The sequence below is a fragment of the Corvus moneduloides genome, chromosome 8 (assembly GCF_009650955.1).
Source record: "Corvus moneduloides isolate bCorMon1 chromosome 8, bCorMon1.pri, whole genome shotgun sequence".
Classification (NCBI taxonomy): Eukaryota; Metazoa; Chordata; class Aves; order Passeriformes; family Corvidae; genus Corvus; species Corvus moneduloides.
In genome coordinates this window covers 17,080,759-17,224,937 of record NC_045483.1, presented here as the reverse complement: position 1 = coordinate 17,224,937, position 144,179 = coordinate 17,080,759, and the positions used below count along the sequence as shown (strand labels likewise).

The 144,179-nt window shown below is 39.7% G+C and overlaps 5 protein-coding genes across 29 annotated transcripts in view; 2 read left to right on the top strand and 3 right to left on the bottom strand.

The window, feature by feature from the left end:
* The window catches only part of LOC116447081 (interferon-induced protein with tetratricopeptide repeats 5-like), a 4,246-nt gene extending 1,719 nt beyond the window's left edge, over positions 1 to 2,527 (top strand). Inside the window, exon 2 of the mRNA XM_032115764.1 lies at positions 459 to 2,527. Coding sequence (XP_031971655.1) covers positions 459 to 1,893 — 1,435 coding nt within the window. The 3' untranslated portion in view covers positions 1,894 to 2,527. The remainder of the gene's footprint in view (positions 1 to 458) is intronic.
* Positions 2,528 to 4,389: 1,862 nt separating this feature from the next.
* SLC16A12 (solute carrier family 16 member 12) lies at positions 4,390 to 39,176 on the bottom strand. Of its 8 annotated transcripts, none has more exons than XM_032115756.1 (9): positions 39,044 to 39,176; positions 38,408 to 38,515; positions 16,945 to 17,153; positions 15,117 to 15,220; positions 13,674 to 13,817; positions 10,688 to 11,279; positions 9,337 to 9,596; positions 7,967 to 8,225; positions 4,390 to 5,073 (listed from the first exon to the last, which is right to left on the bottom strand). In XM_032115756.1, the coding sequence occupies exons 3-9, from the start codon at positions 17,052 to 17,054 to the stop codon at positions 5,052 to 5,054; spliced, it is 1,491 nt and encodes a 496-aa protein (XP_031971647.1). In that variant the 5' UTR covers positions 17,055 to 17,153; positions 38,408 to 38,515; positions 39,044 to 39,176; the 3' UTR covers positions 4,390 to 5,051. The 8 variants fall into 8 exon arrangements, with proteins under 8 accessions (XP_031971647.1, XP_031971649.1, XP_031971652.1 ...); XM_032115758.1 differs by lacking the exons at positions 38,408 to 38,515; positions 39,044 to 39,176 and adding exons at positions 25,259 to 32,813; positions 33,772 to 35,562; XM_032115761.1 differs by lacking the exon at positions 38,408 to 38,515.
* Positions 39,177 to 48,675: 9,499 nt separating this feature from the next.
* PANK1 (pantothenate kinase 1) lies at positions 48,676 to 92,084 on the bottom strand. Of its 15 annotated transcripts, none has more exons than XM_032115484.1 (11): positions 91,995 to 92,084; positions 90,909 to 91,894; positions 84,855 to 84,941; positions 83,555 to 83,628; positions 79,686 to 79,798; positions 66,899 to 67,251; positions 57,966 to 58,219; positions 56,230 to 56,406; positions 55,695 to 55,818; positions 50,802 to 50,927; positions 48,676 to 50,169 (listed from the first exon to the last, which is right to left on the bottom strand). In XM_032115484.1, the coding sequence occupies exons 3-11, from the start codon at positions 84,903 to 84,905 to the stop codon at positions 50,110 to 50,112; spliced, it is 1,332 nt and encodes a 443-aa protein (XP_031971375.1). In that variant the 5' UTR covers positions 84,906 to 84,941; positions 90,909 to 91,894; positions 91,995 to 92,084; the 3' UTR covers positions 48,676 to 50,109. The 15 variants fall into 15 exon arrangements, with proteins under 15 accessions (XP_031971375.1, XP_031971376.1, XP_031971380.1 ...); XM_032115485.1 differs by having other exon boundaries at positions 83,555 to 83,625; XM_032115489.1 differs by lacking the exons at positions 83,555 to 83,628; positions 84,855 to 84,941 and adding an exon at positions 80,869 to 80,934.
* On the bottom strand, positions 91,978 to 93,135 carry LOC116447407 (putative HTLV-1-related endogenous sequence). Its single transcript, XM_032116553.1, has 2 exons — positions 93,088 to 93,135; positions 91,978 to 92,565 (listed from the first exon to the last, which is right to left on the bottom strand). Exons 1-2 carry the CDS (start codon positions 93,133 to 93,135, stop codon positions 91,978 to 91,980), a joined length of 636 nt encoding a protein of 211 aa, XP_031972444.1.
* KIF20B (kinesin family member 20B) lies at positions 92,298 to 126,993 on the top strand. 4 transcript variants are annotated; one of them, XM_032115477.1, is made up of 34 exons: positions 92,332 to 92,386; positions 93,308 to 93,377; positions 94,773 to 94,929; positions 95,386 to 95,472; positions 95,598 to 95,714; positions 95,909 to 96,047; positions 98,153 to 98,337; positions 99,587 to 99,635; positions 100,270 to 100,464; positions 101,320 to 101,431; positions 101,885 to 101,956; positions 102,396 to 102,542; positions 102,969 to 103,131; positions 104,097 to 104,351; positions 105,116 to 105,255; positions 105,829 to 105,979; positions 106,909 to 107,134; positions 107,705 to 107,766; positions 107,953 to 108,039; positions 109,694 to 109,859; positions 112,873 to 114,070; positions 115,799 to 115,937; positions 116,221 to 116,343; positions 116,811 to 116,871; positions 117,466 to 117,591; positions 117,856 to 117,992; positions 118,952 to 119,107; positions 120,007 to 120,183; positions 120,752 to 120,916; positions 122,231 to 122,434; positions 122,823 to 122,900; positions 123,634 to 123,781; positions 125,104 to 125,246; positions 126,756 to 126,993. In XM_032115477.1, exons 3-34 carry the CDS (start codon positions 94,774 to 94,776, stop codon positions 126,831 to 126,833), a joined length of 5,442 nt encoding a protein of 1,813 aa, XP_031971368.1. In that variant the 5' UTR covers positions 92,332 to 92,386; positions 93,308 to 93,377; position 94,773; the 3' UTR covers positions 126,834 to 126,993. The 4 variants fall into 4 exon arrangements, with proteins under 4 accessions (XP_031971367.1, XP_031971368.1, XP_031971365.1 ...); XM_032115474.1 differs by having other exon boundaries at positions 107,953 to 108,072; XM_032115476.1 differs by lacking the exon at positions 93,308 to 93,377 and having other exon boundaries at positions 92,298 to 92,386; positions 107,953 to 108,072.
* Positions 126,994 to 144,179: the final 17,186 nt, after the last annotated feature.

Here is a 144,179-nt window from a genome sequence, read left to right as displayed (position 1 = left end):
AAATGCAGGAAATTCAAAATTAAATTTGTAACACAAATCATAACATGTACAAAGGTTTAGAAAAGGCACTAAATCACATTCTCTATAGTTTAGGAGAATCTTATATGATTATGTCCTTTGGGTAAGCTTCAGCAATTGTTCCCAGCGCAGGACATATGTTCCTGAGGCCCAAGGCTGTGCCAGCTTTACTACAGAGGGCAGCCCTCCACTTTAACACCACAGCAACATCTGTTCCTATGTAAGAGGTGCCCTCATGCACTGGCAAGAAGAATTACTAAAATCACTATTCAGCACTTTAGACCTAGGGCTCTCTACAGCTTTGGCTTGTTTAAAGTATTGGGGACTAAGGGCACCAGGTAGGGTATTGACTGCCTTTAAAGTACATCATGCCTGGATTTAAAACAAGAATAGCAAAAAGCAAATGGGATGTAAACAACTTTTTCTTTGATTTCTTCTAGTACCATTTCCAAGAATTCCTTGAAGACTTCCCTGCTGCAGTTAGAATGTCATTTTACATGGACTTTGCTGAAGCAGCATGTAAGTCTTGAGGCCCTAGAGGAAACAATAGTTGATCATATCAAGTTTGTCAACGAATCCAACATTACAGATTATAATTTACTCTCCTATGTATGTCACCTAAAGAATTCAAATGAGGAAGCCCTGAGAAATCTCAAAAAAGCTGAAGAAGCTATTCAAAAACATCCCCCAGGTGAAATTGCCAGGAGAAGTCTTGTTACCTGGGGGAACTATGCCTGGGTCTATTACCACATGCAGAGATATGAAGAAGCTCAAACTTATGTAAGCAAAGTGGAAAACACCTGCAAAGAGCTTTCAGGTACTGCTCATGGGAAGATTCAGCTTCCAGAGATCTGTGCTGAGCAAGGATGGGCATCATTACGTTTTGGGTCTAATTACTACGAGAGGGCAAAGAATTGCTTTGAAAAAGCTCTGGAGAGTGAGCCCGATAACCCAGATTTTTATACTGGCTATGCAATAGCAATGTATCGCTTGGAAAATTTGGCTTTTTGGTATTGTGAAGAGGTGAGACCATGCCTTGAGGTCCTGCAGCGGGCAGTGGAACTGAATCCAAAGAACACTTCCCTTCTGGCATTACTTGCATTACAACTTCAGCAATTGAAACGAGCTAATGAAGGGGAGAGGTACATTGAGGAGGCACTGAAGATAACCCCTGATTTTCCTTTTTTCCTGCGGTATGCTGCTAAGTTTTACAGAAAGAAAGGAGAAGTGGACAAGGCAGTGGAGATTTTGAAAAAGGCCCTACCACTGACACCAAAGTCTGTCTTTCTGCATCACCAACTAGGACTCTGCTACAAATTCAAGATATTTCAATTGAAAAAGACAAGATGTACACCTCAACAGGAAGTGGAGAATCTCATCCAGCTTGCCATTTTTCATTTCAAAACAGTGATAGACAAAAGGCCAACATTTATTTCTGCCCATACTGACCTAGCAAACACATATACACAATGCAAGAGGTATGAAGAAGCTGAAGAGATATTTCAGGAAGTGCTCCAGAGAAATTATCTATCCTGTGGTGAAAAACAAGAAATCTACTTCCATTATGGCAATTTTCAGCGTTTTCACATGAAGTCAGAATCGAAAGCCATCAAGTATTACATAGAAGGTCTGAAAATGGAAAAAGATTCTTTTGGAAGAAGAAAGTGCAGGGAAGCTGTGGAGACGTTGTTGAAACAAAAGATTGAGAGCCGTTTAGGAGATGCCACAGATATTGGTACACTTGGACTCGTTCATAACCTAAATGGTGAGAAACAAAAAGCAATTGAATGCTATAAGAAAGCCATTGCTTTGGATCCCAACAATGAAGAATATCGGAATGCATTATTTGAGCTACAACTTTCCATCTCAAGCTAAAGATCCCAAAAATCCTATGTACCGAAAAATCTCCTAAAGCAAGGACATTTCAACAGATTCTCAAAACTTTTTTGTTGGGTTTTTTTTCATTTGAAGGTAGACATTATGACCCAATGAAACACAGGTGGCATCACTTTCTAGTCATAATGTAGAAACTGCAGACAACAATTGTTTATTTGTTCATTCACTAATAGAGAGCATGCTTGGATAACTATATAATATATATGATATATATTTATAGCTAATCTAACTTACTCTTCAATGATAACATGGGTATAGATGTTGTATTTAAGTGATGATCTGTAGAACAGAGAACTTCTAACCTGAAAATCAGATATTACTGTCTACTGAGAAAAAGGTAAAGGAATCATATTGTTGTATTTTGTCTGTACACTTGAAGGGCATGCTTATACACAAATAGAATTCCTCAAGGTTTTTTAAGTATTTCAAAAATATCTTTTGTAGAAGAAACTTTTGTTGAAGGCTTGTTCAGTTTACTACCTTGTATGCTGTTTAATTATGAAAACTAATTATTTAGTTTAATTTAGAACTTTAATTATTTAGCTGGTCCGCTGGAAAGCTTACAGAATGTGTATTATTGTTGTGAACTACTAAAGTCTATTGAATCCCTCAACTGCTGCTTCTGGGTATCTCTCTGATGATCAGCCTTCATGTTAGTAGATTAAGTAAAGAGAAATAGCCATTCAAAAAAGTAAGAAGGATTGAGTTTTGGCAGGATATGAAAGGCTGAGGAGACAGCCCCTTTATTTTCCCGGAGCTCTCAGCAAAGCTGGCTTCAGGGGCATTGCGCCAAAGAATTAAACTATGCACAAAACAGCATCAGTCTAGTTTACCCAAAACACCCTATCAGGAACCACAACAGCAAACATCCGGAGAGGAAGGAAAGGCAGCCTTTGAGTTGCCAAAGAGAGGGCTGTGGCCATGCTAGTGAAACAAGCCAGGGATAGCAAACACACACAAGAAATGACCTGAACTGGACATTGAGGGCAGAGCACAGCCAGAGCAGAATTGGGTGAGCACCACAGAGCAGGGCAGGGGAACATAAGGGGCATGTGGAAAAAGGAGTGCGTGCCCACAGAGTCTACGTGAATGGAAGAAAGGGCTGAAATGACAGAATGGGTTGACAAGGTGATTATCTTCAGGTGTCCAACTAAAATTCAATATTCTTTGCAACACCCTGGCCTAACTCCTCAGGAACGTACCTTTGTTTGATAGACCATAGTACTCAGGAAAAAGTAACGCTGCACTTCCAAAACACTTCTGAGCCCTAGCCACTAGTGTAGCATGAAGCAAACTGGTGACAGAGTCCATCAGGAAGAATGTGCACCTTAGTTTCTAGCCATCCTGGAGCATTCTTGCACCTGCAACAGCACCCCTGTACAGACAGGATGACAAGCCATGAAGGAGTGCAAAACACCAATGCCAGATCACAAAATATCAATAAGCCTCTTCCCTCTCAGCTCTCCATCAGAGAATCTTTCATAATACAAGCAAAAGCAATCAAGTGTACATAATGACAAACACCCTTTACCTAAGAAAGAGCTGGAGCAAAACCCACCCTTGTTTCCCAGCCACCTGCCAGCTCCTCTTTTACAAACAAAGGCAACCCTACCTAGGGAAGGAGAGGTGAGGATGGGGAACAGGAAGGTCTGGGAACAGTTCTGACAGACCACTCCTGAAAGCTGGCTGGAACAACAGCGAGGAACTAGTGACTACCTACATTGGTGTGCCCAGCTATGGGGATGAAAGGGTACGTTAGACCACCTCACTGGCTTTGTGAATCCTGAGGGCTTCTAACCTCAGCACCATTGCTATCTAAACTCTACTGAGGGCATAGAAGGTGGAGGGCAGCAGGGAAGAATTTGAGGAGGAGATGGCGCAGGTTCTCAAAGCCATGGCCCATCTATTCTCCTCTCCACATTCTGCCACCAGGACATCTTCTGGAATAAGAACCTATAAAAAAAGCTATAAATTATTTTGGGAAAAAAAAGGTGAGCCTGAATTTTTATGAAGAGTCATAGCAGCTCGATCTGCACAGTGAAGAAACTGACTGTGCGACATAGCAAAGCAAAAAGCGTATTTGTTGTGCCTCACCTCTTTTGTACTCTGGAGGAGTGCTCTGGAACACAGTACTACCTGGGGATGCTTGTGCAAACACAGCCTTCTGGATTTTGCCCGTCTTGTAAATGAGGAGAAACGTTATTTCCCACATGGGGGTGCTGCTGCATTGCCTGGCTTGTCGATACGGGGAGCAGGTTGAGCTCGAGCTTCGGGAGGTCGACAAAATGAAGCACACATTTTGGAGAGTCCAAATCCATTGGGCAAAACTAGAATTGCACAGAGGCTGAACACACCTCTCAATTCACACTCAATTATGAATACATCACTGGAGCCTATGCTAGCAGTGCAGGAAAAAAAATGAATGAAGATAACCCTTCAGGAAGTATTAATTTATGAATCAAAAGCAACTTCTAAAGTATATAGAAAAATTTACTGAAATGTACCAGAGTAATCACTAAAAAGAAGGTATTATTATTTATGGAGGCAAACCCCACTAAGGACTCTGCTATGCTGACCATGCAGTAGTGTTACAGTTTAAGTTAAACAAGCTCTTCCTTCTCACATAAATTTGTAACACATTAGAGAGCAGACAAGGAATTGTTGTGGCAGTATAAAATACATTCACCTTACAGTAACATAGCTTTTTTCTTTCAGGAGATAAATTATTATCCAAGCTGACAGGAAAGTTTAATGAATGCTTTTTCTGAAAAAAGAGTCATTTTTCAACACAAGGTGCTTGACTTTTCCAATGTTGTTTTCACACAGCTTTTCAAGGTACAATTTATTAAATATTCCAGATTATCGCTATAATATGAATAATTTGAAAATAATTATTATTTCCCCATTTCAAACCTCATGGAATGGAAACAGATGGGATAACTTCAGCAGCCATAAGCAGTTTCACTTACTTACACTGAATTTCCATCCACTGCACAGAACAGAACATAGTCCCAGGTAGGATATCTCCCATCTGAGATAGACTCTGTCGGACAGATGTCACCCCAAGTCCCACCACACTGTCCTGGGAAGAGCCAGACAGGCTCAGCAGTGCACTTCTCCAGCCGAGCTCATATCCATCAATGCTTGTATCCATCAAGGCTGGTGGAAACATAGAATTACAGAATCATTAAAGTTGGAAAAGACCCCTAAATCATCAAACATACAGTGTTAGTCTGGCAAATTTTTCACAGCTAGCTCGGGTGTCTTGGCTTATTCCCACACTGTGCCATGCCAGGAAATGTCCTCCATGGAGGACAGCCTGAATATTATGATCTCTGAAACAAAATGTTGCAGATACACTAAACCATTCTTCAAAAATATTGTAAGCCAGAGACTTCTATAATGCGTTGCTTGAAATATTTCACATGGCAGGATGAAGATGAACAGTTCATCTTGTGCTGTGTGGACCAAGAGCTAGAAGTTTGGCATGAGGCTTCACCAGCCTGGATTGTATTCTCATTTCTTCCACATGCAGGTCATTTCTCGTTACTCCTTCCTTCCTTCTGTTTGTTACTGGGGGCATTCATGACAGGGCTGATATTTCACAGTGTGTTTTATGCACAAAAATTATCATTCTGGTATATAAGCTCTTTTCCATTGGCATAAGTCAGAGCAGAAACAGTGTTAGAAAGCCCTGAAAGAACTTTACCATTCTCTACAAAAGGTCTGTATATAAAACCAGTTGAATGTTTGTTGCTAAATAAGATATTTAAAACAAGAAGTACTGCTTAAAAAACATAAAGAGAAAAGCCTATGAAAAAAATCTTGAAATAATAATAAAAAAAAGCTAATAATGTATTACATGGTATAGTTTACATTGATAAAAAAGCATATGGCATTATTCCAACAGGCTTTTACAATATGCAGTTCTGGCATGAAGAGCTGGTGATGTGTTGTGATGTCATAAACAAAGTAATTAAACTTCTGTAAATCTATTTACAGTGGTAATTAATAACTTATTCAAAATAACTTACATTTTTTGTTGCTCACACTATTCCTTTTTTAGTAACAAAATATTACATTAAGATCTAAAATATTATCTTCATCAATGCTAATTAATGAAAACACTTCATTTTTTTCCAAAAGTGCATATTTTTCCTAACTCATTAAGAAACACCCATGGATAATTTTTGTCTTTTTTATGAATATATGTTAGAAACAAAACTGGGGCCCAAGAGTCAATTTTCATGCTGAGCTGAAGAAAAGTTATATCGTTGGCTTTAAGAAGATTTTGCACTCCTCTCACTTATTCTGTGGTCTGTGCACATATATCGTGCTACTGGCTCTGACTACATTCCTGAAGCAGGGCAGTGAGAAATACTTTATTTAAACGCAGGCAATTGAAGTCAAACAACTTTAATATATTTGAAATACACTTGGATAATAAAACTACTTGATACACATGCTATTCATATATATATATATATATATATATGTTTGTGTATATATGTATAAATATATTATACCCCTATGGCTGTACTCTTGGTCTAAGTCAAATTGGTGAACATCAGTCTATGTTGCTTTCCCTTCCAAGGCACAGAGTGGAAAAGGACACCATGAGCAGCCACTGAACACTCTGCAGACTAACAAAACTATTGGTTCAGTGTTAATGAAAATTATTTGGACTCTGATAAATTTGTTAATGAACAGAATACAGCTTGATACAGCATTAAAACACTGAAACTATTTGTGTTTCCGGAATGTGAAGTTCCCCCATTGCTGACAATATTTTCACTCTGGAAATGTAGGAACATCCCAGTATTCATTAGACCATCACATCAGTAAGTTACTCCATGAGCTACATTCATTCCCTAGCTTCTGTGAAGCAGCCAATTGGAGTATATTCCTCACACAAGTTGCAGGAAATCACCAATCACAGCTCTTGTGTTCTAGCCATCAAGGAAAAGTGACCTGACAGCTCTGCAATGAGCAATTTGCACCACCTGAAGATACAGCTTCCAGCTCTGAAAAGAGACAGACTTGCCACTGCAATACACAGAAACAATTCTGCCAACATCCTCTCCCCTGTCAGCCTGTGGGGTGGGCAATCTCTCAGTCAGTTGGTTGCATGGACTCCAGATAGGTCCAAATTCTCTAATAGGTGCTGATTTTACAAGAGGAGGAGGCTCTGTGTTTGCAAACACAGGAATCTCTCAGGTTTCTTGGGCTGCCTTTGGGCTTCTTCCAACTAATGCAGCTAAAGCACGTTTGTCTATCAGCATACCCAGTCCCCTGGCACAAATTTACTCCTCTTCAGATAGTAGAGCCACCACAGCACCTTTTCCACCCTCCAAGACAAGGACCAGCTGGAAGATCACACCCAGAATGCCACTGTTTAGAAATTCAAATTTTAAAGCTATACAGAAGAAAAAAAAATTTTTTTTTGCTGTAAAGGGCTTGGGAAAGCAAGTCTAAAGCCATATTTGAAATTAAATTGCAATGTATGTACAAAGTGCAGGCACATTGTAAAAATAAAGCTGCTCCAGAGATACTTTCAGCATAAATCAATTTCTTGCCAGATTTTCTTGAAAAACCAAAAGCAAAACAAACTGATTACTTTGGCATTTGAAGCAATGATTTGCAAAGAGTTTCATGCAGACTGACAAATGCAGAGATTTTTTCACAGTGTATGTGATTAGTCCATTGAAACACACTAGACCACAAAATGAAAAAGCTTGTGTAATTAATATTTGTGAATGTAAATGTTATTGTTCACTTTTGGTGACTGATACCTGTGGAGTCAACATTGCATTTCAAGTAAATCTGTGAACACTTGTATATGCAAACCCTATTTTCAGTCTAGCTTTCTTCTATTACTGCATTAACTTAGTATTACTCTTGCTGTACATAGATTTAAGCCAACTAAAACATGACAGAAAATTCTAATTGAGAGATGTCTTGTTTCACAGGAGAAGTATCTTCAAGAGTGCAACACCACAGAACCATGTCTGTCTCAGGCTGTGCCATACTGAATCTCGATGGCACTTGTCACCTGTTGCTGAAGCTGTTCGTATCCACAGCCAAAAATTCAACATCCTTCCTGTCTAATTCTGCTGTGACAGAATAAGCTATTGCTCCATTTGTCCAGATGTGCTCTTTCAAGGCTGTGTTACCAGCGAGGGACTGCAAATGTGTTCTTTTGATTTTCTTTGCTAGTCTTGCAAAGCACAATAGTGCAGAACTAAATATCATAGAAAATCCACACAGGAGAAATGATGCAGTGTAGCTGCCAGTTGTGTCCACAAGCCAGCCTGTAGGAAAAAAAAAAAAAAATTTTTTTAAAGGTCCAATATTCTGGTGGATAATTTACAGGTCCTATGATCCAGTTAAAAACTTCTGGAATTATCACATATAAATACGATCAAACAATACAGGTTTACATCACCATCACTATACTTCCACATCCTGGGGCAGGAAGGGATTTGTCCTCAGCAGGCAAATAATATCTTTATGGCCTTTTGTTTGGAGGTCAAATCCACAAGAAAAGGCAGAGCAGTCACCACCACACTACTAAATAAACATTTTCCAACTGCATGGATTTAACTGGCAGTCTTTAGAAGGCTTAGAGAGCTTTAAGATCCTCATGCAGAAACATTTATTAAGCTATGCCTTAGGCTCTCGCTTAGAACAATTCTATTTTGCATTAATTTTTGCTATGGAAAATTAAACTAAAAGCTTCGGAAGCAGTGATTAATTGGTAATTGATGTAAACATCAGACAAAATATGCAAGATATATATACTTGGTTGTTTGAAAAAGATCTCTGACCTTCCACAATATTAAAAACTGTGTCAAGTGCTCTCTAAAGAATAATAAGGGTGCAGCTCTCCTCCTTACTTCACCGCAGTGGTACAGATGGGAAAAATGATGGTTAGATATTACAGGGATGAGCTTATGACCAAACAGGAGTGGAGCTGACTCACCCACCTGTTCAAAGCAATGTAGAGACTAAAAGAACAAGTCTTACACATACACACACACAAAAAAATCTTGGCATTAAACTCATTTTAGAGAGATTTAGATTTTACAAAATTATGTCATTTCACAGCAAAATACTTTACTCCTTCTACTTGCACAGTTTTTAAACTACATGAAGTGGTGATGTAATAGCTCTTAGGAGCCCATTCCATACTGGTTTTTTTTAAAACTTTCATCTCACTCTATATGTAGAAATCATCCCACCAAAACCAGGATGGGACATCTAAAGACTTAAGAATGTCTAGGTGTGTTATTCCTCTACCCAGAGGCTACCTCCACACTCATTCACTGTGCATTTGCTGTTCTTCCTCCCCTTTTACATCACACCAATAGGTAAATCTGAAGTACTGATGAGATTATAGAAAAATCATTTGGCAAAACTGACCTGCCACAGGTGGGCTCACTAGATATGGTATGGCGTGGAGAAAATACACAACGCCCAGTGCTGATGATAACAAAGAAGTTCCCACTACATCTGCTGTCATGACAGGGATCAGCGTTACATATGCTCCATCAAAGTAGCCAAAGGTAAATGAGAAAGGCACAAGCAAGGGGAAGCTTTGGAGAATTGGTAGGAAAAGACAACAGAGGCCATCCATTCCCACAGCAAAGAGGTAGCAAAAGTACCGATGCTTCTTCAGACACCTGCAAATTTCAAAACAGAAAAGAAAATTATCACTGAAACCAGTATCTCATCTTCTATGCCATGGCATGCAATGATTCAGTCTCTCTCTCTCTTATAAAGCTCAAATTTAAGTCCATTTCCTTACACAGTCTTCAAGATTAAAAACTCAGCACTGATGAGCCCAGGTAGGGAAAGCTGCCCTCCTACAGCTGTAGAAACGTCTGGCAAGCAGCAGCCCATGCTGCCTGCAGTGTTCTTCAGGATCTTCCTAGTGACAGAACCCTGCTGCCAGGATTTTGCATTCCCCTGAAGTTTCAATGTTCAAAGCAGTATTTCATTGGGCTTTACATCCCAGGTCAGCAAGGTGCTCCCAGGATTCTGCATAAAATATTGCAGTATACCTCTCTTAGCTGTCACTCTTCCAGTCAGCCCTTAAATGTAAGTTAGTGTGAGCTAAGCGAGATGGCAATTCCCTTCCTTCCTGCCCCACAAAAACAGTAATTGATTTTTCCCACAAACTGGTTAAGCACAAAGAATGCATGCTTTAGAATCAAAATCCTTGTTAATTTAGCCAGTATCTACTGATGTTACAGATGCTGTACACTGACATTTGGAGTGAGTTCAGTTCATAAAGCATGTTAAGTTCTTACACACTGGAAAACATACAACAATTTTCTGTCAATCCTTCCTAGTATGTGCCTGACGGTACTGGGCCAGACCCTTGACCCTCTTCCATAACTTCTGTGCCTCCCCAGCAGCACAAAAGAGATGGAAAGGCAGAAGAAGCAGGGTGAAATCCTCTAGGACTTAGATACAGAGAATCGTGCTCAACATACCTCAGGCAAGGGGTTATATTTCCACTATCACACATACAAACACATCATTTTTCCAGGAAAAAAAAAATTATTTACCCAGCAGAATTTAACAAACTCAGAAGAGACAGAAAGATTAAGTAGCAAGCATTTCTGAAAGTTAGACTGTGTTGTTGGGGGTTTAAGTTAAACATGCTACAGAAAGAGTCCATCATGTTAACTTCTATATGTATTATACCTCGCTTGCAGCCAGCCTCCCACCAGCTAAAGCTTACACTTGATCAGCCAGAAGCCCTTACCTTCTGTCTGTTAGCCATCCGAAGGTGATATTACCAATGATGTCTATAACACCAAGTATGGACATGAGGAAGGCAGCCTGGTGATGACTCACTCCAACACTCAAGGCATAAGGCACTAGGTAGACAAAAAGAGGGCTGCAGCCATATGCCATAAATAAAACTGACACTGCCAGCACCATGAAGCCTGGCATCAGCAAAAAGTCATATTCCTTCCATGAACAGTAGCATAAACATTCATGAGGCCATAATTTGATTAAAGGTGAACAGATGAACGTTCGCTTTAAGTCTTGTTTCTCTGTTTCAGGGACATAACCCTGTTGAAGAAATTCAGGAGCAGTTTTACAATCCTCCTTAAGAGAAATAGGCCGCATCAAGGCACCACAGACGCAGAGGTTTAAAACAAAACCTCCCAGGATGAGCAAAGCTCCTCGCCAGGAAAACTGCTCAATTAAGAGCTGGACCACAGGGGCCAGGATGAAGGTACCAATTCCACTGCCTGACATGGCTATTCCATACGCCAGTGCTTTTCTTTTGTTGAAGTATTTGCCCACCATCGCGATGGCTGGAGAATAACAAAGTGCAAACCCAAGCCCTAGAAGAGAAAGCAAAGTGCAGATGGCTTAATACTAAGCATGACATATGACATATATTAAATCAAACCACGCAATGTATTTTCATTAGTACAAATGAATAGAAGCCTTTTCTGATTCTGTATCACGCAGCCCAGTTTGAGTGTGATGAGAAACTAGGATGACGCGTTTCTTCCACTGGCAGGGTCACTGACTTGACAAACCTAACTGATGACCAATAATCCACAATAATAAGACTCAGACAGAAGTGATGGGGTTCACTTAAGAACAAGAACAAGGACAATCACTAAATATGCGAGAACTGGTGTGCCAGCCTCTCCTGCATTCAAGATGAGGTCTTGCCCCAGGGTCTGCACCAATGCTGGCACTGGATACATGTCCTGATGAGGCACCACTTTGTGTTTTGGTCTGTTGCAACCCTGACCATTAATTTTCAGTTCTCTGAAACAGAGTACAGACAGCCTGTCTCTGTTACTAACATTCTACAAAAAAACTCTCTTGGTCAGCTAAACAAACTCCATGCAACAGCTGCTTGGAGCCCTGATGATTTTAAATCCCTGCCTACAAGGAAGGAGAAAAGCCTCTGAAAACAAAGCCAGGTTGAGTAGAGTGAACAAATAAGATTAATCTCTTGGACCAAGAAAAAGATTGTGCTCTCTGCTGCAGAATCAAAGAGCAGGTTTTAATCATCAAGTGGTTAAAATACTAAAATATGTATTTCTGAATCAGTAATAGAAACAAGTTCCTGACTATGGTTTTGGAGCTTGTCCTACATTGAGGGTAAAACAGTCCCCAGTGCCTTTGGCAGAACTTGCTGATAGAGGAGATAATCACCCAGTGCCATAACCAGCTTGCCACATCCTCCTCAAAGGCCACACTGTGTGCGGCAGGCACTAAACCTGCCAGGATGGAATAAGTGGATTAGAGGGACTCTGGGCTGCGGGTGCCCAGTCTGGCACCCCTCAGGAGGCAAGGGGAGAAGCAGGGCACAGAGCTGGGGTTGGACCTGTACAGGCAGCAGAGCCAGAGGAGCAGCCCTGGGCTGGACATCGTCACTCGAGTGCTGTGAAAATCATACTCTATTAGGCATACACACCATTTATTTTTCAGAGAGTTGGCAGGGGGAAATAAGTCTCAGAAAAGCCAACAAATGTCCTGTGGAAAGTGGAAAGTTTAGGGCTGAAAACATTTTCACATGTGTTAGAAGGAACTCTGCTACTTATTGACACTTCCCAATCTCTTCCTTGCTTCACTCTTTGGTTTCAAGTCCAGCTGCTTTTATGGATTTAGACATTCACTTTTTATGGTCCCATCTGCTCTCTGGGGTGAAGGCACGACGTCCAGCCTTTATCAACAGTTCACCTCTCTGTTAATCAGTCCCCACAAACTAGAAGTTCACTGCTTGCAGAATTAGCTCTTTGCAACTCCATGTACAAATTGTAACAGCCTTTCCACCTTGGTATTCACAGCAGCTCCCACTAAGGAAGCCTCAGAGGTATTAGCATGGTATGTAGCACAGTCCCTCGAGTTACAAGAAGCCTTTTTATTTGTTATGAACACATTTGTCAAAGATTAACATCGTAATATGGGAGCAACATGCGCTACAATAAGGATTTTTTTTTAAACAAATAAGCTGTTGGCAGCATGTGAACTGCAGTAATTCCACCAACTCGTTACTAAACTCCAGGGGACCAAGTACAAAGCCTTATATCACCGTGGCTACCAGGTCAGTATTAATGAGGACGGAATGTCAGTGTGAGCACAGGCCCCTCTCAAGTTCCTCTGTGCACAACAAACACAGGCAGATGAGACAGAGCAAAGATCTGTTATCACCATACCTGAGCACAAATGGAAGAGCTGCTACAGCAAGACTACCAACCAGATTTTTTTTTTGCTTTTCCACTCGAATGTAATGCAGACAAAAGTAAGGCTGAGGCGCCTGGTGTTCACCAAGTGCTCCTCTATCTCTTACTTACACTTCTGTTTTGATTTAAACTTTTTTCCAAATATGCAAATATTTTCAGGCAGCCTAGAACTCCTGCTATAACAAACTGCTCCCAAATCCCAGGCAAAACAGGGAAACCTTTTCATGTGTATCAACTGCAACAGCAGTCCTTCCTGACCTCCCATAATTTCAGAACTTTATCCACAGCCCTCTTTCTAATAGAAGGTAAGAGTTGCTTTTGCAGGGTGCTGCACTTGTGTTATATGAGATCAGTCAGTGCTGAAGCTCTCACTGTGGCAGCCAAAGCCTCTCTTTTACAATGATGGGAACAGGTGTGAGTATCTTATTTGACCAGTGCAGTGTTGATATGACATGGAGAAGAGATCAGCCATCATTTTTAATATTCCTGTCTTGTGTTCCAGGAGCAACAAAGGGGCTGAATGCATCCTACCTGTGAGGACTCCTAACGATAAGTAGAGATGTTCCAGACTGGTGGCGAATGAACTCAGAATTAGTCCAGTAGAGGCAAGCAGCCCTCCTAGCATGATACCAACTTGGCAGGATACATGATTACTGATTAAACTCCCAAGTGGGGCTTTAAAGAAAAAAATAAAGCTGGTAGTTAATGGCAGGTCCTCACACACAGTTCACTGCAACAGTCATAAAGGAAAAGGAAGTAGGAGAAAGCAGAAGAAAATGATTGCAGCTTCAGAGTGGTATTCCAACACCCCCCTATTGCAATGGCATAAGCACCAAAAAAAAAAAAAAAAAAAAGAAAGAAAGAATAAAAAAAAAAACCTTCTAAAAGTAATTGTCCTGAAAGTCAGGATAAACCTGAAACTTACAGCAAGTTTCCCAGCAGCCATTTTCATAGATCAAAGTCATCATGGGACACTGCTAACCTGCAGTGTCAAGGGGTCAAGACAGGCCACAGCAACAGCCCACGCTGTTCATTACTCCACGCTTACAACACTCAGACCTTTCCCCACCTGGAATTTGCACTTCAACCCTCAGTAACTTCAGGTGTCCTTCCTCACAACTCATCGGCCTTGTAGGTTCTGGATCAGACCCAAACAGGAGAGGTCTCACATTTTTTGGAGATGTCCAGGGCTGCTACACTTCTGCTGCACTTCTCCAATACTGATGGCTCCCAGATCACCCTGCTTCTACCATGGGATGTGATCACCAGCCCTCTCCCCTCCACTACCTGCAATGCCAGGGCAAAGTTACCCTTATTTATCTTTTTTTTCCCCAAGATATAACCTGGCTGTCATAGGTGAGTTGCTGTATCTCATTCCAGCTGTGTCCCTCTGCCTTTCTAGCAATTCTTATGGATGAACCCTCTTCCACAGAACTAGGGCATGGATTTTCACATAGCTGCATAGCTTTAAAGCAAACCCACGAGAAATTCTACGTTGAGAGCATGAGAACTGCTGCATTGATGCACATAATTTTTAGTAATATCAAATTTTCTTTTAAGGGAGAAGTCTATTTGTAAATACACAGTTTTGATAAAAGGAGCACCGTTTGACTTGATCTGGAGTTAAGATCTACATCCTGTTCTGTCTCAAATACGAACTCCAACCAAAAGGCAAAAGAAACAAGTTCTCAGTTAACAGCATTCAAACATGACTTGTCCCAATAGACCTCAACAAAAGTACATTTCTGAAAAATTAGATCATTTCACAAAACAAACTTCTGCCTCTTCTCTTTAGTATGAAGACACTCCCTTCCTTGCACAACTATGTTGGGGGAAGCAACTTGGATATACCATACCCCATAGATCCCACAGTGTTACTCTTCCCCAGCTGACTCCACCAACTTGTGAGCATGCTAAAACCAGATGGAGCTGATGCAAAAGCAGCCACATTACACTTAAAAGGGTAATACACACCACAGAGCATCGTAGCACAGTCAACAATGGAGTGGATCCAAGCAGTTCTGGCATAATCCTGCCCAAAGTATGCCTGGAACTCCACAAAAAAAATTGAGATGCACCTAGGACAGAAAACATGTATACCAATCTGTTGAACATGGAATATTTGCGTCACAGAAAACACTGCCCTCACTCCTTAGGTATAAAAAGTACCCAGTTGAAAGTCCTCTCCAGCTCCAAGGAAAATCAAAATTGTGGTCACGAACATTATCATATGTTTCTTGCTGGGGTGTCTGCTGCTAGAGTTTTTAAAACTCATAGTATCTTGAACTGAAAGGAAATTGAAATTGTAATTCTCACCAGCAACTTATAGCCCGTATTATGATGTTGCTTCCCCGGCACACAAAGCCCTGGCTTCCCAGTTCTTCACTGACCTTGTCACTCACTATTCCACACCTGCACGAACTGTGAGGGTAGGGTCAGTATGGTGCCTACAGAGCAAACACCATCTGCCGCTATGTGCTCATGGATGGACAAGTGCAAAGCAGCTCCTCACAACCAGAGAATCAAAACACAGCAGGAACCCCTGGACCTTCCAACTCTTCAATAAAATGATTCCAGGAGGGGTTACTTTGTCTACTTAACAAGTGTTACTGTTCAACACGTCCCTGAGGAGGAACAGATCAAATGGCTTCTTAGTTTCATTCTCTTTTCTGGATCTACAAGAGATGCCTTTTCCCCCTCTCTTTTTCCAAAAATCAGTGAACAACCACTTCCCTCAGCTTTTTTTCTTGCACACACCTCATTCTTCTGTATAGTCTAATGTGTTCCAGCCATTGGATGACTTCCGGGATGTAATACACTTCACACATGAAAGAGGAATTAAATCCACTAGGAATTCTCTACTGTTATTATGGAACTGGTACATTTGTATACATTAACTAACACTGTATCCATGTTTCGATGCCCTTCTATGCTGTTGACTCTAAGACCCTAGATCCCTAAAGACTTCAGATCCCTAAACCAGGCAGCTTTATTTTAAAAGACATAAGAACTGTAGGTAGGAAACACTGTCTCTACATTATACTGATTGTCCAACAAGACACTCATTCAGTTTTCCTCACTTACCCGGGTGCTTATCTCTCTGCTTAATATAGCTAAAATGTCCATGTTCACACACACCAGGCTCCTCTGACTCCAGTCGACATCAAAATCACTGTAAAAGCAATCTCATCCCAGACTGCATTATGTTTATGCAAGGGAGCAGTCTATTCCTGTTCTATTTTTGAGAAAATATATTCTGCATATTTCAGATACCAGAAGGGTATAGAGAGGGGTCTCTTCTCTAGGGCTTGGACCTTCTCAGGCAGGACAGTACCTGAAATGCTTGCAGTAGGAGAAGGGAGTATTTACCTGCTTTTCACATTGACTCAGGGGTCAAGGTAATTCGCTGAGACTGGCAAAAATGAGCATGGCTGTGGGGTCAGAGGGACACAGTGAACCCAAAGAGACCCTGCATGATTCCTCCTTCCCCAGCCAAACCACCACAGCCTGAAATAGCACTACCTGCCCCAGGCCTTGATTCTGTAAGAAATCAAGGAGTGGGTGCTGAAAGCTACAGCAGCTGTCAGAGGAGGCAAGATTAAAGCCAGAGGGCTCATAATCCCTCGGTCCTCCCTGCAGCCTTAGGAAGCCTTGAAAAATGTAGCAGGAGAGACTCTGTACCTAGCCAGAATAACCCTGTCAGCTGCAGGACATCAGGGAGATCCCAAACCCTCCTCCTAAGAGGAAAAAATAAAAGGTGATGCCACAAACAGGTCAGCAAGACAAGCAGCAGTGCCTTTACCTGGTCACGGCCCTGGTGCAGATAGTGACAAGGAAGCAACCAGCGACGATCATCCATCCCCAGCCTCCGTCGGGAGGGCCCGTGTGCCGGGCCCGCCGGGATGAGGCCATGGCGATCCCTGCCTGCTCCTCGCCTCAGTGGCAGCAGATGGCTCTGGCCCTCATGCCAAGCACGGGCTGGGGCTGCTGGGCACATGGGTCACCGGCCATCTGGGGAGAGAAGGCAGGCAGAGCAGGAGTCAGGACACATTGCACAGGCTGTAACCTCAATGGCTGGGCAGGCTGGACAGGACATCCTGCCTCAGCTCTACGGCACAAAAGTGAGTGTTTGCTTTCACATGAAGTTTATGAAAACTTGTTGAAAACCAAAGGGCCATCAGAATTTGACCCAGTGTCTGGTATCATGCTTTTCATGATAATTTGGGGAACTTGCCCGAGCACACAATGCCCTCTTTCTCGCTATGTGTCACTACATACATGTACAAGTCACACTTTACTGCTGCCAGTCACTCATTTACCCCCAGTTGGCTTCCCCACTCATGCCAGTCCCTGGCCTGAACTGTATTTTTGATTGCAATCTCTACTCAAACTAGCTATTCTTCCTCATACAAAATTTAGCACAAAAGTTTTGTTTGAGAGAATACAGCTTTCACCTTTGTACAAGAGGGGAATATTCACAGCACAGCCAGAGCAGATCTGATGATAAAATGACCTCCTTGTTCCCACAAGATAAACTGCAGATGAAAGCTGTAATCAGCAGGACAAGCAACTTAATTTTCTGAGCATGGACAGTTCACAGAAGGTTACAGCTAGCCTGTCCCCCTCTCCTAACCACATAAGTCAAAACTGTGCCTGCATCCAGGCCATAAAATGGTCTCTAAATGCACCTTGAGTGCTGCAGGACACTGCAGGAGACCAAATGACACCCACTGGACCCTAGGTGAGTAACTGAGTCATGCGCTTTGCTAATGGGACCAGCAGCCCTTAGTCCTTCCTGCATCAGTGACTGAATGGCAGGGCTCGATTGAGGGACCTGAGATACACAGTGCAGGAACACACAGTGCTGGCTGTCAGTGCTGGATTTCAGACCATGTTTCTGCCATCACCAGCAAGCCCTTAGCCTCTGGATGGATTGAACATTTATAAGGCATAAGCAAAATATTTGGGATGTCTTTCAGTTTTGCTTGAAGAGAAAGCTCAGATACTTCTATCTCACCTAATTACAACAGATGCTATGTTTGCAACATTCCCACTGACAAGAACCACAGGCTTCCCAGGAAGTGTTTCCTGTTACAGCAGGTCAGAGGGCTACAGAGCCACTTAAAATGGCCATTCAAGAAAACAGATACATGGCTAACAATGAGCATCCTCAGTCCTTGAAGCTGATCAGACAGATGATGCTCAAGGCTTGACTCTGAAAACCCAGAGCTCCATGACCCAAAACAGCAAGGCACCCCAAATCCAGCCCTAAACTCCACCATAGCTGAACCTTTGAGAAGTGTTCATCTGTGGCCACCTTGAGATACCCAGATTTGCACCTCAAAACCAAAACCAGAGTTATTTTAAGAAAACATACGCACACTGCCAAACTTAAAGGTGAGCAAAATAGGAGAAAACATGTATGACAAACGAAAACCACAACAAGCTTAGATGAATAAAACCTAGTCCTACCATGACCTGTGAGCAGACCATATTTGCCATGTGTAGATTCCATCCAGGCTACAGACAGTTTTGCAGGGTTTATGTTATGGTTCAAGAAAGTGGACATGAGCTAATGACTGATTCTTTATTTTTAATTGATAGGGTCAATCGTAACTTCAAAAGAAGCTTTCTGTATAGCTGCAATCAACAACTGCCTTACAAAATATGTGCAAACATTGGATGAACAAGTTATCTGATGGCTAAGGCAGCAGTTACATGATTCTTCATGTTGGATCAGTGAATGACCAGATCATCAAGTGGTGTGATTTACTCAAACCATCACCACACCCCTGTCTACTTAAATGGAAAACAAAGCTCAACTCACTTTTGTGTCTACGTGTAACCTAGTTACAAAAAACCTGCTAGATAATCTAGCATTAAGACAGAGGGTCACAAATAGATTATATCCTGATTTGTCAGTGAAATCTACTGTCAACTTATCCTGTCAAATTCACTTGAACAAGCAGAGCCAGTACCAGTGTTTTGTACCATGTGGCCACCACATTTTGCATCTAACACTGAGGGCCTCAGCGTGGATTTATGGCAGTATTGCAAGTTTAATAAGTTATGTTCAAATGCCTGGATGATTGAATAGCCCACAAGAACCCATGAATTAACAGGGCATTCATAACGTTCAAGTTATTTAGCTTAAGAGTTTCCTGGCAATCACAGGTAATATAGCCAGGTGGGGTTTGCATAAGCACGTGATCCATCACAGAGGGATCCTGAGCAATTCAGACATACCACTTCAGCATTTCCACAGTCTTGGTAAGAAGAGGCTTCTTATTTTGGATCTGAGCAGTATCTTTCATTGCCCCTTCTACAGGATTTTTTTTCAAGTTATGATTATTTAGGGTGGAGGAGGAACTTCCAGGAATGCCAGAAGGGATAACAGTAACTCTTCAATAAGCAGAAATATACACAACAATGTTCAGAGGAGTCAACAATCTCCCCATACAGAGCCCTAACTAATTTTAATGCACAAACAGCAATAGCTGGGTGGCATGGCCTCAGCCTAGATCTCTTGCCCAACTTCCCAGGCAAGCTTCAGATCAGGGTTGAGAACCTAGTTTGCATTTTTAGCTGTACATTAACGTACTTGGGAAGAATCCGATGACATATCAGGCTAAGTAAACGTAGATTAGCTATTTGGTTACATGGTTACTTGCTGTTATTTTCCCAGAGCCCTGCCAGCAAACATTTAATGAGGTTACAAGCAACTGAAAACAACCATATTATAAGAAATTCCTGGCCAACAGAAAAGGTCACCCAGCCTCCCTATGGCAGATTAGTGCAATCCTCATCTCCTTGACTCCCCACTCGCTTCAAGGAGTGCTGTGACTTTCACAGCCACTGAACTAATAAGCAAGTTAAATAATTACCTTTCTTGTTGCTGCACATGTCTAAAAGCACTTATTATGTCAACCTGAAAATTTCATTCTGAGGCTAGGAAACTTCATTTGCTTACACCCTGGTGCTGTTTTCTAATTATCTGTATGGTGGATAGTACGGCTTATGGATTCTGCAAATGAATTTGAACAGCAAGAAAGCACACTTTATCTGAGCAATCATGTCCTCCCCCTTCCCAAACCTCAGCTTGCTCTCATGTTGCATCTTTTTCTTAACCATTCTGGTATAGGATAAGACTCTTTTTGCATATCTGCTCCACTGTCAGGCCTGGCAACATCGGCTGCTATTATAACACATCTCAGATGTACATAAAAGCTCCTCCTGCTTGAGACATCTCAAGAAAAGCAGGGTTAAAGGACAATCTCATGAAACAGTCTATACTTTGCAACCTTTGCTAGATAATTTTCACTCAAGCACTAAGCCGATGTGCTTTGCTGTGAGTTCAAAGATGCAAGTGGGATGAAGATGGTACAAATTGGTCATCCCTTAGAAAGCTTTAGTTACTCAAAGTGCCCTGGCAGCTCACTAAGCAGTGACACTGTTGCCCCAGGTTAAAACATTAGGTTTAATTTGGCAGGACAAATAACCTATCAGTTACTTCAGCAGCTGTTTTTGAGAACCCTGGAAAGAAAACAAGCACTCCTGAGAGCATTTCCCTTACTCATTCGCTCAGCAAGCAGAAAGGAGCAGGTGAGGTTACTAAAAAGGCACTGCTATAACCTTGCACCTCATCACAAGGTCTCTTTAGCCAGGAAAAGGAGCACAAAAATCCACAGCAGCTTAGCAACCAGCCAGCACAGTGACAGGAGCCACTGACCTTTTAAACAGCTCACAGCCAGCAAAGCGCTCACTGCTCCCTCTGCCCGCCTCTCCTGCCACCCTGAAGGCTTCCTTCTTAAAGAAATCGTTTCGATAATGATATCACAGCAGTGTGAAGATGCAAAGCATTTGTATGACAAAGGACAGAGGAACAGCAGGTACAGTCATGCTGGCTTGCCCAGGGACCAGAGGTGGGGTTTTTCCTGCCTTGTTCAGCTGCTCCATTTGCAGTGTTGATGTACCTGGGCATCATCTCAAGAAATGCCACCTCCAGTGCCAGACAGTCTGCGTGCTTTTTGAAAATGCTCCATTTGCAGAGGGATATGGCTTCAGCCAGAGGAACAGGCATAAGGTGAGCTTTGTATCACAGCTGCCCCAGGCAGGAGCACACAGATTCCAGACCATACTGGGGGGTCCCACTCCACTACTTTCTTATTCTTCACCCTATCCTGACTACACAAAATCAAAATGGCTGTGGGTGTTTAGACACCTTTGCAATTTCTTTCAGAACTGCATGGAAGGATTCTGTGCAGTTTATCCCAAAGGATCTGGCCCAAATATGTATTACCAGCATAAATAGGCACAGAATCCAACACTTACTTTTACCTGTTCCATAATATGGAGATGCACATGTCAGAAGAATAAGAAAGAGACTTACCCAGAATTTCTTTCTGGACCAGTGTCAGATACATACAAGTAGATAAACTGTATGTGCCATTTGCTGCCTTTACCATGAAGATGGGGTGGGCAAGGCCTGAGGAACTTGTGACAGTCTCTGTGCCCAGAATGCCAGGACACTCTTCCAGAACAGGTTCATTCACACCATTGAATTTAAATTGTTCTTTTCTGGTGAACAACAACACACACAGCTTCCAAAGCCACTGTAAGAACATTCATGCAGATGAATTTTATAAAGAACAAGTATAAAGCAGTTTAAGCATAGCTGGAGAAGATTCATTAATGCGTGAAAGGTAACAGAATTGCATATATTTACTGCATTTAACCCATGCACCTAGCTCTGGGTTAGTTTTAATATCTTCTTGTATGTACGCTATTCACATAGCTCCAAGACAGATCTTTTGTCTTTCTTGTTCTTAAAATTGCACCAAATATTATTTCTAGGCACTTGCTACATTCATGTTGACCTCTTGTTTTAGTACTCTCTTGTTTTCTCTTCCCTTTGACTCCTGCATCTTTAATGAAATGAAAAATAAACAAACTAAAGAACTATTAATAAAAGAAAAAACAAAAAGGGCACGGTATGGGTATCACAGACAGAAGAAGGAAAAAGCTAGCTGACAAAAAGATGCTTGTTCTGTGCAAGAGTGGAGCATAAGATTAAATATTTTACAGGTTTTGAAAGAGTTCATTTCTTTTGTGCATCTTGAAGGATCAAGGATGACCACATCTGACCGCTGACCAGAGTCCTCCCAGAAGTGTGCTAGCCCCCTTAACTCATAGAATACAGCACATTTAAATGGAACATGGTATTTTGTATGAGCCCAGAAGATGCAGACAGGTGCAAACCTTCTATCAACTGTTCTAGTTGGGAGGAGATTTTGGGGGTTTTTTTGTTGTTGTTAGGAAGAAAACAAGACACTTTTTCATCCTCTTCTGCTTTCCCATATTCCCACACTAGCAATTGCATACCATGGTAGGCACTACAGCCAGCATTCTGGCAGGCAGCTAAATCCTAAATTGTTCTGAAATACACGGAAAATAAAGACTTCAATTCCGTACAGCTCTTGGGATGTAAACACTATTTCTAATCCAATCTATTTTCCTCCAGTTAACAGCTGTCCCATTCTGCACCCTGAGTTAGCTATTTAACTCAGAAAGAACAGCTATTTTTGATTTCAGCAGAGTCTATTTATCAAGAATTATATGATTATGACTTTGACTTGTTTAAAAACAACCCAAGAGGTCCTTTGAAACCCTCTGTCCCTAAATAAAAATAACTCCATTGAGCACCTTAAGGCTGTCACTCTATATTGTCAGCCTTTTTTTCTGTTTAAATATGTGTCTGTCCAGTCTCTAGATAAAACCAAAGTTTATGTTTTTCTGAAAAGAATGGCAGATGAATCCATGGAAATTTTCCTTGTACAAGCAAGTAATCTTGCGGATTATGCCCATCTCTACATACAGGGTACACATTCAGCTTCTCAGACGTCCATAAATTCAGTATCTCTCCAGCACTGTTACAAATGGTTAAAAAAAGAACTGCTTCCCTGAAAGTTCATTTAGGGAATTTTGCCAGAATCAAAGCAAACAAACAAACATATAAAAAAAAATCCCAAAACAAAACCAGAATCCAACCCGACTTTTAATTGCTGCCATAACACTGAGCCAAGAAGCACATTAAGACAGATTGTAATAAGTGCTTCATGCTTTTTACTGTTTTATCCATATATTCCTGAATAAATCTGGATGGTTTATTTTGAAAATGTGTAACCACTTTTATACTTTTAAGGAGGGATTTCCCTATGATACCAAATAAGAGCAACATTAATAATTTATTTGTATTTGTATTTGTATACAAATAATTTCTATTTGTATTGCAGTAGTACTTTGGGGCTTCTGACCAGGGAGCAGTGTCACAGGGCTGGGCAGCATACAAACATCTGATAAAACTTGCCCTCCATCCAAAATGTATCCAGATACAGAAGATAACTGTGTAGCAGCCCAGCTTAATAACTCCTATCACTATGCTGAACAGCAGACACTCTTTGTGCGCTTCAGTTTATGCATAGGAGGGAGGTGGTTGCTGGAGACAGATTGAACAGGAAAAGCAGTCTGGAAAGCAAAGGAATGCTAAGCAGCTGGTAGAGAGGGGCATAGGTGAGTGGGGTGACACAAAACAAGGGCAAGAGTTTAGAAGACTCCCTTTTTACCCAAAAGTAAAAACACTCAGAGCTGTAACATGAAAAAGATGGCAAAAGGAAGGATTGTAGAGCAGCAGGATGTTCATCAGCTGCTCCCATACCAAGCAGTCATTGGGATAGGAGGGGCCATGCTTGCCTCCCACAGAAATCACTTTGCCATGCTGGCTCCTTAATTTGTTAAAGTTGCCAGAAATTTTGAAACCAAATGGTGCAGCTTGAGGCCCAGCAGAAATAGTTACTCTCTGCTGGGTCAGCAATGAGAAATGTAATGTGAACATCCCTTGTCTCTTAAAACCATTGTGTGGGGCTTACAGAAAACCAACAGCCTGACAGAAGGGGTCTACAGAAAAAGGTTAAGTGAATGATAATGGAAACCTCTTGACCCTTTTATGTAGTTTCTGGCTAGGTTAGCCCTTAAATAATACTGTGTAACTACAGAGAGTAAAACACATGAAGGAATATTTTTGTAGGAAAACACCTTTGCATAGAAAAGCTTGACTTTAAACCCACCTGAAAATGTGCATTTTTGATTGACTCTCTTAAGGGTTTTTAAATAGGCGCAGTACTCACCATTTCATTTTTCACTGTGATGGAAAGAACAGAGAGCCAGACAATTTTCCTTGAGTACATGGCTGTTCCCAAAATCTGAGCTGAGACTGTCAGTGAGCACACCCTTAGCAAGGCTATGGTCACACATGTCCCATCTTATGATGTCAACATACGGATGTGTCAGAAATTTCTGATGTTTGCTATTTTTCTAATATCTCTCCATTTTCAATATTGCTACATTTCCTAACATAGAAACAGGTGGTGGGTAGGCAGTGGTTTTTGGAAGGGTTTCGATTTCCTTATAATTACATTATATATCTGTTAATTTTGAGTTTTATAATATATCATTAATGATGATTAAACATTTCCAACACTTCTCATTTACTGTTAAGCTTAAATATGTGATAGTAAAGTAATTTTTCTCAGTCATTCCTATGTTCGAGGATCTGTGCACTTCTCTGGATCAGGCACTTGTTAGTGTCGTCTTATATCCTTAAAGAAATGCTAGCATCTGACCATGATTTCTTGGAAATTCTGAAAAAGCTTTTTAATCAAAATGATCTTCAACTGACACTTTCCCCACATCTGGTATATTATTTTTTCCATCTTCAAGACAACCTTGCTGTGAGAAAGAATATCACTGCAAAGCTGCTATGGAACACGTGAGAATAGCACATTTTTTTTTCAGACAATTACATAGTCAGTCTGTGGAAATCACTACTCTCCCCTTTCTTCACTGATTCTGCACCCCTACTTTGGTGATAAGGATCCAAAAATTAACCTCTCTTAGGTTAGCTGGAGATGACCTGCTGAATCATATAACAAGCAAATGCTGTTCTGATCTCTCCAGAGACAATTAGGATGCTCTCAGGAGTGCTCAGGCACAACAGTGCAGCTGTACCTGGGTGAAGCTGAGGGGCTGACAACCATGGAGACACATCTCCCTGAACATACCTGCAAGTTCCAAAGGCCACCCAAAACCTGCGGTTGCTTCCAGTTCTATGTCTCTCTCTGATGAGAAATGAGTGCTGATGAACACCAGGTCCAGCAAACGTCCTCAGTGGGGAGTCCCAGCCTGTGGAAGCACTGACAGCCCTTCTGAAGTGTCCTGGGAGAGGTGCCACCAGTGGCCAGGCTCCTGCTTGGCAGAGGAGATCCAAGAAAATAGGAGGAAAGCCCAGGGGACACTGGTATGCCCTCACCTAGAAGTCTCAGTGATACGCTTACAGAACTTGTACCTGTACTTGGAGCTGTTTCACAGTTATCACCTTTTCAGCCTTTCTGTTCATGGAAAAACCTTGTTCAAGCCATGTAAAACTAATTTGGTTTTTAATGTCCTTGATGTGTCTGGCTGGGTTTTAGTAAGATGCACTTAAACAAAGACATGTTTTCCCCATGTTCTTGAAGAGTTCAGAGCCCAAGTGGCACTGTTTGGTTTTTTAGCAATTCACACAGAAAAATACTTTTCACAGTTGATTTTCAAGATGTGAATCTTACACAAGTGCTTTCTAAAGGGAAAGGAGATGACTGTTTTAGAAAACAAATTCTGTACCTACAGAGCAAGCTATGCAGAAGATTGCCTCTATCTGATGGTTTATGGCTGCTGTTAGCATCAATTCATTGTCTTCTTCAATGTGCAATATTTGCAAAAGCTAATCAGGCATGGAAAGGCAAGGCAGGTTATTTCCTTTTGCTCACACAAGCTTACATTCTGAAACAAAGCTATTATGACACTTGATGCCATGCATGCTCTTCTAATGGACAATATGCACCATATGATTGCACCGTGACTATTATTTCTCTTGGGAGGTTTTCAGCTGAGACCTTGAACTCTGTAAAAAAGTCAGATAGCCTTACTATCATGTCAGAGCCACAAATTATTCTCCCTATAATAACATTAGTATATAATTATTGTATATACAATGGTGCATTAACATAATCCCCAGCAGGACTGGTAGAAAATTCTCTAAGTACTGGATGAACAACTGTTTAAGACAAAAAACCAGGATGTCTGTCATTTCCTGAAACAGACTTCCAAAAGCAACTACTGATGAGTGTGGCTTTACAAGGTTAGGTATTTCTGAGAAGTCATTGTACAAATCACATTTAGTTTATTAAAAAAGCATAATATATTATAATAGATCCATAGGTACACTCCCATGAACACATCTCTGCACAAGTAGGCTCATATGTGTGTCATTGCACATAGCCTTCAGAAAGCAGCAAAAGGGAAGCTACTAAGTTGGGAAGGAAACATGAAATATTGAAATGAATGACAAGGAAACAGATGGAAGTCAAGATGAAAAACTCTTAGCATGCCATACAAAATATATCTCCAACCAGGAAGAATGCATTAGGCAACATGCATGTAGTGAAAATATGCATCTACTCACAAGTAACTGTTTTGGTGAAATCACATGCTGAAAGTTAACAGACAACCCAAGTGTCTTGGGCAAATCAGCACGTTCTTCATGCTCAGTCTTCCATTCAGCCTCACCAAGCCATCCATGTTTCAGCTAGATCCTTGTTTAATACCATATTTTAGTTTTTAGGAAAGGTTTAAAGCTTTGAGAAAAGTGCCCCAGGTTTCCTTTGCTGAGTGAATACTGGTGCAGCTGCTTGATTACATCATTTTCAGAAATGATCAGCAGGAACTTTCCATGATACTTAAGGGTGTACTCCTGCTAGTTAGCACTGCAGCCCAGAAACACTGTTTCTCAGTTTTATGTTAAAGAACATTTCCCTTCATAGAATGTTTTTGTTTTGGTAAGTGAAACACAGAAAAAAAAAATCTCCCTGTTATACCTTAAGTATGTTTTACCTTTGCTCTCCAGATTTCTATTTTAACTTCTTTAAAAGTTAATCTCCATTTTCGTTTTCTCTGATGTTCCCATAAATAACCTCAGTTTGTATCCTCTCAGCTCCATAGACACTGTCAGCAAGAAGAATGTTACAGAAAGTGTTCAGACATGCCTGTGATGGAGATGTAATTGGAAAGAATATTTGAAAAAATATCTGACCACAAGAAGCACAGGATTATCTTAAGTCATAAAAAGAATGAGACCAAGGGCTTTGCACCAAAGGACCCAAGGGTCCTTTGGCAGGAAAACAAACCTGTAAGTAGTGAGGGCAGAAATTTTACAGAAGAGGTTTGAGTTACTCTAGCAGTAAATGAGACAGTATGTAGAAAAACAGGAAACCACTTTCCCCAGATTGTATCACATTTGTCTTTTCTCTTCAACATCTACACTGTAAAGCCAGATAGCTATAAAAGGAGGAGGAAAAGAGCCCATCTGGAGGAGCAAGACGTTAGGGAGTCATCTTGTTAAATGTTAGACAGCAATGATAAGAGAGCCCATAAAAGGTGAAATTGTAAAGTACTTGAAAAGGGAAAAAAGAAAGAGGCTGATGCTATCTAAGAAAAATAACCTAGAAATTTATGTAAGAACTGGTTATAAAAACATGGATAAAAATGCTCTGTTTCTTCTTCCTATTAAACACAGTCCTAATTACAGCAGCTGAATATCTACAGCCCCAGAACCAGCACAGCCTGCCAAATCTCCCATAAAACACCCAAAGGCTCCTATGGGCAAACTCTCAAATGGAAACACTTCAGAATCAAACTGTGCAGGCTCTGCTTTCTCATCTGATCCTACAGGCCAACTTGCTGGCCATTTATCACAGCATTTTGAACCACTGAATTGGAAAGTTTATAAAAACAAAAGCCTGGCTAAGAAATTCAAGAATAGCTTGTAGAACTTAGTATGGGCTTTCAAGCTGGTACCATGGTCCAGGAGGTACTCCATAGGAATTATAAGAAAGGGGTTTTTTTATAAAAAAACCAGGTAGTCCGGGCTTTTCACTCTCAGCTTTGTTACTGACATTACTGGTCAAGGAACCATGGTGAAGAAATGCATTTGCTCCCTGGTTTGACTGGACAGTCATACGAGTATCCTTTGGTCGAAGTCTCACCACATGTCAGCTTGGGAATGAAAACAAGATTTAAAAGGACAACTCAACTGTTATCCTCTTATCCTGTTATTCCAGCCAACCTTGTAATTGTTTCTCAACTAGATCTCGTTATCAAAAATCCTTTTAGTGGGATCAGTTTCACTTTAAACAGCTTATTACACGGATGACTAAAGGAGCAAAAATAACTCAAGAATTAACAGAAAAAATTATTCCTATATTGATACACTGAGGGTGATATTCCTTAAAATCTTCTCACAGGAAATTAAGTTTTTTCTGCAAAAATGAACAGGTCCTAGTGATTTTTTCAAGAACATCTTCTATTTACAATGGAAATTCACCCCCTATAGGAGATAAACTATAACTATCAAGATAGTATTATTTAAATTGCATCTTCTGAATTACCTGGAAGAGTAACTTTGAGCATTCCAAAGAATTGTTGCAGGCAACTATTGGTTCACCCATATATTCATTGACACCATAATAAAAAAAGGATAATCTTGACCTCACGCTAAAACTGATAAACAAAAACTAAGGTCAAATTAAATTAATATCTGTTTCTCAACTATGGCATCTCTCACAGAGTTAAGTTGCCATTTCCAATTAAGTATCACTGATGTATCTTGGTACCCTGAAAAACACTGGAAAGGTGTTGGCAGCAGTGCCTGCCTATGCACCTACCTAAACAAGGTCTCTTGCATACTCCAAATCCTTCATCATTAGATAATTTTTCTCCTTGAGTGGGTATTTCACATAAGGGCAGATTGCATTTAATACATTTTAAATTGCTACAAAGTTCTAAATTCACCTGAAGCAAAAACAGAATCACAGCAAATTTTAATGAGTCCACAAGTGCCATCAGATTTCCTTTTCCTCCTCCACCGCCACCCTAAAACACACTCCGCTTGTTTCACACGCTGTCCTGTCTGTCACCACACTCACATCCTCTGGGTTTTTTCCCTACACAAATTTTATTTGGTGCATTGGTGCCAACCACATAGACCTATCCTGTCAGGAGGCATTGGCACACTGACAACAGCATTTACCTGCTTGCTATATTCTCTAGAAGCAATAAAACCAAGGGGGTTTTTATTCTCTAGGAGTTGCTTTGTGTACTGAGTTTTCACAGCTGTCTCCCAAGATTTACTTTCTCATTTGAGTAAAAGTAAAAATTGCTTACTAAAGGAGTACTCTGCAGAATACCTCTGCTTATATGCCCAAGATGCCCATGCAACACCTCTCATCTGAAATACTTTGTTATCTCATCCTTTCTGGCAAACAAACAAAGCTTGCAAACTGACAAGTGCCATCTTACCACCAGCCACGTGTGGGCTGTTTTTATGGAGTTTGCACCATAAGCCAAAGGCAGAATTACATCATATGGGTTGCAACCCCTCAGAGATTACTCTCCACTCCATTAACTTCATTAAAAATAGACCATCTGTGTGGCATAATTCTATTTATTCTTTCCAACTTGCTACTCCATCAGGCTAAATTAAGTGGGCACTGATAGAAAGAACTCTGACCACAAACAAGAGACGAAACACTGGCTTCATTCAGAGCAGAGGATGGTGGACCAGGCGGGGAATGAGCCACAGTTCATCCTAAATTTCTCATTGTCACTTGCACTGCTTTGCTCTACTGCCCTACCTACTCTGCATCTGGATCCCTAAGTTAACCAGAAAGGGAACTGCTCAATGCTTTGGATCTGTGCTGTGTCCCACTGAGCTAAATAGGGTACAGAAATAACAGTGTTTGTCTCTACAGGAAGCTGGCTCTGGCTGGGATTCACAGGGATGTCTCTGCTAACAAAGCATTTTTGCCCTGCCAATTTGCATCACAGCCACACGCCAACCTGCAAAACCAAAAATGAAATTTGACCAATTAAATTTTTCTCCAACTGCGTCCTGTTTTGACTGCTTATTTTTTCACATATTTAGGGTGGAAGCCAGGTCCTTCAATACATAATGACAGAAACTGCATATGTTTGCTGAGAGTTTGAGGGTCCTTTGTGATTAGCTGTGATGCCACATTCAGCACATTTTTCATCCAATACTAATTTCTCTGCTGTCGTCAAATTGTATTTTATGGCAGCTGCATTTCCCAAATTAAATATTTGGGCCACTTTCAATGCAAAATACCAGATGCACAGAGAAATAGTCTGAACTGCTTTAGATGAGGAAATAGAAAATGTTAATTCTATACTTAACACAGAAAACAGCTTTCATACAAAAAACTACAGCTGCTATTGGAGCACAGTGTTGATACTGATCAAGTGGAGAAACTACCTGGTCTTTGTATTAACTCAGTCCTTTCAAGAGGGAAAGCACTTCTGCTCTCAGCTGGCTTTTCTTGCTCAGCTGATTTCCATTCCAATATTCTCTCTGTCCACAGGAAAACTTTTTTCAGTATTTTAAAAATGCACTTTGGCTTGCTGCTGGTGGTATCACTCTATAGCTGCCCCAGGACCATTCAGACTAAAGAAAGAAAGAGAAATTATTACAGAAGTTTAGAAAGAGAGAAGAAGGGAGTCAACAGAGGCAGAGGGCACTTTACGAAGAAGCTTCCCAAGTTGTTTTGAGTCAAAATAAGTAGTGTTGGCTTGTTAGATGAAGCAGGTCAGATGGTGTGTCTTTCAAGCTTTTATGGAAGAAAGTGTAATTTAAGAGGATGTTTGCATGAAGACAGGGTTGCCAAGAGATACAGTCAACAGGGAGAGAACTCTCCAGGAACATGTGGCGGCAACGACATGAACATGGTCAGAATACATAGGCAGTGGTTTGTTATCCAAACTGACAGGACTGCATCTGGAAGGCTGCAATGTTTAAAAACAAACAAACAAACAAAAAGCAAACTACAAGAAATGTTTGTTTCTTTTAAAACATGAGAAGTTGCTGCCTATGAGACGTGTAACAACATCAACACATTCAAATGGCAAATAGCACATCAAATCAATTCTTCAAGGGCTGACTCAGATCAGTTAGCCCATATGATGAAAGGGAAACCTTTATTCCCATCTAGTTCAGTGCATCAACTCACTAAAACCAGCTTTGGATATTTATTGAATGCTGACACTGAAGCCCACCTGTATAGGCAAGGCTGAGTGTGACACCCCTAGCCCAGGAAATTTCAGGCTCAATAGCTGAGAGACTGGATTCAGCATTTCAGTGACAGAAAGATGAGGCTGGCACATGCCTTGAATGTGGAACCATTTGGGGTTTGATTCTTCTTATTTCAGCTCTCCCTTTCTGTGTTTTTTTAATGACTTTTATGGGAAATAATGGTGATGAGCTTGAAGGGCTGATAACAGGGGCCTCTGGAGGAGAGGAATAAACACAAAGTCTAGAAATTACCAATCCAAATACTCCGATACCTTTAGGAATGCATAGGAGTAACACAAATGGAATCCATACTCCACTGCAGTGTGATCCGAAGACGACAGAGCAGAGAGGAGCTGGGACAGTGACCACAGAGAAGCAGCACAGCCCTGCATTGCCACCTTCTCAGCTGTGCACCCACCAGCAGGTTGCCTGAACAAGCTCCAAACATTCCTCTGCTGAAGGAGCTTGATATTGTCAAACATGACAACTTGATAAGGCCTAAAACAGACAGGAGCAGGTATTTGACTATGTCTACAGACTAAATTAGGGGCTTTTGTGAGGTCTTCAAGAAGCTCTCAAAGCCAACATAGTTTAAGATATGTTTACTATGAACACTCTAAGACGTGACTTATTAAGTACTGAAACAGCCTCCAAAACATTATGGCCAGCAGGAAAACCATTTGAATCAGGAGAGATGTTAATTAGGAAACTCAACAGCATAACAGACTCCAAGAAACCCCGAGAGAGGCAGGAGAAAGATCCCACTTTCTACATTTGCATTTCACATCTGGGAAATATGTATCATTACATCAACATTGGGAGAAATCCAGAAATAGCAGGAAGGAAAGAAACTTTGAGTTTGGAAAAAAAGGTGAAAGACAGGAGACTGTTTACATTTTGAACAAAGGGAGAGAAAAATGTCAGCATTGTCCTGCTGAGGACTGAGGATGAGGAGCTGAATTCCCAACTCCAAAAATATTTTCAGGTCCTATTCAGAAAGGGGGATGCAGGAATTTGGTGGTTGCTAGCCTAAAACATCTTCTCTGTTTTGGTACTCAAAACCTGCCTCTAGGACCTTCTGCAATAGCTGGGAAACAACTTTCATTTTTTAAACATCCAAAGAAAATATTTCCTTCTTCCATTTTTTTTTCTAATCAGGAGCTTTGCTTCTGACGTTGCAATCAAGAACTGAAATTTCTTTCACCCTATTTTCATCTGCACTCTCACCTAATGCATCAAAAGGATTTGAGAAAAGCTTTCAAACATTAGGTACACTGTTATCCCAGAAGAAATGGAAAATAAATGGTATGTAGGCGAGTACTCTGGCAAACTGCGACAGTTGAGGAATCCCTGAAGTTTGGTCACATCTCTTGGCAAGATATAGCAATAATTTTGATGGTATCCCAGTCACTCACAGATTGCACAAGAAACTTGGAGAGCTGGAAAGAAAAGGGCGGCAAATCAGTTCTCCTTATTTACCTGCCAGTAGGTTAAAAGAACAAAAATGTACATTATAAATAAATATCCACATACGGTCTAGGGCTTCCCATGATCAATATTTCTGGACACTTATGACAACCCTCTGCTAGCAACTAATGTATTTACCATTCAAAAAGCATTTAAGGACAGTGTTCCCCAGAAACTGAATAAATTCTAGTGACAATGAGAACAGTCAAAGAAAATGATGTTTAATAGTAAAAGGAGCCCAGATTATTTCCCATGTCTTGTTTTTACATTAATTTTTCATCCTAGCCACTTAAATAGCACTACCTAACTTGCCAGTTGACGTAAAACATAAGCCTGATTCCTCATGCGTGTGGGTGTACATCCCCTGCACAGACCAGACATACAACACATATTAAATAAATACAGTTGCTTCATTTTTCTCTGTTATTTATATAATGCTGTGAGACAGCATTCACACCAAAGCCCAGAAAATCATCTTACAATAAAACACCAAAAAAGGAAAAAGAAACCAACAGTTTTTCAGTGAAAACCAGTAATGTTGTCTAAAAGTAAATACTAAAGATTCATTTACTGCCTTCTCACTTCATTATCTCATCAAACAGAACAAGCAAAAACTATAAATATGACACAGAAATGAAATAAGAACAAAAAATGCTGTTCATTTTTTTTTAAGTCAAGTAAAAGCAGCAAGATTATCCTGGTTTGTGGATAACTTGTAGTTCTCCAACATTGAACTGCAGCTGAGAAATGACTATTCAGTAGCATTTGTATTGTATGCAAAGTAACCGATAGAGTTTTACTAATGAAGACTAAACTTATCCTAACTCACTGACAAAATACATTGCTGCACGCCCTCAAGCCAGTTCTACAATTCCCAGCTGCTGCAGGCTCTGGGGAAGAAATTTGCCACAAATTGCTGGCTAATCTTACCACTGAATAGCTCATCTTGCTGCTGAGGAGATGATCTGCTGCCTCAGGGGCTTGCACAGCTTAAAACGCTGTGGAGACAAAAGTGATGGATTTTGATCTTTCGGTGTAAGGAAAGATAAGTGCCTCCTGGCTACACCTGAATCTGTGGGCTCCTCTGTCCTGCCATGGTGTCTGTGACCATGCCAGACAGGTGTCACCTGAGCAGCACCCACCCTCTGGTACTGAAAAATGCTTCTTCCAAAAACAGGAGGATGAGGAACCTGAACACCGAAGATTTCATACTTAGAAAATCACAGCTTTCCCTGTATGTAGTTATACCCAGCATCCTACAAGCTGAGGAGGAACAGGGAGCCAATCCAGGAAAAGAGAGTCTTCACCTGGGTATGTATGTTCACCCAGAGCAGCCAACTCAGTGTACAGCCCCATTGGCAACAGCTCTTCCACTCCACTGCAAGTGCAGAACACTTCCAGAGAGGAAAACAAAACCATCAGTTCAATAAGCTCAGTAGGAAGCACCTTCATTTCCAGTGAAGAAAAACAGAGTAATTAGTTTGGACAGCTACAGTTTTGGTTTTTAAAAATGACACCTTTCCAAATTTCTCCATCCCACAGGCTGGGAGCCCACTTCCTGCAGGCAAGATGTAACTTGCAGTTTTACTACTCACAGTCACATCAATGTGTGTCAATTAACACACACAACAATATAGCTCATAAAATATGTATTTTGCTCTCATAAGGCTGCTGCAAAGAAAACCCTTTCCTCTTAGGAAAAAAAATGGAAAAAATTAAAATTTTAGGGTTTTTTTAATCTGCTTTTTAAAATCTACATGAGACTCTACAAAGATAATCCAAACCACAGATGTAGTGACCCACCACAGGACAGTAAAGGTAAGAAACTTTTCTTCAATCCTGTGAAGTTTCTTGTTTTAGGTTGGAAGGAAGAAGGGATTTTTCTCTGTTGAATAAAGAGAGCAATAGCACATAATTTCACCTTCAAGTTCTGTGAACAAGAATGAGTACCATCATTCTCTAAATATGCACTTGTGCTAAAAGGACAATATGCTCTGAGTGTTTTTTTACTAGTTACAATAGGATCATGATAGAGAAACAAAGTGTCTAAAGTGAGAATGAGAACAAGTCCTAAAACAATGCACAAAAGCATCAATGCTTTCCAGAATAAAATAAACTGTAGCAGATTATGAAAAGTTTACATTGAACTGACTTCTTAGTCTCACCATACTAACTAAAACAGTGCTACTTGTCAAATTGCTTCTGTCATTCATAATTTAACAGCAGGTCTACACTACATTCAAAAGTATAGTTAACATTTTATGTACATGTAAAAGAGAGTCAAGTGCATGCATGTCACAGTTATGGTCTCTAGGATTAGAGGCACCCTCTTAGGGGTGGTTTAATCTTCCTGTTTAGAATTTTAGGCATTCACCTATCCAGCTAAATATAATCTGATTAATAAAACTCATATTCTTATGATGCCTAGGTCTATTTTCCAGAAAAATGGTCTTTTAAAATGCTCATACTCCAAGAGAGAATAGTGTAGGGAACGTATCCTGAAGTTGTACACATAGTTATACATCACGAAAGTAAAATCATTAAGTGCAAACTCAGAGTTACAACAGAAACAGAGCATCATATCTTCGTGTATACAGCTAACTAACTGCAATAAGATATCTGAGCATTCAGCTACATTTTTCAGGCAACTGCCATAACCACATGTCATCCACCTCTGACCACAGCTTGATAAGCAATTACTTCTTTCAGCAGCAGTGATGCCAGCAGAAACAGCCCTTACCTCCTACTCCCTGCCACATGTTCCCTCCTTTCAGGCCACCTTCTCAACCCTGACACAGCAACCCCACAGTCAGACAGATCAGAGTTAAAAGTAATCAATAAAAAAGAAGAAAAGGCGCTTTTGAACCCACTGCAGTTCCCCGATGCAGTTCCCCATGAGCCCCACAAATGGCTGTGCTAGTCCAGCTCAGAGGGTGGCAGGGGGCTGCTTACGCAAGCACAGTTCACTCAGGAAACACATGCCAAATCTCTCCCTCAGGAAGCAATTGTGTTTGCACCAAAACATCTGAAAAATCTTCCCCCCCTGTGCCCAGTCTGTTGGACCTTGGCCTGGGAATATGGATCCGGAAGGGATCCCTGGGGGTGTCCTGGTCCCCTTCCTCACAGCTGCAGACAAGAACCAACTCAGCAGATCCGATCAGTCAGTGCTGTAGCAATGCAGCTGTCAGGTAAACGGTGCACAGCTTGAAGCTGAAGTCAATGTGCAAGCTAGGGCGAAAAGAAAGTTCCCGAGGTTTCCCCTGTTTACATATCAGCTGAATCAATTCTGATAAAGCTTTGTAAAATTAAATTACACACTGTGCCATATTATTTTTCATCATCACTTTCCAGCTTCAGGTTAAGGCAGTAGTTAATGATTGAATTTTAAAGGCATTAATGTAGAAACCCCCTTAGGGAAGCCCAGAGAAACCTTCTGTTAAAACATAGCTTCAGTTACACTGCTGCAAAAGATGGAAAAGTAAACATTAAATATAATGCAACTGAAAAAATATAAAACAAGAACACAGTATGTGCTATGCAGCACTAAAAAAAAAATACAAAAAGACAGTAACAGCTAATGATTTGAGGTGAGCAATAACACAGCCCTAACTGAGGCATAATAGAATCACTCTGAGGAAACTGCAATTCTGTTTCACTTCATTAAGTTTCATGTTATCCTCCAATTTCCCAGCACTAACGGAAACGTTTCCTCATTGCCACTGTAGGAGCAGACCTACAACAACAGAGTCAGCTGTCCCAACCAGCTTGTTAACTTAATGAAACCAATTTAGTCAGAATGCTATCACACAATCCTAAATTCATCCCAAATACCAATTTAACAGCTTACCTGTAGAGGTATTAAACAGAATAGGTTGATAAATGAGTGGCAAATTATCAGAAAGTTCAAAATAAGGATAATACTCACTGTATTTTCTGGCTTTTTTTTTTTTCATTGAATAGATTCCCTGAATTTAGTCAGCCTGTGAGCACACAATTTCCTACAAGATGTGCCACTTGGCCCGAGTCTATTGCACACCTGGTTGTCCTACAAGGGAGTAAGAATTCTCCTGGAAATCAATTGGGTTAATATCCCAGAAGAAATATCAAGGCTGTTCAGGATAAGGATTGCTTTGATTAGTTAACTATCCCTGTGGAAGGCCACAGGCCAGCTCTCCAGCCCATCTGAGCAGCCTGCGCCTTGGGTTTTGGAGCTTTTGGGGAGCCAGCCGCTCACACACACTCTCACACACACACAGAGGCACACACACACACAGAGGCACATTCACACTCACAGACACACACACACACAGACACACACAGAGAGGCACACACAGAGGCACATTCACACACAGACACACACACACAGACACACACACAGAGGCACATTCACACTCACAGACACACTCACACACAGACACACACACAGACACACACACAGAGGCACAGTCACACACAGACACACACACAGAGGCACACTCACACACAGACACACACAGACACACACACAGAGGCACACACAGAGGCACACTCACACACAGACACACACAGACACACACACAGAGGCACAGTCACACACAGACACACACACAGAGGCACACTCACACACAGACACACACACAGAGGCACACACAGAGGCACACACACACAGACACACTCACAGAGGCACACACACACACAGACACACTCACAGAGGCACACACTCACAGAGGCACACACACACAGACACACACAGACACACACACAGAGGCACACACAGAGGCACACACACACACAGACACTCACAGAGGCACACACACACACAGACACACTCACAGAGGCACACACACACACAGACACACTCACAGAGGCACACACTCACAGAGGCACACTCACACACCCCCGTGCACGGGCATCCCGGCGACAGCCGCGGGTCCGCACACACGGGGACGACGGCAAGGTGCAGCACTGCCTCTCACACCTGCTTCTGAAACAGGTACATTCGTTCTGCTTATGCAACAGGAATAAAAGATACCTGAGTTTCCTCATACCATCTAGCAACTTGAACCGCTGTTTATCCTTAAGCGCTGTTTACCTGACTAACATCTCACCAGACCAACAACTTATACCTACGTATGCACGTATATACAGTTCCTTCATTAAACAGTGGCGTTTACATTCATTTTTATTGATTTTTTCAATGTTTCCGCAGTTCTACCACGAGCAAGGCAGGGCAGGAAAGCGACCCGGCTGCAGCCTCACCGCCGGGGAGCCGCGCTGCCCGCCCCGCTCCGCGCCCCGCTCCGGCCACCCCTCTGTCCCTGCTCGCTGCTCCCGGGCCCCGCAGCCCCGCACGCCCTACCTGCAGGCTGCAGCCCCTACCTGCAGGCTGCAGCCCCCACCTGCAGGCTCGGCAGGAGCCCCGCGGCCGCCGGTGCGCGCTGCCCCGCGGGGGCGGTGGCTCCGCGGGCCCGGGGAGGGGCGCGCCCGCCCCGCCAGCGCGGCCCCCGGCGCAGGAGGCAGGGCAGCGGCTCGGTTCGGCTCGGCTCCCCTCCCTGCCGCAGTTTGCCCGGCCGCCCCGGTCGCCCACCTGGCCGACTGGTTGCCGCTCCCCGCAGCGGGCCCCGGTGGGCTCGGCCGAGCGCTGCCCCTCGCCCGGCTCCGTCAAGCTGTCATCGGAGTCTCTCCTTCGTGGTACCTTCACCAACACGAAAAAGTGCGTCTCAGCAGTGCCACGGGAGCTTTCATCGCATTAAGAGGGATTTTTTTCTTCCCGTGGAAGCAAAGTCAGTACTGGGATTTGTGGATCAGTGCTCTCAGGCATTTCATAGGATATTTTTAAACGGTTCCAAAGTCAGGCAACACTCAAGAGTGGAAATAACACCAGAACTTGTGCATAAGGGTGGCCCTCTGTCACATACACCAGCCCTTCCTCCCCATTAGGAATCATGCTGCAGTTTGGCAATCTTTAAATTTTCAAACAGTTCAAAACCCCAGACCAGACCAGGGGAAGGGCTCATGTAGATTTGGACCCTAGACTCTTGGAACAAGTTTCAAATTCCAGCAGCCTTCTGTTTATCCAAGAAAGATAAACTAAGTGGCCTGCTGAATACTGCATGTGTTTTCAGGCAAGATCTGGAAAGCAGCAGGTCTTTGCTCAGAAAGGACATTAAACATCCTGTGACACTTTCCATGAGAACAAAGATAAAATGGGATCTTTTCTTACCCTTCTTGTTGCCAGACAAGAGCTGCTTGGTCCTTGTCTTTCCCCCGGGACCTTGCTACCTTCCAGTGCTTCTATAAAGAGCAAGTGCAAAGCTCCCAGCAGCATGCAAGCAGAGCCCTTGGAGGGTGGCAGAGAAGTGTTTGCCCTGCTGGTCTTCAGGAAAAGTTCAAGCATACATGATTTGCGTGGGCATGGCAGCTTCAGGGTAGATTATTAATTGGAAAAGACTTCCCTTTCTAGGTGACTAGAGTTGCTCTGTGCCATACAGCAGCACAAGAGAGCTAGGAGAGAATGATCTTTCCCCTCCTTCTGCACACTGTGGGATGAAGCTGCACACCACCTGTGCACATCTTCCCTAATACAGGTACACCTCCTCCTGTGGCGTGTGGCCCACAGTAGTTCAAGAGAAAAGGGGCTAGGTTTTCCCCACCATGCATGTGGTTAGTAAAACTTGTCCTTGAACAAAAAAAGTGCAGCTCTTACTTTCTTGTTGAGTTTTTGATTTTTTTCCCCTCATTTTTATAGTTCTTCAGTATTTTAGAAAGATTTTTAATCTTACGCGTATTAAACTGTGCTTCATGTTGGAAGATTTCCTTTGCCAAAATACACTGCTAACATAATTGCAGCAGGCTTTATTTGAACTCCTTAACACTGCAAGATAAAATTCTGAACAGGATGGTCTGAGCATTAAGCTACCAGCCAAGAGACTGGGGATCTCAAAATTGCAGCAAACTTCCTCTGCAAGTCTGGTTGGCAGCACCTCTATGACAACTCCCCATCAGCAGTGGGAATGACAGTGGTTATCTGTATTGGCTACTGACATTTTGACACCTGGCTCAACAACAGGTAATGCTTCTCTGTGGTGTGGAAAGGATATTGAAGGATATTGTCAGAGCACTACAGCCCATTGTGCATTGTACATGCCAGGGAAACTCAGAGAGGCAATAATACCACTCACACCCTGCTGACCTGCCCTTGGCGCTACAACAACTTTAAAACATTTTTGTGCTATTTAATTTTTATATAAATTCATTTTAAGCACTGAAGTATCAGAAGCTGGATATTGCCAAATCAAAATGCATGCCTTCATTTGGTTCTTGGATCAAAACTCTAACAGTAATAGAAATACCAGGGTTTGGGTTACACGCGTGTTTTACACATTCATGACAGGCTTCCTTTTGTCAAAAAGTCTTCTCATGCAAGTTTCAACTGCTGACACCAGCTGGACAAACAACACAAAAGAAGTCACAAATAATGGCCTTAATCCTTCCAAAGTTGGAGGACTATGCGTGTTGCTTTCTCAAGAGCTGCAACCAACATAGGACAGGAACACATGTCCTCACCTGGAGTGCCTGACCGGGCAAAGACAACACAGTTGGGGAAGAGCTTGTTTTGGTTTGGTTCCTGTGCAAACAAGAGTAATTCCTTTACACTCTTTCACACTTCGCAAACCACAAAAATAACAGAAAGTATACTACTATAGAATTCAACAGGTAAAAATAAATGTTTTTACTATTTGGAGGATGGTTAGGTGCCATGATACTGTTGATATATGGCCTTCCTATGCAATGAGTGTTCTTAAACTGAACCTTTATGTAGAAATACCTGCTGGAAACTGAAAACCTCACTACCATCCTTCTACTGCCCTCTTCTCCCATCTGCCTGTTGCAGCCAGCCAACAGTACAGGGAAATGCTGTAACGGCATGCTCAGAGTAACATTTCCAGATCTGGTCACTAACACTTAGATCTACAACCTTTGGCATCCTATAGCCAAGGGAACACAGCTTCCCTGGCATCTCTAAAAATTAAGCCAAGGACTGAGGAAACTGTAGGTCCCTATGGTTCCTTCAGCCCCCTCTCTGCAGCTATAGTCCAAATTTTGCCAACTCCAAGGCAAGAAGGTAAAGCACCCACCACTTGAGAGCTGAGGCTCCTTTCTGGAGGTGAAGGCAAGCTCTGTTTCTTACCGACACACAAGATTTTAGCAAGGGATCAAAAGACTGAGATAAATTCCTACAAATATGTGGCTGTGTAAATCACGTATGTAACCTAAGATAGAAAAAAAGGGTATGTAATGGCCTCCTCACTTTTTCATGGGCACTAGCAATTCCTGGAACATAAGACCATCATTCGGCATCAGACCAAAAGATGCATTTAAAACCAGGCAGTTTCTAATGACACTCAAAACTAGATGAGGGTATGTCTTGCTACCTACTGAGTGCATCATCTTCCAGAATATTGGGAAATTTTGGCAGAAGTATCCTCTCTTTCTTGATATAAATATAGGTAAATCAATACTCAATATTAGTTGAACAAGAGAATAATTCATCCTCCTTTTACTGATTAAAAACTTCCACATTTCAAATCTCCTGCGTTGCTCCTCTTTATTCGTGTGTCATGGAAGTCCTTGGTCCAAGCACACACTGTAAGATTTTTGGACATATTTATATGCATTTATTTTACAAAGACCTGCATTCCAGCTAGCAAGTGCAACAATTTTTCACTGGAAAACACAGATTCATCACTACAAATGTCCTATGGAAAACACAGATTCATCACTCCAAATATCCTATGGAAACATCATTTAACAAAACTTGGCTGCAAAAATGCAGCCAAAGATTTTTTAAAAAAAAGTCCTTATATTTCAAATGACTTGCTTTGGGCAGCCTGCTAGGTTTCCTTGCTAGCAGGCTTTTTTTGGTGGAAAAAGTGAAATGAAATGTAGACATCTTGAAATTTCCCATCAGAAGAAAAACTTAATTAGACATTGCACTTTTTCACAGCATGGGAATAATAAATTTGAATTAGTTGTACTTGGAAGCAAGCCTTTGCACAGCTATTCCAGTCTTTCTTCCATATTCACTGTGGACCAGAAGCTTGGACTACTTCAATCCATACAGAAATCTGACCCCAAGTAGGGTAACCCCAAATATAGGCTGTAATGTCACTCCAGTCTGAGGAGACCTAACCATTTCCATCGTTCTATAGTTTTTCATAGCATTATGCTTTTGTTCTTCTGGATGAAAAGTATGGCTTGCTGTGCTCTGCAGAAGAAATGGTGTTAGCAGCTTATCCTGCTCATCATCAACAACCTTGCCTGTCCCAGCTCTCAGGGAAATGCACAAGCTAAAGTAGGTTGAATTGGGGATCAAGGCCTGAAGGCAGTGCAGGTGGTCTTTATCCTATTCTCCAAATCAGCACACAAAACCAAGTAAAAGAAGATGGTAAACCACCACCAATTCTTCACACCTCCACAACACAGAAAACCAGTCATTTGACAAGAATTTGCTGTACCTCAGACAAAACTCTGGCTGGTGTTTGCTGACTGCTGGGGCTTTCAGAGAGAGTTCCTCATCCAGCCCAGGGTATGCTGTGCCTCTAGACAAGTTTTTGCTCCAGCTCACCTATAAAATACACAGCTTAACACCTAGACCTACTTTCAATTCAGCTTTTACTACCTAATTGTTGTATTTGTTGTATTCACGGGCTGGGGGGAAAGTTTCTTTGGTTTAAACTTTAATACACTCCTTTAAATAAAATATTCTCATTGATAGTATCTACAGCAAACATTTACAGAGTTAACATACACAGAAACTATTGTCATTCCACACAGAAAGTTACAAGCACCAAAGGTTTCTGTTTTATTTGGAGATGTACCAGATTAGTCCCAGGGGCACTTATGCAACACAGAATCTTACAGATAATTTTTTTTTCACCCTATGCTTGGTGCAACATTTTTTCCCCCTCATTTGCTTGCTTTTTTCTCTCCAAGTTAAGCATGTACAGACAGAGGCCTAAACCAGAGCCAGCTAAAAGTCCATCAGAAACAATCTGCTCTGAGTAGAACAATATTTTGGTAAATATTACAACATTGATTATCCATGGCCTTGCATTTTGGTATCGGCCACGTGGCTGCAAGGCCGGCCAGGCTGCTGCGTGCCAGGGCTCTGTTTCTTCTCCCCACAGGGCAATAGTATTACCTAGCATCTCATTCCTCTAAGACTAGTGCTGCTAGCTTTATAACTGGTGACACAAACTTCATAGACAGATTTCTGATTCAAGCCTGAATAATATTTTACTAAAGTGTTTTCTTGTTTGTGTTTTTAAAAAGTTCTCTGTTGTTCTGCCTTTCTTTCTGTGTGTCCCAAAGCTCCCCTTATTGAGTTGCCAGTCATACACCACTACTTCCTAGCACAGCAGGGGAAGTGGAATGGTCAGGGACTGAAAGGGAACTGACTCTCAATTACCTTCTCTCCTCCCATGGGTCTGAAAGGCAATAGGTTAGAAAAGGAAAAGCCAGTTCTTATACTTCTGTGAATAAAAAGATTTCAATTGCCCAACAATGACCATACACAGGACAGACAAACTTCTATAGTGCCTTATGCCCATAGTCAATGGCCTCAACAGTGGTGTCAGTAACAGCTCTTCTGCTCTTAGCCTGATAAAGGGGCTTATAATTCCAGAGTTGGTGTCTTAGAACTTTATAGCAATGTACATAAAATGAAACTTTAAGCAAATTCCTGCAATGCTGTGAACCAGATGTTCACGAAAATCTCACATAGGCACTTTTATAATTGCCTTTCGGGTAGGAGAGCTGGAACAGACAGAGACGTTGCATGACACCTTAAGAAAATCAAGCTCCAAATGGAGGGGGAAAAGACAGGAAATTGAAAAAAGAAGTCTTCTTGACTAAAACTAAGCTGACCTCTATGATTCTACCCACGAATAAAAGGTGAATTAGTCTGCAGGGTTTGGTGCCTTTTCTGCTCTTTTTTTTTTTTTTTTTTTGATACAATTTCTTATGTGATGAGAGCAAGGAGTGGAGAGAAATTCAGTTCCTGAATGTTTTCTGCCCTAGCTGTAAAAGAGCAAGTGTGAAGTGTGTTATGGGTCAGCGAGCAGCTGAACAATCAGGAAGCAGCTTTAGCTTCCCTTGCACTGCTTTTCCCCCTCAAAGAAGAGGCAAACCAGTGATGCTTGGGGGCTGCTACACTGCATAGGCAAATCTGCTGGAGAGAAGTCTACAAACCTCCTATATTTGAAGAGAAAACTTATGTTCTAAGCTGAAAAAGAAGTGACAAACACTTGGAAATTTGGGAGCGTTTTTGGCTTATCTTGTAAATATTTCTGGATTCTTTTATGCACAGCCTTTTATAGCCAAGTGCAATATGCTGAAAGCTAGCTGGGTAACAGCATGCTCCGTGTTTAGGACATAGGAACAGCATGTTTTTGTTCACTTATTCAAATAGCAGTAGGGGTCAGGTTGCTCAAAAAACAAAACAATTCTACCAAAAGGAACTAAAAAAATTTTTAAGTACACCCAGCATTTTGTAAATCATTTAGCCAGCCATCTTTGGAAATGCTAAATTCATTTTTTCATTTAGGGTTTTTTTTTATTAATGTGCATTAGTTCACAGTTAATTTTTAAAATATAAAAAGAGTAAGAACAATTTTCAAAACAGGAGAGTGTTCTTACTGTTCAAATCAACACCAATAATAAGTTTTTATCTCCAGATGAAGCCTATCCAATCTTTTCAGAGGAGAAGCCTCTCACAGCTTCTCAGTTGTCTTGCCCACATTACACTACTGCATTTCACAAAACCGATGTTCACCGACCACATTTGGTGTGCTGCCTCCATTGCCTCCTGCTGACTATCAGGATATCAGTGGGGTAATTCCACTGGGAGGACAGAGGGGGCAGATGTAGATAACAATATCGCTATCCCAACTCAGTATAACATCTGCAGGTTGGTAATGATTTACTGCCTTACAGGAGAATTATTGCAATCGCAGCCTCCCAAATGATGCAGCTATTATAAAAGCTTGTAGGAAAGAGCATTTTGGTCAGCATGTCTTTCCTTGGGCTTGAGACATTCATTTCTTCATCCTTACTGAAACACACGTATTTCAACTTCCACCCAACCCAGCATCTGCATTAGAAATTCCTACAAGCTGAGACCAGCTGTTTTATTTTCGTACAATTTGCTAACATATTAATGCAAAACAAATCCTCTGAACAAGTCACAGCATACCAGTGGCCACACCATCTTGTTGGCTTGAAGAACTGATATGTCTGTTGTGACAAAAGGCATTATCAAACCGGTGTCTGTCCACAATGAAACTCTGTCTTGCTCTAAGCACTGTTCCCTGACGCTTTCAAAGATGCAAGAGAAAATGTGTATTTCCTTGCAAGGAAAAGGTCATCTCACAAAAGATTTTAAACCCAAAAAAGCCATTTGGAAAAAAAAAAATCTAACATACTATATGAGAAAAGTGGTTAGCTGAGACCACATCCTCATGGATGGGCATAAATGGAAATCTCAGTAACAGGTAAACTCAACCCTGTACCTGCACTGCCAAGGCTGCTTTGGTAGAGCAGCATCTGCTCAAGGGCAACTTCTGCTTCCTATTGACGCCATGATAATTTTTTGTCTTTTCTTTTATATCCTTCGTATACCTTTTTATAAGTTCTGTATTCTTAGTGCTTTTTGCCTACATTCTTGGACTTGTTTGTTCAGCTGGGAGACTAAACATTTTAGAAGCTTCATAGCTAGGGGTTAGTGTGCCCCAGACCCCAAGGTGCTCTCCAGAACACATTCTGTAAACCAAGATAGAACCATCCAGGGAAGGTTCCTTGGGGAGGGGGGCTTACTCAAGCCTCTCACTGGGGAATCTTTGATAGATCTGCTGATTAGTAAGACCTATAATGTTATACCAGATCTTTTGGAGGTGTGCATTGTGGTGTGCATTGGGGTGCATTCGACCTGGATGTAATGCACCTAAGGATCCTTAAAATAAATACCAAGGTAAAATCCCTTTTTCCCTTCTAACCATGTTTGATTCTTGATTTTAAGACCAGGAAAAGGCATCAGTATTAAATGCCCAGATTCACTCAAACCTTTAAGTTTGAAAAGAGATGAATGGGTCACCCACCCAAAAACCTGGAAAACTATGAAGTTGTCAACTTGGAAAGACACTTCTGAAGGTGGAAGCGCCTTGATCATCACAACAAAATAAAGCAAAACCACTTAAGAACAGGGAATGACACATGCTTTTAAGTAAAGCATGATGACAGTTCATGCTGTTTACCCTCCTTCATTCCAGGTACCAAGAGGTAGCGAGACACAAACCAGACCACGGTCCTTTTCATAGCCTCCATTTAATCCCAAATTCAAAGATACCTTTTGTACTTTAAAAACAGAACCCAGTAGAACTCCTCATTCGACTGGAAACAATCATGTATGTTTATTTTGTCATCAATTCAACCCCATATGGTTCTCCCACCTCTAAAGTTCTGCTGTGTCCTGCCAAAAATCACTTGCAAGTATCTTGTGACAGTCTAACGGGAACAGAAGTGCTGATAACAGTGAAACACCAGGACAGCTGCGCTGAGGTTGGAATGAACTGCAAGCACCCTACTTGTCCTAGAAGTCAGATTCTTGTACTGGCCCCTGTACCCCATGCTAGCCTTCTCTACCAAACTTGACAAAGTAAATACTCTTAGTCGTCTCTCACTCTTCATCCAGCACTACAGATTTTCCCCCAGTACCTTAGTCCAAAAATCTTACTTTAAAACACAGACCCTTCTTCCTAGGGGATGTAATTAGACTTTTTTTGTCAAAACCATTAAAAATTGGGGTTTCTTGGTGGTGGTGCAGAAAGAATAAAGAGAGTAGCATGTGATAAAAGAACAAATGTTCAAGTCCAAAAGCAGCACAGGACAAGACAATCAACAGCAACGAGTCCAATGCATTCTACTCCAACTTACCTGAGTAATTACCTTACCATGTTTCAGAAAGAGAAGCTAGGTTAACAAGGCTTGGCCTGGTAAGAGGTCTCTTTAATTTATACCAAAACAAGTATTTTCAACACATACTAAACTGCAGACTCGCTGATCTACCTTAGGGAAGGCTGCTTATTCAACCTCACCATTTCCAAAACAAAAAAGATCCAAGAATCTGGGTATTTCTAGGTTCTCATTAATACTCTTCGATAGTGCTGGAGTTGAACTTTGCCTGCACAAACTTCCAGTTTGTACCAGTTATAGTAGAGATTTATCTATGTACCTGAGCAAGGCTGTTTTCAGACTTTAGATACTTCTGGATGATGAAGTGGGGCACCTTCGGGAACCCCTTCCAACAGATGATTGTAGACAGCAACTGGATACCAAACCCAATCAGAAAAATTCAAGACAACACCAATGATCTTAGAAATGCCCCAAAGTACTCCCCTATGGCAAAAATATTGTAACAGTGCCAGAAATCAACCACACTGTCATTCATCCATTACCTTAACTATGGAGGGGGAACATGGAGAGGAAAACAAGAGCTGGGATTAGTGGAGGCAGGCAAAGTAGCAAGTTACAGTACTAGCACATCGCTATGATGGTACTGATGGGGACACAGAAAAAAGCAGTCAATTGTAGATTTCAAGGCAACAAAGAAATAGTTTTGCAGTAGGGTTTTCTCCCTCAGGAAAGGAAGAATTAAACTTACAGTGTCATTTTCCTCTAGTTCCTCCTATTTTTTGACTTTCCACAACTCTTTATCCTGTTAAGTCTGCTAATATTTTTGCCAACCAGATGTACTCATTTATGTAGTATACAATTCAGAGTACTTTTTCTCATTCTTTTAACTACAGCAATTCACCTATTAAGCATTTTAAATTTCATATCAGCATTTTTAAGGTAAAGTTTTATTTTGTGCTTCTCCTAGAATTGTGATCAACTTACCTGACAGTCCCTAGAATCTTACAGCTAACTTCAGGGCTACCACAATTGTGCTTTTCTTCTTCAACCACACAGCCTCAATTTGTGCATCTTTAAAGTCCTTATATATCTCTCTGAATCGCTTGCTAGGGTTTTTTTGAATGTGTGTGGGTTTTTTGCTTTGCTGGGTTTTTTTTTTGTTTGGGTTTTTTGGTTGTTGTTTTGGGGTGTTTTGTTTGTTTTTGTTTTGTTTGGGGTTTTTTTGTTGTTCTTTTTTTTTTTTTTGAAGTAAAGGATTTTAATCTTAAAAGAACTGCTATTTCTTATTTGTTTACTTAATGTTACAGTCTTCTTTCACATAAGTTCAAATGTGAAGAATTCAAGAACACCTAGGTGACAGACATTCCCATATCAAATTCCCTTCAAAAAAAGACAATGGAGAAAACGACAGGATCTTTCTCTGAAACAAACCAACCAAGCAGTTACATGGCTGATGTTGTGCTTCCCTCTACTGTTTATCAGAAGCAGCACAGTTACCTCTTAACATTCTGAAGTTGTCCTTAAGAAAAAACAGTGTACAAATGAATCTTCATTCACAGGCAAAACTTAGCCAATAACCTAAATCAAAGGGGTTTTTTTCTTTATTAAAAAAATAAAGGCACTGAGCAGAACCATCTTCACTTATCTCAAGTTCAATATTACAGAAAATATCAACTTCCACACACTAATATCTCAGCTTTTGGTTTACAGTCCTTTAAAGTCAACTTCAAGCAGGAGAAAGGCTTCAAAGACTAAAGCTTTGTAATGAAGACTAAAAACATGTCAAGAACCAAACAATTATCATGGAAGTAAGTAGTCATATATGTCACAAAAAAAAGTATTACATATGTCACATCATTGCTTCCAAGAAATGAATTCCACAGATACATTAAAACTGTCAAAACAGTAGTGGTCTTTATTTCCATCAGACAAGTTAACACTTCAGTTCATTTTACCATCTTTCAACATTTGGGAGATATCTAAGTTAATGACTTAAAAAAGTGAAATAAGTCCCCTTCCAAAAATATACTGAATTTTATACTGTCCCTCTTATGAGTCATTTACATTATGTGACATCACATATAGTCTTGCAAGACAAAATAATTTATGAACTGTTTTTCAGCCTCTCATTTGTGAGCCCTCAAGGTGTCTACAGAAAGCAAGTTTATACATGCTCTGCAGCAAGCTAAGTACATAGATTTCAAAGAGATCTCAATTCAACTTGGAAAAAAAAAATCTAGAGAGGTCCACAAATCAGAAAAGGTAGAAAATACTGTATTGGAATAAACACTCAAATTTTAGTGTCCTGGAGGGAAAGTTAACACTAGTTTAAAAACAGAAAAGACTTTAGTCAGTATATTTCTAATTTTAGTAATTGGGCTTTTAATAATGCTGTTATCAGTTGTTTTCAATTATGAACAAGTTAAAACTCGCAGATTACAGAAAAATAAGTGAAAACAATCTCCCTTTGTCATCTAATACCAAGTGTGAATAACATCTTTACTACAGAACTCTTCATGTTGATCAGATGTTTTCATCAGAAACAGATTTTCATTTTAGTGTCAGTTGAATAATTAAAACTTTAGTTCACATCTTGTTTAAAATTTTTATTATAGAGAAGAATCAGTCCTGCAAAACCAGCTGGCAGTCTCTTCCTGTTGCAATTTATGACTACTGAAAAATCACAGTCTTAAACCCCCTGCTATTACCAAGCTTCCTCACAGTCCTTTGAAGAAACTCATTTAGCCACAGAATGGTTTGCAAATTTATTTTTTTTGGGGGGGCAGACAGATGTTAAATAAAAAAGTGTCTCATCTCATGAGGAAAGAAAAGGCAAAAAAATAAATGACTAGTTTTCACAGTAAAATGCATCAGCTTTGTAGTTTCATTTGAAACCAAGAACAAATCATGAAACGTCATGAAAATAAGATTAAAAAATCTCCTAGAGTGATTACTAAATGAAATTAAAATTACCACACTAATCAGTAAACCCCAGAAGAAAAGCAGATGCCTCATATCACAGGTCCAACATTAAACAGTATCAATTTTTTAAAATAAATTCATAAAATTTGTATGCTTGGCCACTTTGCACATTTTTCCCCTAAAAAATACAGTGTACAGAAAAAAAATCTCGTAATTCCCAGTATGAATTCTGAAGTATAAGGTCAAAACCCAGAAATTAAAGATCAGCTAAAAGGATTTTAAATTATTTACAAATCCAGCAGGTAGAACTACTGTAATGGCTTCATTTCCATCCTTGTAGTGGCTTTCACTCTTATCCAGCAGCATCTGCAGTAGGAATCTCTTCAGACAGCTTCATCACTGATCATCTGTCATTTTAAGCATTTCTAGAAGAGCCCCAACAGCTCCAAAATAACCCTTTGAACAAAGGCAAAAGAAAACCAAAACAAATCAAATTCCAAAATAAGACATAAGCATGAACACAAACTTTTCAGTTCTGTTAAAGCAACGAAAGGAGTATCGGCCCTACCACATATTTGCTCTAGCTAAAATACAATTTAATAAGATCTTCTTTAGGTAGAAGAAAGGGCCTGATACTGGAAAAAGTCTTACATACTTCTCCAAAATTATATAAAAAAAAAGAAATTACAGAACCATAATACTGATGCTGTACTGAGGCAGGGAAGTTTCCATGATGGACCTGTCCATCTGGTAGTCACCTCAGAATTATGCTTGCAAAAATTAATTATACTTGGGGTTTTCATATACCAGCCCACACAAATGAACGTTGCTGGCATCAGGGTCAGAAAGCAAATATGAGAAATGGGCAATGTTTAACAACACATACCACAAGATTAGCAATCAACCCAAGGAGTTAACAAGTAATATTTTCAAATGAATTTGTAAACTAAATAGCATTTATGCAGAACTTAGCTTGTGCATTCAATTCAAAGCAATGGCATTTGTCCCCTTTCAAGTTCACCAAATAAAGAACTACAAGAATTTTGTACTTACAAATAGAAGTATAAGTTCAACATATATTTCCTCACCTCATGTTCCAAAAACAGAGCTTTTAGCTGTCCCTTGGACCAATAATCCATAGCATATGCTAGCACCTTCATAGAAATCATATTAATTCTGAGAAAGTTGCCAACAAACACCACCTTGTCGATGTTCTGTAAAATTGAATTTGAAAAACAGATGACAAAAATTATATTCAGCTAAATTATTTCCCTCATTCAACATGTACCTCTGCCTCTACTATGAAGTTAAATGGGAATTTTAGGTTACATTTAAATACTTCAGACTGAAAAGTCAAAAAATATTGCAGTTACTGACCGCTAAGTAAGAGACGCTGCAAGAGCAGGGAGGTGCAGAGTTTTATTCCAAAGAAAGTGAGAGGCTATTATCATAGATGATCAATATTTCCTTAAAATACTGAATAAATATCAGGACCTTCCCAACGTGACTCAAATTATGAGTGTTTTGATGGTGGCTTTGGTTTTTTTAATTGTATATGGCTGCACTGAAGACATCTTTACCCCCTGCATGGTAAATGAAGCAACTTTCTAGAGATTGCTTTGATTATTAAGTCCAGATGGAGAACTTCTGAAGGGTATCTGACAAGGATTATGTTATAGATGGGAAGAAGCATCTTTCATTATCTATTATCAGGACTGTGATTGCATTTTCAAAAAGCAAGTGACATGGAGCTGACATAATACTTGACATGTATGGCATTCCTTTGTTTCAAAGCTCATTTGAACTCAGGTTTCATTCAGGCAATTAAGATTTTTTGAACCATCAGCACTAGGCTGCCAATGAGAAAGCCACAGACTATCCTTACTTGTATGTACATCACTGCAGTGAGCAGTGGCTCTGTGTGGTGTTTAAACAATGCCCATAACTATCTCACCAAGCCCAATTCTGCCTGTTATGCACAAAACTGCACTTGCATTTTGCGTTAGTGTACCAGATGATGTTGACCAGACACTAGAACTGGTCTAGAAGATTCAGTAGGAGGCCACATCCTGGAGACAAAAGCTTTTACAGGAGTCCTGAAGAGCCCTAGAAAGGCTATCTTCAAGAGTCTTCCACAGAAGATTGCCAGAAAAGCTGCATAAGGGCTAGAGTTAGCAAGGGCTACCCCTCTGCATTGATCCAGCTCTATAAAGCCCAACAGCTGGCTCTGCAGTAGGGGCTAGAGTTAGCAAGGGCTACCCCTCTGCATTGATCCAGCTCTATAAAGCCCAACAGCTGGCTCTGCAGCAATTCCTGTGCTACAGCCACAGCTGTGCCGTGTCCCGGACTGCGCCGGTGACACAGCCCAGGGAACATCCTCGCTGGAACGCTCGGTGCTGGACAGAGCCGATCCCCACACGCCGTAAGTCATTCATCCAGTCTGCTGCCTGAGGGACATGCCTGACTGCCCTCAAGCCAAACACAGCAACACAAACTTTACTGAAATAGTTCAGCTTCAGTCACTTGTCTCCTTAGGCTCTGCAGCCACACCACCATGCATTCATACTCATTCCTAGGAATTTATGACTGAAAATAAGAACTTCTTAAATTTCAAAAGGCTGCTATGGAACACGGCCAAGAGCACCTTGCATCCTTGGATAAGGCAGTTTTGTCTCTGAAGTAACTCGGGACAAAGGAGGGACAAATATGCAACTAATTAATTTCCTTTAATGCCATTTCATAAAATTGATTAGAATCTACATTTCAGTTTCACATGCATATGATTTTTTCTGAATATAAAAATGTTACCAGAAGCAATACCTAATGCAGAGTATATTGAATCTAAAAGTACTAGTCATATCTAAGTAGAATAACAGTGCATATCAACATGCAAGTTTCATATCAATTTTGTTTTCCAACATTCCTTGAGTTGACAAGGTTAAAAATTGTATTGATAATATCAAGTTTCCTAGATTTTCTGAACTGAACTAAAAACAAGTTTAGCGTATTTCAGAAGTTGAAATGCTACTCTTAAGGGAGTCTTGTCAATGTCCACTGCTGAAACTTTCAAAGCTGAAAGACAGGAATCTTAAACTGATGAAGAGATGGTGGTGACATGCTTACTCAAGCTAATCAAATTACAACAGCTTGGAAAAGACATGCACTCTTTCACTCTGTGGGGTCTCATTAAATTGTTCAACTACCCTGCAGCAGAAAGCTGCAGTATACCTTCAATACAGAATATTCACATATCTGCCAATATAATTGAATAGGGAAATCTAAATCAATAACACAATAAAAAACCCTGCACATATTTTTGCAAGGCAGCTTGTTCAGATGCAAAATTACATGTTCTGCAAGTAAGGAAAGTATTAACCAGGAGATTGGTTTCCTTTATGCACTTCTGCTGTGCCTAGGACAGGCCATTTCAAAGGGTCTGTGGCCAAATGGTTCCAGACTATGGAATTTTTCTACCCCACTGCCAACTTTGTGCAAGCAAATTTGCTTTGAAGTTCTGCAGACAGAATATTTCATTTATTCCCCAGCCTCATTTTTTCCTGCACATATGCAAGTCATTTTCAACATAATATTAAAGCTGCAATCATTGGGAAAAACTTATCAAAAGTCATGCTTCAGGGCATAAATTGATTCTGTCAACCTAAAAGTGAGCTTTACCATAACCCTAATCTAATACATACAAGCTCCACAAAAGAATATGATATTCAACTGTTTATTAAGCTCTTACTCAGTGATTTGATTCATCAAGCTTGCTCTAAGTCAGAGCTATGTCTCCCAAAGGCAATTTAGTGTCTAGATTATTTAGCAGAATTATAGCATTAGGTTTTTTTCCCAAGAGCAAGCTATCTGAAGATTAGTTTACTTAAAATGATACTGCATGTTTGATTTTTCTTTTTAATAGTATGTAAAGTGACTAAATGAAGTTTTCATTCCTTAGAACTACAAAATAATTTACTTCAAATGTTGGAGAAATTCTACTTTGACACTGTGAAATGAAGATTATTTAACACATCAATCCACATTCCTCCACAAGATTCTATGGATCACATCCAATTCTTAAGTAAGCCTGCCCCCAGAACAAAGATGTTAGGAACTTTCTCACAATGACTCAGAAGCATTAGTTTCATTAGCAGCCTATCTCCTCCTCTGAATGCACCGCATGTGGTTCCCTGCTGCAACTCTCCATGCTTTGATAGCCCTGTACAATGCTGCTTGAACTCCATGCCACAAGGCAACACTGTAAAGAAGCTGAAAGCAAAGAGAACACTGAAAGAGAATCATCCTGATCGAAAGAGTGGAATTGCCCAGAAAAAAAGAAATATGCATGCCTGTAGCCACTTTTCACAACGAAGGAAGGTTATCAGTGGCATTTGATAGGGGCATACACTACAACTCGTGCTGTTCAATATATTTTAAAAGTCCTCTAGAGAGGAATATGAGAAAAAAACATAAAAATGGCATAGAAAATCAAAAGAGAATAAAAAATTAACAGCATAGCAATGCTGAAGAGACATCCTGTGACTGAGGAAAAAATAGCAGGTGAAGTTCAAATCAAAAAAGTGAAATGACACAACTAAAATGGGAAAGAGAGACACTTGATTATGCAGACACAATGACAGGCTCCAAATTAGCCACTTTAAGATGATATCATGGAGGGACTGTTGATCATTTCTTAGAAATGAGTTCCATGCTCACAAAAATGAAATATTATGAACTGTGAGTAAAGGAACTCTGAAAACAAAATTTATCAATATACCATCACATAAATTCATTGAGCATCCACACTCTGAATACCATATGAAGATCTGATAATTCAATCTTAAAATTACAACCATAAAAAGACTGAAAAGACAAAACGAAGCAGTGCAAAAAGAGTGTCTTCTTTTTTTTAGGAAAGGAGACAAAGTACTAGGACCTCCTGTCTTGGAAAGAACAAGAGGGAGATGTGGCAAAGGTTTATTAAAAATCAAATTGAAACCTACACCCACCGAAAGTACTAGCAATTAATTATTTACTGTTTCTCATAAAGCCATAAGCTAGATGAGACCCATTAAAGTAATTAGATGGCAGTTGGGTGAGTTTCTTGGGTTTGTTTTGTTGGCAGTTTTTTTGGCTCTCTGTGTGTGTGTTGTTGATGAAAAATATAAAAGAAGCAGCAATTTCTTCTACCAACAGAATGCTGTGCAGGTAAAACACCTGTAAATTTTTTTTTTTTAAACTTGATATAAATTCATTATCTGCTCAGAGCCGATAAAAGGTACTAGTTACCACATAATACTAAAGGATGCAATCTGCAGATAAAAACAAGGGCCTAAATTTTTGGGTTTGTGGTGGGGATTTTTGCATTTGTTTTTTCTTTTTTAACTGCTGGAAGCTGTAGTGTATGGATGGAACATCCATCCATATTTATCATGCCTAACAAAAAGATTGTAATAAGCATCTGATAGGAGTTTGAGGCAGGGAAATGAGCTACATTTTTCTTCTTTCTGACACAATGCAATGGAACTTGCATCTATCCAAACATTTAAAACAATACACAATTTGAACCCATCCTGCTATGGAAACAATCCAAGTAAAATAGTATTAAAAATAAATTATGCCATGCTATAGTAAAATCTGTAAATAACTACAAAGTAACAGAGACAATTAGTATTACAAACATTTTAATATCTAATGTATTACAGCTTGAGAACAACTGAACACTCCAGGCTGAAGCTCAATGCCTCAAAGTCATCTTTACACTCAATTTTTCTCCCCTCTCCCCTAGCTTGGAAGCTCAAACAGCCTTACATTTTGCATCAAAGCATACACATAACACATCACAAGAGTTACGACATCATTACACATATGCATATTTATCAAGGCCAGTGACACACCTACTATGCCAGCAACTTGCATTTTTGCATCCTGATAATCTCCCTATGTTGTTTCTAAAGGTTTTAAGCTCATGGTAAATAACTTACCTCATTCAATGCACACATGCGAGCAATAGAACCTATGTTGTTGGTGATGGTGACCAAAGTAGCTCTGGCCAAGTCCTCTTTACTGATGGAATCTCTCTTTTCTTTACTCATCATATGACCAAAGCTGTGTGAGGAAGATCATGTCTTTTAATATGAGATATTTAGGAGTTAATAAAAGCCCATAAAATTTTATCATTTAGCAAGCTTTGCTTGGATTTGATATCCATTCACTTGTGACAGATTTGAAATGTGAAAAAGGATCTCACTACAAAGGCAGAACAATGAGTAAGGACACTTCCAAAATAACTGTAATTTAAATAGAAGCAAACTACATCAGGCATTACTTACACCTGTTTAAAAAAAAAAAAAAAAAAAAGAGCAAGAAGTAGGTGAGAGATCTAAGGACAAACCCCATGATACATCCAGAGACATTCCCACATGGACACAGTGCATAGTCCAGGGATTACGCACGCAGTTTAGCATGTACAGGAAGTTTCCTAAGGGACTCCTTACAAACAGCTCAATTAACACATACCTTGACGCTACAGCAGATCCTTGAAGGCCAAAGCGCTCATAGTCTCCTCCATAAATATCTTTCACCAGCTTATCCACATTGGTGCTGTCTCCTTTTGCAGCCATTTCCAGCGCTTCTTCAAATGTCTCGCAGCCAGTGAGCAAACAGCACAGGCCCAGGAACGTTCCTCCTCCAAGGCTAGAAAAGCACATTCCCTTCAGACCAGCAGCTTGAACCAGCTTTTACTACAACTCTTTAGACTGCCATTTACAACATGCTGTACACAGGTGCCAACTGTATCTAGCAACTCCTCCCTCAGAGGAGTTGACACAGACACCGTACATTGAGTTTCTATTTAACACAAGTGTCATCCAGTGTGGTTTTAACTGACCTAGACTTGAGTCTTTAATACTTAAATAGGAGAAATTATACTCAAGGGTTAGCTAAAAATAAGGTCCAATCCAACATCACAGATACCACTTCCCTATTCGTAGCACTCTAACAAGTTTTCTGCACAAGAATAATTAGCCAGCAGAGCACTCAAATAAGCGAGAAAAGAATGAACAGTGAACAAAGGTAAAGCTATACAGGGCTGGCAGCCAAGACAGATCTTGTCCCCCTAGTCAGTGGCAGGAAGCAGTCTGGTTGGCTCCTTTTCAAAGCAAGCCCAGCATCAGCCCCGAATGTTCTTTCCCTGCAAGAACTCTGAGCAAGGAGCACCCACTTGAATATTTTGTAAAGGCTCAAGTACAATATTTACTGACTACATAAATTTATCAGGGAGTATTTAACTGTGCATAATATGTTGCTAACTCATTAAAGTTCTACTTTGGACTTTTCAGTCTTATAGACATGAACTTCAACTTACTAACCTCTACATCCTTCCTCATTCTTTCTTGGCCACTGACAAAGTTCGCTTATTTGCAGTGACTGCAGTCACAGCAACTGGAGCCACTGCAAACAAGAGGATCAGTGAGAAACCACACTTGGACTGCATGAAAAAGCACAGGAGGTCAGATAGGAACACTGTTTAGTCCATGCTCCTGGATTACTGGGTAAGTTTTTCAGAACACATCTCATAGCACTGTAATAGACAGTATCTGAACAGAAGAAAGCTCTGCACACCAGCCACAAGATAGTATTGATTTCATCATCTATAACAAGTCAACAAACCACTGCAGTCATGTTTTTCCTTCCATAGTGGGAAGGATTAGAAGCACGCCTATTGATGACAAATCTCTGTGCTTGAAAAAGACCCAGAACTGCAGGAAATCCAATGTCCTCCATAGAACTTGTGTCCATCTGTACTGTCTAAGAAAAATAGCTCATGGCTACCATTGTGGCAAAGATATGCCCTAGGTCAGGCAATAGAAGACATATATACAAGTCATGTGCAGTATACAGGAGAAACTTTAACATGTACCATGTACCAAAGAACAGAATGCAGGGGAGAGAAGATTCATTTGCTGGGACAGCTTTGTTTTGGTAATTCACAGCAAAAGATGGGAAACAGGTAAGAACACCAACAAGAGACTAAGGCAGGTCTAAAGTTGAACAGATCAATGACTCCCCTGATGTAGATCTCCTCTCTGAAGGAATCCAAGGATATTTTCAGCCTTGCTACTGGCAGGCTTTTAAAAGAAATGGGAAGACATACACAGTTTGGGGCTGTAGCTACTGATCACACAGTCCAATTTCCACCTGCTCGACTGTGAAGGCGAAAAGAAAACAATTAAAAGAAACAAAAGTAAATTCACCTGGATCCTGTAACTCTTTTATAATTGTCCTTAGAATACACAGCTAGGATGCTGACCCCTGAGCCGATGTTAACCAGCAGCATAGGATATGGATTATCAAGGCAGTAAGGCTTTTTCTGGCACTGTTCAGGATCTGTAGGATTTTCAAAATAATAGCACTCTGGTTGGCCATTGAAACCAACAGAATCAACATAAAGGAGGCCCTGGATCAAACAGTCCAATTCATCCAGTTTACAGAGCTGTAGATCAGCCATCTGTAAAAGAACAAGAAATTAATAAACACACATTTCCTAGTATAATACAACACTGAGAAGGACAAAAGGCTCCACTGAAGCACTTTAATCACTTTAATAGTAACACATTATGCTATTTAAGCAGTACAAAGATCTAAGCATGAAGTCTGAAATAAAAGTTCACTATCTGCCTGTCAACAGGTACCTCCCAAAACAAGGATGTGCTATGCAGTAATGCCATCTAGCTCCTTTGCCTTTGAGACATTCTGGGCTCTGCAAGCAGGAACTATGTCTTCCCCTCAGTATTCTGAAGCAATAAATTTCTTTCCCCTCATTCCCAACCCAAGAGGAGCCATATTCTGCAGCTTTTGGGTAGTATCTGACATATGCCTACACAGCAGCATTCCTCAGGATGCAAAGTACTTTAGCTCATCATCCAACTACATTTCCCAACAATTTAATGAAATTTTCAATAGAAACGTGATGATATGCACATTATGTTAGCATGCACTAAATATACAGTGGACTTTTTTTTTTTAGTATATGTCACCAGTTAATCTGGTTATTTTTTTAAATTACGATGAGCACTTTAAAATGCCTCCTGAAAAATAGAGGCATAACCCCTGTTTGGTGAAAAACCATATAAAATGTCCAAACAAAAAGACTGTCAGGCCCATGCCCGCAGCAGAATATCACTTTAAGAAAAGGCAGACAAGGAGTAACAGAAGCTGACAAAAGACATTCCCTCTGCAATCTCACAGGTCACCATGACTGTACTTCAACAGACATGTCTACTTGCCATAGCATTCTATTCACTAGAATTAGAAATAACATCCCTTTCTCAAAACAGGATACACTGACCAACTGTAGAAAGTTTCCTTTCCATTTTTAGGTAGAAGAGAGGGTGAAAAAACCTGTAAGGTTGTCCAGACCCTGAGGTCATTTTCATCCTCACACATGCAAAGCAGGTCACGTCTAACTCTACTTTCTAGCAAAAAAAAAAAAAGCAACGGAGTATAATGGAGTTATACACGGCTGGTTCTCCAGCATTTGCATACTGCAGGATGTTTTTATAATAGCTAATGGAGCAGATTTACATGGGTAACTATGTCCTATTTTTAATTCTGGAAGCTATATTAAGTCACTATAGAGAGGGAAGATATTTCTGTGGAACAGGCACGGTCAATAGGTTACATTCTTTTAAGCTATTTAAATCTCCCCTGTTAAAGTCTTTGCTCTACTTGTACACAGCTCTAACTTGGCATAACTGAAAGCCATCCCACTCATTGGGTCCGTCCTTTTGTTTTATTTGCCACTCCTCAAATCCTGTAACCAGGGAAAAGAAATAAGACCAAAGAAACCCCAAACCAGCAGTCTCAAAGACCTCAATACAATCCAGTTATTCACAGGACAAGTGAGAGAGATGGAGATCATTTCTCCTTCTTTCTGTATTTCCTCCTGCAACTTTTGCAATCCCTTCATATTTTTTTCTTGGCTACCACATAGGTACACAAATTTAAATTAGAGAAATGCATCATAAAAGACTTGAACAATGCATTTAGCTAGCAAATACAAAGAATAAGCAAAATTCATGAGAAAAAGTTTTTCAAGAAATGCTACAGAATTCTTAAGGCTACTTTGCAAATATCTTGGATTTAATCAATTTCTTACCATTAGACCGAGGAAAAGCTCCAAGATGTACACAATACAAGCTATCAACATAATAAACCCTTCATGCACTCTTTATCACAATGACCATTGCATTGAGTCCACTAAGTCATCACTCTTTACATGATTTATTTAGTTCAACAAACATTGCACATACCTAGATGACATAAGGAAATATTCTATACTACCCATGATCTTTCCCTAGGTTATGTGCTGTGCAGTGTCAGTTTCCTCACCCCAGTGTATAAGCCAGATGCAGCATGACCAAACGTGATCTAACACAGACGCATAAACGTGCTGTGACCAGGAGCTGTTGTACAAAGACAAGTCATTAGCAGATTTATGCCCCCTATTACCAAAACCTCTATTCTAATGTAAGCCAAACACCCAGCCACAAGCTACTTTTGTCTGATCCATGCTGCACTTTTACAAACAGGTAAGCACTAGTCAGAGACCTTGCAAGACACAAACAAGTAATACAAATCAGAGTTAAACACTTCTGGCATCAGTGCAAAAACACAGACAAAATCCTTGATTCTACAAACTCTCCAGTCAGCTCACCAATTCTGTAAGAACAGAACAAGAGAAACTAATCATGTTCTTCCTGAAACACTACACAGAGAGGTTTTATTAGGTCCAGCCCTCCATGTATAAAAGACATACTGAAATTTGTTCTGCTTTTTATAGCTCTGTGCTATATTTAACAGTTGATATACTGTAGGCAGAGAAGTCTTATTACTGCTTTCTTTCATGTATGATATTCATAGCAGACTGAAAACTATTTTCCTGTGTTGTTGCAGCAGTCAGGTTTTGACTTCTGGAATAGGCAAGACAGGCATCAGTATTCTACGTCAATCCACCTTCGTTCAAAGAACCAAAAGCTCTGCAGCCACCAGACACCCAAGGCTCCAAATAGCTCTGTGAGCCACCACTGTTCTTACGTCTAAACAGAAATTAGGGCAAAGTTTCAAGTAATGTAGTAATCCAATCGTGTACAAGAAGCCATGACAGAGCCAGGGGCACAAGTCAGTCCCTTTCCCTGCAGAGAGAACTACCTTTTTGCTCACAATGTCCCAAAGCAGCAAAACTGCATTGCAGAATAGACGTGCCTGTAACCATTGTAACAAATTTACAAGTAAGCAAACATTTCTTCCTGCTGCCATCACCTGACCTGCCACACTCTACTTACCCTCAACTTTCAGCTGTTCAAACCCCATCTCTTTAGAGGAACCAAAGTTTATGTGCAAATATGCATAACAAAAACAGAAGCTGTGTCTAGAAGCACATTTTAATTGGATGCTTTTCCTACAGCATTTACGGATATTTTCCAGCCCTTTACAATTCCTAATGTGAAGGCAGACAGCAAAATGGTCAACTTACCCTACTCTGCACTCCTGTAACAATATTCAGTACAGTGCCTCTCTAGAGGTCATGTCAGAAATTTGTGCTATGAGAACAACTGCAGAACAAAGCAGTATACAGGACTCTGGAGGGAAAATTTATGATAATTACAGGGAAACCACATGCACATTTTTTAAAAGAATAATTTTTCTGCATTATAACCAGACTATAGATACTCCTCTTTTTTTTAAGACTGTTTTTTGAATACTGGGGAAGGGAACAAAACACTTTAGACCTCAAGAAACTCTCCAGGACCATCAAAAGGAGCGACTAAGGACTTCAACCATGCTTCCAGGCAGGTGCAACACACCAAGAAAGTAGCCAACACCTTCCCCTATGACCTTAGCAACAAACTCCTGAAACTCAGCTTATTTCAAGGATACAAAAAGTCTGTTGTTACTGCATATAGATGCTATTCCAAGAAGAGTGAAAGCCCATCTCCTGTACTCTTCCAAGAAGTGCCGGAAAATAGTGTTATCTGCTGAAATGTAGATTTGGATTTCTTTGCTGTTTGGCTTGTTTGTTTTTTAAATATTGTACATAACGTAAAAGAAAAATAAATCAGTTGTATTCAAGTACCAAGCAGTATAAAAAGAAAAAACATGGTACCAGCTTGTTTCTGCTTTCAAGTAAGGAAGACATAAGTCAAAGACTTGGGTCCCACTTGTTTCTTACTATGGGTGAGCAAATATTTCCACTTCAGCAAGGTAAACATGAAGCATCCCAGTCCTCTAGAAGTGAGCTGAGGGCAGCCATGATATATATGCACTGGGGTTGAAGACTAATGTATCACCATTGGTGTGCAGACATATTTTCAGTGAAGCTCCAGCTCATGAAACATTTTACTCACTTTCACTGTTACCGAGTTCTGGTAAACACAAAGTCTGAACCTTGATGAAGTTGTAAGTGCATTTTTCTCTTGGACTTTCAATGAGAAATATGATTTTTTTTTCTGTAAAAAACTGTTAAGAACATAACATCTTGCAAGTTTTAATTATCAATTACAATAGCCTCATTTACTATATCACTCTGGCTTTTATGTCTGCTGGGCATTGCTCCAGTTTTTATTTCTTAGAATAGCTTACAATCTAGCTTTGCCCTCCATCTCCCTCCCATTACCTCTCCCCCACTTTCATAAAGACTTTGCTTTCTTTATATTTTGATTATCTTCACTTCAACCCCCAACACTGCTACTTTATGGAGCTCTTTATGGAGCTGAAAATAACCACTCACATTCAAACCAGACAAAGTCTAATGCAAATAAACTGCAAGTCCAACATTCACTGAGGCAGAAGAAAAGATTCACTCTGTATCAGCTTTGGGCAAAACCAGCACTCATCAGGAATCCCGTGCAGAGCTCTGCCCTCTTGCACAGCGAGCCGTAAGGATCTCTTCTCTCTCAACAGGGACAAGATGCCCATTGTTTCTCCCCATTCCCTCTGAAGAGGTTACTTTACCCATTCTCTGGATGCTGCTTTCAACTCCAGCCCAGCCTCTACGGCCTGAGCAGCTGCCTCCAGCCTCCACAGAAAGATTTTTGAGTGTCTCACACTAACTGTGAAAGAGTTACACAGCTTACTCATACTACAACACAGGACAGTGAGTTTATTTAAGATGAATACAGTCTATAAGTCATCCTCAGGCATTCAGTTCATACCACAAAGTCAAGCTTTAGAATTAGCTAATAACTGGCACAAGAAAATCACTATCCAACAGCCAAGCTCACTTTTAAAGCATTTTCCTTTATGGGAAGGTCAAGGCCTGAGTTTGAGTTTGTGTTGGTAAGAGATTTCCCTCTTCCCCTGTCCCAAATGCTCTTGATTAAGTGATTAGGGTTTTTAGCCCAGATGCTGCTCCCACTGGAGACAGCATTAAAATTTCTATCAAGACAAGTCAGGTTCTACAGGTCTCTGTTCAGGAAAGGAATACAAAGATCCCACCTTTGAGCCACTGCAATCAACAAAAATTTTATAATAGAGCAGGTTTTAATCAAAAGTCTGAATAGTCCTTCCTCCCCGCATCCTGGCCATCCTTTATGTTGAGTTGCTTTACAAAACTGAGTGACAGCCTAAAAATTTATTTGTCATTACATTAACAGCATACATCTGTGCAAGTAATGTGCCTGTGCTATCATGGAGGAGTCACAGAGCACAGAGAGATTCATCTCACAAGCAGGTTCAGTCTAAGTACTCCTTACTTTTACAGAAGTGGTTATACTTGAGCATTTACAGAATATGTGAAGTGACAGTATGTAGTTGGGGAAAGGAGGGAGGATTATCAGAATTATGCTGCAGATTCATGCATGCCTTAAGACCGCTGTTACCTGAAAATAAAGACAGACAGCCATATAGAACAGTCATTCAGAAAGGAGGTAAAAAAAAGAAAAAAAACCAAGGAAAAAAACCCCTAGGCTGGAAACAGTCCTTTTGGTGAATTACTTACTGATGCTCTCTTCAATGAACATTAAGTATAACCATATGGTTGGTAAAATTATTTCTGTGGTCTAGTTTAATGAATAGAGTCAATTTTCCTACTTCTAGGGGAAGCACTCAGATCTTCAGAATGAATCACATGATTTGCCAAGCTACTGATTGACAAAAGATCCAACATACTGCCAGCAATCAGCAAGTAGATCATGGAGACCTCTTCAGGTATCCACCTCTCCAACACTGCAGATCATATGAGGGAGGTGAAATAGCTAAATCTAGGTACCTTGGTAGATTTAGTTGCCTTTTTCTAATACAAAAAACAGATTTAAGGTAAACAGAATGTGTCTCACCATTTTGTGTTATTTTTTAATACACAAAAGCAACAGAGATGTCTAGATCAAACCTATTTAACACATTTAGGAATTCACAACTAGACAATGAAACAGAGGCAAGTAACAACAGGGTATTTGCCTGTCTATTTTAAGGAGAAAAAGCTTTTGTAATCTCAGAAGGCTTCCTTCCTTGGGATTTGAATGTTGTTTTGCAATATATTGGATCTTCTGTCCTAAATCAATGCAATTCTTACTGTCACATTGACAAATACTATGAAAGACAACGTAAAAGCATATACACAGGAAAATAAAGGGCCAGAACAAAAGCATGTTAGCTAGATCAAATGAGTTTCCTAGCATTCAGCCAGATTTTTTAGTGAAAATAACAACAGTCACAAACATACCTTAGTTCTTCCACACTGCTTCTAAGTAACAAACAGGAACATTTAAAGTCTCCTCCATATAAGTAATTTTACAACACTGAATCCTGCAATAGCAAGATTTAGACTTGGCACATATTCTCCACTTCTAGAGATGTGTTAGTGGTCAAACACTTGAAATGGGTATTTAAGAGCTTTGACAGAGCAGTCCTGAAACTGTTGTCTGGTGTCAATTCATACTCAGCAGAACACACTGATAGCCAGCTGCTGTTACAATGGCTAATGAAGTGTGACAATTTAAGTGCCAGTACCCAGAACACTCTGCCCTTTCAGGGTGATTAAGGAAGCAAACTTCCATGTAATGGATAATATTCTGCTTCTGTAATTCCACATGGATATTACAGTTTGAGCCAAGAAACACTTGCTATAAAGGAAGGTGTGGAATTGGACAGCTGTCCAAAGCACTCACTTTAGTGTGAGTGCACTTCACTGATTGCTTTATGCTAGAAAACTCCGCAGCCAGCCTTTATATGGTTTGTCTTAAACTACCTTCAAGTGTTGTAGCAGACAGGATGTTAACAGCACTGCAGAGATGTGGAATTTCATGCCCAAGTCCACCAGTCATTTGCTATGTGACCTCGTATTTGTGTTCAATAGCTGGCAAAACAGCCCAAACTCCAGCTATGGCCTCCCCTGCTACATTGGCTATATTGCAGCTGAGACAAGACTGATCCCTTGCTGTAGATTGCATATTTACAGCATGTAAGGCCAAAGCTACAGAGAGAAATGCCCAGCTGTGAGAGCCACCAGGTAACTTCCAGTCCAGTTCTACAGCTGTGGGAGTGAGGGACATGAACTTCCTTACCAAGCAACAGTAGCTGTTATTATACAATGCAGGAAGAATGAATCTGGAGAGACTGACCATTCCAAGGGGATAGTCAGCCTCTTCAGAAAGTCCAGAAGTGACCTCCCATTGTCACTAAGAACATGACCTGAATCGTTCCTAGGACACATGAAAAGATACTCAAAACCACCTGAACTGAGGCCACACTTACTAGAACTAAAACTCACCTCCTACTGTGGTGCCAACAATCTTACACAATGCGAGGCAAACAAGCTTTTAAGGACTTAATCATCAGTAGACTCTAAACTGTAAGGGACTTGCAATCAGCCTAAAGAACAAGAAATCTAGCACTAGTAGTGGACTACTACACCAATTCAGAAACTTGGTAGTCCTTCCTTGGACATGGAAACAGCCTAATATTTACTGAAAGTGGCTACACAACAGCATAACAGTTGGAATTCATGTTGAGCTCTTACAGCATTCTTTTTCCCCCTTAGAATCCTGGTCACCTGGTATGTGAGGATATTGATGACAGAAGGGTATTGACAAAGAAAAAAACCTCTTGTACAGCAAAATTGCATGCTTGGAGTTAAAAATGAAGCACACAGAGCCAAGGACTGCAGTCAACAGCAGTTGGTGATTCAGTATGATAGTTCCTCAGACTGAAGCAGAGACAGAAAAGCCACTGTAACCTGCGATACCCAGCAGCCATCCCTCACCCTCAAGATCAGGTCCCTCACCCTCAAGATCAGGTCAAAAGTTAGGGACAGAAGTGCCAGACCCACCAGTCAAGTAAAACATTCACATTAATCTTAGTGACACTGCTCTGGGACAATCAAATTAGTCTGTTTTTTACAGAAAATTAATGAAGATCTGTCCCAGTATAGATGGATACACAACAGAAAACTGCCTCCTGAATGCTTTTTCTCTCCAACACATTTTGTACAACAGCTCTTCCATGCTTCTCCACCACAGCCAATTTTTGAAGTGTACTCTAGTGCAAAACTTCACATTTACATCAGCTTCTGGAGTTCCCTGCAAAGCCTCTTTTTAAATTCTTGGGGATCTGGGATCTAGTCATCTCATGAACTGCCTTTCTTTAAATGACACACTCACAGAATTGAAATCAAAAGCTAGCTGGTATTATTATGCTCCCACACACTGTTTCTCCCCCATGCTCCATGGTTGGTCTTCCAGACTCTTGACTTCAGTCTGTTTGAAGGTTAATACAAAGGGAAGGGAACCTGAATCAAATCTCCAGCCTGTATGGTTTCATACCTGGTTTCCAAGAGATAATCAGTCTGCAAGTACCTATTGTGTCAGGCTTCTAGGCTGTCATAACATACTCTAAGTCGATTATGAAGCATCTGATCATCACAGCTGTACTCTAAAAAAACTCCACATTTACTAAAAACATCCTGCACAGCAATACTTCAGTAGAATACCCAGCAAGTAGAATACCCTTCCCTCCCCCATCCATGTTCTCAGCAATGTCACCAATTAACAAATGTGAATTGATTCTGTTGGTCCTAATCAGTTAGGATGGACTGAAAAAAAGTTATTTTCCCAGCAAGTTTTAACAGACGGGCTCTCACAATGTTTTCCCAAAGTACTTCCCATTGAACCCATATGAACCATTCACGTACCGTTCTAAAGTCTTCCTCAAACTTGTAAGCTCCACCTCCCGTGGCACAGAGCGTAGTGTGCAAACTGGAGAAGTTCTTTTCACTACCCATCTGTATGAACCTGTGCATGGCACAGCTGGGAAAGCGGATGAAGTGCAGGTTGCCTTTGCGTCCACACATAGTCAAATTTTTCAGTTCGAGGTGGACATCGCGAATGCCAGTTTTACCATAGGCTGTATTGGAGGTCAAGTATTTCCTAATGCTTTTCAGGTTTTCCACCTCCTCCTGTTCCTCCTCTGCAGTAATGTCCTTAGGTTCAAAGTAGACCAGTTTAACCAACGTTCCACCGATATCCATTCCAAACCATGGGAATGCTAAGAACAAGGGGTTTAGAGAGGCAAAAAGAGAAAGTCACTATAAATGTACAGGCTAGACAAACCACTTAAATCATTTGCTGAATGACAATTCAGTGCAGTCACAGTAGCAGTACCTACTCCTGAGAACTCGGGGTCACTTATGTCCAATTCATATGCTTTAAACACATCTCTAAGTTAAGCCGTCATAAAGCCCCAGTTAAGAAAAAAAAACCCCTCAAAATATTCTTGTCTGAAGAAGCAGGTTTTAATAAAATGAACACATTTTTTTCCCAGGAAATCATTTTACTCTTCAGTCAGCACCTCCTGACAGAGCACATTTACTGCATTTCACCCAATCAGCACCAATGGGTGAGAAATGAAATGAAATTGTGTTTCACCCAATTGGCTTCAATTCTGCCAATATATTGGGGGGGGTGGGGGGAGGAGGAATAAACAACCAAACAAAAACGAGAACAAGATTTCTCAACTCCTATTCCCACTGTGTAACATCTGCAACTGCCTTTCCAAGCTCAGTCAGAATTTCCACGGTCACAAGGCCGTGTCTGAAGAGCAGCAATACAGAGCTCCCATTATGCTGGAGGCCTCTGGACTCCAACCCACCAGAACCAGCAGCTCTGTTGGACTGCAATACTTGTAGATAGTAGCCAAAAATGAGCTAGCTTATGTTCAGTATTTCCCACTGACAGACCTGTCCTTTGAGCGTAGACTCCCTTTGCTGGTATATGTGTTAGTCAATCATATAATTATATAAGAAATGACACTATTTGCTTCTCAGCTTGCCACAGCTGGCCTAGGTCCTCCAAAATCTTTGCTTTGTTAACAACAAGAAAAAATTACTATGGAGAACACCCAGCAGAAGACAGTAACTGAATCAAGCTGGTCTACCTGCTCCACTTTTATATTTATAGATATATATTTATATATACACGCATGCATTTTAAATAGTAAGCCAGGTAACTTTATGAAGCAATAAGAAGTGAGAATACAAAATCTATACACAGGCACTGCAGATGGAGGGAGCTAACAATGTTTCTTAGAAAAATAGTTAAAACTACTGAGTATACAATTAACAACTAAGACACACTTGTAAAATAGCAGTCACACAGTCACCTCCCTGCTTTTTAGGGAGAATCAGGTGGACTTGCTAGAAAAATGATTTTACCAACTAGGGCATCTCAACTTAGTGTTGCTACAAACTTGAAACCATAAATACCATAGGCATAGCTGATTTTTCTGCTAGTGAACCTAAAAATAAACAACTTGGGGCAAACACTTCAATAAGCATAGGAGGTACTTATCACACTGTCCTTCCTCATGTGATCACAGATCACTATTAAGTCACTCAGCTTCAGGCTGAAAGAGGCTTAGAGTCTTTTTTCTTACCACAAGTGTCTCAGTATCATCTGGCTGAATAATTTGAAAGTCTAAATTTCCCGATTTTTAATATGCTCCCTACCCAAACCAATCCTTAAATGTCAGACATTTAAAACAGTTATTTCACTCCACTGCTGTATGCCAAGTAACTGAATCATCAGTTTCTCCCCCCAGCTCCCTACGGACAAACTCCAATGAAGTGGCTGTTATCTGTTGTAAGGTCTAATTTTTTTTTTTTTCCATGCTATACAAGCTGCACAAAGACAGTAAAATTAAGTTTGAGGTTTGGGAAGATACATGAGAGTTCCCTGAAATGGGAAGAATTCAAAACAACTGTTTTTAAAACAGCCTTTATTTTAAAGAGAAAAAATACGTTATCATAGACTAACCTGCAACTCAAACGTTTTTGAAAGCACAAGGTAAATATTTATGCAAAAGCTGTCTGGTCCACACTGCACAACATTCCAATGCAGTGGAGCTCAGGATGCCAATCCCATTAGTGATTTACACAAATCTTTATTAAAGCTACTGAGAACTTTAATTACCTGTCCCACTGGAACAGTAAGTCTCCTCCTCAGATGTATCAACTATGCAAGCAGGAAGTTTAATTTTAAAAGCAGCATAGTTGGACTATGCAGTAAAGAACCAGCCTGTAGCTAAGTGTAAGCCAATTTCCACTATTTTTCATTAAGGGCAAAAAACATGCTACACTCTACCGGCACCAACAGTTGTTTTAAAGCCATATTGCAGATTTCATTTTTAAGAGAGGCAAGAAGCATTCTATCCTCCCATCAAACACAAGCCCAGTAATGTGTTAAGTACTAACAGCTGATAGTTATTCATAAATGACTGCCAAGACATTTCATTTTATATCTTAACATTTTGAGGAGTTATAACCAAATCATTCACAAAGAATAAGTACTGTAGAAAACACTATGAAGTTTCTTCAACTCTGCATAGTTCTTGGGATAGCTACACATAATGCTTGCATTTATAAAGTGACCAGAAATCCCAGGACACTTTTTGTTTAGCTTATCTCTCTGTGAATTTAAGTTCCTTTCATTTTATTGTGAGCCAAATAGAAAGAAATGAACTTTGCTTTTAGAACACCAGCAGTTTTCTTCAGCACAAATAAAGAGCCCAAGATCAGTCAACGAAAACTGGTATTTCAGTTATGCAGAACAACAGCTTAGTTTTCTTCTCAACTTCTAACACCACCTCTCTGTTGGAATTATTTGCAATAATTCAACAGCCATCTTGAATGGTTAACTAATTAGGAAAAAAACCAAGTCTCAAAGTTTCTAACAAGTCACACTGAAATTCATACAGCTGAACTTCTGTACAACTGGAGTGACAGTAGAAACACTTCTATATTCCAGTGATTATTTTAAAATGTATTCATTGTATCTTTTTTTACTATCAGTATGTTCCAAATAAAAATGCACCACTGGCCCACCATCAGCTCTTTTCCATATCTATATATAGTTCATCTCAGCTGGTACCTACACCCTTCAACTTTCCTGGCACCACTGAACGTGGTGCTAATGGAAGTGTGCACAGACTGAAGGTGCTCCTGGGTTTTGTTGCCTCTGTGAATACAGAAAGATGACTCAGAAGCCACCAAAAATTAATAGAGCCTGCCCAGTACTACAACCAGGGGGTATGAAAGAAAGGTATTTGTGTAGATAAGTTTTCCACAGACTTGAGGGAAAATGGGGAAAAAATTGTGGAGGTAGGGTTTTTTTGTTGTTCGTGGTTTTTTGGCAGGGGGTGGCGAGCAGTGTTTGAGGGTTGTTTCTGTTGTTTGAGCAGTGTTTCTGTTGGTTTGTTTTAAACTGGAAGTCCAGCACTTCATTGATAACCTGAGTAAGTGTCCCTGAATTACAAAAAGCCAGGAAAGCAAGGAGGGGAAAGTAAAATCCTTCCCACCCACATCTCAGGCTAATCATAGTTAGTCAAAACTGTGTGATTTACTATGAGCAGTAAAGACATTGGATATGTTGCAGAAATGTTGTCATAACATAAAAAAATGCACTTGACTAAAATTGTCTGATATGAGCCTATGAGCTGACTTACCTCTTTTAAGTAGGTATGCAACATACCTATTGGATCAGTTGAATCTATAACTGTGACAAAAACAGAACTATTCTACTGCATTGCTACACAGCAGTAAGTCAAAAAATAACTCTAAAATCTAGTTTTAGGTCCCATAGAACCAATACAGAAAGCATCAAGATGCATCATGTGTTCTTAAAAGTCTAGCATAAATCAAAGATTCTACTTATCTTCTTTAAAAAAATTAAATTCCCTTTATGTTAATAAACTGTGCCAACTACTTAATGGTTTGTTATCTTGAGATAAAAATCTGTACTAGTCCAAAATTTAGCTGCAGAAGCATGTGACAATGCAAACAGAAGGTATCTACAGCATTGCATAAGTAGGTAATCTGATGCACACCAACAGCTGTGTATCTGGGGCAAAGGTTCACTCATGAGAAATTCCATGATACATTTTACCTAGTTTCTGCATTAACTCTGGAGTATTAGGCTACTTCTACAAGGCATTATTATATTCAGATTTCAACACCTTAGATTTTTAAAAATCTTATGCTTAACATACAATATATAGGGGTCATATGGAAAGTAAATATTAAATCACAACATTCTCCTCACGGACAAGAGCTCAGGAGAAGCAAGAATGAAAGGGTATTCCTGGGTCATCCAATAACATTTACCCCCATTAAAGAAGATAACCAAGGGTAATCCTCTTCATACATTTAAACAACCACCACATAAGGCTAGCTGAATCTTTTTACTCCTCAACTTTTAGAAAGAGGCTGTGCCTGAATCCTGCTGGGTAGAACATTGTTCTCTCTACCTGAGCCCTGGATTTATTCCTGACCAATCTGCAGGAGTTTCTTCTTTTGCCAAAACTGTTTCAGCTTATAAACCTCTTTTACAAGACCTATATTCCCTGAAAGACAGGCACAGTATTTCAATTTTTTATCAATAATTTGAATGGTGGTATTAATACTCTGATATCTTAAGTATCTCAGATGAATTATCTTAGTTTCAGCTACTTTTCTTTCTGGACACACATATGTTGAAATCCTATTACTTCCTTTACATTTCATTTGCATTGCTTGACACTTTGATGATCTAAGAACTTCCTGTTTTAATTTGGTCCAGAATAAGTGAGAGCCAAAAACAGTAACAGAGGAAAAAAAAAAACCAGAACAAGACACACATAGTGTGGCATAGTAATCTTACAGCTTCTGAAAGTTGATTTTTATTTAAAAAATAAAGGGATAATAGCTTACACGTATTTTTCAATTACTTCTTCCTGTTTTACACAGTTATAAAAGAAATGAGACAGAAGCATTTTTTTCCTTTGAAGGAAAATAGAATAGGTAGCTCAAAAAATTAATTATATCTGCTTAGTAATTACAGTTTCTTCAAACCTTAAAAACCTAGAGCTAAATCATGCACACATATCAGGTGAAGCCTTCCAGTTCATCTTTGGTAGCAAGGGTTTATTAATTGTCTTCTTCCTCACCAGAAAAACAAACAAAACCCAAAAGTTACAACCAACCCCACAAAAACTTCAAACCCAAAAGCAGAGAGCTGTTGGTTAAACAGGTGGGACCATCCACACAAATGTTTTTATATTACCACAAACTGATTTCTAAAGAAAAAGAAAACTGACACAAGCCCAATATCCCTGACAACCCATCAAGTTAAACTAAGGAAAAAAGAAAGCAAAGACAGGATTCCCAGCAGAAGCTCTATCACTGCAGGCCTATCAGCAAAGCACACTGATTTCATGGGGAATCTTCCCTTCCGAGAGAGAAAAAGTCTTGTGAACATAGAATTCTACCTCACTTTGTCAGAAAGGAAAAACAATCAAGAGAACATATAAGTAAGGGTTTAAAGGAATGATTGCTGCAGAAAGATAGGTTTCATTTGTTGAAATATTGGGAAATGCCAATTATCTCATCTTCTCCACCACACAAAGCAAACCCTGCAATCAATACTGGTCTCACATGCCATGTGGCAACTGCACTTCATTTTGCAATCTGTCCTTAGGAACAGAACAAACATCTGCATAGGCCAGGATTAAAAGCACCAAACAAACCAGTAAAAAAGGTATTGTGTAGTATTCACTAGGGGAGGATGAAGTGGAAAGATACACAGTACCAGGACAATTTGAGTAATAAGGTAATGAATTTTTAAAGATGGTGACAGTATGCTACCATTATTTCCTGCATGACTAATACTAAATTTCAGATTTTTTCCTGTACAAAATAAACTCTATATATATATATATATATATAAAAGTATATCAGCAAGCATTCATGTATTTTAATCAGCAAAGAAATTGACCACGAAATAGTTCTACAAAGCACTTCCCTCAGCTGCTGTTTTTATTAAAGCCTCATTTCACTAAAACCCCACACCTGAAGATTCAGCCGTCATATATCTTGGCTAATATAGTCAGTCACCTATGCTTTTTACTCTGATGGGCTCTTTTTTCCCCCTCAAGATGGGATGGAAATTCCAAAGCCTCATTCTTTCCTAATCAAGTGATTACATGAATCCCTAAAAGCTTTATTCTTTGCTTCAAAATAGTTTATACTATTATGGAGAGTCTGATATGCAAGTGCTGACTCTTCTTAGTTACACCAAATCAAAATGTAAGCTAGCCCAGGTTCTGCAGGTCTTGTTCATGAAGACAACGTGAAGCAGGACAAAGACTACAAAACCAGTTTGTGACAGAGAATGGTTTGGTCATTGATAGGTTAAATTTGATAGAGGACTAAATTAACTATCAACAAGTACTGTAAGCACTCCATGATTAATCAATCAGAGAAGGGAAAGTGGCATGAGTAGCTCACCAAAAGCATTGAAAAAGCCAGAAAAGGCACTGGCTAATACGCAGTTCTGTGAAAGCTGCAGCTCTTCAAAGCTGTTTCTGAATATTTTGTTCTGTTTAACCAGGAAAGTTTTTTAAATATTCACTTCAAAACAAAGGAAAAAAATAAAAACAAACCCCAGAGTAGCTGAACGCACACTTACTTCCTACTGAGTAGAAACATCTTTAAGTTTTGGCAGCAGGCAGCTGTGATCCTGACTATCCCTGATTACCCTTTTTGGAACATGCTGAACTTGTAACAAAGAAGCAAACATTTGTGGGCTTTATTTGAAGGGCTAGCAAAGTGAGAGTGAAATGAAACGGTGTACTTTTTCCCGTAGATTGTTTTACTCGCAGAGTTTACCACGGAATTAGTCAATACCTCCCCACCTACAAGTAAGCAAGACTACTAATCAATCAACCATACAGAAATAAGCAAACATAAAATTAACAAATAGGATGTTTGAGTCTCACAGCCTTAAAACCAAACCTGAAACAGACAGCCAATTCACGAAGACTACCCAAATGAGAAGCATACTACAAATTTAACATGTTTGCAATATATTTTTTCCCCGCCAGTCAGAATAACTTGCTCTGGGTTCCCCGATGCACTTTTTTCTTCATTCGAACACCGTTTGGGAAAGGAGCAAACGCTAAGCCCGCAGAACCTTCCCACGCTCCAGAGCGCCCCGGTGGCCCCGGCCGGGATGGCGGCCGGGCGTTACTCACAGTGTTGCTTGGGCACTATGAGCTTCATGCGTGCGGCGAGGAGGCGGCGAGGCGGGCAGGACCCTGGGCACCGCCCGACGCGCAGCTCGGCAAGGAGCGGCCGCCCGCCGCCCGCCGGCGTTTGTGCCGGGCCGCCGCTCCCCGCCCGCCGCCGCCCCATTGGCGCAGGGCGGGCCCGGCCCACGCGGGAGCGGGGCCGTGCCCGGGCGGCGCCGCCGCATTGGCCGGCACGGGGCTCCCGCGCTCCGCCCGCCCGGCAGCCGGCGTTGGGGGGCGGAACGCCCGCGGCGCGGAGCCGGGCGCCCGTCAGCCCCGGCCGGGCGGCGCTCCGCAGGGAAGGAGGTGGCGCGGGACCCGCAGGCGCCTGACACCGGGCCGGGCTGCGGCAGCGCCGCGCGGGGCAGAGGGGGCCGGGCCGGCGTCGCTCCCCAGAGCCGCCGCGGTCATCACTTACGTGGCCTATGCCGCCGGCCCGAGTCCACCCTCCGGCGCAGCCTGCATTTCTTGGCCGGGGAGCCGTGGCTGAGCGGCGGCAGCTCCGGGCGTAGCAGCAGCGGGTGCGGCGCCTCCCCGCAGCCGCCGTTGCTGAGCGGCGGGCCCGAGGGGTGGAAGCCGTTCTGCAGCAGCCCGCCGACCAGCGAGCAGGAGGCGGCGGCGGGCGGCGGCGGCCCCGCCGGGGCGGCGGGCTGGGCGCGGAGCTGCTCGCCCATGGCGGCAGCCTCTCCCCTTTGTCTCCCGACTCAGCTCCGGCTGGGCGCGGCGGAGCCTCCGCTCATGCCGGCGCCCGTGCCCGCAGCTCCGAGCGCAGGGATGCGGCGCCCGCCCCCCCGCACGGCGCAGGCGTCCTGCCCGCAGCGCGCTGCAGAGGGGCGGCCGCCGCCCTCGCCGGGGACGCGGCGACCCCCCCCGCCCGGGCAACGTGCGCGCTCCCGGCGCCGCGCCCCGCACCTGCGGGCCTCCGCCAGCGGCCCCGGGAGCGCGTCGGGGCGGGGGATCGGGGCGGCCCGGCGGGGTACGGCCACCCGCAAGCTGTCCCCGGTACAACTACGGTGTGGCCTGACTCCCGCGACCCTGGTGCATACTGGGCAAGCTGCCCGTGGGACCGGCCGCGGTGTCATTTTCGCTTCGGCGTACCCTAGCGCACCCTCATGTGACTCAGGTATCTGTGTCTCGGAGGCCTCGGTGCGTGTGCTCCCAGGTACACCTTGTACCTCACGCAAAGTTATTCGTGCATCGGCAGGAACGTTCAAGTTTTTGTCTACATTGTCACGTGTCACTCCACAGCTTAGAGAGACTAGTATGACCTTGAATGTGTTTGACCTCATGCTTTTTTAGTATCTTGGCTTTCCCTGCACAGCAATGATAATCTTGTGACTGTGATTTATTCTCTGACCGCTGAGACATCCAAGTGTAAAAACACATTTTTCTGAATGAAATATATCAAATATCAAGTGGAGATAAAATAAAACTGGGTGAACGATGCTGTGGTGTCGTGTATACTTGAAAAGAAACACTAATTAAATTTTGCTTTGCACATGAAGGTCATTTCTTTATACGAACTGCCAGTAACTACATGGATGGCTGTCCTTAAAGTAAAACAGGTCTCGTAATGGCTCCTTCTTACACCTAGAATTAGTACAGGACATGGCCCCTCCACTGTAGAACATGTACAAAGAATGAAGAGCTATTATAAGTGCCTCCAGAAAGGGATACTGCATTAAGAAATGGCCTCATGAGAGGTAATGTGGTATTCTCTCCACTTCTTGCCTGGGACCAGAAAATTATGTTTAGGTAGCTGGGAGCAAGCAACAGAAAAACATGCACACCATGTTGGGAAAATGAAGAAAGAGTGATCGAGAATAAAGTAAAAATTTCTTCCTAAAAGCCTGCAAGTAATATTCTGAAGATGATTTAAACAGAGTTTTCTTCATATCCTAATGCATAAGCATTTGTTTTAATTGCCAGCCCAAAAGTGATTGCCCTGAAGAGGGTAAGAAGGAAGACAGGCTACACACATTTACTGCTACATGGAGCTTTCGTTCTTCCAAAACTCTGAAATTCTTTGAGAAGTCCCTGACTTACCTGATTATGTTAAAACTACACAGCAGAAGGCTGCTGCCTGGACTGGCACAGACCTTCATGCCTTTTGATGGCAGATCTAGGCAGCTGGCTGGGTACATTTTATGAACTTGTCAAGTCCAACCAAGGATATGAGGAATCCTTGCTGCTGCTGTCCCCAGCTGGTAACAGTTGTCCCTTCTCATCCCTGACACAGAAACTGACTGCACATACAGCCAGCCCGATGTGGAACAGGAATTCAAGCCTGGTTTTCTCTGCATTTGCTGGGAGCAGACACACGAGCAGTTACTGTATCCCAGCTGAAAGGTGGCAACTTATTACCTCACTCCAACAAAAGCAAGAGCACCTTTAATTACACACTTAAATTTCCTTATGGTAGCCGAACAGTCCTTCCACTGACTCACTGGAATACTGTGCTCAAGTATTGTGTCCAATTTTAGGCTTCTAAAAAACTTTTGGAATAACAAACAGAATTAAATGAAAACATCAAGTTTTAGCCTATGAAATGAAAGATTTGGAGGGGTATTCATTCTGGAGCAGGTAGCAGCAACAGAAATACATCACGGTTGCTGAGAAATAAGAAAATTCGTAAGTGGGAACTGCAGGAAGGGAAATTTACTTTACACTGGAGGCAGACATTTCCTAGCATGAAGTTAGACAAGGATAAGACTGACCCAGAAGACTTGACTGTTCATTGCTGGCAAGTTTTTAGGAGAAGCTAAATATCTGAGAGGAACAGTTTAGGTAGAACTGATCCAGATCTGAAGCAAGGAGAAAGCATCTTTCTGAAGTTCCTTCCAATCTTTTATTTCTAATTAAATATTTCCCTAACATTTTGCTGTTAATTTTGCACAATTATGCCACAGATAGAAGTGGACTGGAACATATAAAATCTGTCAATGAAGTCATAGCATGTATTACAAGTTAAGTTTCTGACACCTTAGTGCAACTAAAGTAAATTTTTTCTCTTCCTTTTACCCTAACTTTCTAAACAAAACCTGGTTGCCAGTTCAGTTTTCAGTCTAACTTGTAAGACAATCTAAATAGAATCCAGGTGCAATATTGACAAACAAAATCGAGGATGATTTCAGTTCTTTCAAAATTAACATTTACTAAGTATTTTTGTCTTTCTTCTTCAACTGAAGCAGGTGGAAGCTCCTAGTTTATTTTAAAATATTTTCTATATATCTCACTGTAAACCAGCAATCTGGTGGGAAAAGGACTACACATTGTATGCTGAACAATCCAGGACAAATGGACTTAGATCACTGAACAAGTCTGCTATACTGACTCACTAGACATTACACATTCGCACAGCAAAAACTTCATGGACTATTCCATACCTTCCTATGCTTCAGACACTCAGCTTTCTATCATCTCTTTTTATTTGCTTAAAAACACAGAGGGCAAGTCTGTAATTCTCTGTCAGTTTCAGCAAACTACTGACTCCCTTGCAGTTAGGATACTTTGCCATGGATCAAAAGTGCTGTGCTCCACGTGTTACAGTTTCAAAACCAATGGAACTGGGGGAAAAAAAAAAAACCCAAACCACCACCCTTTCAGGTATATTATCATCAGGCAACCTGGCTTGAAATTTTTTAGGAACCTCTGAGGATTAGCTCTTCCTCCTTCTTTCCATGGGCCTCCTATATCCGTGGTTTAAGGCTAAGCTAAAATAAGTATAAAACAGGTGCCGTCCATATGTAAATCTGTTATCCAAAAAAACCAACAAAAATCTTACAGAGCACCGGTGGTGCTACTCTAATTCAAAGCCAACCAGCTGTAAAGGTTTGGTCATATTTTGGAGAGAAGTGGTGATGAGACACATGTACGTATCTTCTCAAACTACCCAGACTTTTACGCAATGCAAAGAATGTAAGGAAAGAGACTTCTGGTATAGCTGCCTGAGGATTTATATACAAGTGGTTGCTGGCACTCTGCCATTCCTGTTTTATTTCTATTCAAATTATTTCCATGTTTATCCTGTTTCTATACTGCAGGCCAGTCATACTGGTTCTTACTCAGTTTTTCCTCTTTGAAATAAAGCAAACGCAGTAAAGCAGAATAACTTAACTATTGAGAACGTTCCTCACAAAAAACCAGATACTGTTGACTTGTTTTAGGTATATTCACATATTGCACATATCAAATAAAAAGTGGCAAGCTAAAAGTCTGGTATTTCTTCTCAATATCTCTTCAGAACTGGAAAAAAACCCATACTGTTTTGGTGTACGCAGGAGCTTTGGCAGATACATGTTTTTTTCAAGTTCTTTTTCTCATAAACTGCAGGGCTGGAAGACCAACAGTCAAACATAACTATATAATGACAAGTGATAGATGTGTAAATCAAATGGGACAAAATAGCTATAAAATTGTGTAAAATTCTTATCTGGAAAGTGCAACATCAGAATATTTAAAAATGGACCCAAAGACCTCTAGAATTATTGGTGTGACTCAGGAAAGCTAAAAAGTCTTACTATCACAACAGCTAGCTCATATGAGAATTCTGCTTCCCACAAATACTAATGCATCTGAGAGAGGAAACTGATTGCAGATGACAGAGGAAATGAATGGCATAAATTTAGTCATATGCCTAAGTCTTTGTCAGATTGAGGCCAATAAAGATTATATTGAGACCATCAGCTCCTTCCGTTTTCACCCATCTACTAGTGCAGGCTTCTTTCAATTACGCCTTCTGTAGCACTTAAACAAAACCTGTTGGTGTTATGAAGAAAAGCCCTGCACAGAGTGGAAGCTCATCTCCCTCTCACTTTTATCAAGGGAGAGAAACATGGAAAAGGGCACTCTGTCTAAGCAGGAACTTTGCTTTGGCAGCCTGAATAGCCCTTAGGAGGAATGTTTTTTCTCTTTGTTGATGACAAATAGGGCATAAACAGATCTCCTGGCCCAAGTGCCAAGGTCAGTGGCCAGGCAAGGCAGCATGAATGCCACCTGGAATGTGTCTGGACAAGGACACAGAAAGGTTTGGGGTCAAAGGGACCTTAAATTCCATCTAGTTCCAACCCCCCTGCCACATACAGGGGTGCCACATGCCAGATCAGGTTGCTCAGGGCCCCATCCAATCTGGCCTTGAACACTCCCAGGAATGGGGCATCCACAACTTCTCTGGACAACTTTTTCCAGCGCCCCACTATTCCTCTGAGCAGAGAATTTCTTCCTAACAACTTCTAATCTAAATCTCTTCTCTCTCAGTTTAAAACCGTTCTCCCTTGTCCAATCACTGCCTGCCTATGTAACAGACTTGACTTACACATCTAGCAACAAAAAAGACTAGGGAATAATAGTCAGAAAAGTACATGGGTGTAGTCTGGTCTTACCATCTTGCCCATCCCTGTGGCCAGACTTTGCAGCGGTCCAGGTGGTTTCTACAGTTCTCCTCTGGCAGCTCTGAGATGAGATTAGGGATTGTGGTTGCTGTCTTTCATCCCAACTGAAAAAAAGCATGCAGCAGTCACAAAGCAGTGATAACCTTTTCTCTCTGAAGCCTTCCCTGCTAATACATCTGTTTCTATATCCAACTAGACAATTATAACTTACTTTACACTTACTCTCTCCAACTTTAACTGATCCCTGGCAGAGCTGTTGGTGCTCTTCTTTGATAGGAAATGAAAGATTTAAGTGCCTTAGTTCAGCCATTTCAAATAAAACTCCCCAAATTTGTAGCATTTAGGGTCCTTGATTATTTCTTATGAGTACCAGACAGTGAAGATAAAGTAGGTGTTGGAGGCAAATAATCTTTTTTTTCCCCATGCCATATTTTCTATTCTGCAGAGAACTTTTTAAAAAAGAAAACAAACAGGTAATGGATTCAAACAATTACGTATGTAAAAAATCTAAAAAACTCATTTCAAATACACTCTCCTTTGCCCCCATAAACTCTATCTGGTACCCAAGTATTTGGCTCAGTGTACTGCTGCTTATCTTTAACTATCAAACTTAAATATACAAAATATAATTGGAAAACATGCAAGTTCACAATCCGCTGATTGAGAAATACTGTTCATCATCATAAAAAAAAAAAATTACAACAAGTGGCAGAGTACTTGGTAGAGAAAACAATGGCCTTTTCTCCTGATTGCTCCCCATAGACAATTATCCTCATGTATGTATACATACTGGTTTTGCTCAGCTGAATGTCTTCACTTTCTTTTCAACTCAGCATTTTTATGTGGTCCTTCACAATGCAATCAGGAAGTGACAGTTTCAAAACAAGCACTTTGAAAGAAAGAACGGCTGAGAAGTACAAAAGACTACCTCTTCCTTATTCTGCACTGCCACATCTAAACAGGAGGAGAAACTGGTTCTCCTATCAATAGTCAGCTGCACAGAGACTTTTTACTTGCATTACTCTGTACTCCAGAGCTTAAATGCTGACATGAAATTTCCATGGATATTAATGATAATGAATCAGGTAACAACAGGGAACCTGACTTCCTATGCCTGTGTATGGAAGAGATAAAAAAGGCAAATCTTTAAACTATTCTAGCTGCACACACATACCTCCAATGCAGACAAAACTGGCTTACTCCTCTAACTCAGGAGGGAACAGAGAGTGTCCATCAGAGCCTAGAAAGGACACAGAGGTTTAATTATCCTCTTTAAACTAGCCCAGAGATGGGGATTAGTGTAAAATGGAAACACACCACACCTTTAGTATTTCCCCAGTAGCAAGGAAGCTTATGTCTGAATGAACGTTTAAGCACAGGGCTTAAATTCAAATGCCACAACTCATCTGCAGTTAAAAATTTAGTAAAATATATGCTTTCAGACAGATAAACCAAAGATTTGTTTAGGCTAAAAAAACATTTAGTACATCCTTGTGAGATTAAGTTGAAACCACAGACAATAATACACAAATGCTAATTGCTTTAAATATACCTTTTTAATCCACGTTTGCAAAGAATGAGTCTTGTGTAGGAAGGAGCTATGCTACAAATGAGAAATTTGTCCCTAAATGCTCCAACTACCTGGTAACAAAGAAGGGAACCTTATGCTAGCATTGGGTGGGTTTGCCATAGTTATATCTTCTGAATATTTCTGGAACTAGTGACTCTACCTTAAAGTAAATACGTTCTGTGCTGTGCATTTTATTTTGTTCAAGAGGCAAATTTACAGCTTTCAGGTTTTCAAAAGGTCAATACAAACTATGTATACACTAAAAAAGAACACCAGAATGATAATCATAGACTTCTGTTTTCTTCATTAGATACATTGTGAAAAAACCCCTACAACAGAAAGCAACTTTCAGGGTCTCTCTTGCATAGGAGGTGACTTGTATTTCACTGCAGGGATCTTAGTGTCACCAAAATATTTGTTTTCTTGTAATAAAACGTATCTAATACAAACACACACTTGGTCTAACGGGAATTTAAGACTCAAAGATACCATATGGGTGATCAAAACAAGTTCTTTGAATCAATTATTAACATGAAAGGGTCTAAGGAACAAATGTCAAGTACCATGGAGCACGAAAGATTTAGTGTCTTGTAACATACGGTGTAACTCCCTGGGACATTACTTTGACACTCACGTATGAAGTTCTGATTATACACATTTATTGTGCTTTCCAACCCAAAATGGTAAATCAGACTCCTTGATCTCATGAACACTGTTAACCAAATTTACTATATTTATCCCTAATTTTGACATGGACATCAGATAAAGAAGCTACAGCTTCTTTTGGTGCCAGTGATCTCACACATCGAATGAGAAAACAAAAGCATTGTGTATCTCCTGTAAAATAGGAGACAAAGATACTTTTTTTCAGTTTATGAAACCTTTGTATATCCACTGAAAACAGAACAGATACAGCAAAGACATCTATCCCTCATACCTTTTTCCTGACTGCTCTAAAAGTAGTAAGCACCAATTGGTTTGCTATCTCTTCATTTATAAAATTTAATGATTATACCAGAGGAGACATGTATCTTATCTTCATTTCATTTCCTCTTAGAAGGAAAGGGGAAACTAAACGAAAAACCAAAACCAACCAAACAAAAACCAAACCAACAAAAACCCAACACACACACACATACACATGCACATAAAAAAAAAGGAAAATAAAAAGATTGGGAATGAGAAGAACAAGCAAACAAGCACACAAATCAGAAAGGAAGGTACACATACCCTATCAGATAAAGGTATAAGAAAAATACTGATGCAGTGGTTATGAGACATCAGTGGTCATGGACTGCAGATAACATAATGCCCATAAATATGACATTAGCCTTCATTCACAGGCACAACCGCAATCTGATACAAGCTGAAATTGACACGTGTGACCTAAAATCCTAAAAAAAAAAAAAGTTGTCTGATTTATCACCTCCTTATCATTGACAGTTTTCAGACCCCAGATCCTCCCAGAACATATACAGACATACACAGACAAAGTAAGATTTAGAGCTGATTCATTCCCACATTTTGAAGCAAAGAGCACCAGTGATGTACTCATCGTGACTATTTTCATAGGAAAGGCAAAGACAAACAATTAATGAAAACATTAAGAATAAAACCTTATCTTTCGTGCAGAGAGAAATCAGGTTGGAACCCTAATTTCAGTGAACTAGAAAGTCTGTGATTAAAACAAAAATCCCAAAAGTCGCCATCCCTAATCACCAACCATGTTTTGATTACAAGCAGATTGACTTCAGTCACAGCACAGACTGACATAAGGCAAAAAGGAAGAAGACAAAACATAGTTCTGAATTCAAATAATAATTTTCACCTACGTAGTGCTCTGTGCACAGAGATCTTTAAACGCTTTACAAACTGCGAATAACTGTTCTTCTCACCTTCCATTTAAAGAAAGAAAAGCAACAATGCTAAAATAAAAGGTAGCAAGAGAGCTGAGAAACGACTTGTAGGCAGGTCTCACTTCCAAAATGAAATCTATATTCGGATCAGTTTGACCCAAAACAGAAATCTAAATGCCCATGCCCCTAAACTGAAAAATTTAGTAGCAGAATTCCAGTCATTCTCAGATTTTTAACTCATTTGCCGGGGCAGGGTAAGTGCTGAAATGGAAATCTAAAAGACTTCTATTTGAAAAACATCAGAATATCTCAATTTTCTTAAAAAAAAAAACAAACTTAAGAAACAGCTTCAGTTCCCCAGAAGCTGCATTCTCAGGAAAACTGGCTATTACTCTAGCAGTGCTTTAGGCAGGCTTATTAGCAGTCAAACTTACATTTCATCAGGCAGAGAACCTGCTGTCTTCCATTTGGTATGGCAGTGCCCTGGAAAGACTCCTCCTTCATGCTGCTTATTGGAAACAGGATCCATTTAAGTTTAAATACCAAGCAAACAAAACCCCTTGCTTGCAGTTTCAAGCAAATTAATTCATCAATATTAGCTTCCTTTGTTGAAGTTCCTTGAGCATATTAGAAACATGCATTTTCGCCTCACTGACATTTTCTTGTTCTGCTTGTAAAATTCAATGAAAAGCTGCCTATTTATCTTTGCATGTGCATCCACACAAGTTATGTCATCTGGCCATTACCAGTGTGATCAAAGTTCCAGGCACACAGGTAACTGACCTCAAAGCACGGTGTTTGAAGTCCTTGCTTGACATGATTTGTGTTATTCTCTACGTCAATAGTTATTTCATCTGTTGCCTGCTATACTTAAAACTGAACAAAACAAAGAGAATAGAAACTACTATTCAATGCAGCTTTCTTAAGACAATCTCCTGTCTCACTACAGGAATCATTTCAGCTATACTAGCAAATAGCCTACTTTCTGAGAATAAGGCTGTATAGGTATCTGCAATAATTATGATGAATTTCTAATGCTACTATAAACTTAAACTCTCAATTTAAAAATCCTAGTTGAGAAACATAAACGTTTCACTAAAATATGCCTGACTTTCCTACTCATTGCTTCAGCTGAAAACCATTCAGAACTATTAAAACAAAATTGTTTCCTATTTTCATTGTATGATGAACTCCCACCATGGAGGTAACATGACTTTTTTAGAGTGTATGTATACCCAAGTGAAATTGGGTTCCCAGAAAACAGTGACACAGAACTTCAATATGAGTTAATAATAGAGAGGAAGAACAGAAACAAAGGGAACCGAGGGGCGTGAAAGGGGAAGATGAGCAACAGACTTGCCTATTAAGAGGCCAGAAATCCCAAGTTTATAGTCTGGGTTCTCTTCCCATTGTAGGCAGATATCGGCATTAGTTGTGGTTTCATCAGATCAGACCTGCATTGTGATAGTACCTTACAGACTGCAGCCAAGGAGCAGCAGGGAGGGCATGGAAAGAAAAACAAACAAGACAGAGAGAGCGTTATGGCCAACAGCCTGGTACTATACTCATCCCAAGCAAACATGGCATGATCTTCCTATCATCCCCGTATCAACATTCTCAGTAATATTCATCAAACAATTTATTAAGAATCTGAAGTGAAAAGCTTAATCAGAGAAATGCTCCTGTGGTGAGGCTTCAATAAATCACTGTTCCTGGATGGAAAGAAATACATACCAGATTAGATTTTCCTCGTCCAAGTACACTCATGAGATTCTTGATGGCCATGGCTGCTTTAGACACCCAGAAGCTAGTTACACCATCCTACCTCAGAATGACAAAAACACATCAGATTAAAGAAATCTGCATGTGCAATATGCCCTCAAGCAGCACCGTGGCATAATTTGCAGGATATAGCTACCTTTGTTATACCCAAAATCAAGCCTCATGTTTAGTTGAACAACAATAGCCATAAAACTATGGCATTTATTTCTGAGTCACTTGTCTTGGGTAATTAGTTTGCCAAGAGCATGAGTCACCAAGTTAGAGAAATTAGAGAATGACTCATTTTTAACTTTATACTAATATTATCCTTAAAAAAAAGGACTCCTCTCTTCCCCCCAAATTGTTAAATTTTGGTTCTTTTCAAAATGCCAAAATGTGCTTTATATAGAATATTCGGATTAAATGTTGAAATAATTATCTCCTTTTTTTATAATGCCATTCACCCAGAAGGATCTCTCAGTAATTTCTGAATGTACGTGTGTTCTTCAGTGCATCCACATGTACAATGAAGTGAGGCAGTACGACAGTACTTGGCAACACTATACAAAAGCACCTGACTGCAACTGCAGCCAGATGCTGTACTTTGTTTAAACAAGACAGGAAAATTCAGTTGCACAAAACTGAATTAGCAACAATGGAATTTCACCATTTACACCTCAGTTTTTGCAAAACAGGGTTTATTCTGACTGCTGAGGGTCAGATCAGCCAGTACTTAGTAGCACTCAACCTTTCCATTTCTTCAGATTTCAGCTGTGAGCAAAGTTTCAGTAAGGAAGCCTGTTTCAAAACTCTGCTCATCCTTGGCTGCAGCATGTTGTGACAACATCAGGCAGGGCAGCATCAAATTGAGAACAAGACATATAACTACCTTTGGAAATACTCTATAACTCTGCAAGCCTGTATAAGGCCAGAGGCTGCAATCTCAGCAGCCACCTGCATATTTGAGTCCTTGCTGAAGAATTGCCAAACACACAACTTTACAAACAATTTAGCCAATCCAAGACTGCCTAACGCAAGAGAAGCAGCCCTGCCCTCCTGTCCTACCAGCATTTCTGCCTTCTCTTCTGCTGCCCCAGCATCTGTTTGGCCACACAGATCTACTTGCCAATTTGGCTAAAAATAATGGCATAAGAATGCATAAGAAAAAAGGTAGCTGCTCATTAATCCACCCTTTGAGAAGCAACTGAGACTTCATGAGTTTTCATAGTATTTCATCTGCTGGTCCACTTTGAGTGAAGAACACTGTTTCTCTTCAAGGACTGCAAGGAGCACTGCAGTCCAATTGCATGGCACAAACGCAGGCTCTTCTATTCAGGAGTATGATTTCATTCTATGCAGGGCAGATGTCTAGCATGTATTAAGCTCTCTGCCTTCAGTTTGTTTTTCCAACAGGATGGGCAATGCCCAGCTGGTAATACAGTAAAATGTAAATCCTGGCCATTTGTTATTATCAAAGAACCATTACTTTCCAGTCTTTTAAAGGTATGTTGCTGGTTAAGAAACTTGTTTTCTCAATGTTCATTCCTCACCCTTTTATCATGCGGTAGGATAACCATGTTACCCAAAACTAGACATTAGTTTTGGTACCTAAACTAAGAGGCTAGTGAAGAAAGAAAGGTTCCTCCAGAGGGTAATTTGGTTTACAATTACATAGCTTAGCTGTACCATGTAGCATAAGTGCACTTCCAGAACAAGAATTTAACATAGGCCCAAATCCACTCTGAGTGTTTCTCACCACAGGCTGTACAGAAACCCCAAGTTAAAACATCTGAAGGTCATTGGTGCGACTATCCCACACCAATCACACCTTCACGTGAGTTAGAGCAGAAGCCCTGAGTGCCCAAAGCCAGGATGACATCCCAAGGAAAGGTACACAGTGTCAGAGAATGGCACTAGTTCCTGAGGTCAAGACAGATGGTTGACATTTGGCAAGAATGAAAGCAACTCTGCCTTGGGTGTCACAGCCAGCAAGATGAGTGATACTACACTCTAACATAGCCTGCTCCTTGGATTTAGCCCATGCTATTTGAGCAGTAAACTTCCTGCTCTTGATCCATGTCTTTCTGAGGCACCTTATATTTCTGAGACACAGAATCGTCCAGTCCTCTGGCTTCTGCAGAGAACTTACGTATGTGTGTACACACACCCACCCCTTTACTGGAATTCTTTCAGCTTCTTCACCTAACAGCTATATATATATATGATATGTACTTGTATCTTGGCCAGTTTCCCTATTTCAGAATTGCCTTAGTCTAGATATGTATTGACTTCATGTTCCAATTTACTTATCCTTTTAAGTTTTTATTGAGATGACAGAGCAACAATTGAGAATGTAACTTTTAATAGAAATGTCTTCGGTAAAATTTTCTGGGACTGTTCTGAAAGTTCTGGACCATTAGACAGCTATTTAGAGACTGTATTTTACACAACACTACAAAAAAGCCCAAGCAATATTCTTCAAAAAGCAATACTAAGGATTAAAGCTTGAATTTCTTACACCATGAATAATTTCCCCAAGCAACTTGGAACTGAAATAAGATTTCTGAAACCTCAATTGAAATAAAACTCAAACATATGTTTCACTTCTGGGAAAGCCAGCCCTGAGATTTTACCTTCAAATTATGGTTACCCTTGTTGGTATTTATACAGCTCAGCAGATGATTGAAACAGAATCAGTAGCACATGGGGAGAAATAAAGTTTTACTAATAAGATTTGGAATGCATCTCCAACCCTTAACCTGGAGCTAGCACACTGTCTGCAAACAAAATAGTTAACATTGTATACAAAGAAGTGGCAACAGACTTAGTTAGGCTCAGACCTGGAAGCTAAAAAGACATTATGCAAATCTTTGCAGAACTTAGGCACAGCTTTAGAAATTAAAAAAAAAAAAAAAAAAAAAGCAGCAGGAAGAATTTCAAGGAACCAAACAAAATTTGGATCCACAGTTCAAATATCCTTCATGAAATATAAGCAACACACATAAAAAAAATCTCATGAAGTAGCCAGTGTTTCTGGACTGTATCTTCTGTATCAGCAATACAACTGCATTTTTATGACAAAAGGATACAAGAACTTGAAATCCACAGGAAAAGTAAGATGCAAGATCCAGACTACAGGAAAACAGTGCCAAAGCTCATCCTGACTTACTGCAAGTACAGTATGCAATTTATTATTCCACCTGTAGAGCCAGTTCTAAGAGTATGTCCTGAGCTATCAGTATAATGCTTACTAGGAGGAAAGAATATTAAACTATTCAATACCAGCCATCAGCCTTCCTGCTCATGGATTCTCTGTCAAGATTTCCAATTATGTGATTACCAGTAACTCAAAAATGCCTCGTTTACAGGACTCAGCATGATCACAACTCAAAGGGTTGTGACCTACAGCTGGTCTGGCTGGGCTGGAGTTCATTTACTGGGGCACAACACAACCACCCCACAAACTATATTTAGCAACCATCTCTATGGAAAAGACTTCTACGGAAGAGCTACCTGTGCACACTTGTTCCTAAAACTTGGACAGCACACAGTTTAAGAGTAGTCATCTTTTCTTATAAAAATACACAGAATTTCACAGAATAAAACCACTGACTGTATATTTTATTAATTATATTCTTATTTATTTTCTATTATGTATTATTATATAAACAATAGTTTTACTATTGAATACTCGTATCTTAAACACCTAAAACCTAACTACACCATTCACCATATGACTATTAGTCCGATAAAACAGCTGATACATTTATAGGACAAATACCTGTGTCACAATGTGAAAACAGTTCTTACCATTCGTAGAAGGTTCTGATTTCAAAATACATGACCTGACCTTAAAAATAGAGATTATTTATATTAAAGCATTACAGAGAAAAATTGAAACTTTTTGGTTTAATTACAAGATTTAGAGGTTGGTTACAGCTGAAATGATCTCTTTAGCTCATCAGAGAATTATGCAATAATTCAAAGAGGGACAGAAGGAATTCCAGAGGGTTGGGGAAGAAACAGGAAGACACAGCAATAGCTTTTTTTTGTCTCAACTGCACTCTTTCCAAAGACAAAGTCTTGAATTATGCAAACAGAAAGAAATACATCTCAGAAAATAAATTTCAAATCTCCTCCTATCTAAGATAACACAGCTCTTGCTGAAGGAGTAATACTCTGTTTGCCATGCACAGATTTTCACATGAACCTCTGAGGATTTAAAAATTGTATGTTGAGCACATGTAGCACATTTTCATTACATAAAACACCAGCATGGGACCTGGCCTCACTGCATCTGTGAGAAGCACAAGCATGGCAGTGTCCAGAGGACAAGCATTAAGGCCTAAGTCCAGCACCAGGTGTTACAGGTGCCTCCAGCTGTCCATCAGTGATCCCTTCCTTCCTTTCTGGGCTCCTGACTGGCGCTGTCATGTTTGAATACACTCCTGAAGTCCCATCTTTGCCAATGAGGCTATGACTCATTTTCCAAACAGTATTTTATATTCCTACAGCACCTCAAAGGAACAGCCTCACAACCATCTGTGAGCTCCTTCCAGTGAAGGTTTTCTCCTACCCCACCTGAAACCCCACAATTACTCAGTTAACAAAACTAGCTTTGAAACAGCAGCAGCATTTGCAAACTGAGGACAGAAAGCTCCTGCCTCCCCCAGAGAGGGGGGCCTGATGCCTCAGCCAACTGCTTTCCTTTGTCCAGCACCCTGCCCTGAAGCCAACACCTGTCCCCCAAGGCAAAGCCTTGCAAGCCAGGGAGCACCCATGAGACTGAAGAAGTAGCTCATTGCTTAAAACAGATGATAACAGAAAACATACCTACATTGCTAAAGAAAAATAAGTGAATCCGTAAGTTCATAAAATCAGCTGTATGTACATTAGAAGCCTGAAGGCAACTGATGGGAGTGGGGCAATGAGGGTACAGGATCAAATTAAAGGAAGCGTGAAATGCATCCACCAGACTGTGCAAGTAACAGGATAAATTATATGCACTGCCCTGAAATATAGGAATTAAAAAGGGCTGACATGGCAGACTACCAGGAGGATTACACAATGCACCACTTTCCTCCAAGACATCTCTGTGACAAGAACAGGAGTGCTCTTGCCAGTCAGCTCCAAATGACCCCTGCAGAAGGACTTGGCTTGTGCCCAGGATGAAAGGCAGTGCTCTCAGGGCATGGGGAAGCACAGCAGAACCAAGAGTGATGAGAGAAAACTCAAGTACTTGGTTAATTCCCTGGGGAAGGTGAGCTGAGTACAATGAAACTGAAGCCAGTGCAGGTTTGGCTGCTACTCAGATGTTCTGAAGGATGCTGGGGAATGTTGACTGTGTCTCTAATTACTTCTGACAGCAATGTAAAAGCAAGCTGAGATATGCTGTCTCATAGGGCATCATCTCATCACCATCATGGGCAGACTATCCACAACTTTTGAATCCTGTCTCAAATACAAGGAACAGAAGTTTCTAAGGGTAATGGTAACAGTTCTAACAAGTCTTTTATAAAAACCTTTTCCTCTTTTGAGTGGCAAACGTGCTACACAAGTTACAGAGAATTTGAAAAGAATCACAATCAAATTTCGGGGGCAAATGAGTTGCTGAATGCTGTTTTAGCAGCAGGTATTTTTGATGCAACTATTGTTACTGCAAAAACCATTTTAAGAAGAATATATTGGTAGAAAGCCATAAAGCTTATTTACATAGATGGATTTTCATCATCTCCCACTCCAAAGCAGGCTGGGTTGGTTACATTGACCTAATGTTTTATCATGGTTTGTGTGAGGCTAGGAACACATGTCAGATTGTGGTTTAGTTTGCTCTTTCAGTATTCTGATGGGGGTCCTTTGAGATACTAGTTTAATTTATGCAGCATGTGCAGTATCATAAAAACAGTTTCAGAAATCTAATACTCAAACAAAATCAAAATATTGCTTGTACCAGGAGCTTTGTTATGTCCCAACTTAGCAAGAATAATTTTCTGCAGGACATAGACCCCAACGTTTTTAAGAATATACCTTGCAAAATATTCCGAGATCCTCAGTTTACCTTTCCAACAAGTAGAAGACAGTAACTTCCAAGTTTTCTCCCAGGAGCTAATTTTTCCCTTGAGAGCCATTCTTAGACCCCTCCTGGTATGAAAAAGGTGGTTTGGCATTAGGTAAGTTCAGTAGTTTGAATTCTGTTTAGGATAGAAACCGAGATAATTTTGAAAAGATTAGCCAGAGTCCTAGAGTACGATTTCAAGAACTTTTCAGTTTTGCTAGCAAACAATTTCAAATTCAACATCGCATCATTTTCTGCTGTTAAAACAGTCCAACTCTTACAACGTGACGTTCAACTGAACTAAAATCTTTTAGTATAGCTCTCTTACTGATATGACACGGCCTCTGTTTAAAGAAAGATAGGATTTAATGTTAAAGACAACCTCACCAAAGCAGCTACTACAAAATCTGTGCAGAATTATTCCTTTACAGAATTGCTTGCTTTCACTGGCATTCTTTTCTTCAAATGAAAAACAAACGTTTGGTTTTGGCAGAAGCTGACTACTTTCAAATTACTTGTCCTTTTATTTCAATTCAAAACTGGCAGACATTCCTTAGTAAGGTTGAAAAGATTTTCTGTCTGATTCTGAACAGAAACTCATGGTGGTTTTTGTTACCAAATCCTATACATTTCCATACCCTGACATTCCAGAAACCGATGATCTGATCGGCATTATGACATTGTTTTGAAAGTAAAGCCAAAGAATTTCTCTTACTGCCGATTAAGAAATTAAATGCCCATCATGCAAACCTGGCACATAGCAACAATTTCTGCCTGGAGAAGGTTTTAAACAAAGGTGCCGTACTAAGTGTTTTCCACAGCTGTCACTTGTCAGCAGTGGAACCCAGGGTAAGGCACAAGCACCTCCTCATCTTATAACGGGAGTTTCCCAATTCAGCTGATCTCGGCTCTGGTAGAAGGCATCCAGCAGGTCACTTGGCCTCTTCCCTCTCACCACCTGCAAACAGTGATTATCCTGTTTATAAACAGACAGCAAAAGGCCTGTAATCACCCAGAGCTCCGACGAGCTCCAACTTACACTCATCCTTCTGCCGCACCTGAGAGAGGCCAAGTCCGGGCGCCGCAGGCAGGTGAAGGCAGGCCCGGCGGGGCCAGGGCGCCTTTCCGCGGCAGGCGAGCTCCTGCCGTCACCGCGGGGCCGGGCGCTGACGGCCCTGTGTGGCGGCAGCGGCCCTGTGTGGCGGCGGCCCCGCAGCCCCTGCAAAGCCACCCTGAGCGCTCCGACCCCCCGGGGCGCGGCTGCCGCCCGAGGGCAAACCGGGGCAGGCGGCCCCGCCCCTCCGGGACTACACTTCCCATCGAGCCCTGCGCCGCAGCAGGGCCGTCCTCCCAGGAGGCCGCGCGGCGTCGTGCGCTGCCATTGGTCGGATTCGAAAAGAAGCCGCGGCCGGAGCGGAGCGTGAGCCTGGGAGCGGCCGGGGCCCGGCGGGTGAGCGGGACCGGGACCGGGACGTGTGGGGGCGGCGGGCGTTCGCTGGTAGAGGGGACGTGGTGGTTGTGACGCGGGGGTTGCGGGGCCGGGAAGAGGCGTGGGTGGTCTCTGTGGCGGCGGCGTGGAGGCCGCTCCCCCTGGCTTACCCCGCTGGCATCGCGGTTACGCGGGAGGGGCTGTGGGGTGTGAGCAGTTTTCGGTGGGGCCTACAGGGCCTGGGTAACCCCGGCCCAGGGCTGTGCTGCTGCCAAAGCCGCGGCAGTTGTGTCCCGTAGGAGCAGGCAGGTAGTGCAAAGCCTGGAAGTGAAAGAATGATACCTGCAGAGAGGAAAGTTTCCTTTTTTTTTTTTTTTTTTTTTTTTGCAGGTGTAAGGGCTGGTGCTTTAGCTTTTGTGTAAGCTGCTATCCTTATTGTGTAGTTTGGAGCTCTTTCTACCTTTTTTTGTTCTGCCTGGCAGCACCACAGTCTGTGTATGTGTGCTGTGACCGTACTTTACTGTGTGCTTCTAGGGATCCCCTTTTAGGGTGTTTACAGCTCTAAATTCTATTGCCACAGTTAGCAGGCTTATACTAATACATCCCAGGATACGAGTACCTCTTAGTGCCTGCAGCCGGGCCGTATAGTTGTTCACACCAGAATACCTGAAGTATTTACAATGCTGTGTGACTCAACGTGGTGGCAGATAAACAGTCCGCACCTTGGGCTTTGCACCCTGTAAGGGCTTGAACCTCACTCTTCTGACCATTGGGCCGTGCAAATACTTTTTGTTCTGGCTTTGTATACACAGCTTAATATTTGTCTTTTTCTCCTTAAGGAAAAAGATACAGAATTAGAACATAATCCTGACAAATCACACTTTAAGCTTAGTTTTAAAGCAATTAAATGTCAGTCATCTAACAAATATATTTCCTGTAAAGGACTGATAAGAGTTTTGCAGTGTGGCTTTGTGTAGCTGATGAATGAGTCTTCCAGATCGTGACAGCACAGGTATGTTTCTTTCCAACAGTAGCTTATTCACAGGTCAGTCTTTGTTCAAGCCATGATGATATTTCAGGCCAAGTTTTTCCTGGTTTTCATACAGATGCCTGGACAAAAAAAAAAAAAAAAAGTAGATTAGAAGAAGCAAAGTAAACATTGGTGCTTAGTTTATGTATACCTTTATCTCTCTTGCAGCCTGGTGGTATTTGTCTAACTGCTTAAAGTTGTGTCTGGCTTTTACAGCCTAGCTGGGAAGACTGAGCACTTAAAGTGTTTTGACACTGAAGTGCAGACATAACTCAGGTTTTATGCTGGGGGAAATTAAAATGGGACTGCATTATAGGCAGGAAACCAACACTCTTCATGAGCAAAAGGATTTTGAACCAGCCCTACTCTGTCCATTGCTTTAATGAACACTTCATGTTCTCCATTAGTATTTAGTAAAACAATTTATATGCTTTGCTGTAGCCTAGACATGACAATGTAGCACTAATAGGCTCTTGAATTGTTGTGTCCAAAGCTTCAAAATGTAGGCAGTCATGTGGTAGGTGTCTTTTTGCTGGATCCCTTGCTGCCATAGTCTATTAGTAATTGCCCAGTGGATTATTTTAAATTTGATCTGTAAAAAAAAGCTGCCACATCACATCTGTAATAATATCACAGGAAAAATCAGTAGGAGAGTAAAGTGCAGGAAAAAAATACTAATATTTTAAAATAAAATGCCCTTTTTAAAGGCTATTTTGAAATTTGCCTGTCAGCTATCAACACTGAATCATGTTACTTTTATTATCTATAGCAAATTTTCACTGCTTAAATTGTGAAATGCACAAAAATAAGTAAATTATAGATTAATAAATTAATTGCTGAGCTGTAAAGTTACTAAAAAGCAATACTTGTACTCTGGCATGAGGTTTTCTAATTTACTCATGCCCTTTTAATGCTTAAAATTATCTATTAGTCTTTGGAATGTCTCTGAACTGTGTCTTGTATTAAGCTACATTGTGTTATCTTTATAACACCAAGTATTTTTCAGGTCCTGCAGAGATAACCATGACATTCTAAATGGACACTATAATGGGATGATGAAGTTGATGTGGAATTAGGGTTTTCTAAAGTTTTATCTTTCTTGTCAGACATGGTTTTTAGCAAGTTTGTGGTATGTAAGGCTTTTCCCTGGTAAACGTTTCCTTTCCGTTTAAAGAAGAGTGGCTGTTCCCGATTCATGATGCAAAACCCCCTGCAGGCCCCCTCCCCAGCCATCAGAAACTTGCTATGTAAATTATGAATAGGGTGAAGAAAACTTTCTCCTTAAAAAAATTACCAGTTTCACATTGTCTTCTAAGGGGTTTCAGGAGCTCTATGTTTTATGATCAGAGAGCACAAAATAATTTTTTTCTCTTGCAGAATGGAACCAACTTTGGATAATGAGAAGTTTTACAGACCATCCTATATTGCTAGCATTGAGCCATCTCCAAGAGCAGGACCAGTAAGTGTGGAAGATATTAAAACAGATCTCTCCTCTGAATTTTCTTTGGTTTCTTCAAGCTCAGACACAAGCCAGGTAAGAAGACTTTTCTGTTTGGATATTTATTTTTTAAAACATAAGCTTAGTGCTTTCATAGATAAGAACAGTCAGAATTTTACAGGGAAGATGAAAAGCTGCTTTGTTATTTTTTAGTTTGAAAGAGATGCATAGGATTTAGACTAAGTTGTGTGGCACTTGTTGATGCCCTATTGGGCACATCAGTTTTCTGTGACTGAGGCTGATTGCCAGTTCATAGAATGTTTTTGTTGGCCCGAATGCAGTGTTTACGTATATAAGCTGCAACATTAACTTACTACAGCAAACTTCTGCAGGGGCCTAAACACTTGTAAAAACTGATGTAGTAAAGTAGTTTTGATTCCGGTGTTATCAAATAAATCTGTTCAAATCAGCCTGATGAAATAAAACTGCTTTGACATGCTAATTATCAAGAAAAGGACCAAATTTCTAACTGTTGTAATTTTTTTTTTGAAGAGGAGCAGTTTGGAGTCTAAGGGACACATACAAGTCTGCCTGCGTATCAGGCCATTTACGTCACTGGAAAGAGAAAATGGATCGCAGGTGTGACATTTATTTAGTTTAAAAGCACTTAAAATTTGTTTTGTGGGGTTTTTTTGTTTGTTTTCCCTGTAAGCTGAGCTTTTTATAATCTCTTTGTGTCTGCATTGCTTGTTTCCTTTTAACAGGACTGTGTTTCACTTGAAGACTCAACAAATATCGTACTGAAGCCCCCTCAACACTATTTGAGTCGACTAAGTGAAAAAAGTGCAGGACAGATGTTACAGAAGTTTACTTTTTCACAAGTAAATGAGATGTCTTTAAAAGCTTTTTTATTTTTTTCTGGTGCAGATTGTTTTAACTTACATTATTGAATACCAAGCAAACTATGTTTTTTAACTTTATAGTCTTTAACATTATAAACAAACAGAATTTAAAAGATTCTTTAAAAGTCTCTTAATAATTGCTCAAAGTAGAAATATTTCTTGGTAATACTCAGGTGTTTGGACCTGAAACAACCCAGGAAGAATTCTTTGAAGGTACCATGAAGCAACCAGTGCAAGATTTCCTGGATGGATATAATCGTCTTGTCTTTACATATGGTGTTACAAATGCTGGGAAAACTTACACTTTCCAAGGTATGAGTAGAAATGAGTTCTTGAAAGCACTTTTTTTTTTTTTTTCTTTTTATTAAAGCAAGGCTTACTTCTAGCAGAAACATTGTAACTTTTTCCTGCATTTAAATTGTGATCTCTATACATTTACTTCTCTTGAATAGTACTTAGACTCTTTGAAAGTCTCCTTCTATATCAAATTTAACTGCCAACAGATGGAGTCACTACCAGAGTTAGCATAAACACATAGTCATATTACTTTGTAAGGCTCTATAATTTCAGCCAGGTACTTGTGGTCTTTCTATTTTTCTCCAAGTATCTAGTATACTAGGGATGAGGGGGAGTTTGAAAAAATACATGTTCTATGGAACAGGATTTGAAAAGTGTATGTCACTCTATACCAGACTATTGTTTTCTTGAGCTTTATTATTATAAAGGTTATATGCACAAATAAGAAATAATATTTGGGTGTTTCAATTATTATAGGCAGGGAATAAATATTTTGAAACATATTTGGTTATTTTCATGTATTTCTGTCTTGGCTTGAGTTCCCAAGCATAATAATATCTTAGGAAGCCTTGTCTCCTGGTGCACTATTTCTGTTCTGTTAAATCTCCATATCCTTTCTGGTCAGAAGATGTCATTCTTCAGTTATTTTTTGAAGCATTTTAACAAACGAGGTGATTTGATTCAAATGGAAACAGTTTCTCCTATAATGAAATGGCAGATCTGGATGCCATACCACTTATTTTATACCAAAAAATAGTAGAAGGACAGTAAGTTGTGTCACATGAAACTGGTCTTTATTGAAGTGACATTATTTTCTAAGCAGTCCTCTGTTAGCTGCATTATAGCTAACTGCCAGTACTTTCAGTTATCATTTGTCTGGAGCAATAATAGGATGGTTTTTTCTGTCCTAATAAATAAAGGTAGGTAACAAAAACCCCAACAATTCCTCACATGTACAGTCCCCTGTGCTTGACAAGTTTGGGGTATATTGTGTGGGGTCTCAAGAATTTTTGATTGACATCTTTTTAGACTAGAAGCTTTTTCATGGTATTGTATTTTTAGGACTTTGATAAAAATTGGCAGGGCAGAGTGTTGCTTACTGGGTGCCATGATTTACTCTTCTGTTATTGCACTTGAACATTGGAACCTGTATTCAGTCAGTGGCAAAGGCTCTAAGTGAAGGATGAAGCAGGTTTTCAGGGCTTTTCCTCATTCACTGGTGACTGTTCCTTTGTTCATATTGGGTTGAATTACAGCTGGCATTGCAGCATACAAAAAGTTATTAGAGAGGAGATGAGGAGAAACAAATGTAATGCAAGAATACCTGAATTTAATGTGGTATTTGGCTACTAGCTAGGGGTCTGAGTGCCAACCAAATTTTATATAAATTCTGATTTAGGTGGCACAGCTAGGGCTGTAACTATTAAACGTCCATCTGTCTCAAAAGCAGGAGAAATTATCAGCCTGAGGCAGGACAGTATTTTCTCTTCCACTCTTCCCTTTTCTCTGGTTTAGGAATCAATGGAAGTGAGCCCTTTTTAAACTTGCATTTGGATTCAGAAAGATCAAGTGTACACTGAGGCTTTTATCTGACTCCTTGTCTTCTAGGTACAAAAGTAGTACGTTCAGAGAAAAGGGTCTGGGGCAGGGAAAGGAATGAGTCTTTGCAAGGCTTCTAGAAACTGTTTTGGAGATTCTGTGGAATTAGTACAGGACTGCAGCTAAGAGATTATTCATGAATTTATTTCAAGATTACTTCCTTGACAGAGTGAAGGCAGCTTATGAAATACAGTTGAAAAATTGCAAATCTTTATCAAGAATGTCTGTTGGTCGTGGAGTTTTTATTTGTTTTCCCTTAAGGCTAAGCTTATGCAAAATACTCCAGCAGTTTTTGTTTTGTTATACCCATTATTGATATAGAGCATGAACTGTTCCTGAAAGCCAAATACTTTTCAAAACTGTAATGTTTTTTTACCTTGAGAATACAAAGAAAACTCCACTTCATGCTGTAAGTTGTCTTCAAACTCCTCATGTATGCCTTGAGATTTATATTAGTTTTCTGTCCTCATTTATCTGTATACCATATAATAGTTGGATTTTTCTTTTGTATGTCCTTTCAGGGACAGAAGATGATGTTGGTATTCTGCCAAGGACTATGGATATGTTGTTTAAAAGTATTCAAGGAAAGCTATACACAGCAATGGATCTCAAACCGTATCGGTGTAGAGATTATATAAAGCTGACTGAAAACCAAATGAGAGAAGAAACTGCTATTAAAAATTCACTACTTCGTCTAATAAAAGAGGTAGAGGAGCACTTCTTTCTATATTCATGAGTACATGCATCTTTGGATAGCTCCATGTTCTTAATTTTCAGTGGGAAGAGTGGCTGTATTTAACCACGGACGGGCCTATTTGCTGGCAGCCAACTGTTCATATTAGCAGTAAAGTGAGCAGTAGCTCTGATGAACCCTGTTCTCCTGGGGATTTTTGTCTTGTGGGTGAATACTTCATGGGCATGTAAACTCTAAGCTTTTTTTCCTTTTTCCTGTAGCTTGGGCACCTGATAATTTATCCTCTGGGTTTACTGGTGGTTAATAAGAACTGAATGTAAATAGTCCCCTCTCTGTTTGTGGGGATGGTATTAGGTCTGATCCTTTGAAGAACATACTGTCTTTCAGGATACTTGCAAAAAATTAGTAGTTTTGCGGTTGCTGCCCTTTCAGTTGGACAAATATCCCTAAAGGAAGCAAAAGTGTTTGAAACAACAGAGCTATAGAGCTAGTAGACTTAAAGGTTTGAATAAAACATGGGTTTCTGCTGGACTTTTTTCTTACAGTTCACTGTTGAGCAGTCCAGAGATACACTCCAGTTTAGAATTTGAGTCAACTCCTAAAAGCTGTTTAGTCCAATTACATTTATGGGGGATTTGTGCTTAGCATAACCATACCTTTTTCTTAGTGTCTTAATTCTGAAATGAGTGGAATAATGTAAAATAAAGCCGAGCATACATTAGGATTTGGAACTAGAAAAGGTGCTATTTTGATTTTTGTTCTGTTGGTTTTTTAAAAGAATTTAGCATTTCCCTTGTGGTATGCTAGGTTGTAATAGCTAGTGTTGAAAGGAATGGATGTATCTGTTGCCTTGATTTTTATCTGTTAGTTTACTGGGCTCTAGTGTGGAAGGTAGGTGGCAGCAAAACACTGTGACTTCCAAAGCACAGGAGTGAGTTAAATCTAGCTCTGTCAGCCTTCAGAAGGGGCTTCAGAAAAACTTTTCATGTGTGTTTGAATACACCTTCTAGTTTCTGAAACTGTTTATAAGAACAACACTTAAACCTACAAATTTGCTGGCAAAGTTTGCATCTACTGCAAGTGTGGTTTGGGTGGGTGTTTTATATGTGTATATAGCCTAATACCTAGAATTTTTATTTGAAAAATTTATTATGAGATCTACTCTTGAAAAAACTAAAAAACACCCGAACCAAACCATACCTGTTTTTTATTTCATGTTAGTTCTCTTAAGCATGTTTTAAACTTTGTTTTCTTTTTGTAGGTAGACCACCAGATTAACACCAACAACAAAGCACCTATGGATTCTAAGGGTATGTTTTATATAAAAGGTTTGCAATTAAAGCTGACAAAGAAGCTTTCTTAAGGTCAATAACTGACTTCCAGCCTATGTTAATAGAATGACTATTTGTCAATTTTATATGCCTGTGAATTGGATAGCAAGCAAATAATTTGGGCAGAAAACCCAGGGATAAAATGGTTAGAAGAATACCTGAACAGATGTTAGATGGGCTGAAGTTATAGCAGAGAAAAGTAGTACCCTGACAGGCTTTTAGAGTACCTATATGTAATTACATTAACTTAATTCCAGCATTTAAAAAAATACCTAAATATTAAGTCTGCTTTAAAAAGTCAAAATGAAGTGTCTTGTCAGTTTGTCTTCTGAAGATATTGAAGAGACTTGGCTAATTTTAACCAAGCTGTATGTGTTCGATAGGATTTAAAAGCAGAAAAGGAAGCAGTAGAGTAGGTGTCTCTTGCAAATATGTAAATTAAGTATGTGACTTCCAGATATTTAAGAAAGGGGATGGGAATGTCAATGGGTTTTTGAATGGATTAAGTGTTTCTTTAGAAGGTTGCTGTAGTATAAATTCTTACTTATTAATTTTTTAATGAAACTTACTTTCCTAGGTCTATAATGACTTGTAATATTTTTTTACTTGGTAGATTTGGAAGATATCTCAGAAGACTCGGAACAATCTATCACAACTGCAAGAAATTACATCAAGTTTTCTGTTTGGGTTTCATTTTTCGAGATTTACAATGAATGTTTTTATGATCTACTGATTCCTATATCGAATGACAAGAAAAGAAAAACACTGCGCCTTGCTCAAGACATCAAGGGATGTTCTTTTCTAAAAGGTAAATAGAACACATTGCAAATTGCCAAATATAGTTTGAGAAGTTGGTCTACCTGTAATGATGTTTAGATTGGAAAACTCAAAAAAATAACAAAATTAGTATAATCTACATACGTGGAAGTATCTATACCTTTAATACTGTTTTGTCTTTACTCTTAACTGTAACTGTTAAAAGCCCCTGTGCTCCACTGCCATTGTGTCCCTAGATATTTCTTTGAAATGGAAAAAATATTGGAAATAATTGACAAACTTTTTAAGTGGTTTGCTTTTTTTCCATTTTCTTAAAGATGCCAATAGTTCTTAACTGTATTTATAATTGGCTCAACAGTTTTTTAGATTTTTGTTCCTGGGCTTTTTTCAGTATTCTCTGTAGAGAAGCAGACTTCAGATATATAGTCATCATATTGCAGACAAAATTCTCATCTTTTTCAGTTAAGTTGATGGCCCTGAAAAATAACCATATGACTTCCTCTTCCTCCCTTTTCCCTCCCCACCTGACTGAGGTATAAAATAAAGAAGCTGTTCAGACAGTTCTGCCTTGCTGAATGTGACTTTCTTCTCATATTAGACTGAACATTTTTGACTTGTCTGTGCTCAGGCTAAGGTTGCTCACTTAATTTGAATGGAACATACTTAATGTGATAATAAAATGATGAAATGATGTGATGTACTTGCCCTTCTTTTCCTATGAGAGGAGGCATTTTTATGATTTGTCATCATATAACTTCTGTCTGAAGCAGGTGTAGTAAAATGTTTCTATGCCTAAATGTAGTGTCCTTGCTGTGCATACATTATCCCCATAATACTTATTTTGGTAATGTTATCTAAAAAATTATGATATATGTTCTTCCTGAAGATCTGCAGTGGGTCCAGGTTTCTGACTCTAAAGAAGCTTTTAGACTTCTAAAACTCGGCTTGAAACACCAGAGTATTGCAAGCACAAAACTAAATAATTGCTCCAGCAGAAGGTAAGAAACATTTTGAATAGCATTGGGTATAGGATAGTGTGTGGGAGGAAGAAGAAAGTAAAACATGTCTTGTGGTTTTTAGGAAGGGAAGAGGCTTTAACAAGGTCTGGATTTCTAGGTTTCAGTTTTGGTGTCCTTTAGCAGTATGTGATACAATGCTTGGTGCCAAAGGGATTCAATCCTTCACTAAGATGAACATGTACTAAAGCTCATAGTATTTTATCAAATACTATACAAAAGCACTTAACTTTATGCCATCTAAATATCTGAGAAAAAAGCAAAATACACACATGCTACATAAACATCTCTTTAAAAGTTTGTATATGATTGTATATGATTAGATATGTTGACAAATCCAACAACATTTTGAGCAGATGTTGTGGAGGCTAAAATTGTTTTGAAAGTACTGGTCTACCTTATCACTTCTCTGATTATTTCAATTTCTCTTTTTAGCCACAGCATATTCACAGTTAAAGTACTAAAAATTGAAGATTCAGGAACACCAAGGGTGACCCGAGTCAATGAGTAAGTTCGGAACAGTCTTTTGTGATGCAGTTGTTATTCATCTTCCATGTTGATGTATTGGTACTGCACCCAGCACTCACTGGCAGAGCATCCTGCATGTATGGTGGCTCCCCACTTCTACCCTTGTACAGTACTTGGCCTTCTCCCTCAAGCCATCAGGTTGCAATGCTGTTCTATCTTGTCACCTCTGTTCAGCACAAAGTTCTGCCAGACATCTTTACTCCTGAACTCATGCAAGTCCCCAGAAGTAAGAGGATGAAGAGATGGATGGGGTGAAATAGGAAGTATGTTGGGCAAATATTTAGCAGGAAATATTTAGTGGGAAATTTGATTAGGGAAGCAAACTTCATAAGGATGAGGAGAAGTGATAATTTTTAGAAGTGGGTAATTTGTGCATCTTTAAGGTAAATATGGTGATTTTTTTCTTGTGTGCTTTCAGATTGTCATTGTGTGATCTTGCTGGTTCTGAAAGATACACCAAGACCCGCAATGAGGGTGACAGATTGAAAGAGAGTGGAAATATAAATACCTCTCTCCTGACTCTAGGCAAGTGTATTAATGCACTCAAGAACTGTCAACAGTCAAAGTAAGTCCTTTTATGAATTACCAACTGGTTGTGTTTTTTAGGTATTTCCTACAATGTTTAAAAGCTATTGTTTAAAATGTACAATAGTAACACTTCAATTTTTGGTAGGAGAAACGTATAGATTACTGAAGTCTATACCGTAGTCTTGTTGATGTACCAAAGTTATCTTTAAACTTGTTTTGTTTTTCAATTAAATAATTTAAATTATAACATCCTTTAAACATGCTATGGTAGATGTTAACAATTTTGAAACTTACTTGTTCTGAGCTTGGCTTATCAAAGAAACTTTGGAATAATTTTAAATTTAAAACACCCTTGCCACTAGTGTCATAGTAAGAGTGAAATTTTCAAGTCTTCAGGCAGGATAGCTCTTAATTGACTGGAATTTACTAAACTTCTGATCATCTGTTCTTTTGTCTTTTAAAGGTTGCAACAGCACATACCCTTTCGGGAAAGTAAGTTAACTCATTTCCTTCAAGGATTCTTCAGTGGAAAGGGGAAGGTGTACATGATAGTAAACATAAGCAAATGTGCTTCAGCATATGAGGAAACACTCAATGTGCTAAAGTTCTCAGCCATTGCACAAAAAGTAAGTGTGTTGTAGTCTGTCTTGTTGATCAGTAACTTTGATTTGCTTTAAAGAGCAGGTTCTCTCACTTAATTACTGGATTTTTTGGTCTCATGTTGCAATCATATTTCTAATTACACTGGTTGAGCTTTATCTCCTAGAGCTTTTAAAAAGGCTTTATTGGGACATTTTTTTCCCTTTGGAGTGTGGGGGTGGAAGCATCTACTGAAAATTTGTAATTCCTAGGAAACATCCAGCCTAATAAGAAACTTATTATATTTGGAAGAATTCCCCTGAGATTTAGGTAAATTTCTTCTGCAGGTACAGCATGCTCTCACTTCTAGCTGTCCCATATACTACTGCTTTCTTAACTTGGAATATTGCTCACCTGAAATGTTAAAATGATAAAATAGGTTGAGCACCAGAGAGTGTGAAAGATCATCTTTATGTTCACAGGAGCCTCAGTGGGAAGGTGGAAGCAGAGTCAGTAGGACTAAGTGCAGTGATGTATCTTTGGCAAAGTTGGAAGATGAAAGTGTGAAACATCAGTGCTGTAGCTTTAATGGAAGTCATGGAAAAGTTTTGTTGACAGTTAAGTCCATACCTTTGGACTTTGGGCAGGTTAAGGACAATACCAGAAGGAGCAGACCATAGGGGTTATAGAGCTGTTAAATAGATTTTGTAGGATGGCATTCATGTAATGCAATTGGAAACTCAGACTACAGGAAATGGACAGTCTCTTGCTGCCTCTTGTAGGTTATCCAGCTAGTGAAACTTGGTGTTCCTGGGATCAAAAGAAGGGTTAGGCTATAAAGTGACAACTTTGTACTCCAGCTGGAAACTGGTCTAAGTAGTGACTCTGAACAGAGGATGAGCTGGGAGAGTGCTCTGCTCAGAAGACATATAGGAGAGTGCAGCAGGTCTTCAAAGTGCCAATGGAGCTTTAAAAAATAACAATAACTTTCTGGTTTTGATTTTCTGGGTAGGTTTTAGTTATGGACACATCTATTCTTCCCCAAGATCAGTCATTTGGCCAGAAATTGGCAGGAGAATCATCATTGCTTAATGTCACTAGAATGCCAATCCCAAGGAAAAGAGGTACTATCCTATGGGACAGAACCTTGGAAGATGTGTTTGAAGATGATGATGATGAGATGGAGGAACAGCCCAGTGTGTCAAGAGAAGAAGCAGTGCAGGAAAATGAAGGAAGTGAAGTTGTTATTGCGAAAGAAAAATATATGGTATGTGCCAGGGCTATTTTAAGAATTAGTATAGCATGGAGTCTTGAAGCAATGTGTTCTTCTGGTTTCTTCCATCTCACCCTATCTTTTTTTTTTTTCTTCCCCTCCTCATCACCTTATTCTACCTAAATCCAGTGTTTAAAACTATAAGTGGGATTACTTATAACTTGGTGCTTATTGTGGGAAAACTATGAAATGTGTCAAAGTGCAAAGTGAGCAGTAAGAATTGCAGCATTGGCTTTCTCTTCTTTTGGTATCCTATGGTCAATACGCAGGAAATATTACCTGTTTTTTACCAATACAAAACATTTTTCCTTTATTATTTTATGCACAAGAAAACTCTGGACACTGTTCTTTAAGAAACAGCAATTTTAGTCACTTGTGCAGAAGATAAGGAGTAGGGAACAGAGGACTAGAAACCAGTTTGTGGAGGTTTCATTAATACCTGAAAAGGGGCATCTGGAAAAAAAGGCCAAATTCTGTGGATCTTAAGCCTCTCTTTAAAGATAACTTCAAGAATTTTTGTGATAAACTTGGTGTTCTTTGGAAATACTCACTCTGTGCAAACCTAAATTGCTGTGTTAGTACCAAACAGGTAGTTCAATCTACTCATAAATCCTCCTGTTTATGAATAAGCTAATAAAAGAAATGGAAAAACTTTTGCCAGCTGCAGAGTAAAGTGTTGTAGTGTTAGAGGAATGGGAAAAATCTCACTTGTGGGAAGTATTTCTTTATGAAAAGTATAATACTGATTGTAATTCTAGATGCTGGTGAGTCTGGTACAAGACCTGAGGAGCAAACTTATTACTGAAAAGAAAAATAAGTTACTGCTGGAAATAAAAATTCGTGAAGAAGTGATACAAGAATTTACCCAGTATTTTGCTGAGCGGGAAATAGATTTCAAGTAAGCTGTCTTTAAGTGGTTTTAAAGTTACTTGTTAAGAAAGTGAAAGTAAATTTACTTATTTATTAAATCTCTCTTGGTTGTAAGAGACCACAATCTTAGATCTGATCTTCTACTGCGTCAGCTAATGTGCTGGTTTCTGTTTGGATTATGAGCTCAAGAAAAATGCTCTGTAGAAAAGGCTTTGATTTTTCTGTGGGATGAGTAGGAATGTGTGTATAATTTGTAAGCAGTTTCTTCCTGTAGAACTCTAAGGGAAGAGCTGCTTTGATAAGTTGTCTGTAGAAAGAATGATGTGCAAATTCTTTGGTTCCCTTTTGTTTTAGTGATACTCCAAACATACTGTCTCAAGCAGCTTAGAAAAAAATGCTTGTTGTTAAGTGCTATCCATAATCTGTGTGTTTGTTTCCCTCTTGTTCTTCCTGCATGTGTGAAATATACTTCTGGTTTAGGGTAGCAGCATTGTTTTGTTGTGCCAAAATAAAGAAGAAAGCATCTTTGTAGGCAACTGTGCTAATAACTTTGTAGCCTCTCATAGCTAGCTTTTAGTTGACTTATTTTTTTCTACTCTAGAGAGTGCCTTTCTCACGAACGAGCACAGCTTGAAGAAAATTCTGAGAAACGCCTGGAAATCTTCAAGGAACTTGTAAATAGTTATACTAAAAATGCAGATGAAAAAAGTAAATTACAAGATCGGCCTTGCAGTGAGCAAGCTGGACCTCTGGTATTTTTATCTGCCTGCCCCAAATGTCCCTTTTACTAACTACCTGTTATGGTCATGGTATTTCTCAAGAGTTAGAAGGATGAGTTCAAGGAATTGCACACACTGTAGCTGTGTCATCAGCAAGATATATTTATCTTATTTAATAGATGAGGTTGCTGAGCCTTGGGATTCAGGAATTTTTGGTGTTTTCTGCATTTATCCAGCACAAAGAGACAATCGTTCTATACAAAGAAACTGGGGGGGAAAATCATTTTTTGTTATATAAAATCCATTGCATTTAGTGCCTATTTAAAATCTTTGAGGCTGACTTCTTAGGCCCCATATATGGACTGTGCTGGAGTAGTCACAGAGACTTCTCTCTTAGGGCAGTAGTTGCTACAACTGAAGCAATGAGAATTATTTATCCACTTAAGCCATACCTAGACTCTTAACTTGTGTCTGTCTCTTGAGACTTTGAAACCCTTTGTTTTTAAAAAAACAGAGGGAAGATATAAAGTCAGTCTTTCAGGTATAATTTAGTTATAAGTTACTTCAGATTTATTTGACCTCACAAACTTTTCCTGTTATATGAAAATTTCAGATGTATTCCTTCTAAAACTGTTTGCATGCTCTCTTCATTCAATATTCTCATTGGTTGAAAATATGCTAACTTTTATAGTAAACTTGGATAGATGTGGAGATATAAGGGGGAATGTAATGGTGGGTCATTAAATGCTGTAAAAATAAAGTAGCTCTTGGTACTGGAGACCAGTGTGTGAATGTAGTCAGAACCTGGCAATCAATGCATATGAAACTACAAGATGGTTTTAAAGTCAGAAGTAACTGTGCTTATATATTTGAACTCCTAGTGATCTTCCATATTTTCTGTAGAAATAGTGGCTTTTGTGTAATTATTTGCCACTTCTAAATGAATATAAATTATCTTCCAGAATGAAGAAAACAGCACAGACACAGGTGCCTACATTGATTTTGAGGGTGTTATTGATTCTCTGCAAAATGATATCACTGATATCAAAAATCAGGCAGAAGCAGCACACCAGTACATTGTGTCCCTAGAGGACCCACAGGAAACTATAGGTTGTCTTGAACAACAGCTGGCAAAATTAACTGCAGAACTAGTTGAGACTAAGGAAGAGCTGGAAAAGAAAACCAAAGGTAAGCTGGATCTAAGTGTGATGTGAAGGACGCAAAAAAGAAATGAATGAGTACTGTAAAACAGGAATAATAATCTAGTTGAGCAGGATTGTGTGACCAAATCATATATATAATAGTGGTAATCCATTGTTTTGTGTATGTTAAACAATTCTACAGGCCTTACTGCATTTTTAAGATGAACCTTAAAATTGTCAATTGCAGACTTAGGAATTGTGGGGTAAAACGTGAAAGTTTTTGATTTCCTTGTTGTATTGTAATCCCTGTACTTCTTTGTTTTGCTGATGCCGTGTTTTCAGACATCATGTGGAACTTTGATGGAGGGAAAACTAGCAGTACCTCATAGTGATCTCAGCAGAGGTCTTGTGATACAATCTGTATTTTGTGTGAGTTGCAAGTCCCAAATGTCCAGTTCAGAAAACATAAACAACTTTTGAAACTTCCTATAAGTAGAAGTCAACTTGAAAATAAATGTATTCAGAAACTACTGAAGTACCAGAAGACACAAAGAAATGGATTACTGAGTGAACTGTGGTGGCTGATTATTTGATGTAGGCTTTTTTCCTGTTGCAGGTTTTGAAACACAGAGGATTAAATTGGATGAGTCTGCTGAGCAGCTTAAAGAAGCAACTGAGGTAACTTTCTCAAAAAAGACTTGTGCAAAATTATTTGCTTTAATTCTAAATTCTAAGAACTTAAAATGCTATTACACTATGCTAGCTTTTTTTTTTTATATCAAGCGTAGTTTAACTGATCTTGCTTCTAAAAGCATGGTAGAGTTCAATTTAACGCTGAACTACTTTTTTTTCCTCTTTTTCAAGAAAATGAATATACAAAATGAAAGGATTCAAGAACTAATTGATATTGTGAAGCAAAAAGATGAAGCTATTATGAGACTACAAGGTCAGGTAACACGTTCAGAAGAAGTCATAAAAGACTATGTAAGTCTTAAGCATCTCTATTGTGTTTATACAAAAAAGCCTTAGTATGTGCTTATAATGGATGTCACTTTGGAAAATTGGAGTTTTCTTTAAATAATTGCTGTTGAAATGATAGCAGGTCAGTTGGCATTGAAACTAAAGCCGAAGAAAAATGTTTTCAGGGATGTGTGTAAATAATGGGACTTTCAGAAGTAGTGATCTGAAGTTGTTATTGGAGGACTCCTGGTGAGACTCTGAAGAGCCATTAAATAAAATAAGACCGCCTCCAACTGTGAAGAGTTAAACAGTGGGAATAGAGGAAGTTCATCACTGTCTCTATTCTTTGCCTGAATGAAAGAAGAGGAATAGGAGGTTTTGTTGCAACAATAGGTCAATTGTAGTTGAAGTTCGATTCTAAGAGTGTAAAAAAGACAATAATTTTCTAAATTGAGGGGGGAAAAAAAGAGTGTATTCCACCCACCACCAGCATGCTTGCACAATTCCAAGGGAAGAGTGTTAGTATGAATGTATTGAGCAGAGTTTGAATTAAGAAGGTGTGACATAGGTATTTCTGCTTTTGATGTGATTAATAAAACTGGAGTTATCTAGTCTAGTGATGTCTGCTGAATGACAGAAGGCTAGCTTGGCTAAATGTATACAGGTAAAAAAAAATCAAAAAGTGCTGTTAGAGGTTTTTTGGGTTTTTGGTTGTTTTTTTTGGTTTGTTTTTTTTTTTTGAGCCTGCTGTCCAGTAACCTGAAGTAGTTTTGAGAACATTTTAAATGAAACTTAGTCAGTACTCTGATCCATTTCTCTTACGCTGTAAACTCAAAGCTTTGGCCATACTTAATCTTGTGTTCTCTCTCTCTCTCTGCCGAACAGCTGCTTAACTTGTCAATAGCGAGAATGCTCCAAGAGTGAGTGGAGTTGTGATGACTTACTATTACTGCTCCTTCCAAGAGCAAGGCTTTAACTGTCTAGTATTTCTATGAGGCTGTGTGGCATTAAATTTTAAACATGACCACAAATCTCAACTCTATTCTATAGTCTATTGTGGTTTTTTTAATGAAGTAATTATAGATGAATCACTGGTCCTTGACAGCCACGTGGCTTGCCACTGGTGTCATCTTGCAAGTAAACAACTTTTTTTCTTAGTCAGATATATGAAGTATGTATGGCAGAACTGACTAGGCTTTCAAATCACATCAAATGTGTCATGACAAAAATGATTTGTGGCTTTTCTGAAGGCTGTTAAAGCTCCCAATTCTATCAACCATGATCAGAAAGGGATAAATTCATAGAATTGACTGTGTGCGCTTTTAACAAATTGGGAATTACGTCTACTCTTTTGACGCTGGTTTTCAGATGGTAAACTAACTCCTCTTAATGTGAGTCTTGCATTTTGTAGGTCTCTAGTCTCTTGCTCTGATTCCTGTACAATGCAAAGTATTGTGTTTCTTCATATCTGAAGGTGCACCAGGTCTTGGTGTAACTAACTTATGTCACTGACTTTTTTCCTCTGACAACCCCTGTGCACCTTACCCATAAAGTTTTGTAAAAATATTTGTAAATAAAGAGATACTAAGCTTTCTAAGTGCTCAATTTGTACAGCTTCTAAGCAATTAATCTTATTTTAACACAGGAGAACACTTTGACTACCATTAAGAGAAAATTAGCAGAAAAGAACTCTAAGGAAGTGATTGAAAGCAGCCAATTAAAGGATTGTGTGGAAACTGTATTGGAAGTGGGAAGAAAACGTTGCTTGGAAAATAAGCCTACTGCAGAAGAAGAGCCACCTACAAAGAAAGGTACATTTTCTACCATCACTCAACAGCGGGCCTTCAAAAAAAGCTTGATTACTATTCCAGAACAGAAGCAAAAAGCTGTGAAGCGTAAACATTATGCTCTGAGGAGGAAATCTGCTCTGTTAAACTGTAAAAGGAAATAACTGTTCTGTAAATGTAATCTCTTTTGCAGAGGGCCCTTTATCGTTTACTCCTAAATGCTTTAAATAAAAGTTAGTTTTTAGACTCTTTGCTTTCTGATGCTTTTTCTTATCTGTGTATATACCTGCATACCCAGCTGTAGTTCTCAGGCAATTTCTTAACAGTTGTTGTTGTACTAAATTTTCTGTTGCTGGACTTCTGAGAAAGTAGCAACTCCTGCTCAAGTTTTTGAAAATTGCCTAAGCAAGCATCAAAGGTGTCAATGACTTACTGATTGTTCAGTAATAGTAAGTGCTGTGAACCTTGATATTTCGTTCTGTGTGCATGTTGTGAACACACCAGCTCTGGTCAAGGGGCTGGTAAAGGAGAAAAATGAATTTTACTTCCATTCAAGTGGAAAGGTTAAGTCCACAAATGGCATATTTTGTACAGCTCTCATGCTTGCACTTTCAGTCTTTTTGCGTTTCTTGCTTTATCTGTCAACTTATCAGATGAATAAAGTCTGTTAATAAGTGGGCTATATAGGACTTGTGCAAAATGGTATTTGTAAGAGCTGTCTGCCTCTAACATGACTTCAGGGCCCAGCTTGCTTTAGTTTCTCATAGAACTATGGAAAGCATATGCAAAAGGAAGGTGAAAGGCCTTTCCTTTCTGTAAAAGGAGAATTGTCAAATTCACATATTCACAGAAAAATGAGGATACAGTGAATAAACTGAATGTTGGACTGTCATTTATTACATTGTGCAGTGAAAGAACAAGGGACCACTCACAGTAGTACATCAGTCTTAAGTTTATGGAGCAAAGAGTTCTACTCAATGGGGTAACATCAGGCACTAGTGGGGTTCCCAAGAGCTCCATAATGAGCCCAGTTCTCTTCACTATCTTCATAAACAACTTGGATGCAGGACCCAAAGCTATCTTAAGTTTGCCAATGATAGCTGTTGACTCCCTTGAAGGCAGGGAGGCCCTGCAGAGGGAACCAGCTGGGCAATCACCAACCCTATGACGTTAACAAAGACAAGTGCCTTATTCTGCACCTGGGCCAGGGTAACCCTTGCTCTAAGTACAGACTGGGGAGTGAGAGGCTGGAGAGCAGCCCTGCTCTTGATGATCATTGAGGGTCTGTTTGAACTCAAGATCTTCTATGATTCCATTAACAAAGCACTTCATGCAGAGGGTATTGCACCTCTAATGTTTGCTGCCCTAGAAGGTGGGGAGAGGCAGGTAATTCTCAGATTGCAGGCATAGTTAGACAAGGTAACAGCCAACAGGTTCATGGATAGAGACTGAAAGAGTTAAGAAGCAGTATAGTCTCAATTCTTCAGTGTCAAGAAAAGTCCATAGAAAATGGCTGGGCCTCCCAGCAGTAGCAAAAGGAGATAAAAATATTAGTTTAGGTCAGCTGATGCTGTGGGATCCAGTAGGGCACTTCTGTTGTTTGTACGGCTTGAAGTAAGTGCCATTTGAAGCCAAGACTAGTGACTTCGGCAAACCATGTGTTAGGACACCTCAGGACCTCTCCCTTTTAGTGAAGTTTGCAAAACTCCAGTCCAGGGAGAGGAATATCTAATATTTTGTCTGATCTGTTTTCTTAGGACTACACAACTGGGCTTTCAAAGAAAACCATTTCCAAATCCAAAATTTTTAATCTTGTCGGGTTTAAAAATATGACCTTATATGCTACAGTAAAGCTGCTGTTGTGGCTGAGCTAGCAGAAGCCCTTGATGTATCCTGTTAACATAGGAAAACTATGGGCAAGCAGGAGCAAAGTGTCCTGTTGGCTTTGATTATTCAAAAACCAAATCGCTATTGCTAATGTTTCAGAATGGCCTTTTGTTAGTGACTCAAATTTAGTGACTATACAACTTGTTGGCTCTGTTCAGAGGATATTTCCATGCAGTATACATGTGCTTAATGGTCCCAAAGTGAGATGGTTGCCTAACTAACTCTACCTTACTGTAGGTGCAGTACTCGCAAGAATCCATAGCAGCTTCCTGTAGTGCATAGCTATGATGGCCTAATCCTTAGAGATAGTCAGGCTTGATTTAATAGTGAAATGTTACTAAAGGGACACAACTGGTTTCTTAAACACTTGTGTGAAATACAGCTGGAGTCAGTTTGGAAAGTGATGAAATACATGTGGTTTTAGTTAGAATGGCTCATTACTTTGTGAAAATAGTCTTAATAAAATATGGAAATTTTGGATTGGGATGATATGTTGTAAATCTTTCTTGGAGAACTTTACCTGCAACGTATTAGGTGTGGGCATTAATAGTTATCCTTTTATCTAGTTTGGAAACCTATTGAATACATAAGAAAGGAAGGTTCCAAACACAAAGCCAAAACAAACTTGTGCTGGATTTTTAGCTTTGTTTTTAAAGTAAGGTGATATAGTGTGCATAAAACTTCTCAGAAAAGCATATGACACCATTGCTTCCCTAAATGGAGGATGGGTAATTGCTGGCTCTATTTAAAGAGATTGTTGAGTCAGTGGAGGTAGAAACTGGGTATCACTGTGAATGTTATCTAGCTCATAGGCATTGCAAATACTAGTAAAATTCGCTAGATTTTTCTGCTAGTGGGGCAGAATAGGAGGTTGGAATAGAACTGTAGCAAAATTTTTTTAAGTCTTCTGGACACCTCTTTCTGCAAGTTACGCCTAGAAGTCCAAGAAGCACTTTATTGCATATAAAACATCTCAGAGATTTATAACAACTTCCAGGTTCTAAAATGCTCTAAGAGTCTGGCTTTTAGGTGGTGCTAATTTTCCACACAGCAATTACAATTTGATGTTGCTAGGGACTTGTTGATTTTAATTAACCTCAGCTATATGGGGATTTACTTGTTCTTGATGTTATTTTGGTTTTGTTTTTAGGAGATAAGAGGGAGAATTGGGAAAATTACTCTCTTGATCTAAAGAGAGCTAATAATTCTGACACCTACATGGAAATACTAGCACTGAAGGAAAAAACAGAAACTTTGGAAGGTCAGATGGCTGCACTTGAAGAACAATGCCAAAGAGAAAAAAAGGAAAAAGAAGAGTTAAATCAGCAGATAGCAAGCTTGCAGCTCAAGCTCTCTGCTTCTGAAGAAAGGGCTGTTGGTTTAAGTGGAGAACTTCAACAATGTCGAGCTGAATATCAGGAGACTGTTTCTGAATTGGACAAACAGAAAACCATAAATAAGGAACAAGAAGAGAAGATTATTCAGCTAAATAACGATGTAAGAGGCGCTAAACAAAATATAATTGATAAAGTGTCACAAATTAAAACAATGCAGTCCCAGGTAGATGAATTGTATAAGTGCCACTCAGAATCTTCTGCTGTGGATATAGACTCAGTTAACCTAGAGGATTCCTTAGACCCTCAAAGAGATGAACCACAAACAGCTCAGATGAGTCCTCTATCCATGCAGTTCCAAACTGCTTCTACAGCAGATCTGAGACAGGAGAGCTCCTTTCACCACAGTATTGAAAGTATTTGGGAAGAATGCAAAATTATGATTAAGGCTTCCTCACAAAAAAGTCATCAGATTCAACAACTACTTCAACGAGTTGAAGATTTAGAGAAGAGACTTTATGATAGTGAGAACTACAATAATCAACTAAAAATAAAATTAAATGAGATTACAAATCAAGATCATCAGTCTGTAAAGGAAAAAGATCTTATGAATCAATTACAAGAGCAAATCCAGAAGAAAACTCAGGATTTTGAAAACAAGGCTGCAGAAGATCAGAGAGTAATTGCACAGTTTCAGGAGAAAGTTACCAGCTACGAGGGAAAAATAAGAGATCTTGAATGCCTGTTGGAGGCTTTTAGGGCAAAAGATGACAGCATGAGAGAATTAGAAGAAAAACTAAAAGAAAAAGAATCTACTATTTTAAATCTAGAAAGTAATACCGTAGCTCTGCAAGAGAAATGTACCAGTTTAGACAAAAAACTGAAAGAACTCAGTGATCGAGAAGAAAATCTGAAGGATGAAGTTGAGCAGTTGATGAGCAGTTTGGAGACCATGAAACATGTTCTTCAGGAAAAGGAGAAAAATGAGTATGAGCAAATACAGTCTACAGAACTGTAAGTAAATAATGAGATTACTCCTAACCCTTTGAGAATAAAATTAAGTTAAAACTCCCTTATGTCAACATCAGTTTATTTTGACATAACACATTTGCATGTTTATAAACTTGATTAACCAAACTGCTTCTTTGAAAAGTTTGAATATACTACTTGAATTTTATATTTGTATATTCTGCTGGCTATGTTTTCCTCACATGTTTGTATATTCTTTCAAAAATATACATCTAAATCATGTGGAACTATTGTGCAGGGAAATAGGAGCATACATTGAAATTAATTATTTGGGGATTTCTAATAGTTTTGTTGCAGATACTTTCTGAAAGAAATTATGTAGTATAATGTTATATCCTATAATGTGTATAAAAGTAGGATATGTTTTCTTTGGAAAGGACTGAATGGTAAAAGGAAAGGAAGAAGGGGGGGAGGGGAAGCAGATGATAAATAGATGGTTTTGGTAATAGCTATTCTACTGTAAGACTCAAAGGAATAATGGGTGTTGATGCCTGAGGTGGCCCCCTAAAACACAGAGACTAGACAAGAGTAAGAGAATGAAAGGAGGTATTTGTTTGAAGGACCTTCAAAGGTACACCCTGGGCAGTCAAAAGGCTACACCCAAGATGGACAATGGGTCACGGGTTCTTCACCCTTTTATAAGTTTGGTCCATTTGCATCTCAGGGTTAATTCTCCAATTATAACCTCAGTTCATGATGTAATTACCCCAAGTTGGCCCCCCCGTTCAGAGGCTTTTAGTTTACACATTTTGGGGCCTGCTGTCCTTGAGGTGGAAGCCTAGAGAGGCTTGTTATGTCTAACCAGCATAACAGCAGCTAACAGGTCACAAGAAACTTCAGAGTTGCACACTAGGCAGTAGAGGATTTGAAAAATATAAAAGTTAAAACCTAAGGTATCAGTGTAGAGGGTAGAACTTTCCCTAGTACCCTCTACTTTTTAAATCTCTAAGAAATAGGAGATTACATGTATCTGAGAGATTATATTTGCTATATGGCAAGGAAATTTCAATTATGTAAAAATAGCTTTAAGATGCTATGCAGCCCTTCTCCTGGCTATGGTTTCTTTAGAGCCATATCTGTGCAAACTGCACATGCTCCGAAGTACAATCTGGCATGAAGGTCTGATGATCCCCAACCCTGTGCTGGTGAGACTTTGAAAGGATTTCTTTTTGTGAGGCCTTGTATTGGATTGCCAATTATAGGACCTAAAAAACCTTCCTTTAGTTAGTTTAAAAGTCCAAGATGTCTTCTTAGAAACTCTTTGAAATAAATGTGATCACAAAATAAACCCATCAAACTTATTGTTTACTTTGCAGAACTTGTGATGGCAGGAGTTATTGCAATATTATTGGCCTTTTCCATTTTTCTTTTTATTTATCTTGATACTTACAAGAGCTAGGATGTAGTTATCAACTTCAAACTTATTTGATATTAACCTTGGGTTTTTCTAATTTGTAAGGTCACCTAATGACAAAAATGGTTGCTCTACTGTGCTTAGAAGATAATATTTTAAAAAATTGAGTGTTCAGAAGTGAATCTGAGCAGTTTGTTACTTCAAGCTCATATAATAAGAAATGGAAATCCAAACATAAAATTATAAGGCTTGTCACTGATCTGATAGAGCTGAGATTCTGTTTGCAAATAAAACCAGCGAAGAGCCTGAGTTAATATATAAGACTAATTTTATTTATGTCTCTTAATTTCTAACCCAAGGCTACGTAAAGATCTTTCGGAGAGCTCTGCCCTGGTACAAAGTTTGAAAAAAGATTTGCAGAGGAAAGAGGAAGAATACACAGATTTGAAAGAGAAGTTTTATGATGCCAAGAAACAAATTAAGCAAGTACAAAAAGAGGTTGGTAACCATAGGCAAAATGTTTTTCTGCAAGTTTGGACTTCTGTTAGTGAAACCTGTTTTCACAAATCTCAATCTATGGATGTTAAAAGAAACTCATAGTAAGGCTATTTTGAGTGATACATTTAGAGTATCTTTGCTTGTGCACTACCAGCCCCTCAAATTCAGTGAAGATGCTTGCAAAAATTTGACTCTGATTAAAGTAGTTGGTTATCTAGGTAACTTACAGAGATTGTAAAAGGCTTTTAACTAAATATAGGTTTTGCTTGCTGTCTTTTTGCAGGTGTGTACAATGCAAACTGAGGAAAAATCCCTGAGAAAACAAGTTAATGAACTTGAGAAAATTAAAAAGCAGTTTAGTGAAGAATTAGAGTTCAAACAGCGCACAATCCTGCAACTTAAAAAGGTATTTTGTTTTCTAAAATTTTACCTGCTCTTAATTTTCTAACTAATCTACTAACGAGGCAAGTTTTCCAAGCAGCTGGAGAAAGCTTACAGAAGCTGGGGTAAAAATAAGAGTAGCCACCTGAAATTAGTTTTAACAGATGAATGAAAAATGTTTAAAGAAATTCTCAATCAGGACACTATTTAAAACAATTTGACAATCTGTCTAGTAATAAGTACTTAATACCTGCAGAGTTTCTGATTAGGGACACTTAGATACATTAGTAGTAATGTCTCTTTTTATTTTTTTAAACAGCTGGAACGCTACTTTATACTAGATGAAGAACTTATTTATTGGGACCATTTGTCTCAAGTACTTTATTCATTATTTATTAAGTTCGAAATGAAAAGCTATTAATTTCTAGCATAGGTATTTGTTCCTTTCAGCATGTTTTAACTTCTTTAATTTGCTTTCAATGTGATATTCAGGAGCAGTTGAATAAAGAAAAGCTGGAAGAAGTCTCCAAACAATACGAGAAAACACATAAAGGTCAGAAAGAACCATTATCGTTCCAATTTTTTTGTGTGTGTGCAATGACAACATAATGACTGATCATGCCGATAACAAATTTGGGGAGTCTTGTATGTTTAGAGTACCAAGACACTCCAACCTGGACATTAAAATCTCACAGTCAGAAAGTAATTTTTATTGAATTGTTATTAGATATATTTGTAAGCAAAGAAACATAAGCCTCGGATAAAGTGTTAGCATTAACTTATTAAATAGTGGGGTTTACTTGCTATTTTAGTTGCCCATTTTAACAAAAGCATGAACTAGCACAATATTGTGCATGCTGGCATGATGTTTCTGCAGATTTAATAAACATTTAGTAGTTGAAGTAGTTAGTTTCTCATAGGCATACAAGCCAGAGTCTGACATTTAACACCAAAACACACATCTAAGTTGGTGAGCATAGAATTGCTTAAGAGTTTGGGATGTGGATAGTTCAGTACAGATGCTCTATTTCCTTCTAATAGAATTTTTGATCTCAGGGAATGGAGAAATGACTTGTAATTAAAGCACTTTGGGAGCAAATGGTGGCAACTAGGAGGCTCATCTGTAAATTTATTTTCAAATTTTCAGATCTGTGTGCAAAGGAAAAAATAATTGCAGATATGCGGATGACATTAGAAGAACAAGAACAGACTCAGATTGAACAAGATCAAGTGCTTGAAGCCAAATTAGAAGAGACCAACAGATTAGTTTTGGGTAATCTCTCCATGGAAAGGGAGCAGGGAAGCAAAATTGTTTTGAATGTGTTTTACATTTGAATAGTGCTTTACATTTCTGGTTTTACTTGTCAATTGTTATTTAGGCATTAGTTTTATGTAACAAGTAGCAATTTCCTAAAAGGCTTCTGTTGTCTGTGATCATAGCTGATAAACCCAAGCAACTTTAGTAGAAGGATGTGAACATGTTTAAATACATGTTTAAAATTATGCATTATGTGATCTCATTTTGTGTTCTGACTAGAACTAGAAGCATGGAAGCAGAAATATAGAGAGCTGAATAACCAGTGCAATAGTGACTGGCAGCAAAAGATGAGCAAAAATGAGGAGAATACCATAAATGAAAATGAGGAATTAATAAAACTGCAAAAAGAGCTGAAGGTAAAACATAATGATATAATTCATACTTAAATCTAAGGCCATTTAGGAGTCTAAATTTTTTGGGGATCATTGTCTTCAAGAGCCTAGAGCATGATATGACAAGTTATTACACTAGTAAAGGAAACCTCCTCTGAAGAATCTTTTCATGCAGCATCACTGATGCCCCATAATGGAGTGCACCCTGCCCTACGTTTTGCTACTGCCATGCACAGTGATTCTGTAGCTGGTCTCCTCTTAGTTGTCTCAATCCAACTCCTGATATCAGCTCCAGAGATCTTTCCTATCAGTTGCTAAACCAGACTCTCTCAAGATCTTGTGCTTGCTGCATAACCTGTAAGCCCTTCCTGTAATGCTGAGGACTTTCCTTTAACTCTCCTTGCAATGGAAAGTAGACTTATTTTCTAAGCAACTTTACAGGTGCTTGCTGCCTTATATGGTAGAATGTCTGACAACAGGTTTGATTGTAATAGAAAAGGAGACAAAATTGCTGTGGATTAGAGTGGCATTTGTAGGTACATGCTATCTCTGCCTGCCATTCAAACTGTACTGCATTGAACTGTACTCACTTTCAGTCTTGAAGCAGAGGTTAGTTTTCTAACATGACCTTTAAGGTAGCATAAAAGATTGGGGATTTGTAAGGTAGAAGTGTCTCTTTACCATTACTTTTGGTGTAACTTTTCTAGTATCTGTGATTTACTCAGAATGCTTTGAGGAAAAAAAAAAAACTCTGTTCCATGAAGATGTGTCAATCTGAATAAGAAATGCTTAAAATTGATAATTTTTTTCAATATAGAAGAACAAATGAGAGTATAATACTTTTATCTTGGAGTATGCTAGAGTAAAACTATGCTACTGTTTCTGTTATGTTTCTGAAATTAATCCATTCAATGGTATTCTGAATTTTAAGTCTTTTTTTTTTCTCTCTATTTACAATTTTGTTTCTGGTTTCATCAAATTAGGAAAATGAGGCAAAGTATCAAACTGATAGAAAAAAGTGGCTTGAGGAAAAAATGGGACTCATAAATCAAGTAAAAGAAGCTGAGAACCATCGCAATAGGGAAATGAGAAAGTTTGTGGAGGATAGAGAGCATCATGTAAAGCAACAAGCAGAAATTGTAAGTGACTTTGTCTCAGCAGGGTCCTGTGGTGTCTTCAGTACAGAGTAAATAACATGTCAAGTGTTGAACAGTGGGGGCACTTGAGAGTAGCAGGCCTTAGTCAGTTCCCTGACTTTCTCACAGGACAAAGCCCAAATGAGATGTTCTCAATACGAAAAAGGAAGAATAGGAGGATCATAAAATGAAACAACTTTGTACATAATGGAGCTTAACATGCCTGTTCCTTCCTGTCCCATCACTACCACCTCTCTATGAAGTCTTCAGATTTCCTTTTATGTGTAAAACACCAATAAATAACCTACACTTTAATGAATTGCTCCTTAAAAGCAAAGAAAACTTACATTGGAAAATACTTGGTCAGTATGCTGTGGTAATATGTGCTAGCACTGGGGAGACTGATAGTTATTGACTAAGACACCCTGCTTGCTCACTGGACTCCATCAAGGTTGTAATTTTTTTATCAGATGAAATTATTATATGAACTTCTGCAATCTAAAATTGCATTTGCATCTAGAAGTAGGTAGCAATGCCTTTATGGACCTGCAATCAGTACAGGAGGATTTTAGGAGCTTACAACTACTTTTACTTTATCTGTGACTTTTCTTGCCTGAGAATTGTTATTAATAAAATCTTCAAGTGAGCAAATAGGAGCTGTGGTTCTCAAAAAGAAAATTCTCTTCACAAAGAGTATAAATACAGATTTTCTAATTGCAACATGGCTTACTCTTGCATATTTGTACTGAAACTAGTTCTATGTGAGCTTTATAAGAGCTGCATAGGCTCTTAGGCTGACTAAAGCCATAAAATAGTGCTAACTGCAAAACAAAACTAGCAGAAGAGTTCAGATACTGCCTAGAAGTGGTGTTCTATTCTAACTTACCTTTTTCAATATTTAGGAAAGACTTGCTGCACAGCTGGTAGAGAAGGACAGCAATCTTCAGAAGTGGCGTGAAGAAAGAGATGAACTAGTAGAAGCTTTGGAAGTACAGCTCAAGACTTTGGCCTCTAGTGTCATACAAAAAGATAAAGAAATAGAAGAGCTGAAACAGGCTGCACTAATGGCTTCAGAAAAGGTCAATTCTCTTTATTCTTTCTGTGTGATTTTTTGGGGGTTTTTTGTTACTCATTAATTCTGCAAAATACTGTAGTCGCTCTTTGCATTCTGGCTCTATTTTTTGTTCTTAAACACTGTCATATTGAAACCATTTGCAGCTAATTTAAAAAGAAAAGCTTTATGTTTGTTTGAAACTGAATTTTTAATAGTAATTGGAATTTGAAAATATTTAGTAGTGCAAGTAAACACACTGATTGTGAATTTGGACTGGATATCTGAAACAACTCTCCCGTTTGTTGTCTGTTTCACTGCACCAAGAACTTCATGAGCAAATGGAAGGTGAACTTAGAATTCTAAATAAGTATAGTAAAATAGAAGGTTTTGCGTTACGTTTCCTCAGACTCTTAGAAAACTTTTCTTCACTTTACATAGAGGCATTAAATTATTGCCTTTGTATTGGATACCTGGCTGGTTTAGCCTGCAGTTATAAAACTGGTATGACCAAGTAATCACAATGATGCTCGTGATATATATTACTTTCTTTTGACAGTCCTAAAATTTGTGGCAATTTTCGTTATGTTTATTAGGATAAGGAAACTGACATAGAAGATCTAAGGAAACAGCTGGCAGAGAAAGATGACTTTATAAAGGATATGAAACAGCAGATAAAGCATGAAAATCTTCAGTCTTTGGCAGAAGTACCTTTACCTGAAGAAGGACAAGTTAAAATTGATCAGTCTGTAAACAAAGAGGTATGTTTGTTTATGTACTAATGATATGTTAATAATTCTGGGGTTTTTTTCAGTATATATTTCTGTATATAGTTCTGCAAATCTCCCAAAACTTCTTTGTACTTTACCTGTACCTTCAGTTCTAAGTTCTTATTCATTCTTTCACAATCACTCTCAGAAAATAAGTACTTTAGTTAATCGAGTATTACCTCTCTATACATTATAGAACCTTTACACCTGAGGCAAAAACTAGTTAACTAATCCAGGTTCTAGAGATCTGGAGACCTGGTATTTGTAGTGTCATCTCAGTTTGATTATGTCAGTGTTAAGGGAATTTCAACTCACACCACTTTCACGATGTCACCTGTCACGTAGGGAGATGATTCTGTAATTAACCAGTCCATATGGGGGCTCACAAGAACAAAACAGTATCTTACATCCTACTCAAAACCAAACCAAAATAGTATTTGAAGTGTACACAAAGCTAGAAATAAAAGCTGTGTAATATAATCATGTGAATAATTATATCTGAATTCAGCTGTGTGCTCTTGAAAACTTACCTCTCAGTGCTGCAAATGAAGTGGCTGATTATTAGATAAGTCATCTGGGAAAAAAATATAAACCGTTTTAAATGGATGACCAATAGCAGGGCAGACTGCGGTTTGCTTTCTTCCACTGTGGGAATCCTGTGTGTAGCTTTGTTAGCTAATGAACTAACCATTCCTGGGCAACCCTATTAGTCTGCTCCATTCTTGGGAATGCAGTGCTGCTGGGATTCTGGGTGGGATTCCCTCTCAGAATCCCAGCAGAGCCTGTTGGAGAACTACCTTTTGGCGTTCCATGAACTTTTATCATTTTCCTTTCTAAGAGGAAGGAGGTACCCTTCAGGGTGAACCAATGTAAGGAGGAACATCAGCTACTCGGGAATTCTCTAGTGTAAGAGGGGAAGAGAAATCCCTAAAGATAAGCTAGAGAAATACACTTTTCTAAGGAGCAGCAGAGTTAGGATGGAGACAATCACTAAGGCTCTCTACCCTTGAGGAAAAATGACTTGGAAACAAAGTATCAGGCTGAGTTCAGCAAGGAAAGTTCTGTGATCATAGATCCAAATAAGTTCAAAATTTAACAAAAAAGGTTTTAGATAATAAGGGTTAAACTCTGCTGTAATTGAAGCAGATTTCTTCACTTCTGTTATAAGTGTTCTGAAAGCTAACAGCTGGAAAATAGAACACCTACTTTGCAATCCACTGGGGGGGGCATGTAATATGTATTATATAGTATTTAACTCATAGTTAGTTTAAAACTTGTTTTCTTACAATTTCCATATACTTGCAGGACCATTCTGAAATTGTCCTTGACTCTACAGAAGTATCCACAGAGGATGGAAAAACTAGTCGGTTCCCAAAACCAGAGATGGAAATCCAGTTCACACCTCTGCAACCCCATAAGATGGAGGTGAAGCACCAGGGCAGCACCTCACCAGTTACAGTTAAAATGCTCAGGCCAAGAAGGAAAAGGAAGAGTGTAGAGATGAATGAGGTGTGAACTAGACCAACTGACAAAATCTTCTGTGCAACTTTTCTGTTTGTTACTCTGATCATTTGTTAAAACTCTAACTTCTGATTTTCTGCTGAGATCCCAGGGATATAAGTAGGGTGTTATTTAAACCCCATGTTCCCCACGTGGTGGATCTCTGGGCTTTGCTGAATAAGGTCATAGACTTCAACTGATCCAAACTCTGTCCCTTTGTGCCTGATTTGTACTTTACCTTTTACATTTCTCTCTCCCAGACAGTGCCATTTGTTCCTGTCTCCAGCTCTGATCTGTGGGATTACAGATCAGTTCTGTCAAATTGTTTCTTTTTGTTTAGCCAGTCATTGGTATAAAAATATTGGTATCAATTATAGTTTCTTCTAATTTTCTTTAGGATTTTGTGAAAAGTGAGAACAAAAGAAATGCAAAACCTGCTATGGCTGATTCACCTTCTGCAAGCAACAAAAAAATGGTTTGATTTTGTTCCATTTTTGAAGTTAGTTTATCTGTAAACGTAGACTTGTGAAAGGAGCAAATATTCTCATGCCAGCAGTATCTTATCCTTATCTATGTATTTCAGTAGGATTCTTCAACATTTATGTTGTCTTTCTACTAAATTCTATAAGCCATAGGGTCTGTATTTGCCAAGAATGTGTAGTGTCCCAGCTGCAGTGTGTAGTGATTCAAAGGGGAAGGATGTTGCATATTAAATAGTTAAAAAGACTATAGAGCATGCTATTAAAATGTGCTGTTATAGGCAATGCATTTGAAGTAAAACTAAAGTTTATCTATATTCATGGCCTTAAGATTATTTTAGGCCATAGTAGTAACCTGGGCAGCTTCAGAGGGTGAGTGAGATTTATTTGCCCCACCAGATTCTTTTATTTATAATTAGAACAGCTTGTCTAATAAAATACTCTACAACTTTGAATCTGCCTTATTTAAAAAAACCCAACCCTCTGTTTCCTTTATGACTCATGCTCTTAAATGCATTCTGTGAAACTTTGGCAATTTTCTTTCCTCTAGGTGTAAAATGAGGTTGTCTACTTTACTTGCTGTAGTGATATTATGAAAATGAGGTTTGCTACTGACACCTTTGTTCAATGTGTCAGCTTGGACATAACGTTGAAGTAAAATAAAATGAAATTAAACTTGAAGCTTAAGTCAATTCTTAGCTTAAACAATGATCCTGTATTTCTGTACAGATGTCTACTACACAATCTCTTGGAAAAGAATATCCCTTAAGAAGGCAAGAATCTACTCTAAGTAAAAAGTCAGCTAAGAAGAAAGATGGGACATTACAGAAAATTGGTGATTTTTTCCAAAGTTCTCCTACTATTTTTCATTCTAAAGGTTTGTACAGTATAAGTAAGGCTTATTTTCTATTCTCTGGCCATTGCAGAATGGCAGAGAAGAAAAGATTGTCTTGGTTGTGAGGACCAGGTAGAATGAAAGATGCAGTGTGAAATATGTGCATATTTATCATAAAAGCAATGATAACTGTTAGGCCCAAAATGTTGTAGTTACTCTGTGCTTTTTTAGAAACTCACCCTGCTGCTCTAACAAAATCAAGGGCTGAATCCAAACTCTAAATCTTACCTTGTTTTATAAGCAACCCCTTGTTGCTGTGGAAACTTTATTAATGTTTTTTGATGTATGTTATTTCTATGAAATCTGAAAGCCAGTGACTCATGAAAATATTTGGAAGACTTCATTAAACTGAATATAGAGCAATTAATGGATTTTTTTAAATTTAGGTATAGCCTTGGGAAGATTAATTGCTAGGACTTTCTGTTGAAGGATATGTTTTTCTTTTTTCCTACAGTAAGAATGATCTCTGGGTTACTGTGCTTCTTACAAAAAAAAAATTAAAATTAGCAGAGGGTACAGAGAATCACCAGTATTTAATTCTAAAAGACACTTGCATTTGTTTGTTTAGAACAAAGTCAGTCATTATTTAAGGTGGACAGTTAAAATAAACTCCTTCACCAACTTGAAAGCTTGTCCTGCTACAGAGTACATCTTATCTGGCATAATACAGTGCAATTAATAACTGTGTGAAATTTTAAAAAAATTTCTACCTTTGTCATATTGGTACCATGAGCACAGTATTTATTATTATCAATGGAAGCCAAAGTCAGACTACTTAAAATTTCATCCTTAACTTGGATACTTAATTTGAGCAAATGAGTTCTGTTTTGTAACCTTTATTACCATGTCCTGTATGGTTTCCCTCTTTGTATAATAGTATTGCTTATTTCTTATATTTCTTATTTTTGTCTAGTGCACATTCTCTTCTCTTTATGGAACTAGTACTAGTTTGATAAAACTATAAAAATGTATAGAGAAAATTGACTGTACTTCTGCCTGCACAGAGAAGTTAAGCCTGTTGTTCAACTTAAAAGTCTTTAAGTGAGATCTCAATGAGATCTGAATCCTAATTGATTTTTAATGTGCCATTTAAATGTGTCCTTTAAGCATTTGCATCTGAAGCTACAGAAAACTCCTTCCAGCTACAGAAAACTTGCAGTCAAATACCACTTCAGAATTTTTTTATTTGAACCTTGGACTACACTGGTTTAATTTTTAAACTGTTTTAATAAAGCCTGCTTTATTCATGAATTTTGAGGCTCACAAAACCATGACATGTATTTATGATAAAATTTGTCCTCTAGCAAAGAAGCTTATTGAGACAATAAGCTCTCCCAAGTCTGCAGAACCAGAAAATGTCAAAGAAAATGAGCTGAAGCCAAAACGGGCTAAGAGAAAGCTGTATTCAACTGACATTTCTTGTCCTTTGGATATCCCTGGTTCTTCAGTAAGTGATTAAGATTCCTGTTTTGCCCACTGTAATTTTTTTCTGTAATCTTAGCTTAAAATTAACAATTAGGGGAAAAAGACAAATCTGAAGGTCTAATCGAGTTGCAGAAGAGGTTTGAAAATACCAACTTATTTCTTTATTCTACCTAACCATTCCTTTTGGTCTTTTCTTTCTGCTCTTTTACTTATTTTTTTTTGTTTTCTCACCTGTCTTTCATTGACTGCTGACTGATTGTATAGGTGATAGAGCAATCAGAGATACCTTCACATCTGGATTCACAGATATCTTAGTTGTGGTGTGTGGAGGATTACTTTTTCTCTGCTACAGCAGTGAAGTCTTAATTTGTTTTTCCAGTAGTTGCAGTTCATTTAAGTGTAGCATAAAGGGAAAATAGAAACAGAGACCAGTAAGGGATCCATGGATTTGGAATGACATGGTTGAAACACTAACGATAAAGGTCTGCATGTACAATTAACTTTACACGTGAGCACCAAAGGTATTTTTCAATTCCATTTATGCCCAGCTAATATTTGGGCATAATAGCATGTGGATACATCCATGCTTTTCAAAGCACAGTCTAAATAGTGTTCTGGATGTGTTTAAATTGTGTGGCTCTGTCTAAACCAGTCTAAGAGTCTTACAGGCTGGGGTTTGAGGTATTGCTTCTGAAATCCAACTTCATGCTTTAGACAGTTAACTGTAGTGCTGAGCATTCTTCTGCTCTGTTGGAAGTACATCTCTTTATTCTGTTCAGTCCTTTCTTCCCTATGCTATGGTAAGCATTTGCCCATACAAGGTAGCCTGTTGAATTGCAGCAGAACCCAAAATGCTGTCCATAAGAGGAAGAAGAAAATGGCAGAAATGCTTAGCAAAATGAGGCAAGAAGTTTGGAAGTGAAAAAAGCGGTGAAAAACTGGATTGTGGGGAAGTCAGAGAAAGCTAGAGAAATTTAAGCTAAAAGTGTTTCCTTAACACTTCCAGTATCAGAAAATGAATATTAGAGACTAGAAGTAAGAGCTGCATTCAGATAATCTTTTTCTTTGGACTTTGTTATTTGTTCCAGCAAAAAAGGGATTTTGTATGTTTATGGAATTTGTTGCTTGTTATGATGCACTAAGATGGTCTCTCCATCCTGGAGAGCTCTGACAAAAGACATAACAGAATCATAGAATTATTAAGGTTGGAAAAGATCTCCCAAACCATTGAGCCCAACTGTTTACCCAGCACCACTGGATTAACACCAGCAAACCATATCCCCAAGGGCCACATGCACACATTATTTGAACACTTACAGGGATGATGTTTTCCACCACTTCCCAGGCCAGCCTGTTCCACTGACTGTCCACCCTCTCAGTGAATAGGTCAATTTCACCAGAGTGACTCAGGTAAAACTCTGGAAACAGATTCTGGGAAAAAATATGGTGTTGGGCACACAGGTCTAAAAAGTGAATGTCATTTATCTTTGAAGAAATGCTGAATAACCATATTTTAATGCATCTTTTTCAGATCCTTGTAGAACAAAAAAAGAAAGAAAGTGATCATCTAATCATCAAGCGACGGCTGCGATCAAGAATAGCAAAATAACCTTGCAAAAATGTGTTTATATTTCTTAGCTAGGACCTATTCCCACTGTATTATTCTTGCTCATTATATGTAGGAAGTAATAGATACTTAGTCATGCTTCAAAATCTGTATATAGTTGTATAGAATTGTTCTGACTCTATTAAAATTGAGCAGTTCAAGAAAGCTTGTGTGTGAAACTTCTTTTTTTGTTTACTAGGGAACAGTGTCTTTGGAAGTGTTCATAACTTACTCATTGTGCAGTAAGAGCAATGCCTGTGTGGAATGATTTAAATTATTTTTTTTCACACAGCCTATCTACCTTGACTTTGAGTGGAAAGAAATGAGTACACATTGATACTTTGGATATCCTTAAATTCTTTTAAAATATTGAAAAAGTTGCTTGCCTCAACTTCAGCTCCTTTGGGGTGAATTTTTTTCATCCTTATGGCATTCCAGTTACAGACAAACTGAAGGCTTCTGGAAGGAACATATGAGGACACTGTTTCATAGAGGTCAAGCCTTTATCTTTGGGGAAAGAAAACAAGGAGGAACAGTGGCACCATTTGATCAGACAGCTGATGAAAAGGGGGGTGACTTCCTGGAGTTAAAGTGAAAAAGGGAGCAGAATATTTTTGGGGTGTTTCCGTAGATAATGCAAGTATTTGAACGTGGTTGAAACCTGATTCGTGCTGTGAGAGAGGAAAACTAAAACTGCTTTAAGCAGACGTGGCCACAGGCTCTGTGCAAGGCCGGTTCCCTGGCGAGCCCCGCCGAGAGCGCAGCCTGCGGGAGGTGGCGCCGGGACCCCGCCGGCCGCGGCACGGGCACTCAGCCGGGAGGGACCGCGGGGTTCGCTTTGCTCGGAGCTAACCTGCCTCTGATCCCGTTCAGCCGAGCTTTGCAAAGAAAGATTCGGAGCGGGGCCTTGCAGGACTGTATTCTCTTGCCCAAGTCCTAGGCCTCCAGATCTTTGTTCCCCGCTCCCACCTGCCCACGCACACAGCAATGGGCACAGAGCCCTGGCAGCAGCGGGGTTTGGTCAATATCCCTTAAACAGTATTTCTGCTCTGCCTCAGAGCAACACCAAAAATGATTGCACAGGCTCTGTGCAAAAAACCAAACACTAATGCTGCCCTCAGCGACCTTTAACGCTGGCTGTAGTCAGATGAGCCTGTTGAAAGGTTCTTGGCTGGCAGCATGTCCCCATGCAATCTCGTACAGATTCAATTTCTTAAAGGATAGAAGCATGGAAGTAAGCTGACATGAACGCGTTACTTGAGAGTGTTTGACAGGAGCCTTAAAAGCAGTTGGCAATAGAATACTTCTATGTTCTGAAGAAGAGAGAATCACAGTATTTGTTACTGTATAAATTAGTTTTTCTTTGCTTGTAGACTTGGGATGTCGACGTTTGTGTTCTGGGGAAAAAGGATTGGTGAAAAAAAAGAGAAATTGCATGTTTGTATTTAAATACCTCATTAGGTTTAACTGCTTGGTGTTAACCAGACACTTCTGCATATGGATTCCAATGTGGAAGTTAGTCTGATCTCGAGAGGGATCATAGACTCATGCTCCCAGGAGAGACAGGCAGCTGCTACACAAGTACTAAACCAAGGAATTTATAGAAGTAATGCCTTTGAAATTAGCTATGCTCGGGGGGGGGGGTTTAACCTGTTCCACATGTAACAATTGCAATATAACGCTGTTTGAACTTTGTGAGAAATAGGTTTTAGAAGTTTAGTTTGAATACTGTAAGAGGATGCATCAATGTTTTATTCCACTGTGAAAGGTGTGTGCTACATCTATCCCATATTACTTATTATGATTTGGGTTTTAGGATAGCCCTGAAAAGGGGAAAAAATAATGCTAACATGGGAGGCAAAAGTACCTAGAAAAAAAGAATCTAATCAGATAAAAGCTGTTGTCTCCTTCCAGTGTTAATGATACTGGGACAAATAGTTCCAGTAGACAGCAGTGTGTCTCAGGACCAGATTGCAAAATCAAACACTGTAACTTGAAGTGTTCACAAGGCCATTGCAACTGACTGATTAACTGCAGTCTGAATTACTTAAACTGATTTTTCCATTCTAGAAATCTCAAAGTTATTGACTATGTGACATTGGAGGCAGAGGCTTAGTAGTGAGCAATCTAGAACAAGAGATGCTATTTCAGTTTCACCTCTATCAAACATTTATATGTGATTATATCACCAAAGAGCTATTTTTTATTTTGAAACAGCATTTTCATCATGAGAACAGCCTAATTACTCATTTCCACTGTACAACACCTCCCTTTCCCCTCCCCCCAGTGTATTTACTTGTGTTCTCCTGCTACAAAATTGACCTTTTAAAAAAGGTCAGTGTTTGGTGGCTTTCAGACTTATTTGTGTGCATTTTCATAATGCACAACTGGCAGGGAAGATAAGTTGCTCCACTTAAAAGAGTAATTAAGCATTTAAGACAACAGTTTAATCAGTTTGACACCCTCTGACTTTTAACTGCTGCGACAGTAGTGTCATACAAAGTTATTGGCAATTTTTTGAGACACCATGTTGTCAGCGAGTTCCATCAAGGCTAAGTCTTTTGAGAGATGATGAAGGCAACAGAGACATTATTAATACAAAAATTATTTTCAGCACTGCTGTTCTGCTAGCAGAAGTTCCTAGCAAATGACAGTACTGCCTCCTCACTCCAGCACTCTGGGCTGCTGCGGTGTTCTCATCCAGAGCCAGGCCATGGGCACTGCACAGCAGTTGGCTCAGGAACAGATCTACTGGCTGGCTTGTCATTTCTGCAAAGTCTCTGAGCTCCCTATTGCCCTATGATAAGTGGAATAAAATTACCTGCATTTACTCCCAGATACATCAGCCTTTTAACATTTAACATGGTGTTACTTTTCAGGTTTTGATGAATTATTTAGACTGTGATTTCAGTGGAACTGAGATTTTGCATCTAAATGCAAGAAGTGTTTGGAGGTCTCAGGCTTTGCTCAACACATGAGGTCACACCTTCCTTCTCTGTAAGAAATATTACAATCACACTCCAAGTCCTTCCTTATTGGAAGAAACTTTTTATGATCATCTGTGGGAAAGGAGGTTTCAGTGATAGTTGAGATGCTGCTGCACAGGTTTATATCCTCCCTTCCTTCCACAAGAAACTCTGGCTTTATCAATCATGATGATTTGGACATGTTTTATATCTTTGTATCTGGGGTTTAAGATCTTCATGAGGAAGAGACAGTTGTAGGAGAGATAAAAAGGTCCATGCCTTTACAGAAGCATGCCGCTTCTGTAATAGGGAAGTCTTTGAAAAGTGGTTTTGAAGGAATATTTTACTTTGAGCATTTCTGGGTTTTGAAATACAGGCAGTGACTGAATTCCTGAGGAAAGTGGTTTTACAGAGACATGTCTGTGCTCACAGGTATTTAAAAAAGTCACTTGTCCCTCTTTTCGAAGGGAGGAATGTCACTAGCCCTGATCTGATAGCATTATATCTGATACTCATGTGAGTACTTGAATAACATGTGTTCCTCTTTGGAAAAGAACACAGATGTTCCTGTTGAACATCCCAGGAAATGCTCCACTTGTTGAAGTGTTTCTGTCTTTCCTTAACTGTAATAAAAGGTCAGGAGAAAGAATCTATATTTTAGTCACCCATTTAAGTTTTCCCACTCTGAAGTGCAAATCACCTGGCATTCAGATTCCAGAGTCTTGGGCTTTCTCCAGCCACCAAGAAACACTTTTGGACTGCTTGTTTTAGGTGCTTCAACAAATAATTTTGAAATTAGGGAAGTAAAGGTTTTGTGGAAACTCTGTGTGCAAGATGTTCTGGATGTCTTTCTTTCCAAGTGGTTTAGCCAGCTAAAACATACTATCCAAATAATAAATTTGAATAATCCTTGTATTTCAAATAGCAATTTCAACTGTTAAAAAAAAAAAAAGAGATACTGCTTTGAGCTTAATTTATGTCATCTTTTTAGGCATATAATGTCCATGTGTGAAATGCCATATGGTATTTAATTCCACTAGCATCTATTAATAATGTTAAGATGATCAGATAGATGTTCTCATCACTAATATTGGCTGTTAAACTTCTTGCTTATGAAAAAACACCCAGTGAAATGCTGACTCCTGCAGACACTGCTTAAGCAAAGCTGGAACAGTGAGTTCCCAGCAGGAAATCACTTGGACAGTCTCACACAAAGCAAGTTTTCTCTTCCTTGTAGATTAAATTTCATAAACATAGACTCTAGCAATGCAAATCTAATAAAAAATTAAATAGCAAGTACAGTCAGTCTCTTTGGTTCTTGTGACAGCTTTTGAAAGAAAAATCCTGGAGTTGAATTTCCCTTAAAGAGTAACTCCTGTTTACTAATTTAATAAACATAACTGATGAAAGAAATATCTGTTATACAGATATTGCCAAAATACAAAGTTCTTTGTAACTTAAACATTTCAGTCTTGTGGGAGGTAGAAACCTGTGTTCCAGTAAAAGATATGCAAGCCATACTTCACGCAAGCTCTATTTGCTTGTCATTTGTGATTTACAGGAATTAAATGTTCTGCTTGATTCAAACACGTTTATAATATTTAATTCCCAAAGATGCTGAAATTTCACTTTTAGTTACAAAGAGTTTCAAAAACCTGCGTAAAATGAACTTTTTCACCTCCTCATTGTTTAGCATTATAGCTACTAGGGAAAACATGTTGTAAATTAAAACAGCTACAGCACGGTCAGTACCTGAAGTTTTGCCAGCTGAACTTTTGGTTTGGGAGATCACAGGGCTCATTTTGGAGCATCAGATGGGCCAGTCCCAGCTCAGCCGGGCTATGGCTGTACTGATGAGCCTGTGCCTCTAAGCAGTTCCTGCTGTCTGCTCAGAGTGGCAGCAGTGCCCTGGACTCCTGTGCCTGACCGAGCTGAACAATGACATGGCTGAGCCTCCCCTCTGTAGAGCTGCCCCGTGGCTGCAGGTGCAGGTGTCTCACCAACACAGAGCTCAGCCTGGGCTAGTGTTTCCTGACTGGCACCTGAAATTGCTGCAGAGGCTGACTCGCTCCGTGCTCAGGTTCTTCTGCTCTTGTAGGTGCCTATAAAGTGCTGAAGTTGTGCCATCTTGAGAGCAAACAAGTGTCTCAGTGAGTATCTTCTCTACCCTTCCTTCTTTTCCTCTCTTGCTCATTTTCTAATACGTCACAGCTTTCAAAATAGAGGCAGTGTTATTCTACTGTTTATCCATTCTCTTATAAAGATTTATGTTCTTTATCACATTTTGATTTTACAGTTCAATAATGTATCATCTACAGTAAAAGAGCACTTGAAGGTACATTTTACTGCAGTTGGAATGGGCTGAATATTTTCAGTTCCCTTTTCATCTAACATTATTTCACTTCTTTTCTCCCAGCCTACGTGCAGGATCAAAATATCAATCTTGGTTTTGTTTTTAACTTTACTGAGAGAGATCTTATTGCTAAAGCACAATAACACCTCTCACATCTTTTTAATATCTAATTTTTCAGATTTTGAAGATTCTATTAGTTAACTTATTGTTTTATTCAAAAACTGGGTTCCACATCAAATGAGCCCTTAAATAGTATTTCTTAATGTCAACACACAAATGACTGAAAACTGATTAATTTATTACCACATGCACAACACTGAATTGAATTAAAAGAGTAGGCAGAGAACTTCAAAACTACCTTTTACTTTTTCTTTCTTTTGACATATTTTTCTCTTGGTTGCTGTCAGTTTTTCTTGCATTAACTAAAGGCACATGAAATACTAAAACTAACTACAGATGGCTGGGAACAGGTCATGACAGATGCAGTGTTGGACGACCCACTAAAAATACATTCAGAAATGAGATTCTGCAGACCACCAGTTATGGCAGAATCACAGAATGGATCGGGTTGGAACATCCATTGTGTCCAACCTCCTTGCTCATCCCAGAGCACATGGCACAGGATTGTGTCCCGATTGTTCTTGAATATCTCCAGTGAGGAAGACTCCATACCCTCTCTGGGCAATCTATTGCAGGGCATGGTCACCTGCACAGTAAAAAAGTTCTTTTTCCTATTCGTGTGGAACAGCCTGTGCATCAGTTTCTGCCCGTTGCCTTTTGTTCTATGTACTTGGATATTCTAGGTACTTGGATATCAGCCAAGCACCCTGGACTGGCAGAGAAAACTGATATGAGAATGTAGCAATTGTAAAATTTTAGACAATGGAATCATTCTTTCATACATCACAGCTTTGCTTTCCACTGCTGCCATTCAAATATACGTACACTAAGAACTAAAGCAGAAAGAGGAGACTACATCATTGTGTTGGTAACATACATCTCCTTTTGTTAGAACATCCTCTCCCAGCCTGGAAATTGATTTAATTTGTAAATCAAATTGGAACAATTTGCCTGTGTGGTAAATAAAATGTCTGTTTTAGCTGCTATATTGTCCCAGCTGCCATGACTGACTGCTCACAGTGTGCCAAAATCCATCCTTCAGTGCAATTTTACGTGATTGGGTTGGCTTCCGTGGACATTTGCCTGCAAACAGAATTTATCCCTGTGGTTTCATAAGGGACTGTAATAAGAAGAAAATGCTTTAGAAGACACAGCCTGTGAGTTCTGAATGAAAAGTAAGAAATGTGTGGCTTGGTGTATGCCAAAATAACAAAAAGTTACTGTTTCATGGATGCTGATCAGAAAAAAGCTCCTAAAGTACTGAATTACTTGCTGGTGTTATCAGAGTTTCATTGACAGGCAAGTGCTGGGAAAGTGATTTTATTTAAACAGGGAGCTGGGGAAGCTGTTGGCAGCTGCTATGAAGAGCAAAGCCTCAAACCAGCAGAAGCATAAAGCTTAGACTACCTCAGATATTTTAAACAGTTTTTCATTGATGGGTGCTTAGTCTCTGCAGTGCTTCTTTGTAGAGCTGCAAACAATGAAGGGATGAAAAACAAACGAATTAAGCAAAACCACCACATTTTCAGCCTCCTGCCCTTAGTGAACACCACAAACCTTTGACAAAAAGCAGTTCTGCAAGTCTGTCTCCACAATTTAGCATCAACCTTCTCTTGCATACAGTTACGGTGTCAGTGCCTTTAGGACCAGAGAAACCTCACAGAGCTGCCTTAGTGGCCAGTGAGAACAAAGACCAGGCAGAAATCTGAATTCACACTTCTCCCCGGTTTGTTCTGTATTCTGTCAAAAACATTCCCTGAAAGCTGTGAATTTATCCATGAAGCTAGGGAAGATAAGAATGTGCGGCTCTAAATTTTTAGATTTTATCTAAGTTGCCCATCAGCAAAAAGACTTTCTTGAGTCAGTGATGTGATTTTCCTGTAATAGAGATTAGCAGTGTCTGCAGGCTGTCAGGTGTTGTCTCTTGTAGAGGAGTACAACAAAAGCACAAAAGGAGAGCACATCTCTGGAAAGGCTAAAGCTAATTCTTAATTTCAGCAGTAGCTGCAGTCAACTTTTGTGGGAAACAATCCTCAGAAAATGCCCTGCATTGCGTATCTCTGTGAGATTTGTTTTTCCCTTTCAAATGACACAAACTTCAGAAAACATCCAGGCATAAACATTTCACATTTGTTTTGATCTTGCTGACTTCAAATGCCGTTTATGGGTTGGTTTTTTTTGGTTTTTTTTGGTTTGGTTGTTTTTTTTTTTTGTTGTTGTTTTTTTTTTGTTTTTTTGTATTTTGACTGTTTCAGTAGGCTTAACAACAGAAAATTAAGGGAAAAATAGGGTGGATTATCTCCATGAAAACTTAGGGGAAGGATAACTGAGTGGAGTCAAAATGTCTTGAAGAAAGGAAAAAATAAAAAGAAAAAGCTACAGGAATAAGAGACTGGAATAGGGTTGGATCAGATGGGTTTGTCAAGAATCAGGTCTCTCTGCTGCATCCATAACAGACAGTAGCCCCATCCAGTACCGAAGACCTTCAGAGCTGGAGTCCAAACCCTTCTGGAAATCTAGTCTAAGAACTCTTTACCCTCAGGTCTCCCTGCCCTCTGGATCTCTTTGCTGCAATATCAGTTCGTTATTCCTTGTTCTGTCCTCCCAGGATATAACTTTATAACTACTTCAATGCATTTAAAAATCATTTTTGTGTTCTCTGATGTTCAGCCTTTCTTGAAAGGTCATGTTTTCTAGATGTCAGCTCATTCCCTGTGCTCCCCTTTTGTTGTCTCCAGTGTGTGGGGGGGTTCTCCTGGTCACCATCCTGCCCAGCTCCATCTCCCTCACCAGCTGCTGCCTGGCTCTTGCTGGAGATTGATTTGGAGGTGGTGCCAGCAGGTTTCTTCCCAGGGTACTGTGATCCTGTGCCTGATACACTGGGCTAGAAAGGGTGAGCAGGGTCAGGGTCTTTGGCTCTGAGGCAGCATCTTGCCCTGTGGTGCAGCAGACCAAACCTGGACAGCATGAGAAGAATTGGTCACTTCACAGGGGACTGGGGTAGGCTTAGATGCCATTTTGGCTCTGTGTAGCTTCTTGCTTTAGTGGAGCTTTTATAATTTCAGGGGAGGTTAAAATGTGTTTTCTCTAGAGACAAATATTTGCTATATGTAATGAGATTTATGTGCTTGTAAGGAAAAAGCTAACAAAGTAATCTTCATCTGCTTTTAACTATGAGATTTCAGGCTCTCCAGGGATAAATAACACTAAATAAAATACATAAATGATCATAAAAATTCTCTCTATCAAGAGATGAATTTTTACTTTGTGTAAATGGAGCATAATTTTACTCTGTAGAGGGAATAAAAAAGAATTGTTGCAAGATGTGCTCCACCTGTAATTTTCACATGTTAGCACATAAAACTTAAGGTAAATTTTTTCATTAGAAAAAAAGATCAGTTCTCAGGAAATGCTGTCATCAGACTCCTCTAAAACAGAGCAAGGTTATTCTATTAATTATAGCCCCAGTCACTTGTCTTACTGATGTCAAAGTCCTTATCCACAAGATTCCACCTTGATGAACAGCTGAAGACAAGTGATGGAGCAGCATTACAAGCTTCTGGCTCCTGCTTTCAAACACAGAACACAGAGTGAGTTAACTATGGATGTCTGTCAGCAGCTGCAGTGTGCTCCTCCACAGCAAATCTTAGTTTGTCCCACCTGAGGTTCAAGATGTTTCATCTCTGGTCCGCTGTGGGCACTGCTGCATGGGGGGTGGGTTTCTGCTGATTTAGGGAGTAGGGTCAGGTGGTGAAGGGCCCACAGGTGATATGAGAACACAGGGCCACAACAGTGAGGGCAGGGAGGTGGCGTGGCGTGGCGTTGCGTTAGGTTGTCTTTCAGTGTCTGGTAGTAATGTTCTCTGCTTTTTGAGCTAAGACTGGGGTTTCACAGAGACTGCTGTACTCAGAGGCACATCCAGCCAAATTTATCCAGTCTATTGGGGGAGCAAATGGTATGAAATGCAAAGGGGATGAAAAAGCCTGAGAGGAGGAGGAATGTGGGGATCACCCTGTACCAGTCATGTTTTCTGTGAAAACCAACACACCCCTCTAGTGTTACCAGACTTTTTTTACCATGGTGTATCAAACATAGTGGGAAGAATATTGCCCTGGAAAGTTATTATATGGCCATCCCATTATCCCTGCCCTTTCACCTTTTCCTTGCATTAATTTAAATTTTGGGGTTTATTTTTCTGTGCGTATGTCTCTAGATACCTGAATTGACTCACACTAGAATTTCAGTAACAGTTTCACATAAAAAAGGCAACAAAACTTTTTGCTCTTAATTTCTTGGTGGTAGATGGCTAGTCGTGCCCTTGGTGCCTCAGGTGTTATGGGAAGAGAGTTGGAATTATGGAAAAGAATTCTAATGGGATGTTAATGTAGTTCTCAGCGAAGGAATGGCTAATAAATCAATGTTTCTGAAGAGCTAATGTGCTTCTGGTGTGCTTGGAACTGTAATACTGTTTCTGAGGTGGAGGTACACAGCAGCATCTATACTTAAAATCTCCAGGTAAACGCTGATATATTGATAAGTTTATAGAAACACTATAAACGTAGGAATGTAACTATGAAAGAATGAGAACTGTAGATTTGTGGTAAAGGATACCTATGAATAGCTTCAGGCAGTTTTCTGTGTGAGTACAGCATTTGTACTGCCCTTCATAACCCTGTTTTGGGGAGAAGTCTCCCTGAATTCTTGGACCTGTGGTTTTCTCAGTCCCTGCAGCATGCTGAAATCTCAGAATTTGTACAGCTTGAGCTTCTGTCCCTCTCAGCCTCCCTATGGAGATAATCTGAACAGTTCTGTGAAAACACAGCAAGCAGTCAGCAGCTGATAGACTGAATATTTATCAGTGCTGAAGGCACATTCTTGTCTCTAGGGTAAGTGAGAACTGCTAATCTTCTAGTGTTTAGCAAACTCTTCTGGAGCTCCCAGACAAATTAGTTTCTGTGCAGCCCATTCTTGGTCCCTTCTCAGATTTATACTGGCCATAAATCAAGAGCTTTGTCTTGTGCTTCCTGCACCACAACAATGCAAAAAGAGGGAGAAATTGCACTAAATTCTGCAATGAAAGCCTTTCCTTCAAAAGCAGTTTTTGCTTTAGTTGGGGTATATTGGAAGTATAAACAAAGCAAGGAAGCTCTTACTGACAGTGCCTGATAACGCTGGGATGAGTGGCTGCTTTCCTAAAGGGTTTGGGATAGATATGCCCCTTTTCCTACTTGGTTACAGGTTTTGCTTCTCCTTGATTGCCCCAGCTGCTAGCTGGGGGTGTGGAAAGGACAGCTGAAGTGCCTTGCTGTGGCCTTACACAGAGGTTAAGCCAAGGACCATCCCCTCTCCCCAGACACTGATGGTTGCTGGTTTACTCGGGCTGAGGGCTGGAAAGGCAAATGTGCCCGTGGAATAGCGCTCTTGCAGGTCACAGCTGTCTCCAAGGTGGAGCTTGGTCACTTCTCTTAACTCTGCACACAAAACTACCCCACAAAAGATCATATGGCTCTACCTCCACCTCAGGCCATTTGACCTCCCTTTTAGCAGCTTAAGTGATACACAGAACTATGATGCGAAGCCCTACACTGGTAAAGGATTGGCATCTTACTTTACCTCTGTCCACACAATTTATCTATTCCATTATAACCTGATGTGTGCTGAGGTGTGCACCTTGGTAAATATTTTTCCCTTAGAAAACTTATAAAAAATATAGGAGAAAATCTATCTTTGGGTCAAAAAATAGACGTAATTTAGCATTTTTTGTTGTCTTTGAAAGTATTTGTATTTAATTTAATTAAAACCCCTAGGGAAGAAACCACATGAGGCTATCTTTGAAAAATCCAGGGGCATCCCCACTCTCAGCAAAACTTTCTCCTTCACAGAGTTCAGCATCCTGATTTTCATTAATGAGTGCCACAAAGGATTCTTGGAAAACATTTAATATGTCCAAAGGAGTTAATCTGAAGTAGGTTCTGGGTAAGATTTATTGGAATTTTCTCTAAATTCAGATTTTATGGAATTCCTTTTTATTTTCCAGGATGTTTCAGTATAAAAAAAACCACCCCAACGAAAAAAAGTAGTGTATGTGCATGTGCATTGGGGAAAGAAAAAGACTTTTAAACTCCAAATTCGATTATGGTAGCCAAATCTTTGCTCTGTCTGATTTGTTGGCATAATTTTACAGCTGTTCACAGTTAAGCCAATTACTCACAAATCCTTAAAACAACCCAGTGTCGCTGAGCACAGATCAAGTTCCCTCTCATTTAATTATAGCTACTACACTCTATGGTATAATTGGATCTTCAAGAGAATTGCCCTCTAAGTCATGGAGGATAGGAAAAAGCGGCCTGACCTCAAAATCAGCTGTAAATGGCTAGAAAAGGGCTGTAACTATGTGTTAAAATTTTCCATAAAGACTTTGAAAAGTATAGATTCTTTCCAAAGTTAACATTTTATGTTTTGTTGTTTGTGATTTTTAATGTCTAGAACTCCCATTTTGTGGTAGATCATTGTTTACCGCTGAATTTGAGAATCCTGAAGCTGAGTTAGCCTTATATCAACAATTCCATGTACAGATGTTGGGGTTTTTGGTTCTTTCTCTGGAGAACAATTAGATTTAAACATGCCACAGAAGTGAGGCCCCTATAGGACTGAGAAGGTAAATGTTGATGTGATGTTCCCAATGCAGAATTCTGCTGGCCTCAATGTCAGAACTATGGAGACTGTCTCATGGAGTGTTTGGAAAGAGGTGATTACAAAAGCTGGTTAAATATCTTGTCATTGTAATACATATCTGTGTAAGTGTGCAGGGAAAGGAAAAAAAAACTTATTTCATCCACCCCAAGGTGCCCTAGTGTAAACTGTATTTTTCTTGACAGTGTTGTCTCTATGTCTGACAGGGTCTTGGTACTTTGGAAATGGGGATCAGAGAATTAAGTGAAATTTCCCTCATGTTCAATTTAAACAGGTGAAGTACAATTCCAACTAAACACAAATGCAAGGAACAGGAGACAGATCTTTCATGAAAATGAATGGCTGTTTGAAGGCACAAGCAGTGCATGATTTTTTTCCATAGTGTGAAATTGGTTTTGCTGCTTCTTCAAACAGTCCCTTGAGTGCTTTTGGATTTGCAGAAGACATATTCTGATGGTTTTGTTCTGTATTTTCCACACAGATTCCTTCAGGGCTTTAGCCCATTGCTGTGTATCTTTCACTGAAGGGCGCAGAAAGTCTGCACAATGTTGCCTGTCAGTAAGGAAATTCCCGAAATGGCTGTTGTCCTGCTTGTTGCTTACACCTCTCCAGGCAGGGAGGGGACATGTCTTCTTTCCCTATCGTCTTGAGCAGGGCTGAGGGCACAGAAATCGGTCACACTCTGGCTCTAACCTGAACAACAAGGAATTATCAACTCTTTTATGGGAGCATCTGTAATGTAAACCAATTAGCATTACACTTCTTATCACTGTAAGCTATCGAACATGGCAATTTACAGAAGCATTTGGCACCTTATATCAGACATCGTCTGATACATCACTGCAAAGCAGGTTCTCCCAGTAGAGGAAAAATCATTCCTGAATTCAGTCTCTGATCAGCCTAATAGTTGCTGTTTACAACTGAGAGACAGTCTCCCAAAATGTGTCTCACCAGGGTTTGGTGCCAGAGCACGTTGTTGTGCCAGGAGAAGCTGCCCTGGCTTATTTATGGAGCAGCATGACGTCTCTGCTCTAGCCAGGGCTCCAGCACTGGGTTCCCACACTCAGAATCTCTGTGCCAACGTCTGACCTCCCTCAAGGCAGCCTGATCTCACCATCCTCATGTAACCCAGGGTGGTTAACATCTGATTAGTGTGTTAGGCACAGAAATTAAACTGTATCCTTGCGCATTGGTTAGTTTTCCTTTGTCATGAGGCCAAAATCATCATCGGGTAAAGAGTCCTTTGTTAAAGTGTTTGTAGGACCTGCAGTATCATTTCAGTCCTAAGTGACAGCTCAAGAGGTAGCAGCACTGAGCTGCTGAATATTTCAGTGAGGGAGGTTATAGATGCCCCTCATTTATGGATTTTGCAACATCCTAATGCATCCACATGCTTTATATGAGAGAACATTCTGATAAAGAAGCTTTCTCTTAAGGGCTGTAAACACAGCTAGAGATGCTATTCAGTAATGTTTCTCAAAGGCGTCCCAGCAATTTCTAAGAATCCAGGAACTTCACTGTGTCACTTCACAAAAGCCAAACCAAAACAACAAACCCAACCAACCAACCAAAAATAAATAGCATTGTAAGAGCAAAACCTAGGAGAAATGGTGTATGGACTGGCAGATCCACAAAACTCTTCATAAACCAGCAGTATTTCCGATGAAGCTATGAAGACCAATGCTGGAAAAACCCTGGGTTTTATTAAAAAAATATGACAAAGGTATATAAAATCTTTTACAGTTTCATGTTGTTAAGTTATGTTGGGAGGTGAATCACAGGGGTAAGCTGAGCACATTCAGCTGAGATGTGGGTTAAATGCAAACAAACACAAAGTTCAGCATCTAGCAGCAATGCTGGATGGTCATGCTTACAGAGGAGAGGAATGCTTCTGGAATATGGTGTTTCTGAGCACATTTGCAGGGTTGCAGATCAGACACCACTATGTTGTTTTTAATTACAAGCTCAGGACCTGAAAAATTGTTTAGGACTACAGAGATCAAGGCAATTCAACGGGGAAAATAGGCATCACTTTTTAGACTTAGAAGGCTTAAGTGTTTCTAGGATATCGCTCCAGGAACAGGCAAACCCACTGCTTGATGTGCTCAAGCCTTTCTGGAAAAGATGTTTTAGCAGAAAAACCTAAGCTTAGTGGGTTCAATTAAATACTCTCACATGTTCTAAACAATTTCAAGGAAATCTGGGACTGAGAAGGGATCAGTCTGATCTCCTTATGGACCCTTCTGGCCTCGGTTCCCTTCAAACCTGAAACAGGGAAATGGCAAAGGCTGTTAGTAGCTGTGCTCCTGTTACCTGCAATGTCACCACAGGGCAGCACATGATGCCATTTCACATGCTCCACAAGATGAGGTAAAAGCCCACAGAAGATGTTCTGTGATGTGAAAATGTTTACAAACAACCCTACTCAGCAATCCCTGAGTGGGAGCAACAAGGACTAGAAGAATTTGCAGCTCAGTTTGAAAAGGAGCCTCATCAACACCCAGAAAAGCACAGCTTGAGTTAGCTCCAGAGTGACCAGGCCTGGACATGGTGCCTGCCTAAAGTGCAGCATATTCAAAGATTTAGGTGTGACACTGGATTCTTTCTGTTTGTATGTTTGACTGCTGAAAATTGTATAAAGTAGAAAATGCCCCTTTCACTTCACAATTTTCTAGAGGGAAATATAAGAACTAAGGTGTGCTACTACTTGTTGACTCTCAGCAGAATTATTTACTGAGGTAAATTGATTCAAGGTGTGAGAGTTTGCAGGGATAATTTGATGCCTGAGGAGTTGTTCAGGTGTTGGTGATGAGGCCTGATCTGAGATATATTAAGGAGCACTGAAAGCAGATGCTAGAGAAGTTTTCTGGGGTTGGGGAGGAGGGATATGTGATGTGGAAGAACAGGGCAGTGGATGTTGGAAAAGGAAGTCTTTGAGGAGTAGTTGCTGGTCTGGAGTATTGAGCACAAGTTTGGGGCTCTGCCCGCTGAAGACTTTGAGCAAGATTGTGTAGCTTCAGTTCCCTGATAGGTAAGGGTTGGGGGTTTATTTTCTTCTTTCCATCTTTTATCAAATCTCAAGAGGTTAATATTTTTCTTCATCTGTGAAGTGTTCCTGCTGTTTGTCTGGGGGGTTATTGAAGAAGACTTCTGATGTAGGCTTTATCTTCTGTGGTGCAGAAAGAGATAAAAATACCAAAGATTTTTCAGATTCTATGATCTTTATTTAGCCTGTGTTTTGTAAAACTTTATTTCACTTCAAAGAGTGTTCTGCTTACACAAGAACTGAAGTAAACATTTTAAAGAACAGTTATTGCTGCAGCAGTTGAAAAGGCTTTGCCTTTTCTGGTGTATTGGGCTGTGTGTTCAGTGCTGTGGAAGTGAATACTTGACTATGAATTCCATTAAGTTTGTGTGAATCTTTGGGTTTTCATAAGTGCAATATGTTGTTTTCATCTGTATTTCAGCTAGCAGATTTTTAAATAAATGTGTAGGTAAATATTATGGTGCTGTTAAGGCATAAAATATTTGAATGTAATGAAATATTAAACAGAAGGTTTTGTTTTGCTTCTTCTCACTTAATTGTAAGTGGAAAGCCTGAGTTGTGCTGAACCACCTTTTGGTGAATTTGAGCAGACAAATCGCTTCATGTCTTTCCTTGTATAAAGACTGGCTCAGAAAAACAAAATGTAGGGATGCACTTGAAGCAAATGCTCTCCTGTAGAAGTGGGCTTGAAACAGCTGCATGAAGTGTAAATGATTTGGGGGATTTGAGGATCCATAGCTGACTTTGAGTGTGGTTTTCTGTTAAGAGTTTTGTTGAACCTGCTTGGTCCTTTGACTTTCATTGCAAGCAGTCCAGGCTGGGAGTAACAACAGGCTTTCTTGGAATATGACAGTCTGAAACACCAAGTTGTTAGCTAAAACATACAGAGTTTTCAGGAATAGTATGATTCCTCTCACAAGTCTTCATTAATTGTCATAGGAACTTAATTGCAAAAGAACAAACAGCTAAAAACTGAAATCAAATCTTTTGGTAGGTGGGGAAGGAAGGACAGCTCTACCTATAAGTCAGCTCTGCTCAATAAGCCATGATTGGTTTTTGTAGGTCTGGTTTCTGTCAGTATGGGCCCTGCCAATACAATATCAGGTGCTTCTGTTCAGATTCTGAACTTTGTTAGCTGTGTTTTAATTGTGACACCTGTGGATGGTACTTTCAGCAGGTGGCTAAAGCAAAACCTGTCTGAAACTTTAAATAGTGGTACAAAGATGAAGAAGTACCACTACAAGCTGTAGTGTGTTCCCTGAAATCCCTGCCTTCCTGTGGAGGGACAGAACTGACTCTGACAGAAGGGTAGTTTTGCCTGCAAGTTGTTTCTGTCTGCATGTCAGTGCAAAAGCTTTGTTGTTTGCATAGATCCACTTTAATTCTGTCATTAAATGCAGTAAAGGTTGTTAGGTATTTATTCACAATACTGAAGAGCAAAACAGTACACTACAGTAAGAGCAAAACATCTGAAAATGCAGAAGTATACAGTGGTTTGTACAACTTTTCTCTGAAGGTGGCAATAGCTGAAGAGGATGCCTGCAGGTAATTCTGTTTGCTCTGGGTGTAACTAGGCTGTCAGTTTAGTTGGGGTTGTATGGCAGTGCTGTGAGACTCTGACAAAATGAAGCGCTTTAGAGTCTCAGCTTACTGGGTTTGTGCTACTGTGCTTGGCATCTGAGAAGGTTTTGCTTAAGCATCTGTTGCAGCTCCTCACTGCAGAGATGTGGAGGTGAGCCTCCTGTAGATCTTCAGTGGTTAAAGTGGGTATCAGTTGGACTTGAGATGTAATGATAGGTAATTACTATGAAGTGGGCTGGTGGCATTGTGGGAACCAATAGGACTTTGAAGCTTATTGTACAGGGGCTCATTTCCATGGGTGGGGGATGTGGGCAGTAGAAATGTGGGCTGTTGCTTAAAGAGACCAGAGTTCAGAGAGGGGAAATGTGATTTTTCTACTCAAGTACTGCTTAACTTGCTATGCTGGAACAGTACTAAAAATCATTTGGCACCCCTAATTTTTAGTTAATAAAGCTGCTTAGATGCCTTTTAAAGTACATTTTTTCCCCTGAAAAGTGGAAGATCTCAGACAGTTCTAAGAAAATACATCCAGTAAATCATTGCTCTGTGTGAGAGTAAAATGCAGTGGTTAGAACGTGGGTTTTATGTAC

What these genes read in the sequence shown, in the direction of transcription:
- SLC16A12 (XM_032115756.1), bottom strand. Translation starts at nt 17,054, where the DNA reads ATGGCCTCATCCCGGCGGGCCCGGCACACGGGCCCTCCCGACGGAGGC. An exon ending in TGCACCAGGGCCGTGACCAG is followed by an intron (nt 15,221 to 16,944) that starts GTAAAGGCACTG and finishes TTTCTGTCCTAG; the next exon opens with GTGCATCTCAATTTTTTTTG. An exon ending in ATCGTTAGGAGTCCTCACAG is followed by an intron (nt 11,280 to 13,673) that starts GTAGGATGCATT and finishes TTTCTCTTCTAG; the next exon opens with GGCTTGGGTTTGCACTTTGT.
- PANK1 (XM_032115478.1), bottom strand. Translation starts at nt 74,978, where the DNA reads ATGGGCGAGCAGCTCCGCGCCCAGCCCGCCGCCCCGGCGGGGCCGCCG. An exon ending in GGATCTGCTGTAGCGTCAAG is followed by an intron (nt 55,819 to 56,229) that starts GTATGTGTTAAT and finishes TTCCTCACACAG; the next exon opens with CTTTGGTCATATGATGAGTA. An exon ending in CTCTGTTTTTGGAACATGAG is followed by an intron (nt 50,170 to 50,801) that starts GTGAGGAAATAT and finishes CTTTGTTCAAAG; the next exon opens with GGTTATTTTGGAGCTGTTGG.
- LOC116447407 (XM_032116553.1), bottom strand. Translation starts at nt 93,135, where the DNA reads ATGGTCAGAAGAGTGAGGTTCAAGCCCTTACAGGGTGCAAAGCCCAAG. An exon ending in TACAGGGTGCAAAGCCCAAG is followed by an intron (nt 92,566 to 93,087) that starts GTGCGGACTGTT and finishes CACACCCCACAG; the next exon opens with CCCCTCCCGCGTAACCGCGA.
- KIF20B (XM_032115476.1), top strand. Translation starts at nt 94,774, where the DNA reads ATGGAACCAACTTTGGATAATGAGAAGTTTTACAGACCATCCTATATT. An exon ending in TACTTCGTCTAATAAAAGAG is followed by an intron (nt 98,338 to 99,586) that starts GTAGAGGAGCAC and finishes TTCTTTTTGTAG; the next exon opens with GTAGACCACCAGATTAACAC. An exon ending in AACTGCAAAAAGAGCTGAAG is followed by an intron (nt 117,993 to 118,951) that starts GTAAAACATAAT and finishes TCATCAAATTAG; the next exon opens with GAAAATGAGGCAAAGTATCA.